The sequence below is a fragment of the Aquarana catesbeiana genome, linkage group LG12 (assembly GCF_042186555.1).
Source record: "Aquarana catesbeiana isolate 2022-GZ linkage group LG12, ASM4218655v1, whole genome shotgun sequence".
Taxonomy (NCBI): Eukaryota; Metazoa; Chordata; class Amphibia; order Anura; family Ranidae; genus Aquarana; species Aquarana catesbeiana.
In genome coordinates this window covers 51,305,479-51,417,392 of record NC_133335.1, presented here as the reverse complement: position 1 = coordinate 51,417,392, position 111,914 = coordinate 51,305,479, and the positions used below count along the sequence as shown (strand labels likewise).

At 43.1% G+C, this 111,914-nt stretch overlaps 1 protein-coding gene across 3 annotated transcripts; it reads right to left on the bottom strand.

Annotated features, from left to right (window-relative positions):
- Positions 1-25,336: 25,336 nt before the first annotated feature.
- On the bottom strand, positions 25,337-76,838 carry SGCA (sarcoglycan alpha). Of its 3 annotated transcripts, none has more exons than XM_073607774.1 (10): positions 76,713-76,838; positions 63,175-63,297; positions 61,204-61,352; positions 61,049-61,121; positions 57,112-57,310; positions 52,605-52,764; positions 38,777-38,976; positions 31,733-31,759; positions 26,977-27,195; positions 25,337-26,430 (listed from the first exon to the last, which is right to left on the bottom strand). In XM_073607774.1, exons 1-9 carry the CDS (start codon positions 76,741-76,743, stop codon positions 27,006-27,008), a joined length of 1,152 nt encoding a protein of 383 aa, XP_073463875.1. In that variant the 5' UTR covers positions 76,744-76,838; the 3' UTR covers positions 25,337-26,430; positions 26,977-27,005. The 3 variants fall into 3 exon arrangements, with proteins under 3 accessions (XP_073463875.1, XP_073463876.1, XP_073463877.1); XM_073607775.1 differs by having other exon boundaries at positions 27,004-27,195; XM_073607776.1 differs by lacking the exon at positions 31,733-31,759.
- Positions 76,839-111,914: the final 35,076 nt, after the last annotated feature.

Below are 111,914 nucleotides of genomic sequence, written 5' to 3'. Positions count from 1 at the left end.
CCGGACACATGGTTCAAAATGATTCAAAACCTGTACTGTCCGGGTGAATCCTGGAGAGGTGGCAAACCTAGGCGGGAATTACAGGTCTGGGAGCGAGTGGAGTGATGCTTTCCCGAAGCCATGCGATTTACCTGAATTAAGTGCCGACTCACTGAAGGTGAAGGCTGCAGCACCCCGAGCATGGAGGCCCGCCGTAGAGAATGGAATGAGCTGAAAGAGGATAGTGAGAAGGGGCTTATGCACCACACGTCTGAGCAGATTCACATCCCTGGCCATGCCCCCCAAAATTCAAAAAGCTTAATTCAAAACTGAAATACATAAACAGGAGTGGTTTACCTGCCAGAGCATTTATATTTCTGTCCAGCCAGTCCTGAGATATACACAGCCTGACCAGAGAGTAGAGTGAGGTTGGTGACCTGACTTTTCTCTACTGTTGTTAGCAGTATAGTTAGGTCACTTCCCTGCCTCCAGCTTGGTATTGAACAGTCAATGAGCTATAGGAGGTCTATTTTTTCAACTCACAGCACTTTCCTCCTGTCATCTTGTTTCTTTCCGCTTGTTTCCATGAAGCACAGTTGAACTTTAAACAATTTTTTAAAAAAGTGATGTTTTGCTGAGATGTGCAGTATGTATAGATATTAATTTAAGGCATTTGGCCATGTGGTCAGACCATCAGTTGACCTCCAGTCCTACAGCAGATTACCCATTCAAGTTTGCTTGATAGCCATCCCATCCATTTCTGACACTTATCTTCCATGTGCTACCCTGAAAACTCATTCAACTGCTGGAGCCCCATGGGGTTCCTTGTACTTCCAGGTCTAGGAAATATGTGACTGCAGTGTTGAGTGCGAATGGCGGCAGGGGGTTCACTTTTCATTAAAATTTGATTTCATAATTTACTGCCATACATGCTGTTAACCATCAGGTTCTGCATCTATAAGTAATCTATCTTAAATTCCGTCATTTAGTAGACACAGTTCTTATACTAGTGATGCTCTTGTGCCATTACTTGATAACATAGTGAATAATATTAAAATAAAGATGGAGTTGTACTGCTGTAGCCTTGTCATGACAATGGCTTTTTTTCAGCGGGAACTTGGGGGAACGCAGTTCTGGCACCTCCAGCACCTCCAGCACTGAATGTATGCTGGAGGTTCTATTGATGCTGGCTACTGGGAATCAATTGTTGCTGGGGAGGATCTATTTTTGCGGGGAGGGGGTCTATTGTTGCTGGTGGAAGATCTTTTGCTGCTGGGGGTGGGTGTTATGTTGCTGGGGGGGTCAATTGTTGCTGGGAGGGATCTACTGTTGAGGGAGGGTCTATTGTTGCTGGCTGCTGGAGGGTCTATTGATGCTGGCCGTTGAAAGTCTAATGTGAATCTATTGTTGCTGGGGGGTCCATTGTAGCTATATCTAGGGAATCTATTTTACTGTCTTTCTTGTTGTCATTAACAAATTCCATACAAATTACTTAGCACCACAAAATTGACTCAGAAGGGGGGAGTTCCTGCACCTATCCTCTGAGAAAAAAAGCTTTGGTCATGTGTATATTTGCCATAATGATACTTGATGGTCAGTGGGGCTGAATAGGAGAGCACCAAACCACAGAATTTTCTATTTGTGATAACTTTTTCCTTAATTTGTTTCTCCCTCTGGCCACCTCTGGACAAAATTCAGCAAGAAAATTATAAAGGGAATAAGGTGCAAGGGATTTCAAGAGGAGCCTACATAGTTACATAGTAGGTGAGGTCGAAAAAAGACACAAGTCCATCAAGTCCAACCTATGTGTGTGATTATATGTCAGTATTACATTGTATATCCCTGTATGTTGCGGTCGTTCAGGTGCTTATCTAATAGTTTCTTGAAACTATTGATACCCCCGCTGATACCACCGCCTGTGGAAGGGAATTCCACATCCTTGCCGCTCTTACAGTAAAGAACCCGCTACGTAGTTTAAAGTTAAACCTCTTTTCTTCTAATTTTAATGAGTGGCCACGTCTCTTGTTAAACTCCCTTCCGCAAAAAAGTTTTATCCCTATTGTGGGGTCACCAGTATGGTATTTGTATATTGAAATCATATCCCCTCTCAAGCGTCTCTTCTCCAGAGAGAATAAGTTCAGTGCTTGCAACCTTTTCTCATAACTAATATCCTTCAGACCCTTTATTAGCTTTGTTGCCATTTCTTTGTACTCGCTCCATTTCCAGTACATCCTTCCTGAGGACTGGTGCCCAGAACTGGACAGCGCATACTCTGGGTGCAGCCGGACCAGAGTCTTGTAGAGCGGTAGAATTATCGTTTCATCTCTGGAGTTGATCCCCTTTTTAATGCATGCCAATATTCTGTTTGCTTTGTTAGCAGCAGCTTGGCATTGCATGCCATTGCTGAGCCTGTCATCTACTAGGACCCCCAGGTCCTTTACATCCTAGATTCCCGCAGAGGTTCTCCCCCCAGTGTATAGATTGTGATTTTTCTACATTGAACCTCATTTGCCATGTAGTTGCCCACCCCATTAATTTGTTCAGAATAGTTACATAGTAAGTGAGGCAGAAGACTCACTACAGTTTAAGAAACATGAAACCCACTCTCAGTTCTCTTGCTTTAGCATAGTGGCTTAGTTATGCCTTGCAGCAATGGGGTCCTCCGTTTGAAACTTGGCCATGTTCTCTATCTGTGCTTGCATGGGTTTCCTCTGAGTAAACCGGTGTCCACACACACTCCAAAGACATGCTAGCTAGGCTAATTGACTCCTGTCTAAATTGGCCCTATCATGAATGTACAAACTGGCTATGCACATGTGTGTTATCACATTCTGCATGCCGGTCCCAAGCCCATGAAATTGGGGAAGGGTTGAGGAAAAAGCTGGAGATCTACCTTGTAAAAAAAAAAAAAGATCACCAGGAAATTTCTATGGAAAGAGACTTTCAAGTGTATCAGACATAGTGCCCAGAGAGTTGGTCCATAGCTGGCTGAGAGTTGGATACGACAGAATAGGTCACTCTGCATATTGAACAGACACCATGCTCATTCTAGCAGTGATTTTGTCACAGTAACCACTTGACAAAAGGGGCAGAGCTTGAATTTAAAGGGCATCATGATACACATGTACCTAGGGCGTCTAAACATGGCCTGTCCAGTTCTGGTTCTCTCTGCACCTATTCCTCCAATGGTGACAGATGACAATCTCTATGAGAAAATCCTTACTGGAAACATGAACAAAATCCCAATCATTGTATGTTCTAGAGCAGCCTTTCTCAACCGGGGTTCCATGGAATATTAGTTTTCCTCTAGAGGTTTCTTGCATAATGAACAATTTATGACTGTCAGCTAAGTAACCACTGACACATATGATCTTTTTAGATAATTGTAAGGGAAGCATTCCTGCCATTGACTACCAATGTAAGGAGCAGTCTTCTCATTGACTACCAATGTAAGGAATTGTCTTTCCACTGATCACCAATATAAGGGACCTTCTTCCCACTGACCACCAATGTAAGGAAAATTCTTCCCACTGACCACCAATGTAAGGGACCTTCTCCGCACTGACTACCAATGTAAGAAGCATTCTTCCCACTGACCACCAATGTGAGGAACATTCTTCCCACTGACTACCAATGTAAGGGCCATTCTTCCAATTGATCACCAAAGTAAGGAGCATTCTCCCCACTGACCACCCACTTGGCCAAAAGAAAAAGCATTCCTATTGGCCTAGGAGGAGGAGGGAGGAGACACCATGATGCCGAGGAGAAGCAAGGGGAAGCCTCCACCCACCACCGATGCCATAGATGGGGTAAGTGCTGGGCTGGGAACTGTCCGACCAACGGGGGTGGTTGCGGTCTACCCGACAAGAGGGTGGCTGTGGGTGCACTCCACCCCCCCCCCCCAGAAATTCCACCAGCCACCACGGGTAAGGAGCATTCTCCCCACTGACCACTAATGTAAGGGGCATTCTTCCCACTGACCACCAATGTAAGGAGCATTCATTTCACTAACTGACAGTGTACTGGGCCCCTTCTTTCACTGACTCTCCAAATGACTACCAATGTCCGAGAAGATCCTCCTCCCACTGATTACCAGTCTTAGAGAGTCCTGTTCCATTGACCAATGTAAGGGAGAATTACACAGACCACCAAAGGAAGGTTATGGCTTTCTGACCACTAAGGGGCCACTTCACTGATAACAAGTGGGGTCTCTTTTCCTTTGTCCAACCTTAGTAGGAGGGCATTTCTCCACCAATGTGAGATCACCCAATTTTAACATTTTCAAAAGTCTTTTCTGGCCATTATTATTATTGTTTATTTCAATATTACTGAAAATAATTTTGTCGCATAGTTTGTACATTTCTTATTCTTTTGCCGCAACTTACTACTCACGCTAATTTACCCTAAACTCTCGCTAGAGTGATTATTAGCAGAGGTTCTCTGAGAGTTATTTCAAGGGTTCCTCCATGTTTAAAAGGAAAGGCTGTTCTAGATAAATACGTCACTAATATTTCCAAGAGTACATAAAGAAAATCCTATCTTCCAGAGGAGATACGCTTGCGTGTATCACCTCCCTGCCTGATTTTTCTCTGCAGCCTACACCAGAGGAATGTGTTTCCTTTTCTCCAGCTGATCCCATGTCTCCTTCCAACTCCACACAGAGCCTCCAGAGCTGAGAGATTGCAGAGATCCCACGCAGCACATCTAGGAGTCTGCAATATTTCATGGAGGGGAGATGGGAGTTTGGCTCTCCTTAGAACTAAATGTTCCCATGTAGACACATGGGGCACTTGCTTTGTACGCAAGGCAAGAGAATGGAGCCGTGACGCATTGGTGCAATGTCTAGCTGCACAGCGACTTCACTCACGTCAATCTAAAAAGCTTTTTTTTTTTTTAAATTGAAAGGTCTTACCATAAACATGCATAAGCATTTTGGTCGCACGTACATGTATATACAATGAACAGACATTCCACACTATACAATCTAATTGTACAATCTCCTTTAGATCTGCCATCAGCTTTGTGGTGCAAGGGCCTGCCTGATTGGATTCTAATTGAATGGATTGTTTAGGTGTATGCTCGTATTCCATAGCTTTGGCAAATCTAAAGAAGATCGGACGTGTGAAACAAAGATTGTATAATGACGAGCAAAGATTGTATAATGAGATTGTGATGTGTATGGTGAACTTTGGATTTAAAACTATGTAGTGCAATAGTCTAACTTAACAAACCGTGCCATTTAAATCTCAGTAGTTCCAGAGAGTAGACAGTTGTTGGTAAATCTAAACCAGTGGTCTCCAAACTGCAGCCCGGGGGCCAGATGTGGCCCTTTGCTTGCTTTTATCCAGCCCTTGGGGCACTTTTTTCATCCACTGATACCAACAATGGGGCAATGTTCCCCCCATTGACACCAATGAAGGCGCAGAATTCCTCCTAATGACACCAATGATGGAGCATTATTCCCCCCAATGACACCAACACTGGGGCCCAATGGCCCCAATGATGGAGCCCAATTACTCCCAATGACACCAACACTGGGGCCTAATTGCGCCAATGATGGAGCACAATTACTCCCAATGACACCAACAATGGGGCGCTATTCCTCTAACTAACACCAAAGATGGGGCATTGTTCATTCCTACTGACTTCAGGACCTTTTCTACTCCCAATGGCCACAGTCCGGCCCCCCTTATATCTGAAGGACAATAAACTGGCCCTTTGTTTAGAAAGTCCCCTGATCTAAACTATATTACAGAACCAGATTGTTACATGTGCGGTCAGTTTAAAGCGGAGTGCCACCCAAAAGTGGAACTCTCACTTATACGCTTCCTCCCTCCACTCCGGTGCCACATTTGGCACCTTTTAGGGGGGACATGTTTTTGACAGGTCCCCTTCCCCACTTCTGGAGACAGGCCGCGGCCCGATCTCCCGGAAGTTTGGCCTCCTTCCTCCTTCCCCCGCCGCTGGGCCAATTAGAAAGTGCAGCGTGCTTCGTGCATGTGCAGTACGGAACCCGCTGTGAAGCCGAAAGGCTTCACTACTGGGTCCCCTTACCAGGAATGGCGGCGGCAGCACCCGGGAGTCGATCGACTGGGGTGCTGACATCGCGGGCTCCCTGGACAGGTAAGTGCCCTAATATTAAAAGTCAGCAGCTACTATTTGTTGCTGCTGACTTTTAATTTTTTTCACCCAGGGTGGACCTCCTCTTTAAGCCTTGACAGATACATTGTAATTCTCAAGGCTCCATTCACACTAGTGCAACCCCAAAGTCACACTGGAAATCGTATGGCTTTGGAGTCAAATCAACTTTGATGCGACTTTACACTCTCTGGCACTTCGCAAGAAAGTTGCATTAAAGTACCGCAGAAACCTTGATGCAACTTTAATTTGCATTAATTGGAATGGGTGCTATTGAAATGAGCTGTGACTTTACGAGTTCAAAGTCACATGACAAGTCACACTAGTGTGAACAGAGCCATGACTTGGGATCCGACTTGTGAGACCCCAAGTCGCATGACATGTGAAATCTCATGTTAGCCAATGAGAGCTGTCTTAATCAGCACTACTGAAGTCGCTCCGACTTTATAAAAGGTTCCTGTACTACTTCAAGGCGACTTCTATCCGCATGGTGCCCATAGACGTTAAGCCCAGGTTCACACCTATGCGAATTAGATGTGCGTTTCCCCGCATCTAATTCGCATAGTAGGAGAATGTGACCGGCTCCCTATGGAGTCAGTTCACATATCTCTGGGGCGGCTGCGGAGCGCACTGCACAAAAACGCTGTGCGTCTTTGGCTCTGTTTCAGGGCCGAATTCAGGCATAGACTCGGCCCTGATTCGTCCATGAAACGGGGAACAGGGACGCACAGCGCTCCTGTGCGATCCGCAGCCCGGTATAGTGTGAACCCGGGCTAATGGAAGTGGCCTCCAAGTCAGATCCTCATCTATATTAATGTGATTTGGATCTGACATTACAGGAAGATTACCCAAGCATTCCCTGTGGTGTAACCCCTCCCTCACTTCAAAGCTGCTTCAAAGTAGTACTCAAGTTGCATCAAGTTGCCTGGCAAAGTCGCACGACTTTTAGGTCAAAGTAGTGTGAACAGAGCCTAAAATTTAAAGCACAACTCCGGAAAACCTCTAAATGATTCCCTTGTAGGGGGGCTGTGCTTGTACTGCAAGGGTTAATTGCTCATTTAGGTCTACAGGGCATAGAAAAGATCTACTTACCCGATCCTCCGCACCGCTACTCGGATCCCCGCAGCGTTTTCTCTCCCAAGCTCCAGCAGTCTAAGGTCCTGATGTCATCAAGACCAATGCAGGGTCCATAGCCGTGCGATTGATGCGATGATGATGCCAACCCCTGGAGTGTGGGGGAACGCTGTTTGCTGGCCGAAGGATCAGATAAGCCTTAGCTCCCAACTGTCCCTGATTTCGAGGGACTGTCCCTGATTTGGAGCAATGTCCCTCTGTCCCTCATTCCTCCTCATTTGTCCCTCATTTTGGTCTTTCTCTATATAGATGTATATAAAATGCACTTTTTATTTATCAAAAAGTGTTTTCCAGCACTAAACCTTTCATCTGATTTTTAAATTGCTGCATTTGTAAACTTCAAAAGCCAATATAAATGAATAGTATTGGTAGAAAAAGCACTTGTGAGTTTAACCAATCTTGTTTTTTTTTTTGTACAATTCTCCTTTAAGTGGGCGTGGCAAGGGGTGTGTCCTTGGCCTGCATACTTTTGCTGATAGGTGTCCCTCATTCCCATCTCAAAAAGTTGGGAGGTATGGATAAGCAAAAGTGTTTCTCCTCTCCCCTGGACTAAATGAGCAGCCTCAGCCCCACTGCAAGGAAGGATTTTAAAATTTCCCGGAGTTGGGCTTTAAGTTTAACCACTTAAGTCCCAGCAGGGATTCAGGTGGTTATACTGGTATGATGCAGCGACAGGCGTCTTCCTGGTATCTTTGTTTTTGACCAGTGATGAATTTTAAATGTAAAAGCCATCCTAGCAGCTAATTAGCCGCTGGATCACTTTTATAGGTGGAGGAAGGGGGTCCGCATTCTGCTACCTTCCCGGGCTCTCCCGCCCCACCAGGAAGCCATCTGATCATAGAGATGATCAGGGACCAGAACAGCCCCGGTCATCTCTATGGTCTAAGAAACGGGAAGCGACAAGTATTTTGCCACTTCTGGTTTTGCCGAATGAAAGCAAACCATTATTGGCTTGGAAAAGCCTCGGATCAAACTGATCTTGGTGTGATCCAATGCTTTTAAGGGCAGAGGAGAGATCTGGGGTCTAATAAAGAAGAACGCTGCCCTTGCTGTCACAAGGGAGGTTGTTCGTCCCTTGTGATAGCAATAAAGTTGATACTTTTTTTTTAAAGAGACAGTGTTAAAATAAAAAAAAATATATAAATAAATAAATGTGCTAAAAATGTTTAAAGAGTCCCTGTTGCACAAAGGGGAATACACGTGGTAGACCCGCACGCATACATAAACAGCGATCGCACCGCACATGTGAGGTATCGCCGTGACTGTCAGGGCAAAAGCAATCATTCTAGCACCTGACCTCCTGTGTAAATCTAAAGTGCTAACCTATAAAGGCTTTTAAATCGTCACCTATGGATAATTAATTGTGGTGTCGTTTGTCCCATTCTACGGACATGCGCAATTTTAAAGGCCGACATGTTTGGTATCTATGTACTCAGCGTAACATCATCTTTTATACCGTACAAAAAAAAAATGGGTATTATATTGTGTTTGTGTTCACTAAAATTCATGAAACCGTATTTCTTCTAAAAAATTTGCGTTTCAAAAATTGCTGTGTAAATACCACGTGACATAAAAAATTGCAACACCCACTATTTTATTCTCTACAGCCTCTGCTTAAAAAAATATATATAATGTTTGGGTGGTCTAAGTAATTTTCTGATTTTTATATATATGCGTCAGAGTAGGCTTGGTATTAAAGTGGTTAATCTGTATATATTTTGCCTTCTCTGGTTACTCCCCCATTAACGTTTAATAAAACCTTTCCATTTTCTTTACATATCTTATTTTTGAACCCAGTGATGACATCACTGGGTCTCTGTGCTTCTCTATGCATTGTAGGCAGATGATGGCTGGTGGGAGGGGCCAGCAGGTTAGCTTCCTGAAAACATCACAGCACCCTGCCTCAGCACTCCTCTCCATAGTCCTCAGCCCTGATGCAAGCAGTGGGCTGGCTCTTGGGAGGAGTTTTGCAAATATCAAACTGTCTTGGCGGCTGGATGTCATTCTGGAGGAGTGGGCGTTGTATTTACAAGAAGATCACCTTAAGTAATGCCCATTTGTGATAATGAGCCTCCATGATTGAAAGAACTGAAATCCAATGAATGAAAGGGGGGAAAGGACCAGTCAGGCTGGGGAGGAAAGCGCTAGATGATGCTGGACGTCCTCCAACCAAGAAATGAGGCAGGCTTTATCTGACTTGCTGCAGCTTCTCATACACACTGCGAGAGGTTCACAGTGTGCAGTGAAATCAGAGTAAGCAAATTCAGTACAGGAGAGGGGTCTGTGCAACTGTTCAAGAAAGTAAAACTGGAGCTCACCTATAAAAGAATTTATCAGACCCCTTTCACACTGGGGCGGTTTTCAGGCACTTTAGTGCTAGAAGTAGCCTCTGCAAAGCGCCTGAAAACCGCCTCCCATTGATTGCAGTGGGACTTTTCACACTGGGGTGGTGCGCTTTAACTGACTTCATCAGGGGGGCCAAATGTGATGGTTGGGATTGTGTCCCCAACCCGACCTTACCAGATCTCCTCCCCTCTCCTCCATCTGTGTACTGTACAAAGGTAAGTACCCACCTCTGTACTATACAATGGTAAGTGCCCACCTGTGTATAATACAATGGTAAGTACCCACCTTTGTACTATACAATAGTAAGTGCCCACCTGTGTACAGTACGATGGTGAGTACCCACCGCTATACTATACAATGGTAAGTATCCACCTCTGTACCATACAATGGTAAGTGCCCATCTGTGTACTGTATGAAGGTGAGCATCCACCTCTGTGCTATACAATGGTAAGTGCCCATCTGTGTAGAATACGATGGCGAGTACCCACCTTTGTATTTTACGATGGCAAGTACCCACCTTTGTACTATACAATGGTAAGTGCCCACCTGTGTACAGTACGATGGTAAGTATCCACCTCTATACTATTTAATGGTAAGTGTCCACCAGTGTATTGTACAGTGGTAAGTATCTACCTCTGTGCTATACAATGGTAAGTGCCCATCTGTGTAGAATACGATGGTGAGTACCCAACTTTGTATTTTACGATGCTAAGTACCCACCTTTGTACTATACAATGGTAAGTGCCCACCTGTGTACAGTACGATGGTGAGTACCCACCAGTGTATTGTACAATGGTAAGTAAGTGCCCACCTCTGTACTATACATTGGTAAGTGCCCATCTGTGTACTGTACAATGGTGAGTACCCACCTGTGTATTGTAGGATGGTAAGTACCCACCTCTGTACTATACAATAGCGAGTGCCTACCTGTATAATGTACGATAGTAAGTGCCCATCTCCGTATTATACAATGATGAGCACCCACCTGTTTTCTACGATGGTAAGTACCCACCTCTGTACTATACAATGGTGAGTGCCCACCTGTGCAATTCACGATGGTAATTGCCCTTCTGTGTATTATACAATGATAAGTACCTACTGGTGTATTGTATGGTGGTAAGTGCCCATCCACCTGTGTACTGTATAATTGTAACTGCCCATCTGCGTATTATACAATGGCAAGTGCCCATTTTACTGTGTACTGTATGAAGGTAAGTACCCACCTCTGTACTATACAATGGTGAGCGTACACCTGTGTACTGTACAATGGTGAGTACCCTGCTGTGTATTGTACGATGGTAAGTACCCACCTCTGTACTATACAATAGTGAGTGCCCACCTGTGTTATATACAATGGTGAGCACCCACCTGTTTGGTACGATGGTTAGTACCCTCCTCTGTACTATACAATGGTGAGTGCCCATCTGTGTAATTTACCATGGTAAGTGCCCTTCTGTGTATTATACAATGTTATATACCTACCTATGTATTGTATGTTGGTATGTACCTACCTCTTTATTATACGATAGTAAGTTCTGTTGTATTATACAAGTACCCAACTGTGTAGTGTACAGTGATAAGTGCCCATCCACCTGTGTACTGTATAATGATATTATACAATGTGCATTATACAATGGTGAGTACCCACTAGAAAGGACTTATTTCAGTACTATACAATGCTAAGTGCCCACCTGTGTACTCTACAGTAGTAGGTGCTCACCTATGTACTGTACCCTGGTAAGTACCCGCCTGGTACTATACAGTGGTAGGTGTCCGCCTATATACTTTACGATGGTAGGTGTCCACCTCTTATACTAAACAGGGGTTATCTATACTGTATGAATGTAAGTACCCACCTGTGTTCCATACAGTGGTAAGTGCCCAGCTGTGTATAATAGTAAGTGACCACTTATGTGCTGTACGATGGTAAGTGCTCACCTGTATACTTCAAAGGTACATTATCACCTATGCACTGCACACAGGTAAGTAACACCTGTACACTGCACAATGGTATGTGTTCATCTGTGTCCTGTACTGTGTAATGTATTATTTGTGTGCTGTCACTTTACATTTATTTGTTCTTTTTTTCTTTTTTTTTTACTTTGTGCAAAAAAAATGAAATCTTGGGGCTAATAAGGGCCCATTTTTGTGCTATCACTTAAAACTCAAAATAGCAAAGGTTCTCCAAAATCTCCGGAAAATATAGGGAGATGAAAACTCCCAATTCTACTCATCCCTAGTACATGCTCAGCACATTACATATCACTCAGTCCTCCATATTCTGCATCCTAACTACTACACATAAGAGTCCATTCATCCAGAGGAGTAGAGGTGCAGGGTGTAATTCTATGAGGCAGGACAGTGGCTGAACACATTCCTGGGAAGCCCATGGTATAATGGGACCATTGTACCCTCAACTCCTCCCCTGATGTCTGCTTATGAAGATGAGGACTTCACAACATCGAATAGCCAGTGCCAGCAAGGGGACCAGAGGGAGAAGAGGAAGGGGGCTGCATGATGGTCTGCCTGGATACAGCAGGACCCTATGCAGAAACACTGTCCACATTACCTGCAGGGTCACTATGTGTGCGCAGAACGCTGAGGATCTCAACTAGCAACAAGTGGGAATCTTCTCGGATTTAAGCTGGTTCATACCTAAGGAACCCCTGGGATATATGGATTGCATCTTTTAAGTCATCACTCTACCATTGCAAGAATCAGATGCAACTGCAATAGATTTCTTTGGCCATGCCATTGCTACTCAGTCACTTGATTACTGGCTGCCTCCAGCTATATCCTGAACATGGAGTCAAATCCTTGATTGGAATTATCTAAAGACCTTCTTCACTATGTTGGAGATCTTTTCTGAATCCATAAATCGTGTTGGTGACCGAGGCCTCAACTCCCAACTAGTTTTCCCACAATGCTTTGTGCCAAAAGTCCTCCCATTTTTATTTTACCAGCGGAAACCGCTAATCCTAACCTCTACAGCATAGAATTGTCTTACAAGCGTATCTCTCTGTTTGGATTGTTTGGTGTGTGGGGAAATGCAAAATTTGGTTTTGGTGAAAATGGTTTAAATATGATGTTTTGGGGAATATTTGCCAATAACCAAGTGTTGGGTTAAGTTATGGCTTGGCTTAGATTGGCTTAGGCCAAGTTATGCAGATTGGGAGTTGTGATTTAACTCTGACTTTCTAACCTGTATGCTTGCTCTAGGTCAGTGACCCAGAAGGTATTGACCAAATTGGATTGAGATGATAGATAGAAATTTGGTATTTTTAAGAGTTTACTATCTCATTACTACCCTTTGTTTTATAAGGAATCAAACTAATACCAATCTTATTAATAAGCCTAACTACTAACATTGCCTAACTACTGAAGTTGCCTAACTACTAGAGCTGCCTACTATTAGAACTGCCTAACTACTAGAGTTTCCTAACTACTAGCATTGCCTACTACTAGAGCTGCCTAACTACTAGCACTGCGTAACTACTAGAGTTGCTAGAACTTACTAACGTTTGGATCTCCGTATTAGAAGTTTATTAATAAGCCAGCAAGTTTAGTTGCCTAACTACTAGCGTTGCCTAACTACTGAAGTTGCCTAACTACTAGAGTTCCCTACTAATAGAATTGCCTAACTACTAGCGTTGACTAACTTCTAAAGTTGCTAACTACTAGAGTTGCCTACTACTAGCGTTGCCTAACTACCAGAGTTGCCTACTACTAGCATTGCCTAACTACCAGAGTTGCCTACTAATAGAATTGCCTAACTACCAGCGTTGTCTAACTACTAAAGTTGCCTAACTATTAGAGTTTCCTACTACTAGTGTTGCCTAATTACTAGAGTTGACTACTACTAGAATTGCCTTACTACTGAAGTTGCCTAACTATTAGAGTTGCCTACTAATAGAATTGCCTAACTACTAGCGTTGCCTAACTACTAAATTTGCCTAACCACTAGAGTTGCCTAACTTCTATAGTTGCCTACTACTAGCGTTGCTTAACTACTAGCATTGCCTAATTACTAGAGTTGACAAGTACTAGAGTTGCTTAGCTTCTAGCGTTGCCTAACTAATAATGCTGCATAGCTACTAAAGTTGCTTAACTAACTAGCTTTGGGATCTTTGCATTAGAAGATTGCCAAGGTCTACCCAACCTTTATATGCTTCTTGTGGGGCTGTACATCAAGGGGGCACAAAAAGTTTAAGGCTAAAAGACAAAAAAGTGTCAATGTCATTCAGCTTGTAGTATTTACTTTCTATGGTCTTTGTAACAGAACACAAGTCAAGTGTAGTAATCCAAAACAACCATCTTGTACTGTCCTAAATGGTTTATATGTATGTATAATGTGGTTGCTCTGAGCTATTGCATCAATCAGAATTCATTTTTTCATTTATCCCATTGCAGTTAAATGAATTTTGACACTGTACCTGGGGTTACCGCATTTTGTAGATCTTTGCACTTCAAAATTGTTTATAAAATAACCCTGTATATTTTTTTTTTTTTTTTTTTGGGGGGGGGGGGGGGGGGGGTACATAATAGAAAGCATTAACGCAGACTGACTGAAGGCTAACAAGGCACCCTGGGTGTTGGAGAGGCACTCACTTTGTTCAAACCTCCTATAATATTATTATACTATACTATACTATACTATTACTTGTAAGCTTGGTAAGTGGCTCTACTGGCATATCCTCGTTTCCTATGCACTTGGTGGACATTCAAGTTAACATATCTGACTATTGTCTAGTTATATGCAAGATTTGGGGTTATGCTATGTGTTTCTTGGTGAGCATTCGTTTGACTGACTATATATTGTAAAGCAAGAGTTAAAAAAGAAAAGACAGAGCAGAATTCCCAGAATGCATTTTGTTGGAACTCACTTCAGCCTGTTGATGTTGGAAAGTCACCATATGTGACCTTTATAGCGGAGTCTGCTTCATGAATATGCTTATTGTAATACTACACTGTGGACACATTGTGTGAGTCTATTGAGAAAACCCTGCTGTTAAATAAACAGGATAATTTGTGAGAGAGGGTGGGAGAGAGAAACAGATACCCAAGTAAAGAGCAAGAGATAGGCTAAGAATATGAATTAACCATGATAGGTAGGAAACACAATGTTGTAGAGGTAGAGAATGGAAGGACAGAGAGGCCTTGGCAGAGATAGGGAGAGTACAAAGACCAGACTAAGGGAAGTCTACTCAATGGAAGAGAAACTCTACAGGATGGTGAGTGAAGGGGCATTTCATAGAGATAGGAGAAAATAGGGATAGTGAGTGGATAACCAGAAAGCTGTAGAGGAAATACAGAGGATACAGAGAGATATAGGGAAGAGTGAAGGAAAGGAGAGGAGTGACCAAATTCCACAGAGAGAGCGAGAAGATAAAATCTGAGGAGACAAAGAAAGACGAAAGGCTGGAGAGACAGGGAGCATCTGGAGACAGAGAGGCTCTGGGGAGACAAGAAAAAGAGAGGTTCTGAAGAGACAGGGAGAATCTGGAGACAGAGAGGTTCTGGAGAGACAAGGAGAAGAGAGGTTCTGGAGACACAGGAAGAATCTGGAGACAGAGAGGCTCTGAGGAGACAAGGAGAAGAGAGGTTCTGGAGAGACAGGGAGAACCTGGAGACAGAGAGGCTCTGGGGAGACAAGGTGAAGAGAGGTTCTGGAGAAACAAGGAGAATCTGGAGACAGAGTGGCTCAGGGGGACAAGGACTAGAGAGGTTCTGAAGAGACAGGGAGAATCTGGAGACAGAGAAGCTCTGGGGAGACAAGGAGAAGAGAGGTTCGGGAAAGACAGGGAGAATCTGGAGACAGAGGGGCTCTGGGGAGACAAGGAGAAGAGAGGTTCTGGAGAGACAGGGAGAATTTGGAGACAGAGAGGCTATGGGGAGACAAGGAGAAGAGAGGTTCTAGAGAGACAGGGAGAACCTGGAGACAGGGAGGCTCTAGGCAGACAAGGAGAAGAGAGGTTCTGGAGAGACAGGGAGAACCTGGAGACAGAGAGGCTCTGGGGAGACAAGTTGAAGTGAGGTTCTCAAGAGACAAGGAGAATCTGGAGACAGAGTGGCTCAGGGCAACAAGGACTAGAGAGTTTCTGAAGAGACAGGGAGAATCTGGAGACAGAGGGGCTCTGGGGAGACAAGGAGAAGAGAGGTTCTGGAGAGACTGGGAGAATCTGGAGACAGAGAGGCTATGGGGAGACAAGGAGAAGGGAGGTTCTGGAGAGACAGGGAGAATCTGGAGACCGAGAGGCTCTGGGGAGACAAGAAGAAGGGAGGTTCTGAGAAGATGGGTAGAAGGGAGACTCTGGAGAAGCAGGAAGAAGGTGGACCCTTTAGAGACAAGATAAAATAGAGACTTTAAAAAGATAGGGACGAACTTTAGAGACAAGGAGAACGGATACTCTGGGTTAAATTTGGAGAGACGGTATCCAACAGAGATATTGTAGAGTTTCTTGAAGAAGAGAAATGATATAGAGCAATCAGTATGGCTAGAGAAAGAGGAATAGAGGGAGTGAGTATTAAAGACCTTAGGGGGAGAGGGGTCATAGTTACATAGTTACATAGTTAAATAGTTAGTAAGGTTGAATAAAGACACCAGTCCATCCAGTTCAACCTGAGTGAGTGTGTGTCTACAACCCTGACCCTTGTCCCTAACCCTGTACATCGCACACTCACATCAGTCCCTACCCTCAATCCAAGGTCCCCATTCATATACTAGGGCCAATTTTGGACAGAAGCCAATTAACCTACCAGCATGTCTTTGGAGTGTGGGAGGAAACCGGAGTACCCGGAGGAAACCCATGCAGGCACAGGGAGAACATGCAAACTCCAGGCAGGTAGTGTCATGGTTGGGATTCGAACCAGCGACCCTTTTTACTGCTAGGCGAGAGTGCTAACCACTGCACCACTGTGCCGGGTCTAAAAAGTTGATGAAAGACTGTAGGGAGACAGGAAACTATAATGAGACACAGTAGGTAACTCAGTGTGTCTTTTTAGCTAGTAGAACATTGGCTGAACTTCAACAGTTTGAAGTACAGATGGCAACACTGATCCAGAGAAACTGGGTAAAAGAGGTCTATGGATGGAGAAATATGAAGGAGGTTGGTTAAAATTGGCCAATGTTTCAGACCAAACCACATATTCTAAAAAAGTGTACACCAGCCATTTTCGGGCAGGGTTCCTTCAGAACGGTGTTAGGAGTTCCTTGATCTGTTGTTGATTTAGCTCCAATTTGTTGGTGCCTGCATAGTTCCAGGGCCAACTGCACCTTGCAAAGCCAGCAGCATGACGCAACTTATCTCTTTAGCTGTCTGTAAGGGTGGCATTCTGACCATCACTGTAGCGGGGGGGGGGGTATTGCTGCCACTGGCTACTAATGTAACTCACTAATACAACTGGACCTGAAAATGATTTCAAGGGTCCATTAGGGTAGAAGGGTTGAGGAAGGCTGGTCTACACACTGGAACAATGACTGAAATGGAGCAATTCTAGAGCAGTGGCTTAACTCTACCCTCTTACCCTTATCACCTGACACTTTATCCTAACCTCCTTATGTACTGTCCAACATCATATGGATTTGTGTTCCAGTTTGTATTTTGTCTTCACATATTAAGGCACTCTCTTGAGTTTTAAATATAAGCATACTGTTTAACTGGGTCTGCACATCAGCATGCTGTCTACACATCGGCATTCAATGTAACAGGGTCTACACTTCACCATATACTTAGTCTGGATTTACTGTATTTATCATCAGATCCTCTAATAGGTTCTGCGCACACTCCAAAAAAAGTATCAGCATACACTTCAACAATTTACAGTACCCACAAATACAAATACAGATACAAATTATCTGATACAGATACAAATTATACAAAGACTTTACACCAACATACACTTTAACAGGGTCTGCAATAATTCCAACAAAGTTTATGTAAACTCACAAGCATGGGATTTAAGAGGTGTTTACACAGAGTTTGGGGAAGAATGAGTTACACAATTAATATTAGGAGATTTTATATTTGACAAGCCACACAGACCAGTACGAAGTCTGTATAATCCACGAGGAGGATAGGGCAAGTTGGGTTCTGTTTAGATGACAGCAATGGTAAAATACACATAGACGTAGAAGGAAAAAGTTCTACAGATCATGAGACATTAGACAGGCTGAGAAAAGGACAAGGGAAGGAATGGGATAAACAAACAGAAACAGGAGAGAGTAAGAATAACAGGAAGTATATGACGGGGGGGGGGGGGGGGGTACAGAAAAGGGGCACAGAAGGGGGTCCCTATATAGGCAGCTTAAAGGGAAGGCTTCAGATGTGTACAGACTAGAGCTACAGAGGACTACAGAAAGCTGGATCCTATGCACAAGGAATTTAGTAAATAGTTTATATACAAGCAAACTGAACAAAGAGATGAAATGACCCAGACAAAGGACAATATAAGAATGCCACCAGGAAGAGAGGTAGTAAGAGGACCTGTCCAGCCAAGAGCTCCATCACAACGAGGGACCCATGGACAACCAGACAAGATGCTGAACACAGATCAGTGCATGGGTGTACTTTGGAAGAACATACTGGCTGAACTAGTAAGACAGTGCCAAGAGAATGAAGCGCTCTATCCCACGGCAACCAATTTATTTCAGGTTGTTTAAGAGATGGCATGCATTTAATCATAGCACTACAGAAATACTAGATTGAAGTGAGAGACTGAATATCATTATCATAATATCTGTATGTAAAAGTCTGATGCTGCAAGTTTGTCTGACTGATGTCTGTTGATTGGTATGCTAAATATGTTCTCATAATAAATATATTTATAGATTTTATATATATATATATATATATATACACATACACACACACACACACACACACACACATACACACACATACACACACACATACACACACACACACACACACATACATACACACACACATACACACACACACACACAAGAGGAAACTCAAAAAGAAAAAAACTAATAGATGCATAGGGGCTGGCATTACTAACCTCTTTCTGAAGATGCCAGTTGCATGGCTATCTCTGTCTTACATTGCTTGGAGTTAATAATTTAAAACAAGCATGCAACCAATGAAGTCAGAACCCATTATCTGCATACTTGTTAAAGGGCTGCAAATCAAGAAGCTTTGAAGGCACAGAATCAGCCTGATTGCCAGGCAGCTAACATTTGAAGTGGCAGTTAGTGATGGCAGCCTGCATATTGCTGTCAGTACAGGTTTTTCTTTAACAACTTATTCTTTGAGATTGCATAATAATAGTAATATTAATAATATTAATATGCAGTATAATGGGCATGTGGGGTTGCTTGATAAAATCCAAATAGGAATACAGTTGCTGTATTTTTAAAAGTAATCTTTAAAGTGGCTTTTTTATTTCTACTTGTGTGTTGTTTTTATATTTACATGATGATACCTATTTTGATTTACAGATATTTCTTCTAATAGTTACCCACTCACTTATGATAGCATTTCAATCCCTGTTGAAATAAGATCAATTACAAGATAAGGCTCTTAGGGAAGTACTTTGTTTCTAGTTGTGGGCATGCTTGAATTGCAGTGTTCGGTTCTTACATTTAATTCTAAGAAAGGAGAGAGCTGTTTATTGACATTGACTATATATACAGTATTTGGGTGGGTTTCATCCCAAAATGCAAATGGCTGTATATTAATTGGCTTCCACTCAAATTGGTCCCAGTATGCATATGACTGCCTGGGAAGATCTGATTATATGCTTTAGGGAGTAGGGACTGATATGCTTTCTGTAAAGGTATGCAGTAGTAAAGCACAGTCACTATAAAGCACTGCTTGCATATATAAGGAGTAACTATGGCTGCCCTATGGATGTATCATTAAAAAATGAAATATTGGCAATGTTCTTAAAACATAAACACATTTTGATAAGATCATATTAGGACGATCACAGTAAGTTATGTATGCAAATTAAAGGGAACATTAACAGGTCTTTTAATTCCCCTCCACTATATCCACTCACCAACCATCTCTCCCCTCCACCTCCACAGTGTCCACTAACCACCTATCTCTCCCCTCCATATCCATTGTGTCCACCCATCACCCATCTCTCACTTAAACATCCATTGTATCCACCCATCTTCTACCTCTTCTGAGTCCACTCTCCACCCATCTCTGCCCTCCACATCCATTGTGTCCACCCACCACCCATCTCTTACCTCCACTGAGTCCACTCTCCACCTATCTCTCCCATTCACATCCATTGTGTCCACTTACCACCCATCTTTCACCTCCACTATGTTCACTCACTACCTATTTATGCCCTCCATCTTCATTGTGTCCACTCACCACCCATTTTGTCCCCATCCCCACCTCTGCTGTGTCAACTCACTTCCCATCTCCCCCCTCCACCTCCACTGTGTCTACTCACCTCCCATCTCCCCCTCCACCTCCACTGTGTTCACTCACCTCCCATCTTCCCCCTCCACTGTGTCCACGCACCATCCATCTCGTCTCTCCACCTCCACTTGTGTCCACTCACGACCCATCTCAGCTCTCCACCTCCACTGTGTCCACTCACCACCCATCTCAGCTCTTCACTGTGTCCACTCACCACCCATCTCAGCTCTCCACCTCCACTGTGTCCACTCACCACCCATCTCCCCCCTCCATCTCCGCTGTGTCCACTCACCATCCATCTCGCCTCTCCACCTCCACGGTGTCCACTCGCCACCCATCTTTCCCTCTCCACCTCCACTGTGTCCAATCACCACCCATCTTGCCTCTCCATCTCCACTGTGTCCACTCACCATCGATTTCACCTCTCCATCTCCCCTCTCCACCTCCACTGTATCCACATACCACCAATCTCTAACCTTTACTGTGTCCACTCACCACCCATCTTCTCCTTCCACCTCCAGCATATTCACTTAACTATTTCCCCTTTGACCCCTCTGTATCCACTTACTACTCTACTGTATTCATATACGAGCTGTTTATTCCCCCCACTTTTACTGTGTTCTCCCATCTCCACCTCCACTGTATCCCCTCTCCACCTATCTCCCGCCTCCACCTCCACTGTGTCCACTCACCACCTATCTACCCCCTCCCCCTGCACTTGTCCATCTCCTCCCTCCACCTCCACCTTGTTCATTCAACAGCTATCTCCCCTCTCCATCTCCACTTTTTCCACTCACTGCCCACCTCTCACCTCCATTGTGTCCACTCACTGCCCATCTCTCACCTACACTGTGTCCACTCACCACCTGTCTCCCCCTCCACCCCCACTGTGTCCACTCACCGCCCGTCTCTCACCTACACTGTGTCCACTCACCGCCCATCTTTCACCTACACTGTTGTCCACTCACCACCTATCTACCCACCTACCTACCCCCTCCACCTAAACCTAAAGTTTAGACTTTAAACCTGTCACTGTAACTGCTTAAAAAGTGTTGTTAGCTGAAGGTGGGCTTTAATTTGTTGGTTGCTTTTAAAGCTACATGTCCATGTAAGGGTGACAATGCTGATGTTTCACTGCACAACAAACAGTGTGGTCACCCTGTTGCAGGAAGTGGAAAATAATGAATTTACTGCCAGGAGCAACAGGTAATAAAACTCAGAAAATAAAAAACTGCTACAATAATGCTACTGATGGACTGCATCATATATGTTATTATTGATTTAGCATCCGAGGGTCTCTTTGTCAGATTATCTGTATGTTCCATTTTAACTAAACACCATGCCTTCCATTTGCAGCAGTTTCCTGTTTTCCGCTACTAATTTCTATGTAGAGACGCAATTGTTTATTTCCATTGCTCCGTGCTGTGTCTTCTCCCCGGGATTCTGCTGACTGCAGAGAGCAGCTTTGTGTCCCATCCCCAAACAACAAACCCTGTAACATCTGCTCGAGTATATAAATACGTAGCCTAAAAGCATATAATTAGGCAAGTAATAGAAAAGATTGCATTTAGTAAAAGCTGCAGAAGAGCTCATATAAGCGAATAAATGTGCATTAACTGCAGGCTGAAAATCACTTGGAATTAAATCTCTAATGTGGGCTGCCATTGCTGGCCTCCTTCTGAGCAATGCCAGTTGCCTGGCTGCCAATCCAGTCCTCTTGTTTCGTCACGTGCCTTATAGTGGCCAGGAACCCTTATTTGTACGACTGGCAGGTAATGAGCATTTTTGGAAGGAGTTCCTGCAATAGCAGGATGTGTATTTGCAGCAACACTGATTTGCTGTGATGCAAGAATGTAAACTGGCATGCAATGGACCAATAGTAAAGTGGAAAGGGGTGGCTAGAGCAAGTTACCATTGGAACTGCATTATGCAGATTGGGGGTGCCAGGTGGAATTTAGCAAACATAAACTGTCAATTCACAATTTAATCTCTGTGTTTACACACAGTTGTACAGTATATGTAATGCGTAACCATTAAAGCATTTGTTACCCCAACACTTCAGATTCCTGATACGTGCCTGCTGTACCATGTACTTGTATAAGAAAGTAAAAGTATCCTGTTCTCTTTGTATTGCTTCCTTAATGTGAAATCCATGGTGTTCCTGCCAGTCCCTTTGCTTGCCTTTAAAATAAACTGACCACACTAAGCAGGAGAGCACAGCGTGGTCAGTTTTCTAGCTGTGCTGGGAACTCAGCCTGCTCTCCTCCAATGATCAGACTTATCCTGATATGCCCCCGCCCACAGCCATTCACTGGGAAGCTTAGTGTGCTGCTGTTTATCCTCCCCCAGCTCTTATGTAGCTGAAAACAGAGGGAATGAGATCACTTATAGAAAAAAGGGAAAAAGGTATTTATAATGTTTTTATATCTATACAAACACGTTTTGCCTTTCAATTCTTTCAACTCTATTTTAAACTGAATGGATTTACAAGGGGATCATTTACAATCGCTTTATCCACTTAAGGCCATTTTTTGCGAAACGGCACTGCGTCGCTTTAACCGACAATTGCGCCGTTGTATGAAAACAAAATTTATGTCCTTTTTTTTCCCACAAATAGAGCTTTCCTTTGGTGGAATTTGATCACCTCTGCGGTTTTTATTTTTTGCGCTATAAACAAAAAAAGAGCAACAATTTAGAAAAAAAAAAAACTTTTTTTACTTTTTGCTATAATAAATACCCCCCTCCAAAAAAAATATACAAATATCTTCATCGGATTAGGCCAATATGTATTCTACATATTTTTGGTAAAAAAAAAAAAAAAAATCGCAATAAGCGTATATTGATTGGTTGCTGCAAAAGTTATAGCGTCTACAAAATAGAGGATATATTTATGGCATTTTATTATAATTTTTTTTTTACTAGTAACTGCGACATTGCGGCGGACAGATCATACACTTTTGACACTTTTTTGGGACCATTGACATTTATACAGCGATCAGAGCTAAAAATAGCCAATGATTACTATATAAATGTCACTAGCAGGGAAGGGGTTAACGCTAGGGGGCGATCAAGGGGTTCAGTGTTCCTTGGAAGGTGTTTCTAACTGTGGGGGGGATAGTACTGACAGAGAGTACAGAGAGATTGCTGTTCATGATCACTAGGAACAGCAGATCTCTCTCCACTCCCCCGACAGAACGGGGATCTGTGTGTTTACATTGACAGATCCCCGTTCTGGCTCTCTGCGTGCATCGGCTCTAACTGATCACACTTTATAATCAGTTACCACAAACAACCACTAAAGCTTATGCTAAGTTTGTAAAGGTGGCGCCACATCCCTAATGTTGTAATAGATTTTAGAATAAATATGGATGGGATTTTTTAGGCCTCAAAACCAACAAATTTATAAAATACTTTCACTTTATTATTACTACAAGACAGTAAAAACAGAGATATAGCAAACGATACTACGTCTTGTTAAAAACAGACAACAAATTTTTTGGTCAGAAAACATTTACAACCGGTGTTAGTATTGGACAAAGGGGTCCCGATGTGTTTCAACTCAAAGAGTCTTCATCAGGGAAAAAACAACATGTTGATTTCTAAAATACAAACATAAATAATGAAATGTATAGAATGTATGCACAATTTACATGAAACACATTGTGATACGTAGAATCATGAAAATAATAGAAATAAATGAGACTAAAGCACTCCCTCAAAAATTCTGTATATTTCATTATGTATGTTTGTATTTTAGAAATCAACATTTGGTTTTGTCCCTGATGAAGACTCTTTGAGTTGAAACGCGTGGGATTCTTTGTCCAATACAAACAACGATTGTAAATGTTATATGACTACAACATTTGTGGTCTGTTTTTAACAAAATATCGTATTGTTTGATATATCTCTGTTTTTACTACCTTGTATCAATAAAGTGAAAATATTTTATAAATTTGTTGGTTTTGGTGCCTAAAAAATCCCATCCAAATTTCTTCTAAAATCAGTTACAGCAAACAGTTTTTTTTTCAGGTTTGAATAAATGAATAAATAACAGCTGATTGTTTTTTACACCTCTGCCAGTGGTAAATGGTTTGTCTCATCCATGTAAACTGATACGTTCTGCTGGAGAGCTTGTGCTTTTGAAAAACAGACTTGCTGGATGGATAACCAGATCAAAATAGAAAAAAGAAAGGTTAAAAAAGAAAAACTATTGCAGCCATCGCATCTAAGGAATCGCAAGCTGCAATATAATAAATGTTTGCTTTTGGGTTTATTACCACTTTAAACATAAAATCCATTTGGTTGCTTTGGGGACAGGTAAAATGAACAGACCAGAACAACTTACTATTGATACAGCATATTAAAACGGTTTCATATATTTAAAACAATCCCTGAAGAAAATGTCTGATTTCCTGTTTTTTGTAGTATTGGCAAATGACAATGTTGATATGGAAACAAATGCAATATATGATTGGGATAAAATAAAAACATAAACCTGATTTTCTGTGTCTGTCTTGGTGAATTTATACTCTGTACTCACTTCCAGCATTCTTCTGACACCCATTATTACAGAGAATCACATGGTACAATGGTCTAATTAAAAGTATGGAAAGTTTGGTGAATTAGTGACTGCACATTTTGAATTATTAGTCTAATATTTTACTTAAAGTGTATTTAAAGACAACATTTTTTATGTTTGTTTTTGGTAAGGTAAGAAATGGTTCAGACCCCTGCCAGTTTTTCTTTCTGTCTGTGTCCTTTTCCCCCCGGCAGGCATAACCAATAACACTGTGCTGCCTGGCAGCCTGCGTCCTAGCAACCAATGATAATGTGTGGCTCGGCAACCAACATCCTAGTGACCAATGAAACTATGTGGTCCGCCCATCAGTATTCTAGCAAATTCTAGTATTCTAGCAAACAATGATAATGGGTGGCCCGACCACCAACATTCTGCAACCAATGACTCTCTGCTGCCCGGCAGCCTGCAATCTAGCAACCAATGACAATGTGTGGCCCAGCAGCCCACATCCTAGCAACCAATGAATCTTTGTGCCCCGTTCATCCGTATCCTAGCAAACAATGATAATGTGTGGCCTGGCCTCCAATATTCGAGCAATCAATGACGCTTTGATGCCCGGCAACCTGCTTCCTAGCAACCAATGATAATGTGTGGCCCGTCTGCCATTATTCTAGTAACCAATGAAGCAATGTGCCCTGGCCATCAGCATCCTAGCAATCAATAATACTGTGTGGCCTGGCCTGCAAACATCCTAGCAACCAATAACAAGATGTAGGCAGAAAATTGGAGGCTTTCAAAGTTGAAGATAACATACCAAGTAAACTTTTACAATCGTTTATTAATGGTTAAATATCTACTTCATGCAAAGAAATAATAATGATATTTAGGCAGGAGAACAGTTTTATTGAGAGAGTGGGTGAATAATGAACACGATTATAGAATGAGAGTACTTTAAAAAAAAAAGCTACCTTATCAGTCCCCCTTTATGTTATATATAACCTCTTCTACAAGTTTTAGATCAGCCAGTGACCCGTAAGAGTAGCCATGGTCTATGCTGGGCCAGGTGCTGTTCCTTTCTGTCCTCCAAGCCAGCATACACTGTTCCCCATAGACCCCAATGGTGAAGTTCTTTACTTTTAAGCCTGCAGAGAGACAGCTTTTCCATTGGGGCCTAAGGATGAAGGCTAGTCATGTGCAGTATTGTTCCGTCCTGCTTGCCCCGAGGGGGATAGAAAAACCACCAAGCTGGGTGTAGGCTATAGCTTTCCTACCTTCTAATGTAGAGGGTGAGGTACAGTAAGGAGAATAATGGCGGAGGGGGGTTGTTATTTTTTTTTGAAGTACTGTCATCCTTAAAATATCTCATATAGGGTATTAAATTAAGGTGGAAATAAAAATAAAGATGTCTACAGCCTCATAGCTGTATATCTGCAGTGGGAGATCTAAGGCACTGTGACTATGACTGCTAGTCTCAGGAGATTTGCAATAAGATTTAGTGATGTTACCCCGTGCTGCTCACTGTTCTCCTTGCTGGAGGCTCTGACATAAGGAAGCAAAGCCCTGCCTCTACCAAGATGGTAGCCTCCACATACAGACACAATGCAGAATAAGGCATAATGGATCAGTAATGGAGAAAAGCTGCAGGAAAGACCACAGGTAATACTCATGACTAGTTCTTTGCCCTCTGCTTGCCTTATTCAGCACAGCTTCCACAGTTCAGTTCTTTCTTAACATCTTGTATACATAAATGATTGCAGGGCTCCAAAGTCCGAGGTAACAGCAATGAAAGAAGTTCAGGTTCAATTACTATATTACATGAATTGGTTTCCTTTACATATCATACATATAAGAACTGCGATTGTGCTACAAAACGTCCCCCATCTCTGGTTCCTGGATACGTAACAAGTCTTCTTCCTGAAAAACAAACCAAGATCCCTAAGGAGGAATACATTACCAGACAGGAATATAAAGAAAAGCTTTTGGCTAGAGTCAATTTTTTCAAATCCATTCACACCATGAATGATGTTAACACACAAAAAAATCTGATAGGAGCCCTTTTTTTTCGAAGCAGAACTAAAGGCAAGAAAACTCACCTATGGGCCAACAGTCCAACACCTGCAAGGTCCCTCGCTGGCGCCAGCATCCTCCTCCTGGTTTCCTTCAGGTGCCAGTATTCATGTGTCTTGAGTGGCCAGAGTGGGTTGACATGCCATTTACCCCGGCACACTGGCACTGTGCCTGAAATGTATATGAAGCTGGGCATGCCCTTAATGGGCTTTGAAATATAACTCAAATCTTTCTTTTTCTTTTGATTGCAAATTTCCTAAAAGTTTACAAAGGATTATTGAAGGAAAACTTTTGGGGAAAAAAATAACAGAATAATGCAAAAAATGTTACTTGTATCATTTTAGAATGCATGCAGCTTTTCTAGTAAATTACATTTATTAAGAGTCTACATACCTAATTGTGTGGTGGTGAGGTAAGTACCTTTAGTGCTGGGACAGGATAAGAGGCACACGGGCACTGTCATCTGTTAGATCCATCGGAGAAGTCCTTTGACCAGTTCGAGCATTAAACATGGGCAGTGTGGAGAGTGGTCGTGGAACATCCCGATCAGCAGCCATCTTCCGAAGTTCTTCCGTGTTGGAGAAGATGGACTGCTGGTGAACCAACTGGAGCCTGTGAGACAAAACAGTTGTGTTGTATTATCATTATGTACAATGACGTACAACCTCATTACACCACACAACAGGTGTTCTGCCACCCATCAGGAACTTGCTGCAGGATAGCATTACAGTACATCGCTTGTTGCAGTACCAAATCTAGCCTATCTGATCTGGGGGTGCAGTAAAAAAGTCAGGGGGCATAATGTCAATACTGTGTGTGAGCCATAGTCTATTACACAGTATCATGACCTGGGAAACACTATTAAGCAGAACCTTTACTCCTTTATATCAGATTTCCCCATCAGAGTCCCCCTTTATATCATGACTACTCGTCAGAGTGCCCCTTATATCAGATTTCCCCATCAAGAGTGCCTCTTTACATCAGTTGTCTCTATCAGAGTGCCCCCTTAGATCAATTGTTCCCATCAAGAGAACCCCCTTATTTCAGGTGTTCCCTATCAGAGTGCCCTCTTACATCAGCTGTCCCAAACAAGAGTGTCCCGTTGCATTAGGTGTCCAGATCAAAGTGTCATCTTACAACAGGTGTCCCCATCAGAGTATCCCTTTAAATCAGGTGTCCCCAGTAGAGTCCCCCCATACATCAATTGTCCTATCAGGGTGTCCCCTACATGGATTGACCTCCGAGTGCCTCCTTACATCAACTGTCTACATCAGACTGGCTCACTGTGAATCAATGGATGCACTCTCAGAGACCTGGGGAGGGGGGGGCACAACTTAAATCTGGGGGGCACAGCTCACCACAGCACTCCCCTAGATCTGGCCCTGGCTTTTAGGGTCCTATTTCAAAGGAAACCTTCCAGTAGAGAACATAAATGCTGCCATTGCTGACTCCTGAAAATACTAATTGCCTGGTTACTGAGCTGATCCTGAGTTTTTGATCATGCACTCACCGTACAATAGCAATATCAGAAGACTGATAAAGCATTAAAGCCATAGCATGACAGGCAGAAGATTAACATTTTGTAAAGATGACAATAGCAATACTTAATTTGGACTGCAACTGTTGACCTCCTTCTGTTAATGCCAGTTGACTGGTTGTCCTGCTGATTCTTTGACTTCTGTATTTTAGTTGACTGGTTGTCATGCTGACCCTTTGACTTTGGTATCTTCTGCATCTTTGAACTGCGATCAGCTAGCAGATCAGGAAAGTCTGAGAAGAGTCACAACGCCTAATTTTCATACTTGTTCCTGAGCAGTGAATTAGAGTATTGGGGAAAACGGGTCAGCATGATGCCCAGGTAACTAGCATTTTTAAGAAAAAACTCAGCAATGGCAGCCTCTTCTGGCAGATTTCCCTAAAGCCTGCCATAGACACCATAGCCACCAACCAAAATTCCAACCATGTATAGGCAGGCTGATTGTAACTAAGTTAATCAATCAAATCAGCTTGGGTACAACCAGCATGTCTGATATTGGCAGTGGCTATAGCTGCTAACTATAATCACTGTGTGTTCTCCCAGTAGGGACAGCTCCCCACGCTCCCCCCCGCTATTGGGAGAACACAATAGCTCTGCGGGAGGGATTCCCCAATCAACACAGTCAATCGATTTTTCAACCTGTGTAAGAAAGAAAATCACACCATCAGTGGTCGGCTTAAGGGTCTGTCAATGGGCTTTTTCTCCCTTTACGTGGGTTTTGCATTCCCATACAAGTCTATGAAGCAGGCCAGGAGGTCAACTGATGGTCAAATGCACCTGTCAATGAATGCTGAATGGTCTCAGAAGCATATACAGTTGATGTGATACTGATGCCATCCACATGGGCTGCCCAATTAACACTCCCTACAACCTCCCAGTTATTACACTGCCCTCAACTAGCCTTGTTAGGTTCATACAGCTGCTTGTCAAGATCTCTGCCAGGCTTGCACTCTCCATTTTCTCCTATAGCGAAGCCTTTCTCAACCTTTTTACACGTGAGGAACCTAATAAATAATTTTCAGGTCTTGGGGGACCCCTGCTAAAACCAATTCATTAGGGGTCAGTGGGAAAGTTGCCCCTTACAATGCTGGCCAGTGGAAAGAATGCCACCCCTAGTGACAGCCAAAAAATCATAGGTGTCATCTAGGCTGACTCTGTGTTCACGGTGGTGGCCCTGAAACTATGAAGGTACCATCAGATGCGAGGTCAATCAGCCACATCTTAAGCAACCTCTGGAGGAAACCTTGTTGAGAATGGCTGCTATAGAAAGGTTCTATATAGGATTGAATAGAAAGCGTGATACATATGTACAGGCCCAGTGGAGAAGGTCACGACAATAACATTCTGGGTCAGGAAAAAGTGAGAAAAAACTGTGTGGGAGGCAATTAAAGCTGAACTCCAGCCTTAACTTTAGTCTTGTACGGGCTGAATAATTTTATTAGCACATTGATAAGGCAGAGAAGGAAGAACCATGGAAGGTAAATATAAGGCTGAAGAGACTTTAGCTTGAACAGACACTGTCATCAGTATTCTTGCTATGAGGAGACCATGCAGAGGAAACTTCTGCAATATCTTAACCTGTTCCTGCCCAGCCCTGGCATCCCTTTAACTAGGTCTACATACCAAGAGGATGGGACAGACTTCCCGATCACATGGCCACTGTGATTGACTGTCACAGTGGTCACGATATCAGGAGCCTGTCAAACCTGACTAGAGACAAAGAGCTTTCTATGACTGTGCTTAGAGCATGCAGTGAGCGCACTATCAACACAGAAATGTCAGCCGTCCATGGACGCATATGTGGGGTATATGGGCATGAAAGCCCAATCTCTTTGCCCCCACACAAGGGTGTTACGTGAGCAACAAGAGGTTTATATTATTTCAGTCTGTACCTGAAAAGCTCTGTGGGTTATCATAGTGACATGTCCGTAGCATCTACTGCAAATTCTATATCTATATAAATTGTTGTGATTTTTATTCATAAAGAAATAAAGAATAAAGAAATCTATCATACTGTGTGTTGTAATACAGAGAGCATTGCATGTTGTAACAGACTAATATAGCAAACACCAACCGCCATGAAAACATAGAACTCACATTCTGTAATCAAAAACACAAAAAAATCATATGTATTCAGTTAGATAAAATACAAACAGGGAAGAATGACCCCAAACAGAAAGAACAATCAGTCAAGAAGCTGCTCATGCATCAGTAAAATCTGCAGCCATGCTAAAATCTGTGCATTTAGTTTATCTTAAAGCAGAACAACAGCCTAAGCCATACAATTCCATGGATTGTAATATCAATGCTGTATTTAGATTTCTACACCTAATACATTTTCTGATGCTGCGAAGGTTGATGATATGTAAATTAGAAGTGGCTACTTACAGCTCCTAATTTATTTTAATGCTTTCACGTGTATATCACAGAAGCATTGGGGCCAATAAAATAAACCTATACTTTGCACATTTGTTTGTATTGTGTGACTTTCTCCCGTTCTGACAATGTCAAGCTGGCTGCAGAAGCAACCAAGAGCACAGCTCAGAGACAGGGAATACTGACTCTATCTGGGATCTACCAAGGACAAAGCTCAGAGACAGAAAATCCTGACTTTCTAGGGAATACTGACTCTCTTTGGGTCCACCAAGGATAGGGGATACTGACTTTCTTTGGGATCTACCAAGGGTAGGGGATACTGACTCTCTTTGGGTCCACCAAGGGCAGGGGATACTGACTCTCTTTGGGTCGACCAAGGGTAGAGAATACTGACTCTCTTTGGGTCGACCAAGGGTAGAGAATACTGACTCTCTTTGGGTCTACCAAGGGTAGGGAATACTGACTCTCTTTGGGTCTACCAAGGGTAGGGAATACTGACTCTCTTTGGGTCTACCAAGGGTAGGGAATACTGACTCTCTTTGGGTCTACCAAGGGTAGAGGATACTGATTCTCTTTGGGATCTAACAATGGTTATATTATTTCTATTCTATTGTTTTTTTTTATTATATTCTTTTCTATTCTATTCTTTTATTTTGTTTGTTTATTTTCTATTCAATTTTGTTCTGTTTTACTCTATTATATTCTATAACATCCTGTTATGTTCTTTTCTATTCTATTCTATTCCTTTATTTTCTATTCTATTTTATTCTCTTTGGAAGTCATAAAACTATTTGGATTCAAAAACTTTTCGAATTCGAAAACTATTCAAATCGATTAGAATTCCGAAAAATACAAATTGGTTTGAATACCAATAAACAAAACGAATTCCGAAAATGAATTAAACAAATTTAACTAAGCAAATGTATTTAAATAACCAATGGAAACGAAACAAAACTAATTTTTTGTTCTGCATATGTCTAATGAAGGCCCTCTGACATCAAAACCTGGAGTCACTGACCAGAAACAAGTAACAAATAAGGACTTTGGGTGTGAGGAGTGACCCATTAGCATTAATAGTTATAGTTCATCACTGTCAATGTTTTGGGAGTGGAGTTACGTTTGACGTAGGCCCACACTTAAAGATATACACTAAGAATTATAAATGGAGGGACAACACTGTCCAGTACAATGTGCACATGCAATGCAAAAGCGGGACACACAGGATTTGGGACTTACTCCGCTGTATTGGCATCTCTCTTCTCTCTTAAGGTAACAAAAAAAAAATAACATAGTGTGATCTCCAATAAGTAACACATTCAGAATCAATGTCCTAAATATTATGTTCTTAATAAGGGATGAGGTTCAGATTTGCGCCAACCTTGGTTTCACAGTTAATCAGGCAGATCACCAAACAAGTACACTGTCATTGAGGCCGCCTGTGAAAATTGTGCTGTTCCGTAACACCATATACTACTTTAAAGCAGTGATAAAACCCAAAAGCAAACATTTATTATATTGCAGCTTACCAATTCTCAGATGTTGTGGCTGCATTCGTTTTTTTTTTTAGGCTTTATTTCCATGTTGTTGATCTGGCATGTAAATCTGCAGATGTAGTAGTTGGAGGCAGTGGCGGGACAAGGTCATCTAGAGCCCAGGGTGAACATGCCAAATTGCGCCCCCCCATATGAATGAGCATTATAAGTCAGCAAAAATACCCTCCACCCCCCAAAAAAAATTGAGTGCAATCTACATACTTAGCTTAAATCCTCTCATTCCACATATGCTCCCAGCACAATCCTCCCTCTCCAAAAAAAATTCCCCTTCCTAGCACAAATCCTCTACCTCTCAAATCTCCCTCCCAGCACAAATTCGCCTGCCTAATCCCCCATTCTAGCACAAATACCCCCCTCAAAATTTCCCCTCCAAGCACAAATCCCCCCCCACTCCAAATTCCCCCTCCCAGCACAAATCACCTTCCCCCAATGCCCCATTCTAGCACAACCTCCCTAATTTTCCATCCTACAACAAATGCCCCCAATAATCCCTACTAGCGCAAATCCCCCTCCCAAAAGCATTTTTCCCTCCTAGCACAAATCCCCCTCCCAAAAGCATTTTCCCCTCCTAGCACAAATCCTCTACCTCTCAAATCTCCCTCCCAGCACAAATTCACATCCCCAATCCCCTATTCTAGCACAAATACCCCCCCTCCCAAATTTCCCCTCCAAGCACAAATCCCCTCCCCCCACTCCAAATCCCCCATTCTAGCACAAATCCCCCCGCTAAATTTCCCCTCCAAGCACAAATCCCCACCCCAAATCCCCCCTCCTAGCACAAATTCACCTTTCCCAATCCCCCATTCTAGCACAACCCCCCCCAATTTCCCCTCCTAGCACAAATGCTCCCAATAATCCCTCCTAGCACAAATCCCCCTCCCAAAATGCATTTTCCCCTCCTAGCACAAATCCCCCTCCCAAAAGCATTTTCCCCTCCTAGCACAAATCATCTACCTCTCAAATTTAGCTCCCAGCACAAATTCACCTCCCCAATCCCCCATTCTAGCACAAATACCCCTCCGCCCCCTAAATTTCCCCTCCAAGCACAACCCCCCCCCACTCCAAATCCCCCATTCTAGCACAAATCCCCCCCCCCCCCCAATAGCACAAATGCCCCCAATCATCCTTACTGGCACAAATCCCTCTCCCAAAAGCATTTTCCCCTCCTAGCACAAATCCATCTCCCAAAAGCATTTTCCCCTCCTAGCACCCCCTCACCATATTACCTTTTATAGCATAAATCACCACTCCTAGTACACCTCCCCAATTTTCCCCTCCTAGAACAATTCTTACCTCCTTCCGCCCCCCAAATTCCCCCCTCCCAACAAAATAACAAAGATTATCCGTTGCTAAATATACATTAGATGATAGTAAGAGATAGATAAAAAATATATATATATATCATAAATGTGGTTGGAACTCCGCTTCAAATAGAAAATTATCTTTAGATTTAGGTTTTTTACTACAAAAGCATTTTATTAAAATAAATTTGATTTGATTTGATTTAAATTAAAAAAAAAAAAAAAAATATTTTTTTTATTTTTTTAAATAATCAATTTATATCCACCCTGAAAGGCATTTTTTTCATGATGCTGTTAAAGCCAAATAGAAAGGCTCTCCTCTCTCTGTATTTTTTTTTGCATTGGTACAGATTGTGTACAGTAGTGGTATATTTTTTTTTTTGTATTGGTACAGATTTTGTACAGTAGTGGCAGCCTCCCTACTAACCATCAAAAACAAAAAATAGTACTAACTAGTAAAACTGCAAATAAACTAGAGAGCATATGTGGTATAAACACCTGGTAAGTCTACATAAACAAAAACGTGCAAATGAGCGAATGTATCAAAGTGTACTGTGCATATCACATGAGAATTCTTATAATGATCAACAAAAATAGAAATAAAATTAAAATGAAAAAGTCCTCCAAAAAGTGATAAATAATCCTCTGAAGAGTGATAAATAAAAAAGTGCAACCTGCAATATGCAAAGAATAATAAAGTGACTTTCTTCTGTGCAAAAAAAGGAGAAGGTAAAGTGCAGTATGGTTTTTCCTTGCTGGTGACACCCTCTACTACACACTTCTGTGCATGTGCATCCAATTTAGGTTTGTGGTGCAAGGTGATGACAGAAAGGTGATGGCCTCTTCTGTGCGGTGCACTATGATAATAGATGGCCTCTTACCTTACGGCTCTAAGGGAACGGCATGTATGTAATAGTCATAGGTGATTCCTCTATATATCCTGACGGTGACCGGACTCCTATACATGTGTGCTTTCAATATGGAGATAGAAGTCTGCTTCTTTGCGATCAAATACCGCTATCACTTCCACAATTTCATTGTAACTCCCACAGTGAAAGTGTATGTATGTATCAGGGATACAGAGGCACTGGAAGTGATGCTGGGGAGCTCAGCGCTCGTGGTTTTTCACCACTTGCGATCGGGCCATAGCCGAAAGATGGCTACAGTGTGGTTGGCTTATTCTGGGAGGACGTCCATGGACGTCCAGAATCTTGCTCCCGCACGCCCTGGGGAGCGCTACTGAAAAAATCCGTGACCGCCGGGTCCAGAAGACCCGGCGCATCACGGATCACAGTAAATGGCCGCTGGTAGCGGCCGTTTACCATGTGATCGCTCCGTCAAATGACGGAGAGATCACTTGTACACAAACCGGCATCATGTCATGACGCCGGTTCCTCCCTCCCCTCTCTGTACTGGTCTGTACAGTGCGAGGGGAAAGGGAGAGAGATCGTTTGCAGCAGCGCTGTGGGCTAGATCTGTAGTGCCCACAGCGCTGCTCTGTGCCCATACTGTGCAATACTCTGCAGCACTCTGCCCATACTCTGCAGTACTCTGCCCATACTCTGCCAATACTCTGCAGTACGCTGCCAACACTCTGCAGTACTCTGCCATCACTCTGCAGTACTCGCCAATACTCGCCAATACTCTGCAGTACTCTGCCATCACTCTGCAGTACTCGCCAATACTCGCCAATACTCTGCAGTACTCTGCCATCACTCTGCAATACTCGCCAACACTCTGCAGTACTCTGCCATCACTCTGCAGTACTCGCCAATACTCGCCAACACTCTGCAGTACTCTGCCATCACTCTGCAGTACTCGCCAATACTCGCCATCACTCTGCAGTACTCGCCAACACTCTGCAGTACTCTGCCATCACTCTGCAATACTCGCCAATACTCTGCAGTACTCTGCCATCACTCTGCAATACTCACCAATACTCTGCAGTACTCTGCCAATTCTCGCTAATACTCTGCAGTACTCTGCCATCACTCTGCCATCACTCTGCAATACTCGCCAATACTCGCCAATACTCTGCAGTACTCTGCCATCACTCTGCAATACTCGCCAATACTCTGCCAGTACTCGACAATCCTCTGCCAGTACTCTGCCAATACTCTGCCAATACTCTGCAATAAATTTTAACAGAAACAAGGATTTTTTTTTTTTTCTACCAAATTTTCAGTCTTTTTTGATTTATAGCGCAAAAAATAAAAAAAAACCCAGCGGTGATTAAATACCACCAAAAGAAAGCTCTATTTGTGTGAAAAAAAAGACAAACATTTCATATGGGTACAGTGTTGCATGACTGAGTAATTGTCATTCAAAGTGTGAGAGCACCGAAAGTTGAAAATTGGTCTGGTTAGGAAGGGGGTTTAAGTGCCCAGTGGTGAAGTGGTTAAACTGAATGTTACTTTGTAATGTGAGTACCTTGAATCGTTTGTTCTATTCAATAAATTAAAGGGGTTGTAAAGGTATTTTTTTTTTTTTTAAATAACAAACATGTTATACTTACCTCCACTGTGCAGCTCGTTTTGCACAGAGTGTCCCCGTACCTGCTCTTCTGGGGTCCCTCGGCGGCTGTCTCAGCTCCTCCCCGCAAGAACTAAACACCTTCATGTGAGCTCTCTTGCATGGTGTTTAGTTCTTGCGTGTGCGCTCCTGTGATACAGCCGGCAGCTATAGCCGCTGACTATATCACTCGGCCCCACCCCCCGGCGTGCCGCGCCATTGGATGTGATTGACAGCAGCGCGAGCCAATGGCTGCGCTGCTTTCAATCCATCCACTCTAGCCAATCAACGGCCAGGCTGAGCGGCGAAGAAGATGTCGGGAGCAGGTAAGGGGTCAGGTATGTAAAACAGGGGGGCTGGGGGGGCCAGCATTGTCTGATGTTTTTTCACCTTAATGCATAGGATGCATTAAGGTGAAAAAACGTGAACCTTTACAACCCCTTTAAGTTGTATAAGACATACAACACTTCTGCAATCTCCTTCTTCTTCCTTATGTCATCTTACATACACTTTCACTGTGGGAGTTACAAGTGAAATTGTGGAAGTGATAGCGGTATTTGATCGCAAAGAAGCAGACTTTTATCTCCATATTGAAAACACACATGTATAGGAGTCCGGTCACCATCAGGATATATAGAGGAATCACCTGTGACTATTACATACATGCTGTTACTTTACAGCCATGAGGTAAGAGGCCATCTATTATCATTGTGCACCACACGGAAGAGGCCATCACCTCTGGGTCATCACCTTGCACCACAAACCTAAATTGGTTGCACACAGGGGAGGATGTGGGGGGGGGGGGGCAATTGCCCCTTCCGAGAATGCGGGTGAGTGATCGAGCGGGCGGCTCCGCGGGTGAGAGCGCGGGCGGGCCGGTTGGCTCGGTCGGTGAGCGTGCGGGTGAGAGAGCAGGCAAGCAGCTGGGTGGCTTGGTGTGTGAGCGGGCTGCTGGCCAATCGAGGAGCTGGCAGGCGGGGAAGCAGAGAGATGACATCATCTCTCACCGCCCGCCCTGCATCCCTGCAGTTCCGCCCTCACTGTGCAGGCAGCCGCGGGCAGCAGAGAGATTACATCATCTCTCTGCTGTCTGACTGGTAACCTGCTGCCTGATTCTGGGACACAGCAAGAGACTACCTTAGCAGGAAAGTGACACAGCAAGTGACAATTGTAGCAAGCAAGTGACAATCCACAACATGTGGCAGGTGACGTGGCAAGTGACAATCCGCATCTGGTGACAGGGGACGTGGCAAGTGACAATCCACAACACATGGAAAGCAACATGGCAGGTGACAATCTGCATCTGGTGGCAGGCGAGATGGCAAGTAACAATCCGCATCTGGTGGCAGGCAACGTGGCAAGTGACAATCTGCAATGTGTGGCAGGTGACGTGGCAAGTGACAATCCGCATCTGGTGGCAGGTGACATGGCAAGTGACAATCCGCAACGTGTGGCAAGTGACAATCCACAACGTGTGGCAGGTGACGTGGCAAGTGACACACTCAGGGCTCCCACTGATTCTGCATTATGGTAAGTTGAACTATTTAATTTTATATAACAATGTAATAATAGAAATAATGCACTTTAATCATCCTGACACCACAACAATCATGGTGCCGTGATGATTGAAGCGCCAACACAAGCCATTTCTCCGATAAATTGCCCCCAAAAAAACATATTTTCTGGCAGTGCCCCTCTCGAGATTAGACTCTGAATCCATCCTTATTTATCACTTTTTGGAGGACTTTTTAATTTTATTTCTATTTTTGTTGATCATTAAATTAAGAATTCTCACATGATATGCACAGTACACTTTGATACATTCGCTCATTTGCATGTTATTGTTCACGTAGATTTACCAGGTATTTCTACCACACATGCTCTCTAGTAGGCTTGTGCAATTCGTTTCGTAACGAATCGAAATTACGGCCGAATTTTGCATCTTTCGGACATTCGGATATATCCGAATGTCCGAATAAAAAAAAATGAATTTCAACGAATGATTCGGTAATTCGCTAAAGGTCTAATGAAACAAAAGGTCAACTCAAAGTAAATCTTTCAGTGCAATCAGCTGATTAATTTTGTGCTGGAGTTTGGATTACTAGCAAAGTGAATGCCTGAGAACTGAGAGAGAAGGGTGTTGTGTTGTATTTGAGCAGAGGAGAAGAGATATTGTCATTGTGTGTGTTAAAAGATTCAATAAACAAACGACTTTCCAAACTACGAATCATTATCACGAATATATATACATACATAAATATCGAATTTCAACTAATACAAACAAAATTATAGCGCATATGTATTCGACATGATTCGAGATTCAGTATAACGAATATCGACACTCTACGAATTATAACGAATTATCCGAAATTGTATTAATGTAACATAACGAATATTACAGAACGAAATTATGTATTTTCCGAATGACAACGAACCGAAACTAAACAAATTTTTCCGTTGTGCACAAGTCTACTCTCTAGTTTATTTGCATACTAGTTAGTACTACCTAACAGCGCAGCACTATTTTTTGTTTTTGATTCTCTCTTGTGGTTATGGAGTAACCTTCCAGTGCTCTGCAGCAGTTATCACCTCTTCCTTTTTATCACAGCGTGGGAATACCTACTATATATTTCTTTCCCTACTAACCCTACCATACCCCACATTGGGTCCCAATTTCTAAATAAACTTCACCTCCCATTGACTTCAATGAGGTTTACAGCAAAAATTTGCAGTTCACAAAATTTTGCATGACTCTGATGAAACCTTGGTGGATTTGCTCATCCCCTATTCTTAATAGCCTAACCTACAATTGTTCTCAATAAATAGAACTAGAAGTTCTATGCACAAACACACACTGACCTATAGGAATGTGATTTCCTGGATTCAGGTGAGCGCAATATCTGCGTAATACTTACACCCCCTCCCTGCGGCAGCACATGATGTAAGAGAGCAGCAGACACAGCAGGAGAGCGATGAGGATGGGAAGTAGAAGGGTGAGCAGGTAATCGGGGAGATAGTTGATTTCCTCCAGGGTGTCAGGAGGCGGATAAAAGTCTCCATCAAATTCCAGGGCTTTATAGCTAGGAGGAGAGGGAGATGGCTCCAATTTATCAACCTGCAACATTAAATCAGAAGTGTCACTTTCCATGTCAGGGGACAAAATCTAGCAATTAAAAAAATCATCATACAAGAACAAGGCACTTATTAAGACATAATTATTTTTTCACCACTTAAGGACCGGGCCTATTTTTTACACTTGCTGTTTACAAGTTAAAATCATTTTCTTTTGCTAGAAAATTACTTAGAACCGCCAAACATCATTGTTATTATTTTTTTTGCAGACACCCTAGAGAATAAAATGGTAGTCGTTGCAATACTTTATGTCACACCAGAAGAAATAAAGAAAAAGAATTCCAAAAAAGGAAAACCTATGGTCGGATATTAAAGGCACAACAAACATTAGAAATATACAAAAATATTAGCATTTATTGAAAAAAAAAAAAATTATATATATATATATATATATATATATATATATAAATCAAACAACAGGAACATGAAAGAAACAAACATCGATAAAAATCATATATACAAAAAACAATCTATATATGATATGAGCCCTAATGCGTCTACGCGTTTCGTTGTACACTTCTTCAGGACACATTTGGGGTTCAGTAGTTGCAAAGAAGAGAAAGGGGTCTAACTATCTAAGGATAAAAACACACAGATTACAATAAACATATAATAAAAAGAAAAACACTGTTTATGTCACACCGTATTTGTGCAGCAGTCTTACAAATGCAATTTTTTGGGAAAAAATACAGTTTTTTTTATAAAAAAATAAGAAAACAGACAAAAAGGTCCTATGTGCTGCACAGCACTGCAAGATCCTGTGGATAAGTGAATTGACAGCCTCAGCCTGGGCTCCAGTCAAGCCACACTCCCAACGCGTTTCACTTTGTCCCCTGGAGCTTAAATATTAGGGACCGAGCCTCTTTCTGAGATGTGTTGTTTACAAGTTAAAAACTGTTTTTTTTTGCTAGGAAATTACTTAGAACCCCCAAACATTATATATATATATATATATATATATATATATATATATATATATATATATATATATATATAATTAATTAATTTTTTCTAACACCCTAGAGAATAAAATGGCGGTCGTTGCAATACTTTCTGTCACACCGTATTTGCGCAGCAGTCTTACAAGCGCACTTTTTTTGGAAAAAAATACACTTTTTTGAATTAAAAAATAAGACAACAGTAACGTTAGCCCAATTTTTTTTTTATATATTGTAAGAGATAATGTTACGCCGAGTAAATTGATACCCAACATGTCATGCTTAAAAGTTGCAGCCCCTCGTGGAATAGCGACAAACTTTGGCACTTCAAAATCTCCATAGGCGAAGTTTAAAAATGTCTACAGGTTACCAGTTTTGTCTACAGATCCCCGAGACGACGTCAGATTGTGAAGAAACGCGTGCAGGGAGGTGGACGTGCTGACGTCATCACGCTCTCTCAGTGGTGTTTGCTTGCTGGCCGGCTGTTTGTTATGATCGTTTTTATCTTTTTATTTGTAAGTGCAATCCTTTTATTCTATTAAACCCTTTTTGGTACGGTATACACTATGGAGTCTCTCTTTATATTTTCTGGGTAATACCTGAATTTGCTCCTTGGTGGCTGATGCTCCAGTATTCCAGGCTATTTGGTGCTCATTATAAGCTTCTCCCTAATACTAGCGTTGGATTACCATCTTCCCTTTGGATAAAGGCCCTGGCTGGGTATTAAGCTGCAGGCTCCTTAAGCTTGCCTTCGGGTAAGCGGACAATTTATGTGGTGGAGGTACACTGTCATCAAGAGGTGTTATTTATAAGCACTCACTTTATGTGCTATTTATGGACTGTTTATTTACTACTTATGTCATTTTGTACACAACCATTGATTTGGACTAATTTATTTTTTATTTTTATTTTTCATTTTCATTTTTTCACTTATTTGGTCACGTTTTGGTAAGCGCTGCTACTTTGTATTATTTACCAGTTTTAAGTTACAGAGGTGGTCTAATGCTCTCACTCTAACGATTGCGGCGATACCTCACATGTGTGGTAGGAACACCGTTAACTTATGCGGGAGCGACTTACATATGTGTTTGCTTTTGCGCGCGAGCACGATGGGATGGGCGATTTAAATTTTTTTTTCTTATTTGTTTCACTTTTTTTTACACTGTCCCTTTAAAAACAAAATGTTTTTGGATCACTTTTATTCCTAGTACAAGGAATGTAATCATCCCTTGTAATAGAAAAAAAGCATGACAGGACCTCTTTAATGTGAGATCTGGGGTCAAAAAGACCTCAGATCTCACATTTACACTCAAATGCAATTACAAAAAAAAGTTTTGTTTTTTTTTCCAATAAAATCTTTTTTTCTCCTTTAAGACCTTTGGGTGGAAGTGACATTTGACGTCGCTTCCATCATCCAATGGTATGAAGTCGAGTGGGGTCCATCATTCCCTCACTCAACTTCATTCCACTATCAACGGCTCCAGTAAGCGGCGGAGATGACCGGGATAAGGCGGGAGGGGGGTGGGCACCTCTCCCGCTGCCGATAAAAGTGATCTCGTGGCGGATCCGTCACAGAGACCACTTTTATCTGAAAGCGGATAGCCCGCCATTTTTAAAAATACCGGGGTATCTGCTGGCATAACAACGGTATTCAACGTCAAAGTACCGCCGTATAACGACGGCGGGCAGTCCGAAAGTGGTTAAAGGGAACCTACCTTTTCCATATCCCTATATATTGAGTTTGCTAAGATGCCAATCTAACAGTTTTTTTTTTATTTTCAATCCCTCCCCGCAGCCACCACCAACTGTGGAAGAGAGTTCCACATCCATACCAACAGTAAAGAACCCCTTTATTTTAAGGAGGACAGAGGACACCACTGTGGGGGTTGTGATGTAAAGGAGAGGCAGAGTACACAGCTGTGGGAATTGGGTGGGTGCTGGGAAAGGAGGGCAGAGAACACTGCTATGGGTAAAGGGATTGGAAGACACTGCTGTGGGGGAGTGATTTGAAGGGGGGGCAGAGGACTCTGCTGTGGGGGAGTGACTTGAAGGGGGGCAGAGGACTCTGCTGTGGGGGAGTGACTTGAAGGGGGGGCAGAGGACTCTGCTGTGGGGAAGTGATTTGAAGGGGGGGGGGCAGAGGACTCTGCTGTGGGGGAGTGATTTGAAGGGGGGGGGGCAGAGGACTCTGCTGTGGGGAAGTGATTTGAAAGGGGGGGGGCAGAGGACTCTGCTGTGGGGGAGTGATTTGAAGGGGGGGGCAGAAGACTCTGCTGTGGGGGAGTGATTTGAAGGGGGGCAGAGGACTCCGCTGTGGGGGAGTGATTTGAAGGGGGGGCAGAGGACTCTGCTGTGGGGGAGTGATTTGAAGGGGGGCAGAGGACTCCGCTGTGGAGGAGTGATTTGAAGGGGGGGCAGAGGACTCTGCTGTGGGGGAGTGATTTGAAGGGGGGGCAGAGGACTCTGCTGTGGGGGAGTGATTTGAAGGGGGGGGCAGAGGACTCTGCTGTGGGGGAGTGATTTGAAGGGGGGGCAGAGGACTCTGCTGTGGGGAAGTGATTTGAAGGGGGGGGCAGAGGACTCTGCTGTGGGGGAGTGATTTGAAGGGGGGGCAGAGTACTCTGCTATGGGGGAGTGATTTGAAGGGGGGGCAGAGGACTCTGCTGTGGGGGAGTGATTTGAAGAGGGGGCAGAGGACTCCGCTGTGTGGGAGTGATTTGAAGGAGGGGGGCAGAGGACTCCTCTGTGGGGGGGGCAGAGGAGTCCACTGTGGGGGAATGATTTGAAGGGGGGGCAGAGGACTCTGCTGTGGGGAAGTGATTTGAAGGGGGGGGGGTAGAGGATCTGATATAAGAATGGGATTGTGATTTAAGAGGAAGGGGGCTGTGATGTGAAGGATCTGAGTCATCACAAAAACATGCGATTCGGACCTCGATTGGAATTATACTGATCAGACCTTGTGAATTTTAATTCAATACCCCTGCCCTAAGATAATGCTTGGCACGTGACATAGCTCTAAATCTTAAAAAGGAAGTCTTTTTTTTTCCTTATTGAATACCTTTATATAGCGTTGCCATGCAAGTCTGAACTTCTAAATGACTCATGGATTAATTTTGATACAAACCAAACACCCCCTACAGCCCCATGGAAGGAAAACACTTTGGGTTCTTTCACGGGGGCGATCCATCCGGCAGACTCTGCTTTGCTCAGCGCGCAGGGGGGGGGGGGATCCCTTCCGCTGATCCCCGCTGAGCAGGTGGATGACAGGTCCGTCTCCTGCTTCCTGTGCTGATATGGACCTGTCAGAGTCCCGCTCTCCTCTATGGGGACAGGCGGTCCGTTTTCATCCGATCCGATCTGCCAGACGGATGGAAAATAGGATCTCCATCCATCTGGATTTCACGGACAGGATCGGATCGGATAGCAGCGGACATGTAACCGCTGACATCGGCCGCTCCCCAGGAGTGATTAGAACATCCGATCAGGTGCAACTGAAAAACTGACAGGCGGACCTGATCGGAAAGCCCATGTGAAAGGAGACTTACTTGTGAATCCTGCTGTCAGTCAACCTCGCTGCAAATACATATTTATCCACTAGATGGCCTCACAACCCAGACATTACATCCCATAGCTCCAGCCAGCAGAGACACAATGGAAAAATTGACACTACCAAAGTGCAGCATGTGACTTCCCAATCAGACAAAGGAGAGTCCTCCATGTACAGTCCTGCAGAGTCGTAACATACAAGGAAAGCAGTACTGCTGAATTCAGAGAATAATGGGAACCGGCGCGATAAATACTGCACTTTTTTTTTTTTTTTTTAAAGACATCCCCTACCCACTCCCAAACCCAAACTATATCCAAATACAGAATCTGATCCTAAGATCAAATTAGGATCAAATTCACAAGACATATATGTAGCTGCAATGCGAAGAGTTTGCCTCTCTGTAGTCACTTTTTTGTCCCTTTTTTGCCTTATGTACAGACCTATATAGAAATGTACTATTTAAAGTGCATGTTCCTAAATCTATGTATGTAATATGTAAGTACATTTACCGCATTACCTCTCCTTGACAATGTCTTCATCTGCTTTTCACTACAGGACGGCGCCATCTGTGTTCCAGAGTCACCCTCTACTTTCTGTACTGGGATACAGACTCAGAGATGACACAGTCATGTAAATCCTGGTGCCCACATGGTATGTGACTGACACAGATCAGCCCCTGCTGTAGCCTCTTACCTTGCAAATTGCTACCAAGTTACAGTGTACAGTCTGAGTGATCACTGGGAAGGATGAGGCTGAGAAACGCTTCCTCCTGCCTGCAGCAGACGACTGACATTATCTGAGCCCTAGGCAAAGTCACTGAACTGGAGGTGAAGGATGGAATATTATACAGATGCTGAACATTGTGATATCAAAGATTTAGTCAGGCAGACTTGAATAGTTACAGAAAGTTTCACTTTACAAGTACAAATGATGTATTATGTTATGTATTTTATGGTTGTAAATTTCTGAAGAGAAACAAAGAAATCGGACTGAATGTCCTCTATGAACCAGCAATACACTCCAAACTGGGGCCCGTTTCTAGCTTTTATGTGGCCCTTGGGGTACTTTTCCTCTCACTGATGCAAGATACTATTCCTCCCACTGACACCAATGATGGGGCACTATTCCTCCCACTGACACCAGTGATGATCCACTATTCCTCTTACCAACACCAATGATGGCACACTAATCCTCCCACTGGCACCAGCGATGGGGCACTATTCCTCCCACTGACACCAATGATGGGGCACTATTCCTCATACTGACACCATCTATGGGGCACTATTCCTCCCACTGACACCAATGATGGGACACTATTCCTCCCACTGACACCAATGATGGGGCATTATTCCTCCCACTGACACCAATGATGGGGCATTATTCCTCCCACTGACACCAATGATGGGGCACTATTCCTCCCACTGACACCAATGATGGGGCACTATTCCTCTTACCAACACCAATGATGGCACACTAATCCTCCCACTGACACCAATGACGGGGCACTATTCCTCCCACTGACACCAATGACGGGGCACTATTACTCTCCTAATGCCAAAGATGCATTGTTCACTTCCACTGAAACCAGGACAATTTCAACTCCCAATGGCCACAGTCCGGCCTCTCTTAATGCTTAAGGAAAGTAAACTTACCCTTTGTATAGAAAGTTTGGAGACCCCTGCACTATACAGTCTGATTGTACAAAACTCTGTAATACAAGCACAGACTTAAACTATCCAATCAATTTGTAGCAAGGCCCTTAGCTGACGGTAGATCTAAAGGGGGTTGTATAGTGTATGGGCAGCTTTAGTGTACTATGTTAAGTTGGCATTTTAGAGTAAAGAAGACTTACCAGTGACAGCATGGTGCAGCATTATGCTATCAAGAACTGGTGAATGGAGTGTGCTAAGGGGGGGGGGGGGGGGTTGGCCATTAAAAATAGGCGGTTGAGCCGCAGCTTTACTACCCTTGCTAGGCCATCTTACCTTAAGATGGTGGCCAAAGGGAGTGGTACACATGCAGCGGCTGTGAGGTTTTGCTTCATTGTACCAACTGCCGACACAACCAAGTCAGGTGAATTGGACCACCCTGCAACCGCGTGCATCAGACATCAGGCATGACAGCCTGTTAATGGTTAAAACAGCCATCCATATGGTGATATGTCACCTCAGGGTTGCCTCCCACCTTCTAAAAAGCAATCCACCATGGTTCCCTTTTCAGAGGGTGCCTCATGTGTAAACAAACCCTTATGCTATAATGTACAGTATATGCCAACCTTGTTAGCCCATATATATATATTTATTATTAATATATACTGTATATATACTGTGTGTGTGTGTATATATATATATTAAAGTGGAACTACACAGCATCTTAGCACTATAAACCAAAAACGCCATTTATTTAATTTTTAACTACTTCCCATCCAGGCCAATTCTGACACTTCGCTCCTACATGTAAAAATCATAATTTTTTTTTGCTAGAAAATTACTCAGAACCCCTAAACATAATATATATTTTTTAGCAGACACCTAAGGGAAAAAAATGGCTGCCCTTGGAACTTTTTATGTCACACCGGATTTGCGCAGCAATTTTTCAAACACGTTTTTTTTTTAAATAAAAGTTTCATGAATTAAAAAAAAAAAAAAAAAAAAACTGCTAAAGTTAGCCCAATTTTTTTTTATAATGTGAAAGATGATGTTACGTCGAGTAAATAGATACCTAACATGTCACGCTTTAAAATTGCTCACACTTGTGGAATGGCGCCAAACTTAAAAATCTCCATAGGAAACGCTTTAAAACATTTTACAGGTTACCTGTTTAGCGTTACAGAGGAGGTCTTGGGATAGAATTGTTGCTCTCGCTCTGACGATCGCGGCGATACCTCACATGTGTGGATTGAGCGCCTTTAACATATGTGGGCGCGACATACGCGTGCGTTCGCCTCTGTGTGCGAGCACGCGGGGACAGGGGGACTTAAAATTTTTTTTTTTTTTTTTTTACACTTTCCCTTTAATTTTTTTTAGTTTTTGACTACTTTTATTCCTATTAGAAGGAATGTAAACATCCCTTGTAAAAGGAATAGTGCATGACAGGTCCTCTTTATGGAGAAATCTGGGGTCTCAGATCTCTCCTCTAGGCTGCAAAGCCTGAGAAAAAAAAAAAAAAAAAAGATCTTGGCTTTCCAGCCGAGTACAGGACAGTATTTACAACTGCCAGGCCGGATGTGACGTCATAATGTTGCGTCCGGGCCTCCAAGGGTCATAGAGACTGTCAGGGACCATCTGGTCCTCGGTATTCTCTATGGTGAACTTCCGCCGCCAGCAGATTCCTACTGGTGGGTGACGGGAGGGGGGACGACTGAACTGCCGCTATGATTGTTCTTACGGTGCAGGAAATCGCCAGTGGAAAAAAAAATTATATCTGAATGATGCCTGCAGCTGCAAGTGTCATTTAGCTATCCCCACTAAAATCCCAGGACGTCATATGATGTACGGTGGGTGGGCAGTGGTTAATATTGTTGAGAAAACACTTTCAAAATCAGCCCCTAGCATTTCTAGCCATGGCCATCTTGAGTAAGGGCAGATGACACATGGAGCATTTACTTCCTGGAATCCACCTGCCCTTAGCTCAGGCATGCAGGCAGGAGGGTGTGCTTAGCGGAGAAAACCCTTCCTCCCCCCCTAAAGACTCCTGGGATGTCTGACATCATTTGCCTAGGCCTGGAAAACCAGAAGTAACTGAAGAAATGTTAAAAAAAAAAAGTTTTTGAGGGTCACTTCACACCATAGAAACACAATCCGAATGCATTGCAGATGCTTTTCTGCATGCGCGTTTTTGACGGGGTTTTGATGCGTTTTTGATGCAGTCCAGCGCATCCCCCCCCCCATTTTTTCTTAACCTTAAATAAAGACATGTGTGTTTTTGGTGCGTTTAGGTGCGTTCTAGTGCGTTTTTTATGCTTTTTACAGCGTTCCAGCGAAAATGCACTGGTGTACACTATGCCATTGAAAACCAAATAACCTACTTTCCATGCATTTTTGATGCAGAAAGAAAACACACTGCACTGCCTGTGGTGTGAACTGGCCCTAAAACAAGTAAATATGATATAATTTCATAGCTATTTATTAAGGCTGGCAGCATGAGGATTATGACCTCTTTCCCACTGATATTTTTTCCTGCGTTTTTACTCTGCAAGAAAAAAAACGCAAGAAAAATGTTTCTCTTTTATCCTATGGGAATTTTTAGACCACTGCACTGTGGCTGCGCTGCGTTTTGAAAAGTCCTGTATGCTGCATCTTTGATGTGGTGTTGAGAACTTCCCATTGAAAGGAATGAAAATTGTGGTAAAAACGCACCACAATTTGCATTTTTGGTGCGTTTTTGAGTCACATGTATATTTTTTACAAGTGCAGGCAACCCAAAAACGCACTGCAAACGCACAGGGAATGCATATGAAACACAGCAAAAATCGCAGAAAAACGCATCTGCGTTTTTTTACCGCGTTTTTGCTACAGAGCAGTGTGGAAAAAAAGAGTCAATGGTGACTTCTCAGTTCCGCTGAAGTTCCGCTTTAATATTATATCAATAAATGGTCACCTAGTGGTGTAGTGGGTAGCACTTTCACCTAGCAGTAAAAGGAGTCACTGGTTTGAATCCCAACCACGACACTACCTGCCTGGAGTTTGCATGTTCTCCCTGTGCCTGTGTGGGTTTCCTCCGGGTACTCCGGTTTCCTCCCACACTCCAAAGACATGCTGGTAGGTTAATTGGATCCTGTCTAAATTGTCCCTAGTATATGAATGTGAGTTAGGGACCTTAGATTGTAAGCTCCTTGAGGGTAGGGACTGATGTGAATGTACAATGTATATGTAAAGCGCTGCGTAAATTGACAGCACTATATAAGTACCTGAAATAAATAAATACAGTGGGGACGGAAAGTATTCAGACCCTCTTAAATTTTTCACTCTGTTATATTGCAGCCATTTGCTAAAATCATTTAAGTTAATTTTTTTCCTCATTAATGTACACACAGCACCCCATATTGACAGAAAAACACAGAATTGTTGACATTTTTGCAGTTTTATTAAAAAAGAAAAACTGAAATATCACATGGCCCTAAGTATTCAGACCCTTTGCTGTGACACTCATATATTTACATGGGAAAAAAAATGCAGCGCTAGAGAAATGTTGAAAAGATAAGGTGTGGTAAAACAATTAAGTGAAAAATGCTGTACTGAGCAGTAAAGCATATACTCAAACAACATCAATGAAGTGTAATAAACAAACACAGTATAAAGTGTCCACTTATGGTGAATAGATAATTCCAAGCTCAAATTAATAAGAGGAACTAATATGAACCAGTGTAAATAATACAAAACTAAAAATTAAAGTCAATGGTGCACGGTGTGGATCTGTGACTGTGAGTCAACAACCGAGTACAGAGCTTCCGTAGCTGTAAACCAACATCACGATAAGGGACATCAAAGTGGAAACATCAGGAAGTAAGATAGGGTGGGTACTCTTACCAAATGACGTGGACCCCACTGTCATACGACATGGAGTCAATGGTGCATAGAGCCAAGCTTAGGCTGAGAAACGATATCCGGAACGGTGGAACCTCTGTCTCCCTTCTCGACCTCTCTGGTGGAATGAAGAAACGTCAGGAAAGACCGCCGGTTAGATATCAGCCAATAGACCTCAAGGATGTATTCAAAGGAGAACACAGGAACGAACTTGATCCAGACCTCGTGATGAAAGTGGGCTACTGGAAAGTAGTTTCTTGTATCGGGATAATATGTGAATAAAAAATAAAAAGCTTCTGCATAGTGCAGGTAAACCAGGGATTTTTATTTCTAAAAATACCATACACAAAAATAGATAAAAGTGATCACAATTAAAATAAATATAAGCAGCGTAAGGAAGGAGGAATCGCCCGACGCGTTTCGACCAAGAGGGTCTTCAACAGGGGCATGTATTTAACTCAGGTGTTGTCCATTTCTTCTGATCATCCTTGAGATGGTTCTACACCTTCATTTGAGTCCAGCTGTGTTTGATTATACTGATTGGACTTGATTAGGAAAGCCACACACCTGTCTATCTAAGACCTTACAGCTCACAGTGCATGTCAGAGCAAATGAGAATCATGAGGTCAAATGAACTGCCTGAAGAGCTCAGAGACAGAATTGTGGCAAGGCACAGATCTGGCCAAGGTTACGAAAAAATTTCTGCTGCACTTAAGGTTCCTAAGAGCACAATGGCCTCCATAATCCTTAAATGGAAGACGTTTTGGACGACCAGAACCCTTCCTAGAGCTGGCCGTTCGGCCAAACTGAGCTATCGGGGAGAAGAGCCTTGGTGAGAGAGGTAAAGAAGAACCCAAAGATCACTGTGGCTGAGCTCCAGATATGCAGTCGGGAGATGAGAGAAAGTTGTAGAAAGTCAATTTTCACTGCAGCCCTCCACCAGTCGGGGCTTTATGGCAGAGTGGCCTGACGGAAGCCTCTCCTCAGTGCAAGACACATGAAAGCCCACATGGAGTTTGCTAAAAAACACCTGAAGGACTCCAAGATGGTGAGAAATAAGATTCTCTGGTCTGATGAGACCAAGATAGAACTTTTTGGCCTTAATTCTAAAGCAGTATGTGTGGAGAAAACCAGGCACTGCTCATCACCTGTCCAATACAGTCCCAACAGTGAAGCATGGTGGTGGCAGCATCATGCTGTGGGGGTGTTTTTCAGCTGCAGGGACAGGACGACTGGTTACAATTGAGGGAAAGATGAATGCGGCCAAGTACAGGGATATCCTGGACCAAAACGTTCTCCAGAGTGCTCAGGACCTCAGACTGGGCCGAAGGTTTACCTTCCAACAAGACAATGACCCTAAACACACAGCTAAAATAACGAAGGAGTGGCTTCACAACAACTCCGTGACTGTTCTTGAATGGCCCAGCCAGAGCCCTGACTTAAACCCAATTGAGCATCTCTGGAGAGACCTAAAAATGGCTGTCCACCAATGTTTACCTTCCAACCTGACAGAACTGGAGAGGATCTGCAAGGAGGAATGGCAGAGGATCCCCAAATCTAGGTGTGAAAAACTTGTTGCATCTTTCCCAAAAAGACTCATGGCTGTATTAGATCAAAAGGGGCTTCTACTAAATACTGAGCAAAGGGTCTGAATACTTAGGACCATGTGATATTTCAGTTTTTCTTTTTTAATAAAACTGCAAAAATGTCAACAATTCTGTGTTTTTCTGTCAATATGGTGTGCTGTGTGTACATTAATGAGGAAAAAAACGAACTTAAATGATTTTAGCAAATGGCTGCAAAATAACAGAGTGAAAAATTTAAGGGGGTCTGAATACTTTCCGTCCCCACTGTAAATTTCCATTGATTGCTTATTATTTTAGGACATTTTGCTATTTTTCTGCATATTGGCACAAACGTCTCTATAAATAGCACACACAGAGTGTGACACGGGCTATATATAGAATGGGAGATGTCAGAACAATTCTGGGACTTGGCACTATTATACAATGCTGTGCAGGAACACTTTGCTATGCCGGCTCTTAGCATAGCATGTCACAGATGGAGAATGCAGAATCCTACTTCCCAGCCAGCCTACGTCGTGTTCATTCTGCCCTACTTACACCCTTAAGGTGGGCTCTTCTACACATGATCTGCCCCCCCCCCCCCCCCATGGTCACCAACTATGCTACATGACCACAAAGATCAACACCACTGTGTGCTAATGGAGTCTGGATGATATTTGTCTTCTCTAAGGAGCTCCCACCGATTATTATTCTGTAGCATGCAGACATTGAAAGAAGTCTGCTTTGGAGCATTGGAGAGTCTCATAACTCCTCTACACTCTTTGTCCTCTAAGTTCTCTTCAGCCTCATTTTATTTTTGCCCCAGGCAGGGGGCAATATAGATCATAGATCATGGGGGCCCCATAGCAAATATTTAATGGGGCCCCCCTGGTGGCCTCACTACTGCATTAAAGTGTTTGTAATGCCCTGTACACACGATAGGATTTTCCGACAACAAAATCCATGATTTTTTTCCGAAGGATGTTGGCTCAAACTTTTCTTGCATACACACAGTCAAACAAAGTTGGTCAGAAATTCCGAACGTCAAGAATACAATGACGTACAACACGTACGACGAGCCGAGAACAATGAAGTTCAATAGCCAGTGCTGCTCTTCTGCTTGATTCCGAGCATGCGAGGAACTTTGTGCGTCGGAATTGTGTACACACAATCGCAAATTTCCGACAAAAATTTGAGAACCATCGCTCAAATTTTGTGTGACAGAAATTCCGATGGAAAATGTCCGATGGTTCCCCCGCTGACAGCTGAACGAAAAGAAAACATGCCAGCAATTAAAAATTATGAAATAAAAACCCAATGTATACCAGAGCCAGGGCGAGAGGACGGAAGGAAGCAGCGATTAGGTCTGGTATTGATTTCAAGGGGAACCCCACGCCAAAATGTAAAAAAATACGATGTAGGGCCCCTCCTAAAATCCATACCAGACCCTTATCCGAGCATGCAGGAAAGGGAGGAGACAAGCGAGCCCCCCCCCCGAGCCATACCAAGCCCACCCCAAAGCACCTTGTCCCCACGTTGATGGGGACAAGGGCCTCTTCCCCACAACCCTGGGCTGTCGTTGTCGGGGTCTGCAGGCGGGGAGGTTTATTGTAATCTGGAAGCCCCTTTAACAATATCGCATACTCGTTATTTTATTTTTTTGTAAATTAACTTTTTTTTTTTACCGCATGCATTCATTTCTGCAAACAAGTCATGTGACCGTGTTATCACATGCGGTAAACGTTAGTGAATTGGCCCCTGGATAACAAATTCCAAGGTCTCCAGCCACCAGTGATTTCAGGATCCTGATAGGGTTGTCTTTTCACTACCTGATTTATCAGTTATAGCACAATATCTAGCATTGGTACCTGTATCATTTGGCAGCGTAACTCAGATTCATATAATCTAAGCAGAATAATATGTCTATGATATGCACGTGTGCATATGGCAACTGCTATTCACCTGGCGAACCATTGTGTTGTCATGGCCACTTATGCCATCTGGTGTTCAATTCTGGTAGTACATCCACTACTCACCAAGCTTACATTGCACCAGTCTATAACAAAGTCATTTTGTAAAAGTTCTTGGCAGAACACAGGCTTCTCCCCTTGTTGGCACTTCTGTCGAATCTCGGAAGTCTGGGAGTCAGTAAAGCACTTTGGAAAAGGGACAACAGATCCCATCTTTATAAAGACCCTGCAGAGAAAAGGAAGAAAGAAAAACGCCAAAGAGTTGTCAATATTTTTTTTTTCTTCTGTATGAGAAGAAATATACTTTTTTAAATTTGTTGATTCTTAAAGGTTCAGAATGGAAGTCAAGCTTACAGAGCACACGAGCACCTGTCAGGAAAGCATTAGGTACACTGCCTTTGGCAGGGCTCGGTTCCCTTGGAACACAACATCACGTGTGGGCTGCTGTAAAGTGAGAAAAAATCCAGCCAGCTGTTTAGGTACATTCATTGTAATTTAGACATAAGAGAAGACACTGTAGGCAATAAATAAACAAAAAAAATGTATTTTCTTCTTCTACACAAAAACACTTGATACAAATGTTATAAATTAGGTTGCAGTTCGGTGAGTAAAATAAGTATTTGATCCCCAAGCAAAACATGACTTGGTGGAGAAACCCTTGTTGACAAGCACAGAGGTCAGACGTTTCTTGTAGTTGGTGACCAGGTTTGCACACATCTCAGGAGGGATTTTGGTCCTCTCTTCTTTATAGATCTTCTCTAAATCCTTAAGGTTTCTTGGCTGTCGCTTGGCAACTCAAAGTTTCAGCTCCCTCTATAAATTTTCTATGGGATTCAGGTCCGGAGACTGGCTAGGCCACTCCATGACCTTAATGTGCTTCTTCTTGAGCCACTCCTTTGTTGCCTTGGCAGTATGTTTTGGGTCATTGTCATGCTGTCATTGACCCATCCATGACCCATCTTCAGTGTTCTGGCTGAGGGAAGAATGTTGTCATCCAAGATTTTACAATATATGGTCCATACGCCTCTCAATGCGGCAAAGTCGGCCTGTACCTTTAGCAGAGAAACTGCCCTAAAGCATCTTTCAAAATCTGTGCTTGACTGTAAGGATTGTGTTCTTAGGGTCATAGTCAGCATTTTTCAGAACACTGAAGATGGGTCGTGGATGGATGTTCCAACATGACAATGACCCAAAACATACCACCAAGGCAACGAAGGATTGGCTCAAGAAAGAGCACATTAAGGTCATGAGTGGCCTAGTCAGTCTCCAGACCTTAATCCTATTGAAAATTTATGGAGGGAGAAAACTTTGTTGGCAAGCACAGAGGTCAGACGTTTCTTGTAGTTGGTGACCAGGTTTGCACACATCTCAGGAGGGATTTTGGTCCACTCTTCTTTAAAGATCTTCTCTAAATCCTTAAGGTTTCTTAGCTGTTTCTTGGCAACTCAAAGTTTCAGCTCCCTCCATAAATTTTCAATAGGATTAAGGTCTGGAGACTGACTAGGCCACTCATGACCTTAATGTGCTTTTTCTTGAGCCACTCCTTCGTTGCCTTGGTGGTATGTTTTGGGTCATTGTCATGTTGGAAGATCCATCCACGACCCATCTTCAGTGTTCTGAAAAATGCTGACTATGACCCTAAGAACACCATCCTTACAGTCAAGCACAGATTTTGAAAGATGCTTTAGGGCAGTTTCTCTGCTAAAGGTACAGGCCGACTTTGCCACATTGAGAGGCCTATGGACCATATATTGTAAAATCTTGGATGACAACTTTTTTCCCTCAGCCAGAACACTGAAGATGGGTCATGGATGGATCTTCCAACATGACAATGACCCAAAACATACCACCAAGGCAATGAAGGAGTGGCTCAAGAAAAAGCACATTAAGGTCATGAGTGGCCTAGTCAGTCTCCAGACCTTAATCCTATTGAAAATTTATGGAGGAAGCTGAAACTTTGAGTTGCCAAGAAACAGCTAAGAAACCTTAAGGATTTAGAGAAGATCTTTAAAGAAGAGTGAACCAAAATCCCTCCTGAGATGTGTGCAAACCTGGTCACCAACTACAAGAAACGTCTGACCTCTGCGCTTGTCAACAAGGGTTTCTCCATCAAGTACTAAGTCATGTTTTGCTTGGGGATAAAATACTTATTTTACTCACTGAACTGCAACTCAATTTATAACCTTTGTATCGTGTGATTTTTCTGTATTTTGGTTAATATTCTGTCTCGATCATTTAAAATACACCTATGATAACAATTATAGACCCTTCATTTCTTTGTAAGTGGGCAAACTTACAAAATCTGCAGGGGATCAAATAATGATTTTCCCCACTGTATACATATATATTATCTGTTTGGCTTTAAATATTGAATCCCTGACCTCAGATGGTCCTTGATTCCACCGCAGATACGGTAACAGACAAAATAAGAGGGTAATAGAGCAGGAGGATGCATTCGACTTAATCCTTCATCAACAACATCTGTCTGTGCGGCAATAATGTTTTTCGTTTTCCAGCAAGTAATCCTTTGCTGCATTGACCACCAGGAATACTAATTTTATAGTGGAGACTAGAAGCTTACTTTGCTTCTTTTTTTTTTATTGACAGTTAATGTAGAAATTCTATCTTTATTTTCTAGCAAATTTCATACTGTAATGCAGCATGGAAATAATTTTTTTTTTATATAATAATGTTTATTATTATTATTATTATTATTAATAATTATTAATAATAATAATAATAATAATTAGAATATATTATTAGTATTATTTGTAATATTAAGCATAATATCATTATAGTCATACTGTAAATTTTAATATACGTTGTATAATTTTAGTATAATAATTATTATTATTATATAATTATATTATAATTGATAATAAAATTATTTTATTATAATAATTATAATAAAATAATAATAATATAACATATAATTTTTACTGTTACACTTTTAGCCGATTATATAGCAACAATATATTAAATGAAGGGAATGCTAAAGCACGGGCATTGGTCCTTGCTACTGAAAGGGATAACAGTGTATTGTCCTTGCTACACTTATACACACAAGATATTGTAATACCAATTTTGGGTGAAAGCCAATCAGCTGCCAGTAAGCTTTGCTTAGCGCGAGAAAAGCAGAGCATGCATATCTGCAAGACAGCAAGGCTAATCCCCAAGCTCTATATGAAATCAGTGAATTACTAATAAACCGTCTCCTAGTTACACCCTCTACCCACTTTCCAGTACCATCCCTTTTAGAGAATACAGAAACAAGTATCATTTTGTGGTGATAAGTAATTTGTATGAAATTTGTAAATGATAAGAAGAAAAGCAGTAAAATGAATCTCCTGCAGCCAGCAACAATGGACCCCCCAGCAACATTAATAGACCCCCACCAGCAACAACGATAGATCCTTTTCAACAACAATAGACCCCCAGCAACGATAGATCCTTGCAAGCGACAATAGACCCCCGGCAGCAGAAATAGATTTCTCAGCAGCCAGCATCAATAGACCCCTCTCTCAACAGTAGATCTCTCTCAGCAACAACTGGCCCACCCCTCCAACAATAGTAGATCCCCCACCAGCAATAATAGATCTCCCAGCAACCACAGCACCCCCCCTGCCACCCGCAACAATAGATCCTCCTGCAGCCAGGAACAATTGACCTCAGCACCCTTTGCCCACATTTCCACAGACTCCTCTCTTGTACTGAAATCACTAACTCTGATTTCACTGCACAGCGTGAGCCCATCGCATTACCTTGTTGGGGGTCATCCAGCATCATCTAGCCTTTTTCACCCAAGCTTCCTCTTTCGGTTCTTTCAATCATGGAGGCTCAGCATCACATGCGGGCATTACCCAGGGTGGTCTGCATGCACTCCTCCAGACTGAAATCCAGCCATCTAGGCATTTTGATATTTGCATAACTCTTCCTAAGAATCAGCCCACTGATTGCATCAGGGCTGAGGGCTCTTGGGGGGGATTACTGAGACAGATTGCTGTTGCTGATGTTTTCAGGAATCCATGTACAGCATCCTGCCAGCCCTTCTCATCAGCAATGATATGCTTGCATTGCATAGAGAAGCAAAGAGATCAAGTGATGACATCACAGTGTCTAAAAAAAGTTATGCACTGAAAACAGGTTTTATTATAAAATGTCATAAGTTTGAAAGGAAACCTGTATAGAGAGTATATGAAGATTGCCATTGCTGACCTCCTTCTAGTTGCCTGGTGGTTTTTGGCTACACATCAGTGTTTTTCAGGTTCAGAAAATATTAAATCCATTATATCAGCATGACAAGACAACTAGCATTTTCAGAAGGAAAGGTTAACAATGGAAACCTACATTTTCTCTTACAACAGATATGTTTTCAATGCAAAGAGTATCTTCATTTCTCTATTACAGGTGGTTAATCATTTTAAATATGTCAACCAATGAACAACTAGACATCTTTTAGGAAAATGAATTCCATTTTAATAAAGTCCCCCAGTTTTCTTTTCACCTGAAAGTGTAAATCTCTTTAAGAGCAAAGAAAATGGTGAGATGAGAAAAGTAGAAGCATAAAACTTACCCCTCTTTACGTCCTGGAAGTGGCAGCGGCACCCTTCCTCCTTTGTCCAGTGCTGATGTGATATTAATGATGGACAGTCTCTGGGTGTTCCAAACTGTCTGCAGAGGAACCTGAAAGTTGTGCTGAGCTTCTGGAGGAAGCATCTCCTCCACGTCCATGTTTTCAACCAAAAACTCAGCTCGAAATGGGGGTGGCACATCTACAAACACAAGGTTTTCGAGGAAAATACATATAAAGATAACAAAAGAGCTAATCTGCCTCAATCATAAGATGTTCCACCCAAAAAGAAAGGTACTTTGTATTTGGTAAGGAGAACCTGACAGACACATGGTAATTCTCTGGGCTGGGTTCATTACCAAAAAGTTGAGAAAGTAAAATGACCTCACCCACCCCATTGTCAAACCAGTCCTTTTGAACCTTTTTTGCCCAAGAGAAACCCTTAAAAAATGTTAAGGTCTCAGAAAACCCCTTCTAAAACAAATTCCTTAGGAGTCATTGGTAAACTGCCTCTTACATTGATGTCCAGTTGGAAGAATTTCCCCCTAATAGTGGTGGTCAGAATGCCATCCCTACAAAAAGCTAAAATGATCATGGGTGTCATGCTGCTGGCTTTGCTAAGTGGCATTGGTCCTAGAACTATGGTGGCACCATTAAAGGGGAGATCAATCAGCCACAGCCCAAAGAACCCCTAGCAACCTCTGGAGGAACCCTGGTTGAGAATGACTGGATTAGACTGACCCAAAGGATAATGCCACACTGATGATTCTGGCGCTAGCATCTCTACCTAATGGACCAGCCATGAACTGATATCTTGCTGGTCCAGCCAGTGATGGAAATAAGGGAAGGCAAGTGGACTTTTAGCAATGTGACATGGCTTTCGGGGTTAACTTTTAGAGTTAAATAATGTATAGGATTAAGGTGAGAGTAAATTAAACGTGTACTTTGCAATGCAAAACAACAAGATTGCTTTATTAGTGACCCTCAAGCTGCTTATACTTATCTTTCCTTTATTCCTTCATCACTGTTCAGACATCAGCAGCAAAGTGAGCTGTGTGGACATAGCACAGGTCCTCTATAGGGTTTACTTGTTGGAGTCTGATTAAGGGTTACCGCTGGATTGAGGGTGAAGTGTTAGGCTAAGGTTAAGAGTTGGGTTTCGGGGAGATATTAAAGGGCAAGTGTTAGGCTGTGATTAAATGTGAAGCGTTCAACCTATCCTTGGGGAAATTTTTTAAAATGAACAATGGCTCTTCTTGGGCTCAATATGGGATCAAATATGCACATCAATGATACTCTGAGGGGCGTTTTGCTCTTTTGAGGTCTTATGTAGGGAGAGAGGGGTACAAAGTATGTGGAGATATACTGTATTTATTTTCAGCTGCGACATGCAGCGAGGGTTCAATTTGGGGGAGGTGAGGTGTCCCTGGTAAATACTAAACTGGAGTCTGTTCTTTTGGATCCTGATCAAGATAAGTTAGTCTCTAGATGCTAAGTGGCCTTAGCTCCTTGCACTTTTAAATTGGTAGAGAGAGACAGAAACTTTTGGTCTGCCATTGTACCGGAGTTGATGGAGGAGCAGTGGAGGGAGGTGCTCCACACTTACCTCCCCATGGTAATTGTATCTACTGACAGAATGAGACTGTGTGCGAGCACAAAATGCGTTGGGAGGGGCCTACGTGCTGCCATCATTATCACCACATCCTCGTGGCAGGAGCGGTGACTGAATATGTGAGTTCCTTTGGCCTTATTTGTTTATGCTGCAGCTTTTGTACTTGATTTTAAATAAACTACTACACTATATGAGTATTATTAGGGCTCCCACGGGTGAGCATTCTTTTGCATAGTGCCTGAGTTTTCTGAGGACTACCTTCCTACCAACACACCAGGGCAAGATGTCCCTTTGTTTCAGAGTATGACCTAAAGGTGCATTATGGTTTACTATCTGGTAAGTGTAGATTGGTGGAGGTGCACGTGTGTGACAAACTGTTTCTAAGCACATTGGGTAATGTTTATGGAATATTGGAAGTTTATCTTATGCTGGATTTTATTCACTTTCTGATGAGACATATCACGCACATTCTTGTTGTGATATGTTGTATTTTTTTATTTTCTTTCTTTATCAAAAAACTTGAAAATCTTTTGCTGGACAATGGCTTGTATACGGGTCACTGGTATGCTTTACTGGTTCTATATGATCTGTCATACATGATAGGTATCACTATGATTGAATACTTTGTGTAGGGCAGCACAGTGGTGTAGTGGTTAGCACTTTCGCCTAGCAGCAAAAGGGTCGCTGGTTCGAAATCCCAACCACGGCACTACCTGCCTGGAGTTTGCACGTTCTCCCTGTGCCTGTGTGGGTTTTCTCTGGGTATACTGGTTTCTGACCACACTCCAAAGACATGCTAGAAGGTTAACTGGATCCTGTCTAAATTGTATGTGTATGTATGAATGTGAGTTACGGACCTTAGATTGTAAGCTCCTTGAGGGTAGGGACTGATGTGAATGTACAATGTATATGTAAAGCGCTGCATAAATTGATGGCGCAATATAAGTACCTGGAAGAAAGAAATGTACTCATGTGTTATATGCTGCCTTTGGATCTGTTCTTAAAGTGGATATAAACCCTATTCATGAAATTTGACCTAGGCACATATATCTGTAGCATTGTCTTATCTCTCTCTAATTCCTGTGTCTTTCTGCTGCTCCGTTCTTCTGTTATCAGCATGATAACTTCTGACATGTTCCTCGACAAACGATAAAACCAGCCTGAAATTTGTGTCGGGTGGGTGCTATAAATAGATTAGCAGAGAGCTGGTCTATTCACAGCTTCCTTCCTTCCTCTGCCTATGGAGGGGGGGGGGTGCCTTTCCTCCAATCAGCTGTCACACAGTGTATGCCAAGAATCCACTACCAGTGGTGAAAAAGAAGAGAAAATGTTGATGTGCACATTCTAAAGAATTAAGAAAGCTCCAGAAAGCAGATATACATGTAAAACTTATGTAGGGAGATTTGTTTTATATCTGCGTATCATCTGAGGCTGTTTACTTCACTGGGTATATGTGAGGGTTTACATCCACTTTAATTACTTTAAATTGCTTTTTTGCTATGTGGCAATAGAAAGTTCTTTTTATATTTCTATGTTCAATCAATAAAAATTTTATGAAACAAAAAAAAAAAGAAAGTTCTTTAGAATTGTGAATGGTTAATTTAGGGTGTTAGATTTAGTTTTTTTTATTTTGAGTATAAGCTGTTAACTCCTTTTCGATCCGTATTTACATGCTTCTCGCCATCAAGCATCAAGAATTTCTGTCCCAAGATCTACTTCAAAAGCACCCTCCCACCATACGGCTACCAAAAATCACTGTTTTACCAGAGAGACATCTGTACACAGATGTTCTCCATATCAGCAGCCTATTGAGCTAGCCATCTGTAGCTGACTAACAATTCTGTCATCTGCTTAGTATATCAAATAGCCTATGCTGTAGTTAACTATGGTAATTAGCCATGTTAGACTGTTACAACCAGTGCTAGTATTCTACTACTTCCTGTTACTACAGGAGAAGATGATGACAATATCACAGAGCAATACCGTTATATATTTTCAGAAAGAAAAAGGGTGTTCTCAACTAGGATAGTGTAAGCCAAGGCAATGGCAAAGCTCCAATACTGCTATTTGAAATAATATCATCTGAAGTAGCCAAGGTACAATTGGTGATTTAGTTGAATGATATCCCTGCAAACTCCATTCTTCCCAGTGCTCTCTTTTGATGCAGGCACCCCAGAGAACATGAAAAGATGATGAACAAAGCACAGCCGTGTATAGATATTGTATAGCCTTGGACAGATACGTATTCTTCGGGACTCGGAAACACCCAATTACTATATGACATGCTACTGTTGGCTTACACATGCAAGAGTACTACAAACCACCTACCTTCAGCAGAACGGATATGGAAAATGATCTTTTCTCGCAGCATTTCAAATTTGTGTCTATTATACACTGTGATCTAAAAAAACAGATAAAAACAATTTAGATGACCATTTTATATGGGCTGTGAAGAAGATACCATTCTACAAATATAAACATACCTCTATGACTTGTTTCCCTGGGGTGGTTGGGGAACCATACAGATATCCACTGTGCCATGGGGAGCGCTGGGTATACCTCAGCCATCCAGGCAAGTCTGGGAACCCTTCCAAATTAGCATGGAAAGAGATAGGTTGAGTTTGTTCATTACCTGGAGATGGAGAACACAACATTGGGTAGAAGAGGAATCTCACGTGTCTATAAAAATATGATTTTTTTAATGTAAGTGGTTCAAATGTAAACTTTAACTTTGGGTATTGTGTGTGCAGATTTTATTATGTACAACTCAAATGCCGCGTACACCTGGTCGGACTTTTCATCTACAAAAGTCCGACGGACGCCGACGGACTAAAGCCGGCTGACAATCCAATCATGTGTGGGCTTCCCCGGACTTTCAGCGGACTTTTTCAGCTGCAAATCTGACGGACTTTAGATTTGAAACATGCTTCAAATCTTTACGTCGTAACTACGCCGGACCCAGAAATCCGCTCGTCTGTATGCTAGTCCGACGGACAAAAACCCACGCTAGGGCAGCTATTGGCTACTGGCTATCAACTTCCTTATTTTAGTCCGGTGTACGTCTTCACGTACGAATCCGTCCGACTTTTGTGTGATCGTATGTAGGCAAGTCCGTTCGTTACAAAGTCTGCTGCAAGTCCGCCAAAAGTCTTCCAAATGTCCGTCGAAAGTCTGTCGGACGGGCTGTCGGACTTTTGTAGCCGAAAATCCGACCGTGTGTACGCGGCATAACTATGTATGGTCAGGTGTATTAAACATGTACTTTGCCCATTTTAGACAAAATAATAAGTTTACTTTGATCCATGGAGCATAAAAAGAACATTTTTACATTTTAGTAATTTCCTTGCTGCTCTAACTGGCTACCAGGTTGTCCAAAATTCCTGGGCCAGGCAAACTGAAACATACATACTGCTTGTGCATGCTTCCCCAACTTCCCCAATCTAATAGAGCTCGGGCACTGGCCACTGAGGCAGGAAAAATTACACTGCTCAGAGGTGGGGGAATGTAATGTGTTCCTCTACACTTGGAAGTACTAAGTATTTTTTAGATGGGTTGGTAGAAAACCAAGGGGCAAGTAGACAAAATAAGTTATGTAAAGTTTACATGTCATGATATTGAATGTTAGGGGCTTTCCTTGGTGTCGGCAGGCATTTTGTGTTGGGTGAGCAAGATATCTGATTCCCTCCCTAATGGTATACATAAATTCACCAGGTCAATTTTCTGCCTTGGTAACATGAAAACATGGGCAGATTGAGTAGATCTTAACTTTTAAGGGCAAGAATAACTGAATACCTGTGTTAATGGTCTGGGTGGTGAGAACACTGAGCAAGAAGACACTAAACTGGCTAAAATAGAGGTGGTCTGTTAAAAATAAGAACGAACATCAGCCTGACTCTGCTTAGCTCCTCTTACTGTGAGCAAGCCAGGAGTGGTGAAACGAGTTAAGGAAAGTTGGTTCTCGGGTAGAGACATTGTTGTATGCAGTCAAGATATTGACTAATAAATAATACAGTAAGATGAGTTAAGTGGAGTACAACTTATGTTCTTTCATATTTTTATTGGAGAGTGGAGATGAACTGTGGTGACCGGCATCAGGATTGTCCATGTATAAGAGAGGTGAGTCTTGAGTTGAGCTATGGATCTGTAGAGGTTGTTTTGGTATCCAAAGGGAAGAAGAGCTGGGATATGCCACCTTTGGCGACTAACTGTTTTTTGTACTACTTTGTAGTAGAGTGGCTTTCCTTGCCAATACCCAGAGCTAGAACCAGACCATCAACCTTGGCTTTAAAGAATTCCATAAGCAAAATGTTTCTATCTGATCATTTGAATTGAGTAAGTAATCTCCTGGTGGAGTGTGTGTTACAGGTATCATGAATTTGTTATTGAAAAATTGCTGTTAAAGGGGTAGAAATACATATGAAAAGCCAACATATCTCAATGGGTCATGTACTCACCTGATTTATTCAGGAACTGTTGTTGATAATCCTCAGCATCCAACTTGTGCACAAAGAGGGTGCCCACTTTAGGATAGACATTCTGATCACAAAGGCCTCCAAACAAACACAGCCAGAAAAATACTGGATGGGACAAAGCATAATACCAAATCAGAAAACACACTGAATTGTAGAAGAACCCCTTTAAAAATTCACTCCAGACAAACAGCTAAGAAAACCATTGAAACGCATACATATGAACTATAATTGTCAGAACATAAGAAATCTACCTACCAAGACTTTGATCTGCTACCAAAATTTGGATTATTGTGAAATTGCAACTGGGAAATAAATTGACAGCTTCAATAAAGTTTATTAAGAGATCGAATTGAAAAAAGTAAAAAAGTGCCAATATTGTTGAAAGCAATTGGACTTTTCCCGCCAGTTTTGCGTGAGCTCATTTCGGACACATCAATTTGCAGTCATTTAATCCAGGTCTTCAACTGCTTTTTAACTTTGGCAAACAAAGGAATCTAAAGTTTGATTGCTCACGTGCAATGGTCTCCAAACTGTGCTCCACAGGCTTACCTTTATCCGGCCCTTGGGACACTATTCCGCCCACTGATACGTACATGGCACTTTTTCTCCTGCTGACACCAAAAATGGGGCACTATTCCTCCCACTAATACCAACTGATGGAACTCTATTGCTCCCACTGACACCAATGATGGGACTATTCCTCCTTCTACTAACCACGGGCACTATATAATGTTTTTACTCCCATTGACCATCACGGTTGATATATTGTCTACCCCTACTAATACTCAGACATTTTCGATTCCTACTGGCCACAGTCTGGCCCCTAAACTCTGAAGGACAGTAAACTGGCCCTTTGTTCAGAAAGTTTGGAGACCCCTGCTCTAGTGAATTGCTAGCTACGTAAAGCTACATAAGGAAAAGTGGAACCTCTTGTTAGGAGCGTGTAGCGTTCCTGATCCCTCATAGCTGCTGGTAGACATGTGCGGTTCGTTTCATTCCGAATTAATATTCAGACAAATTTTTCGTTATTCAAAGATTTGGATATATAGGAATACCCAAATTACAATATTTTACAGAATGCTCCGAATAACGCAACGAAATTCGTCCAAATTTCGGAAATTCGGACTGAAATTGGAATAAAATTTTACATTGAACTCCAGTCGAATTCTAACACCACATATTGCTGAAATCAAAGACTGCATGTCTTATTAGAGTACTATTTCGAAATAATGCTGTTTTTGTTAAGCCAAAGGTGATTTAAAGAGTCATTGTAATCATTTGATGAAGATTTTTCTTTTGTTTGTTAACTTTGCTTCCCTTGTTGGGGAAAGAGACAGAAAAGCAACAAATGGAGTGTCTCGTAAAACATGTGGTACAACAGTCCCTGAAAGAATAGGGTACAACCCACATGCCAAGCCAGGCTACCACTAGGTCAGGCTCCCCCCCCGTTGGGGATGCTCAAGAGGACCTGTAGCCATCTCAGCCAAGTTATGCATCTCTCAGATCCTCGGATAGTGAGGTGGAGGGTGATGAATTCCTCGGGGGGGCTCTGACCTCACTCTAGTCTCACCCTTGATTAAAGCAATCAAGGAGGCCCTGAAGTGGGAAGAACAAGTGACTCCCCCAGCTAAATAAAGGGAATTCTTCAAGCACCTGGGAAAAGAACACTCCAACTTTCCATTTTTGGCTGAATTGATGAATATCATCTTGGAGGAATAGGGCAAGGTTGACAAGAGAACCTCCCGTCGAGCAAAACCATGAGGCTCTATCCCTTCATTAGTGAGGACTTGAAACACCTGGAAGCCGCTCCTCTAGTTGATGCAGCCGTAATGACACTGGCAAAACAGGTCACTCTTCTTCTAGAAGATGCCGTGTCCTCCAAGGAGGATCTCGGGAGAAGGATTGACAAGGATCTTAAAAGGATCGGGGATGGCAGGAATGGCCTGCAAACCAGCCTCGGCTCTGGCAGCCAGATCCAAGGTAATGGAAGTCTGGGTGGAGAATGGCAACACAGTACCCAGAAGCGCCTTAGAAGAGGTAGCCAGAGGCTCAGCCTTACAGGAGTTGAAGCTGGCTTACGGATCCAGCCTCTAAGCAGGCCTGGTATAGGATTCCAGTCCACTGGCGGGAAGTCGGGGTTTCTCCCCCAAGACAAACGCCTCTTTGGCCAGAAGAGGCCCCAGTCAAGAAGATAGAATAGACTCCTCAGGACACATATGGTCCTTCTCGAACACTCCTCTTCTCAGGTTCGCTCCTACATGGTTACCTCACGCAGAGAAAAAGAAGCAGGTGTTGCTGTCCTAGGTACAGTCGCTGGTGGCTCAAGGGGCCGCAGTGCCTGTGCCCAGGGGCGAAGAATGCCAGGGCATGTACTCGCTCCCTTTTCTCGGTTAAGAAAATGGCTCATGGCACCCGGTATTAGATCTTGCGTTTCTGAACAAGTTCGTCACAATGAGGAGTTCGAAATGGAGACCCTGTCTACAATTCAACGGGCAGTCCAGCTGGGCGATTAGCTAGTCTCCATAGACTTAAAGGATGCCTTCTTTCAGGTGCCCGTGGCAGAGGAGTTCAGCAAATACCTCCAGTTTGCGGTGGGGTGAAAGCATCTCCAGTTCACCTGCCTCCCTTTTGGACTCTCAACCTCACCTTGGGTCTTCTTGGAAGTTCCTCAGGCCATGGTAGTCCTCATCAGTATGCAGGGCATACGCCTGCATCCTTGTTTTGATGACCTTCTCTTACTGGCTCAAGGCAGAGAGCAGCTCCTACATCACAGGGCTCAACTCAGCTCCACGTTTCTAGAGTTTGTCTTGTTACTGAACTTAAAGAGTCACCTACAATCAACGCAATGCTTAGTCTACCTAGGGGCCCAGTTCGACACAGTCGAGAATGCTATCTCCCTGCAGAGTACACCTGGCCATGGCTTCCCCATGGTTAAGGGCTGGTTAATGCCTCAGAATAATAGGCACCATGGTCTTGATGGCCCCATGGTCAAAAGGACCCTGTGTCGGTTACGTCCCTTCCAGAGAGGGTTTCTCCAACAGTGGCCAGATAGATGCTATCAGTGCATTCACAACCTCGGGCATGAGGGACAGCCTCTTCGGGTGGCTACAGTGTAGGAACCTGCTTGGTTGCCACCCAATTGCCTCCGTTTCCTGGGTCAGCGCCACGACTGATGCCAGCAATACAGGATGAGTGGGGGGCTCACTGCGAGTCAGAGATCGCCAGGGCAGATGGAACCTCTGGCCGCACATCCCGGTATCGAACGTCCTGGAACTACAGTCAGCTCCCCATCTCTCTGGGCCTTCTGCCACCTGATAGAGGGAGAACCTGTACTGCTGAGAATGGACAACACCACAGCAGTCTCCTATGTGAAGACACAAGGAGGGACTCAGATCCTTCTCCCTTTTTGGGAAGTGGAGCCGACGATGGCATGGGCTCAGAAGAACCAGGCAGATCTTCCATCCCATATTCAATTGGACAACAACAAGTGGTCTTTCCACGTGGACACATTCAAGTAGATCCTTTCCTTGGGAGTCCATCCCGAAGTCAACTTGTTCGCATCCCCCTGCAGCTTCAAACTCCAGAAGTATTACACGCTGGGCCGTTGCGACCAAGCTCTTGGAGTAGATGCCCTAACAGAATAGTGGAACTTCTGCAGAGCATATGCCTTTCCTTCAATCCCAATCATCCTCAGATTCTTGCAGAGACTCTAAGCGGAAACCATAGAGGTAGTGGCAATAGCACCATGCTGGCCGAACAGGCCCTGGTTTCCCCTGCTAACACAATTCCGCTTTTGGCACCCGATGCCCTTTCCCCTCAGGCAAGACCTCCTGCCCCAGGGGGCAGTCCTGCATCCATGCCCGGCATGTCTACAGCTGTTGGTCTGGTTCTTGAGACGGAGAGGCTGGGAGCCCTCGGTTGTGCATCGGGAGTCATCACCACCCTCATGGGCTCAAGAAGAGCTTGTATGAAAGAGGTCTACGGAAGAATTTGGGCCAAGTTGGTGGAGTCCACATCCTCCACAAGAAGGTCATTCAGGGATCGGGGGGCACAAGAAGCACTGGAATTCCTCAATCGGGCCTAAACCTGTCTGTCAGTCGGCTCCCTTAGAGTCCAAGTGTCGGCCCTATCGTCCTTCTCGGGAGTCTCATGGGTCGGCCACCCTCTTGTCTGGCAATTCTTTAGAGGGGCAGTAAGACTCAGGCCCCAGAGGGGACCAAGATTACCCAAATGGGATCTTCCTCTCGTCCTCGACTTATGAAGTCAGCCGACGTCTATTAGGGATCTCTCTGTCAAAGTCCGCTTTCTTGTGGCTATCACATCAGCCAAGAGAGTTTTGGTATCGGGGCCTTCAGTCACAAAAAGCCATTTCTAACCTTCTTTCTGGACTGGGTAGCACTCATATCCATGCTGGTCTCAAATCCCAAAGTCGCATCGGTCTTCCACGGAAACTAAGAGATCGTTCTTCCTACCTTCAAGGCGCCATAAGCCACTGAGGTTCAGCCCCTAGATGTCGGCAAGACACTAAAGGAGTACCTTCAGGCTGTGGCCTCGTTTAGACGGTCAGATCACCTCCTTATCTTCTTTTCTGGGAAAAACAGGGGAAGACTGGCCTCATCTAGGAAAATTGCTAGGGACGTCTTGACTTCCTGGGAGGCAGCCCGACACGTGGCTCCAGACGTTATCTGCAGGGCGGCCTCGTGGGCCTCCATTAACACCTTCATGACGCATTATTGCGTAGAATCGGCATCTTTATCTCCTGGATGTGTTGGTTTAAGTATCCTGTCGGTTGATGGGGCAAATTAAAGTTTTTGTTGATCGGCAAGCCCACCCATGTGGTTTGGCTAGTTATTTCACACAAGTAGGCTGCCATGGAGTCTGTCAGGAAAATGGAAAATTTCCTATCAAATAATTACTGTAATTTTCCTTTCCTGATGGACTCCATGGCAGACGGAATTCCCACCCATGGATCAAGAGTTGGCTAGTTACTGAACGCAGTCTCTGGCTGTGAGCTCAAATCTATGGGAATAGGGTCCTATAGCATTGGAGAGGAGGCGGGGTAAACCCACACATAGGCTGCCATGGAGTCCATAAGGAAAGGAAAATTATAGTAAGTTTTTGATAGGAAATTTTCCGTTTTTCGTTTCGACCGATTTGAAAGTTTATCGATTTGGACGTTCCAAATGGAAAAAAATCTGTGAATTCAAAGAAAATTTGAGAGTTCCGAATTCGAATTCCGAAACACAAATTGAACAAATCAACCGAATTGAACTTAACAAAATAACTAGATTAACGAATCAAAACAAAATAAAACAAAACAAATTTTTTCATCATGCACATGTCTAGCTGCTGGTTCCAGCATCCTGGTTTTGGCTGAGATTCATTCTCCTTGCCTGTCTGTCCACCTGCAAGGTAATTGATGTAGCCAGTCACTGGGTGGAGCCCAAACCTAATTTAAGCCAGCCAAGCCTGCAGTCTCATGTTTATGATAGCGTGCGTAATACATGCTCAAGCTCCCTGTCTGTCTGTCCTGCTCTGCTGTTGGACTCCCCTGTTTATGACATTGAATCTGATATTGACTATTCTCAACTCTGCCTATATTTTGACTACAGATTGGACCCTGACTACTCTGAACCTTGCCTGTCTTGTACCTGGACTGCCATTGAACCACTCTGTCTACCAACCGCAAGTACCTGTTTGCTTTTCTAATTTCGTGCCTTTCCCAGTGTGGTAGCCAGGCGCTATAGCATTGTGCATAAGTCCTGAGCGCAACTGAGTACCAGTAGGCCTGCTTGCCTTATGGGAAAGGGGCTGCTATAGGTTAAGAACACAGAAGCCTGCTATAGTGCCTGACCACCTGTGTTAGGGGTATGCGTGACACTTCTATGTGACCACTACTCCCTAGTATGTCACACACCTGAACTGGTCAGTCAACATGATGTAGTGTTTGAGGATGGGTGCAAAATTTACCAGGGTTACTTGTGGTCGGCTGCATATTATAAGCTCTGCCATTACAGAAATAGGAGCTAAAAAGGTTAATCCATTGCATTTCAGCAGCTCTCCTGCTTGTATTAGATCAGAGTTCTCCTTTATGCTATTGGACTTTTGTAACATTTCACAGAATATAAGACAATAAAAAAAATCACAGTGTGTGAACATGATAGATGAGAAGCCAATGACAGTGATAACCTCCTGGAGAGTTATAGTATAAGATCTGGCCCTGGATTTGTCCCCTTAGTGTAGTCTGTCTATCATAAGCAATGTTATTCAAGCTGCTGTCACGCAGCTCTATTATGTCTAACAACAGGTTCATGCAGCTCCATTATGTCTACACTCCATTTCTGAAGATGTGCTGGCAATGACCCAACCTAATACATTTTCAAATACACCAAAAAAAAATGCAGCACCAATCAAAGTTTATCAAAGTACAGAACTTCATTGTTACTCCAGAATATATCATGTATATTTTGTTGATGCAGCAGTTTTTTGGTCTCTTTTTTTTTTTTTAAAAAGAACTCCATTCTTTCTTCCATTCTGAACCTTCCATAACACTAGGTACTCCTTCCACAGGCAGGTGTTTACTGAAAAAAAGGTTACAAATTTGGGGGTGTACAGAAATGTGACCAGCAGTGTCGGGACAGGGTCTTTTAGCATCTAAGGTGAAAAAGGACAAAGTGTACCCCCTCCTCATGAGGCTGCAGTTCCATTTTGCAGCCCCTAGCCATTGAACCACCAAAAGAGTCGGCCTCTTCTGCCTGCCCCTTGGCCGAAGGAACTAGCCCAATGCCATTTTTGTCACTCTTCCTTCTCTTAATTTCTCTTTGGCTTCTTCTTCTACCCACACTATGTTACCAAAAGTATTGGGACACCTGCCTTTTACACGCACATGAACATTATTGGCATCCCAGTTCTATATTGTGTTGATCCACCCTTTGCAGCTATAACAGCTTCAACTCTTCTGGAAGGCTGTCCACAAGGTTTAGGAGTGTGTCTATGGGAATGTTTGACTATTCTTCCAGAAGCATTTGTGAGGTCAGGCACTGATGTGGACAAGAAGGCCTGGATCGCAGTCTCTACTCTAATTCATCCCAAAGGTGTTCTCTCGGGTTGAGGTCAGGACTCTGTGCAGGCCAGTCAATTTCCTCCACCCCAAACTCACTTATCCATGTCTTTATGGACCTTGTTTGGGCACTGGTGCGCAGTCATGCTGGAACTGGAAGGGGCCATCCCCAAACTGTTCCCACAAAATTGGGAGCATGAAATTGTCCACAATGTCCTGGTATGCTGATGTCTTAAAAGTTCCCTTCACTGGAACTAAGGGGGCAAGGCCAGCCCCGGAAAAACAACCCCACACCATAATCCCCCCTCCACCAAATGATTTGGACTACTGCACAAAGCAAGGTCCATAAAGACATGGATGAGCGAGGTTGGGGTAGAGGAACCTGACTGGCCTGCACAGAATCCTGACCTCAATCCGAAAGAACACCTTTGGGATGAATTAGAGCGGAGACTGCGAGCCAGGCCTTCTCGTCTTTATCAGTGCCTGACCTCACAAATGTGCTTCTGGAAGAATGGTCAAACATTCCCATAGACACACTCCTAAACCTTGTGGACAGCCTTCCCTGAAGAGTTGAAGCTGTTATAACTGCAAAGGGTGGGCCAATATTGAACCCTGCTGACTAATGCCCTGTACACACGGTCGGATTTTCCAACGGAAAATGTGTGATAGGACCTTGTTATCGGAAATTCCGACCGTGTGTAGGCTCCATCACACATTTTCCATCGGATTTTCCGACACACAAAGTTTGAGAGCAGGCTATAAAATTTTCCAACAACAAAATTTTCCGACAACACAAATCCGACGGACAAAGTGCCACGCATGCTCAGAATAAATAAAGAGATGAAAGCTATTGGCTACTGCCCGGTTTATAGTCCCGACCTACGTGTTTTACGTCACCGCGTTCAGAATGATCGGATTTTCCAACAACTTTGTGTGACCGTGTGTATGGAAGACAAGTTTGAGCCAACATCCATCGGAAAAAATCCTAGGATTTTGTTGTCGGAATGTCCGAACAAAGTCCGACCGTGTGTACGGGGCATAAGACTGGGATGCCAATAAAGTTCATGTGCGTGTAAAGGCAGGTGTCCCAATACTATTGGTAATATACAGTGCCTTGAAAAAGTATTCATACCCCTTGACATTTTCCACATTTTATTATGTTACAACCAAAAATTTAAATGTATTTTATTGGGATTTTATGTGATAGACCAACACAAAGTGGCACATTATTGTGAAGTGGAAGGAAAATGATAAACGGTTTTCAAATTTTTTTACAAATAAATATCTGAAATTGTGGTGTGCATTTGTATTCAGCCCCCTTTACTCTGATACCCCTAACTAAAATCTAGTGGAACCAATTGCCTTCAGAAGTCCCCTGATTAGTAAAAAAGAGTCCATCTGTGTTTAATTTAATCTCAGTATAAATACAGCTGTTTTGTAAAGCCCTTAGAGGTTTGTTAGAGAACATTAGTGAACAAACAGCATCATAAAGGCCAAGGAACACACCAGACAGGTCAGGGATAAAGTTGTGGAGAAGTTTAAAGCAGGGTTAGGTTATAAAAAAATATCCAAGCTTTAAACATCTCTAGGAGCACTGTTCAATCCATCATCTGAAAATGGAAAGAGTATGGCACAACTGCAAACCTACCAAGACATGGCCGTCCAGCTAAACTGACAGGCCGGGCAAGGAGAGCATTAATCAGAGAAGGAGCCAAGAGGCCCATGGTAACTCTGGAGGAGCTGCAGAGATCCACAGCTCAGGTGAGAGAATCTGTCCACAGGACAACTATTAGTCGTGTACTCCACAAATCTGGGCTTTATGGAAGAGTGGCACGAGGAAAGCCATTGTTGAAAGAAAGCCATAAGAAGTTCCTTGTGCAGTTTGCAAGAAACCATGTGGAGGACACAGCAAACATGTGGAAGAAGGTGCTCTGGTCAGATGGGACCAAAATTAAACTTTTCGTCCTGAAAGCAAAACGCTATGTGTGGCGGAAAACTAACACTGTAGATCACCCTGAACACACCATCCCCACCTTGAAGCATGGTGGTGGCAGCATCATGTTGTGGGGATGCTTTTCTTCAGCAGGGACAGGGAAGCTGGTCAGAGTTGATGGGAAGATGGATGGAGCCAAATACAGGGCAATTCTAGAAGAAAACCTGTTAGAGCCTCAAAAGTTTTGAGACTGGGGCAGAGGTCCACCTTCCAGCAGGACAACGACCCTAAACATACAGCCAGAGCTACAATGGAATGGTTTAGATCAAAGCATATTCATATGATAGAATGGCCCAGTCAAAGTCCAGACCTAAATCCAATTGAGAATCTGTGGCAAGACTTGAAAATTGCTGTTCACAGATGCTCTCCATCCAATCTGAGAGAGATTGAGCTATTTTGCAAAGAAGAGTGGGCAAAAATTTCATTCTTTAGATGTGCAAAGCTGGTAGAGACATCCCCAAAAAGACTTGCAGCTGTAATTGCAGCGAAAGGTAGTTCTACAAAGTATTGACTCAGGGGGGCTGAATACAAATGTACACCACACTTTTCACATATTTATTTATATAAAATGTTGAAAACCATTTATTATTTTCCTTCCACTTCACAATTATGTGCCACTTTGTGTTGGTCTATCACATAAAATCCCAATGAAATACATTTACGTTTTTGGTTGTAACATGAAAAAATGTGGAAAATGTCAAGGGGCATTAATACTTTTTCAAGGCACTGTATATTACCAAAAGTATTGGGACGCCTGCCTTTACACGCACATGAACTTTATTGGCATCCCAGTCTTAGTCCGTAGGGTTCAATATTAGCCCACCCTTTGCGGCTAGGTGGCATATGTAACATGACAAAATGTGGAAAATTTCAAGGGGTGTGAATACTTTTTCAAGGCACTGTAGTGTATCTTTCCCTTCTCTCTCTCTTTCTCTCCAACTCTCACCAATCCATTTGGCTAGGATTAGGAAAAGAAAGCCCTATGTACTCTGACACACAAGGCTTTGGACTCCTCTTCTGCTAAATCAGGAGGCACCAGTGCTGTCAAAAACAAGATCTGTAACCCCGGGCCCCCTGCGGCCTCTGGGGCCCTTGTGCAGCTGCACTTACCCCACCAACAGATCTTCAACTGGAATGTGCTAGAGATGACTCAGACAGCAGCTGATTGGGTGATGTGTACACACATTTACATCTGTTAACTTTTTCTATCTATACCCCTGTAACATATGCAGAGAAGCCTGAAGTCCACCAGCCACATTAAAACAAAAGCATGACTTTCTACACGTAGATCACATTTATAATTGATCTAGACCAAAAAAAGGTTCTCCTACAGATACTTATAAATATACTCACCCACCCACACACACTGCCATGTATTTATATCTCTAAAATATATATATATATCAGAACTGTCATTTCTCAGACACAGGGGGTAGAAACTACTGAAATACAGAATGGGAGGCAGGAGAGAAAGGGGAAGAAAGGGGGGGGGGGGATAACCAGAAAGTAAAATATGGAGAGGGGGAAGAAACAGGAAGAAAAGAGGGGGGTGAAGAAAAGAGGGGGTTGAAGAAAAGGGGGGGTGAAGAAAGGGGGGATAGTGGGAGAGCGGCGAGAGGAAAAAGAGGGGAGAAGAAAAAGAGAGAGGGAGACACAAAGAGAGGGGAGACGAAAAAGAGAGAGAGAGAGTGGAGGAGGAAAAATTTTAAGGGAAAGAGAGTGAAGAGGAAGGAAGAGATAAAGAGGATAAGGCGAGGAGGAAGAGAGAGTGTGGGGAAAGAGAGAAAATAAGAGAATGGGGAGATGGGAAAGAGAGAGGGGACAGAGAAACAAAGAAGGAAGGGAGAAGAAAGAGAGAGAGTGAGGAAGAGGGGTGAGAGAAAAAAGGGGAAAGGGGAGGAAATGAAAGAGAGGGAGAGTGAGGGAGGGTAGAAGAGAAGAAACAGGGGGGGGAGTGGGGGAGATGGGAAAGAGATGGAAAGGGTGAGAAAGAAAGTAGGGGAAGAAAGGAAAGAGAGAGCGAGAGGAAAGGGGAAAGAGATACGTAGGGAGAGGTGAAAGGGGGAGAGAAAGAGTGGGCGATAGGGGAAAAAGGAAGAAAGGGGGGGGGGGTAGAGAAAATGACAGAGATTGGGGGAATGGTAAAAGATGGAGGGGGAGAAAAAGTGAGGGGAAAGAGAAAGAAAGAGTGAGGGAGAGGGGAAAGAGAAAGAGGTGGGGAAGTGCCAGAGAGAGAGTGGGGGAGAAGGGAAAGGTAAAGTGAGGAGGGGGGGGGAGTGAGGGAGAGAGATGAGAGAAAGAAAGGGGGGGAGAGAGAAAGAGAGAGAGAGAGAGAGAGAGAGAGAGAGAGAGAGAGAGAGAGAGATGGGGGAGAAGGGAAAGGTAGAGGGAGGAAGAGTGGGAAAGGGGGGGGGGGTGAGGGAGATGGATAGATGGATAAGACAAAGAAAGGGGAGGGAATGAGAGAGAGAGAGAGAGAGAGAGAGAGAGAGAGTAGGGGAGAGGGGAAAGAGAAAGAAAAAGGGGGGTGCCAGAGAGAGAGAGTGGGGGAGAAGGGAAAGGTAAAGTGAGGAGGGGGGAGTGACAAAGAGAGATAAGAGAAAGGGGGGGGGGAGAGAAAGAGTGAGCGAGTAGGGGAGAGGGGAAAGATAGAGGGAGGAAGAGGAGGAAGGGGGGGGGGTGAGGGATAGGGGAAAGAGAAAGAAAGGGGGGGGGCGGAAAGGGGAAAGATAGGGGGGGAGAGAGGAGGGGAAAAGAGAGTGAGAGAAGAGGGGGAAAAGGGGGAGAGAGAGAGAGAGAGAGAGAAGGAAAAGAGAGAGGGGGGGGAGAGAGAGCGAGAGAGAGAGAGAGAAGAGGGGAAAGAGGAGAAAGAAAGTGAGAGGAAAAAGAGAGAGAGAGGAAAGGTGAAGATAGAGAGAGTAGGAACATGGAGAGAAACAGAGGGGGGGGGACAGAAACAGTGGGGACAGAGATGAGAAAGAGAGAGAGAGAGAGAGAGATAGAGGGGGGGAGTGAGAGGGGGGAGTGAGAAAGAGAGAGGGGGGAGGGGGAGAGAGAGAGGGGGGAGAGAGAGAGAGAGAGGGGGGAGAGGAGAGAGAGGGGGGGAGAGGAGAGAGGGGGAGAGGAGAGAGAGAGAGAGGGGGGGGAGAGGGGGGGAGAGAGGAGAGAGAGAGAGGGGGGGGAGAGGGGGAGAAAGAGAGAGAGAGAGAGAGAGAGAGGGGGGGGGGGAGAAAAGAGAGAGAGAGAGATAGAGGGGGAAGAGAAAAGAGAGAGAGAGAGAGATAGAGGGGGAAGAGAAAAGAGAGAGGAGAGAGCAAAACAAAGGGGTGGAGTGGGGACAGGATAAGAGAGAGCGAAGGGGAGAGGAGAAAGAGATAGAGAGAGGGGAATAGAAAAGAGAGAGGAGTGAGACAGAAAAAGGAAGAGGTGAACAGAACATGAACTGAAGGAAAAGAGAGAGTTTGAGAGAAGGAGATAAAGGAAGGTATGGAGCTGGAGCTGTTGCTTATAGAAATCAATAAGACTTTTTTTCATTTCCCCGTTAAATGAAAGCTTAGGTCTAATTAAGAGCTCTGGGCAACAACACCAAACTCATTTTTCAATCTAAAGTTTTCATAAGTCAACCAAAAATAAGAGGGATATAAAGAGATTTGAAAAAAGAAGAGAGAGGAAAAAAGAGAAAGGGATAGATCTAGAGAGAGCGAGGGAGGGAGATAGAGAGAGAGGGTAGAGGAAGAGGAGAGATTGTGAAAGGTAAAGTTAAAGACAGACAAGATAAGAATAGTACATATCACCAGACAAGGAGACACACAGGGTGGGGTAGGAGCCCCCATACACACATTGCAGGGTGAAGGGACACACAGGGTGGGGTAGGAGCCCCCATACACACATTGCAGGGTGAAGGGACACACAGGGTGGGGTAGGAGCCCCCATACACACATTGCAGGATGAAGGGACACACAGGGTGGGGTAGGAGCCCCCTACACACATTGCAGGGCGAAGGGACACACAGGGTGGGGTAGGAGCCCCCATACACACATTGCAGGGTGAAGGGACACACAGGGTGGGGTAGGAGCCCCCTACACACATTGCAGGGTGAGGGGACACACAGGGTGGGGTAGGAGCCCCCATACACACATTGCAGGATGAAGGGACACACAGGGTGGGGTAGGAGCCCCCTACACACATTGCAGGGTGAAGGGACACACAGGGTGGGGTAGGAGCCCCCTACACACATTGCAGGATGAAGGGACACACAGGGTGGGGTAGGAGCCCCCTACACACATTGCAGGGCGAAGGGACACACAGGGTGGGGTAGGAGCCCCCTACACACATTGCAGGGTGAAGGGACACACAGGGTGGGGTAGGAGCCCCCTACACACATTGCAGGGTGAAGGGACACACAGGGTGGGGTAGGAGCCCCCTACACACAAACAGATACAAACACTCAGTATAGCCGTCCCATGCCTGTTATTAGAGCCACTCTCTCAGATGCCATATTTGCTGTGACTGCGGAGGGGATGGAAAGGGCAGAGTGACAATGGCAGCTGGGGAGGGGAGGAGAGAGCTAGACGCTGGTGACACAGTGACAGTGGCATGCCAGCTTCTAACTGCAATGTTATTAACGTACTGCTTCCCCCCCAAAGTGTACCTGTCACCTACACAAGTTCAGCAGGATTACTTTGGTCTATTTTGCAGAAATGACACCAAGTTCAGTCATTGCACCCAGCAGAGCGGAGACTTATGGATTTTATAGATTTAGAGCTAGAAGTTATAGAGGCAAACTACAGATGGACATTATCGAACTCTATTTTGTTTAGTAAGAACATTGAAAAAACTTTTATTGCCATCTGTGTCTCTACTGGCAGGGTATCCTTACTTCCTGTTGTGTCACCTGCACGGGAAGTGGTGGAAAAGTGTTAAGGGAGGTCAGATGAGGTCATCCCTCTGCTCACTCTGTTCTGTTCTCCTGGCTGTACCTGTTCACTGCATCAATGCCTGATTGGCTCCTAGCCCTGTCCTCCCTTCTCCCGGTCTGAGCATTGCCAAATAAAGTACAGAAAGCTGCTATCGAGACAGATTCAGGCAATACGTGAAGTTAACATGTTTTAAATGTTCGTTAAATGCACAGCCATTCACTGGGAAGATTAGTGTGCTGCTGTTCCTTCTCCCCTAGCTGATGCAACTGAGAACAGAGGGAATGTGTTCACTTATAATCTATATACAAATGTTTTGCCTTTCATTTCTATATCGAACTAAATGTGTTGTTTTACCCATTGTTTACAATCACTAAGTTTCCCCTGAACAGTCTGCATTGATAATAGGGGCAGGATTTCGCCAGTGATGGGTGAAGGTCGGGGTGAACAAGTAGGGGTCCTTGTGTCACATATACTCTTCAATAGTCTAGACCCGGGGTCTCCAAACTTTTCACAATGAAGGCCACATTGTAGATTTTACATATATTTGTGGGCCAAAAATAAATGACTATGTTTTACTTGGATCTTTTGTGTAATCAGCATATTCAGAACAAAAGAAAATTCCTGATCTCTGATAACAGAGTCCCCCTTTATGTCAGGGTCCCCATTACAGCACCTCATTACATCAGGGCCTCCATCATACTCTCCCATACATCAGAGTCCCCCTTTAAATCAGGGTCCCCCATCAGAGTCCCTCTTATAGAAGAGCTTACATAAGAACCCCCCAAACATCAGAGCCCCCCTTACATCAGGGTCCCCATTAGAGTCCCTCCTTCCATCAGGGCCTCCATCAGGGTCTACCATATATCAGAGTACTCCCTTAAATTAGGGTCCCCCATCAGAGCCCCTCTTACATAAGAGCCTTCATCAGAGTCCCCCTTACATAGGATTCCCCCCTTACATCAGGGTCCCTATAAGAGTACCCTCTTACATAAGAGCCTCCATCAGAGTCCCCCAAACATCAGAGCCCCCCTTTCATCAGGGTTCCTATTAGAGTCTGTCCTTCCATCAGGGCCTCCATCACAGTCTCTTATACATCAGAGTCCTCCCTTAAATCAGGTAGCGGCAGCTGGTGCTCAAAATTTTTGGGGGGGCACAAACAAACTGAAACATTCTGAAAACAAACCCCATCAATGGCAGCCACTGTATCATCACAGTCACACGCAGCCATACCAGGGGCCCCATCACAGTCTCCCATAAATCAGGGTCCCCCATCAGAGTTCCTCTTACATAAGAGCCTCCATCAAAATTCCCTTTACAAAAGACTACCCCGAACATCAGAGCCCCCTTACATCAGGGTGCCCATTAGAATCCCTCCTTACATCTGGGCCCACATCAGAGTCTCCCATAAATCAGTGTCCTCCCTTAAATCCCTTAAATAGAGTCCCTCTTACATAAGAGCCTCCATCAGAGTCTCCCTTACATTAGAATCCCCCAAACATCAGAGCCATCCTTACATCAGGGTCCCAATTAGAGTTCCTCAATCTATCAGGGCCTTCATTAGAGTCTTCCACCCATCAGAATCCTCCCATATATCAGGGTCCCCATCAGAATCCCTCTTACATAAGAGCCTCCATCAGAGTCCCCCTTACAGAAGAGTCTTCCCTTAAACCAGGGTCTCCCATCAGTCCCTCTTACATAAGAGGCTCCCCTTATATCAGGACCCTCATCTCAGTCTCCCATAAATCAGTGTCCTCCCTTAAATCAGGGTCCCCCATCAGAGTCCTTCTTACATAACAGCCTCCATCAGAGTCCCCCAAACATCAGAGCCCCCCTTACATCAGGGTCCCCATCTTAGCCTCCCATACATCAGAATCCTCCTTTACATCAGGGTCCCCCATCAGAGTCCTTCTTAGATCAGAGCCCCCCATCAGTTTCCTCTCTACATAAGAGTACCCCAAATATCAAAGCCCCCTTACATCAGGGTCCCCGTTATGATCCCTCTTTTCATTTGGGTCCCTATTACAGGGCCTCCTTACAACAGGGCCCCCATCATAGTCTCCCATGCATCAGAGTCTTCCCTTAAATCAGGGTTTCCCATCAGAGTCTCCCTTACAAAAGAGTCCCCCAAACATCAGAGACCCCCTTACATCAGAGTCCCCATAATGGTCCCTCCTTACATCAGGGTTCCCATCAGTTCCCCCTTACTTCAGGGTTCCCATCAGAGTCCCTCCTTACATCAGTGTCCCCATCAGAGTCCTCCTTATCACTGTAAAGCTTACCATATGGCTGTAGCAACAGGGCAGGATGCAGAGTAGGTTGGACAGAGGAAGTCCCATCTGCCAGTGAATTCTGGGGCAAGCACGACATTGGTTGCTAGGATGCCTGGGGTCTTGGTAACTAATGACAGAGATAATGACAGTGCAGCAGGGGGTAACCTACGCTGGAGACTGTGTGTGAGGAAGAATGACAGGGGGAGAAGCGAAGAACATAGACAGCCACTACTGACGTGAATTCTCAGTCTCTGCAAGTTGAGGACACGCCACTGACCCTAGATCTGGGCCAAATAAATAAATAACAGGCCGGATGTGGCCCATGGGCCATAGTTTGGAGACCCCCTGGTCTAGGCGGATATCACCTTCTTTCTCTTTCTTGCCCACGCCATGTAAAAAATAGAAAGAATGAGATTTTTCATCCTGGAACAAGCAGTGTCAATACTGTAACCAGTGAAGGTCACAGGATGACTAAGATATCAGCCCAATGTGTCAGTAATTGGTACATTATGAAGCTAAAAATGTCACATGAGCGGCGGCACTGACAGCTGTCAGATTACCAATTTGTAACTTTTCCTGCATTTCCCGTGTTTTGCTCTACATATCCTGTCTGTTGTATCACTGTTTGTTCTCCTATAATATGTATCTGCTCCAAGGATCACTACTGAATTTAACGAAATCTACATAGAAAAAAATGGTAAATAGGGATGCTGGTAAATAGGGATGAGCCCGCGGTTCGAGGCCAACGTAAGTTCGACTTGAACATCGGGTGTTCGTTTGCTCACAAACGAGCCAAACGTATGGGGCGTTAACGGCAAATTCCAGCGCCGCGGAACACCCCATAATGCTCTACGAGATAACAGTGGATGACGTCTGATAATTGGCCAAAGCATGCACCTGAGCTGCATGCTTTGGCCAACCACAGCGCGCTCTGCTGCGAGAGCCATAATTAGCCAAAGCAGGCTGCCTTTGGCCAATCATGGCTCAGGGGGACTAAGTCCACGCCCCACACTATATAAGACTGCTTACATAGCGACCATGTATAGTGTATGGACAGAGATAGATTGAGCTAGATTAGGCAGGCAGGTTACACACACACACACACACACACACACACACACACACAGTCAGGTCCATAAATATTGGGACACCGTCACAATTCTAATCTTTTTGGCTCTATACACCACCACAATGGATTTGAAATGAAATGAACAAGATGTGCTTTAACTGCAGACTTTCAGCTTTAATTTGAGGGTATTTACATCCAAATCAGGTGAACGGTGTAGGAATTACAAAAGTTTGTATATGTGCCTCCCACTTTTTAAGGGACCAAAATTAATGGGACAATTGGCTGCTCAGCTATTCCATGGCCAGGTGTGTGTTATTCCCTCATTATCCCAGTTACAAGGAGCAGATAAAAGGTCCAGAGTTCATTTCAAGTGTTCTATTTGCATTTGGAATCTGTTGCTGTCAACTCAATATGAGATCCAAAGAGCTGTCACTATCAGTGAAGCAAGCCATCATTAGGCTGAAAAAAAAAAACAAACCTACCTATTTATTCTTATTCTAACCCCCAGTTATTCTTAGTCTAACTCCCGGTTATTCTTAGCCTAACCCCGAGATATTCTTATGCCCTGTACACACGGTCGGATTTTCCGACGGAAACTGTGCGATCGGAGCGTGTTGTCGGAAATTCCGACCGTGTGTGGGCGCAATCAGACTTTTTCCATCGGATTTTCTGACACACAAAGTATGAGAGCAGGCTATAAAATTTTCCGACAACAAAATCGGATCGCGTCAATTCCGACCGTGTGTGGACAATTCCGACGCACAAAGTGCCATGCATGCTTAGAAGAAATTCTGAGACAGAACAGCTAGTTCTGGTAAAATTAGCGTTCGGAATGGATACAGCACTTTCGTCACGCTGCAATCTTTTAAATTGTTTAATACAGCGCACTCTCTTCTTCTTTATAATGTGAGAAGAACGAAGTAGTTTTGCTGCTGATATTCACACAGAGTTCTCACAAACTTCTTTCTTTATTATTTATCATGATTCCCTCAATATATTATGATTTGTCACATCTGACTAAAAATCTATATAATTTTTTTTGTTTTTTTTTTTTTTAAACCCTGATGTGATTTTTTTTTTTAATTTTTTTTTGGTTTGTATTTTTTTCAAGGCTGATCTTGTTTTTTTTTGTTTTTTTTTGTTTTTTTTTAGTTATTTAACATCCAGAATATTTTTGTGTGTGTTTTGTGTGTCAAGTTACCACAACACCATTATTATCTTGTATTATTTAATCTCAAGGAGATTGTTTGGTGTTGGTGTCTCTTGTTAATTTCACATTGTATTTTTAAAATGTACCTGCCTCCTCACAAACAAACTGTCCTTTTTGATGGAAAACACACATAGGCGAATATAATTGAAACCAAAAAACCTTTATTAAGGGTTCATAACCAAACAAAGAGGGAGGCAACGCTGGAGAAACAGCAGAGGTTGGTGAAGACTTTGACCCCCAGGGCAGACATCAATTATTTTACTGCCAAATTGGTGGCCAGAGGAGTCCATATCTAAGGGAGTGCAGTCTGGTCCAGAAGTCCCAGAGATCCTGAAAGCAGCAGATGACATTTGTGTCCCCAGGCTGTGGTCATACAAGAGACTGCATCTTTTCCCAGACCAGACTGAACCCAGGTCATCACTCTCTGGTCTTCCTTCTACGCTGTGGTGGTGGAGTTGTGGCAGGAGGAGGAGGAGGGGGAGGAGGAGGAGGATGGTCCAACTCACTCAGGTGGGTATTGGGTGTGATTTCGCCCTCACCCCCTTAGTTAAGACTTTATAAAGAAGGTCCTCACACAGCTGGTGTTGGCCCTCCTGCATGCCCTGCAGTTTGGTGGTAGCCATGCAGGCAAAGGCTTCTTCAGGAGTGGGGGTGGCTCTGAGGGACGCAGAAGCCTCCTGAATCAGCCTGCGTGCTGAATCCTGCACGTGACTCCCCTTCCTGGGTCTTTTGTTTGTAATGTTGTGGATCCAGGGCATTTCACCTCGGAAAGTGCACAGATCCTGATCGGGGAGATCATGGGGTGTAATAGGGACTTGGAAAACATCCTTAAAAACATCAATGATGTTCAACAAAAAAATGAAGAACATCATTGATGTTTTAGGGAGAGTATAAAATCCCTCAAAATCCCTTTTTTTTGGTACTTTTTGTGAGCTAAAAATTTTTAGCATTTTTTGACATATTTGCGAAAGGCCAAATTTTGAAGAGGCACACAGTGTATCAACATGTGCTATCTGCCATCACGGGAGATCAATGGATGTGTTTTGGGGGTGCAACACCTTCCTCAATAATAAAGTAGCTGTGAGGAAGGGGTTGCACCCCAAAAACACGTCCCTTGATCCCCCATGATGGCAGCTAGCACATGTTCACATTCGGCAATTGGTGTGCATCTTCAAAATTTGGCTTTTCTAGGGGTGACTTCACCCCATCTGAACGCAATATCAAACACAGTTTGTAAATACTCATGTCTGATATTGCCTTCAAGTTCTAGTAAATGTGAACTTTTTAAGTTCAAGATTTGTGTCTTTCTTGTTGGTTTTAAACATGCCTGTTTTATCTTAAATGGACATTTCTACTTTTTCTAATGTGATCCCAAAAATTGTTATACAACAAACATGTTGGTTTGTTTTAAAAACCTTTTCTAAATGCACATGTGATTGTGCTGGTATTAAAAAGATTGTTAATCAAGAATGTGTGGATTATTGTTTCAACGCTCCAACACTTTTGTTGTGCTCTAATTGGTGTTTTCACTGACAATGGGGGTTATTTCCTAAGGGAAAATCCACTTTGCATTACAAGTGCAGTTTCAAGTGCACTTGTAGTGCAAAGTAGCTTTGCCTTTAGTAAATAACACCCAACAATGCTTTGTAATGTTACACAATCACGCCATTTTCAGGACTCACCACATTTCTGTCAGGGTCAGCTAAAAGAAACACAAGCAGTAAATGTCACCAAAGATTTTAGTAGTTAAATTTTTTTTTTATTTGAAAAAGGTTTCAGACATTGTCTGGCATATTGATAGCCCCCCTACCCGCAAAGTATTCAAGGTATCTTAGACGGACATCACGGGCACTCAGGGGGGGCAAGCCAGGACGGCCACTTTCAGGCGCCGTCAGGGTTGGTTCATTTTGAAGTCCAGCCTCAGGCCCAACTGAGCCAGCATAGTTGGCAGAATGTTGCTGTAAAAAGTTGCGTAGAACACAGCACGCCAGGATGATATGATTCAGTTTGTACTCCGCCATGTGTATGGGTGTAAGAAATAGGCAAAACCGGCTGGCCATGATTCCAAACGTGTTCTCCACCACTCTTCTGGCTCTGGGCAGCCGGTAATTAAAAACCCTCTGGTCCGGGGTGAGGGTCTTCATCGGGAATGGCCGCATAAGATGGTCCCCCAGCGCAAACGCTTCATCTGCAACGAAGACGAATGGGAGTCCTTCCACATTGTCTTCTGGAGGTGGCAAGTCCAAGCTGCCATTCTGGAGACACCTGTAGAACTCCGTCTGGGCAATTACTCCACCATTGGACATCCGGCCATTCTTCCCCACGTCCACATACAGGAACTCAAAAGTAGCCGACACCACCGCCAACATCACAATACTATTGAACCCTTTATAGTTGAAATAGTATGACCCCGAGTTGGGTGGTGGGACGATGTGGACGTTTTTCCCATAAATTGCCCCTCCGCAGTTAGGAAAGTCCCAGTGCTGGGCAAAGTGGGAGGCCACAGTCTGCCATTCCTGTGGCGTGGAAGGAAACTGTGGAGTCAAACAAGAAAAAAAAATTCGTCATTTTGCACATAAACAGGGAAAGCAGATTAGACACAAACATTCTTGGCCAACATCAAGATAACATTTATTTGAGGGAGTTTTTAAAGACCAAAGTATAAGGTACACCTATCAGATTCCCCGTCCTCCACCCCCTCTCATGGGCCATTTCTAACATTATAATATTATATTATATTATATATAATATTATAACATTATAGCAAATAATTTCAAGGTTTATTTAAATATAATATCCACTTACATAGAAAACTAGGTAACACAGAAAACAACCAGGCTGCTCTCAGCTCACCGATCCCAGGCGTGATCGGAGAGACAAGCTGCAGCCGAATGATCCGCCTCTCTCTTCGGATCATTCGGGATCAGGAAGTCAGTGGTTCATCTGATATTTGCTGATTAGGCTGTGATCATTCAGCCAGGAGATAATTCTGGGAACCCCCCAGACGACGTCTAAGAGGACAAAACGCGTCGGATAGGACCCCACTGCCGCCATATTTTCACAGCGCTGGTTTTAAAAGATTTACATGTGAGTGTATTTCTTATTTTTTAATAAATTTTATATTTGTTTTATGGATTTACACTATGTGGCCTTTCCTTCTTCCTCCCCATTTATCATCACCGCCACTTGGTTTCTAACATCACTCTGAGGGACTCACCAGCCCATGGTTCATCCCAAGATCACTATTTCTCTGGATCATCTACAGCCACTTACCACCTAAGCCTGTTTTGACCCAACTCGGTGTATGCCCCTTTGGGTCTATGAGATCCGGTAAGCCTCTTCATTGTTGGTGGTAGTGTGTCTGTCTTTACTCCAGATGCTATGCACCTATTGATTTGCTCCTTTCATGAAGTCACATAACTTCTAAAGATTGCCTAATACTAGGATCCATATACAGGTATATATATGGAGGACCTTCCTCTAATTTACATCTAGAACTGTTGGACCATTTTTTTCTTCATATTGGACATCTTAAACTTTTTTAGCGCTACACTTATCTTGTTTCCTTTCTATTTGGCATACATCCTGTTGGCCGTGTTAGCTGCTTGTTTGTGTTTCTAGGGCAGCGCAAAATTATTTGGTACATTTCTAACATTATAGAGGGGGGGGGGGGACTCTTGGACAGGTAACCCTCTCCACTTCATTTAGAGATTAATGCCTAAATAATGGGTATTACTTTGGCAGCCCACTGGACAGGTAAGAAGTGTCATAATACAAAGATATAAATACACATTGTACACATTTGAGCACATTTGGACATTCTGCTATTACCTATCAAGATAATAATAGTATACAAAAACTTTTAACAGTACCATTTGAAAGTATACAGGCAGGCCCTTGCACTACATGTTTTGGGGAATTCATCCATAAATCTGACCACAAAAGAGATGGGTATAGTGTGTTTGGCAAAGTCAGCAGATAGATGATTGAGGATAGATAGAGAATTGGTATCAGCTGACTTAGCAGTTGGGGGGAGGGAGGGTTCCAAATGATTTGGGGACCCCCCAAAAAAAGCCTCTGGCACTCTGCCTGAATTTAAAGCACAATTCACATTTAAAAACATTTTAGGGGGTGTTTAGGGTAAAGCACTACTATGGAGCTGATAAAATACATTGTTAAGTGACTACATGAGGTGAATATAGGGCCAAGAGACATCATGCTGGGGAGGTTAGTGAAGGCAAATATGTATGAAGGACAAAAAAAAAAATTAAATAAAAATCCAGCATGCATGAGGACAAAGGGGACATTCACAGCATATTACAATCATGGTAATTAGGGAATGAGGAAAGAAATACAATATATTATCAAACATTAAATACAATAAAATGTGATATTAAAGGATAAATCTTACCTTAATATACTCCTTCTGCAGGACCTGTATGATGGCAGAACAGGTCTCTGGGATAATGATCACCAGAGCCTGGGGGGAGATGCCTGTCGAGAACTTGAGGTCCTGCAGGCTTCTCCACGTCACCAAGTACCGCAGGGTAGCGACGAGCCTCTGCTCCGGAGTGATGGCTTGCCTCATGCAGGTATCCTGCCTGCTAATATAAGGGGTCAGCAAAGCCAACAAACTGTGAAATACGGGGTCCGTCATCCGGAGAAAGTTCCTGAAATCATCAGGATTATTCTCACGGATCTCACGGAGCAAAGGTATATGACAGAACTGGTCACGCTGAAGCAACCAATTCTTGGTCCATGAACTCCTCCCCACCCTGTTCATAGACTGGACTTGTGTCAAGGTCAGGACCCCAACACCAAGCCCCCGCACAGCACAAACTCTATGAGGAGCACGTATACGCAACATGGCTAGACAATGGTCGGCTGCTCAGAACAAAGTAACAGAACGCACTGAAGAACAGCAAGGCCTGTGAAAAGCGACCTGAAAAACAGTAACGAACGAACAAGAACACAATGACAAGAGTCACGCGTCACTTGCTGCATGCACTGAAGAGCAGATACAAACCCACAAGCACAAACTAAACAGCAGAAAACGATCTGAAAACCACGAGTCTGAAAAAGCGCGAATCGTCTCTCACCAAACTTTTATCAACACGAGATTACCAAAAGGAGCCCAAAGGGTGCCTCGCTTGGTTCTGAACTGGCCTTTTCTAGTCTCGTCGTACGTGGTGTACGTCACCGCGTTCTTGGCGATCAGAAATTCCGACAACTTTGTGCGACCGTGTGTAAAACAAGTTTGAGCCAACATCCGTCGGAAAAAATCCATGGATTTTGTTGTCGGAATGTCCGATCAATGTCCGATCGTGTGTACGGGGCATTAGTCTAACCCCGGTTATTCCTAGCCTAACCTCCAGCTATTCTTAGCCTAACCCCCAGTTATTCTTAGATTAACCCCCAGCTATTCCTAGCCTAACCCCCAGCTATTCCTAGCCTAACCCCCAGCTATTCTTAGCCTAACCCCCCCGTTATTCTTAGTCTAACTCACGGTTATTATCCTTAGCCTAACCCTGAGATATTCTTAGTCTAACCCCCTAACCCCCGGTTATTCCTAGCCTAAACCCCAGCTATTCTTAGCCTAACCCCCAGCTATTCTTAGCCTAACCCCCAGCTATTCTTAGCCTAATCCCCAACTATTCTTAGCCTAACCCCCAACTATTCTTAGCCTAACCCCCAACTATTCTTAGCCTAACCCCCAACTATTCTTAGCCTAACCCCCAACTATTCTTAGCATAACCCCCAGTTATTCTTAATCTAACCAGCAGTTATTCTTATGTCACATACACACGAGCAAAAAAAACAAACCCACCTATTTATTCTTATTCTAACCCCCAGTTATTCTTAGCCTAACCCCCAGTTATTCTTAGCCTAACCCCCAGTTTTTCTTACTCTAACTCCCGGTTATTCTTAGCCTAACCCCGAGATATTCTTAGTCTAACCCCCGGTTATTCCTAGCCTAACCCCCAGCTATTCTTAGCCTAACCCCCAGTTATTCTTAGCCCAGTTATTCTTAGATTAACCCCCAGCTATTCCTAGCCTAACCCCCAGCTATTCTTAGCCTAACCCCCAGCTATTCTTAGCCTAACCCCCAGCTATTCTTAGTCTAACTCCCGGTTATTATTCTTAGCCTAACCCCGAGATATTCGTAGTCTAACCCCCAGTTATTCCTAGCCTAACCCCCAGTTATTCTTAGATTAACCCCCCAGCTATTTCTAGCCTAACCCCCAACTATTCTTAGCCTAACCCCCAGTTATTCTTAATCTAATCACCAGTTATTCTTATGCCGCGTACACATGAGCAGACTTCTCGTCGGACTGATCAATTCGAACGTGATGACGTACGACCGGACTAGAATAAGGAAGTTCATAGCCAGTAGCCAATAGCTGCCCTAGCGTCATTTTTGGTCCATCGGACTAGCGTACAGACGAATGGATTTTTCGATAGAACTCGAGTCCGTCGGAAAGATTTGAAACATGTTCTATTTCTAAAGTCCGTCAGATTTTTCGACATAAAAGGTCAGATGAAGCCTACACACGATCGAATTGTCTGACGGATTTGTTCTAAAAGTCCGGTCGTGTGTACACGGCATTAGTCTAACCCCAGCTATTCTTAGCCTAACCCCCACTTATTCTTAGCCTAACCCCCAGTGATTAATAGGCTAACCCCCAGTGATTCTCAGCCGAACTCCCAGCTATTCTTAGCCTAACCCCCAACTATTATTAGCCTAACCCCCAGCTATTATTAGCCTAACCCCCAGTTATTCTTAACCTTACCCCCAGCTATTCTTAGCCTAACCCCCAGCCAGCATACAAACCCACAAGCACAAACTGAACAGCAGAAAACGATCTGAAAACCACGAGTCTGAAAAAGCGCGAATCGTCTCTCACCAAACTTTTATCAACACGAGATTAGCAAAAGGAGCCCAAAGGGTGCCTCGCTTGGTTCTGAACTGGCCTTTTCTAGTCTCGTCGTACGTGGTATACGTCACCGCGTTCTTGGCGATCGGAAATTCCGACAACTTTGTGCGACCGTGTGTACGTAAAACAAGTTTGAGCCAACATCCATCGGAAAAAATCCATGTATTTTGTTGTCGGAATGTCCGATCAATGTCCGATCGTGTGTACGGGGCATTAGTCTAACCCCGGTTATTCCTAGCCTAACCCCCAGCTATTCTTAGCCTAACCCCCAGTTATTCTTAGATTAACCCCCAGCTATTCCTAGCCTAACCCCCAGCTATTCCTAGCCTAACCCCCAGCTATTCTTATGCTACACACGAGCAAAAAAAACAAACCCACCTATTTATTCTTACTCTAACCCCCACTTATTCTTAGCCTAACCCCCAGTGATTAATAGCCTAACCCCCAGTGATTCTCAGCCGAACCCCCAGCTATTCTTAGCCTAACCCCCAACTATTATTAGCCTAACCCCCAGCTATTATTAGCCTAACCCCCAGTTATTCTTAACCTTACCCCCAGCTATTCTTAGCCTAACCCCCAGCCAGCATACAAACAGCACCCCCCCCCCCCCCAACAACCCCCAGTTATTCTTAGGCTAACACATTGAGTACAAAAAAAATAAACATTCCCCAGTAAACTATTTAGTAAAATTCTTAACCCACCACTTACAGTTTACAACTTTCAATGCTGCTGGCTCTTGCTCTCTCAGTGCTGCTTCCTTTAACTTCTAGTCTTCACAAGAAAGAATTAACAGTGGACAGTGCTGTCTCTAGTCCATTTGTTAGCTTGGAAAAGGGAAGGGGGAGGAAGAGGGAGGAGCAGGTGAGTGCCTTATCATCTTAGGCTACAGGGATGTGTCTTTCTATTGATGCACACAGTGTAGGGAGACACAACTCCAGTCTCAGCATGCAAAGATGGCTCCAGAGGATGCTGAAAGAGAAAGGAGCCACCATGAAGCATGAAACTTGCAGCAGCAGTCATGAAACCAACTTAAACAGGAACATAGGCAAGGATTAAAAGATGAAGATACTGCATACTCAGTGATTAACCACTTCAATACAGGGCACTTCCTGCCCAGGCCAATTTATAGGTTTCAGCACTGTTGCACTTTGAACGACAATTGTGCGGTCATGCAACATTGTACCCATATGAAATTTGTATCATTTTTTTGAGACAGATAGAGCTTTCTTTTGGTGGTATTTAATCACAACTGGGGTTTTTATTTTTTGCTAAATAAAACTAAAAAATACCAAAAATTTGGGGCAAAAAAAATTTGTAAATAAGTAATTTTTCTTCTTCACTGATGTGCACTGATGAGGCGGCACTGATAAGCTGCACTGATGGACAGTGATGGACACTGGTGAGGCTGCACTGATGTGCACTGATAAGTTGCACTGATGGACATTGATGGACACTGATGAGGAGGCACTGACGAGGCTGCACTGATGTGCCTAACAAGGCTGTGTTGATGAGGCTGCACTGATGGACATTGATGTAAAACGGATGAGGAGGCACTGACGAGGTTGCACTGATGAGGCAGCACTGATGGACACTTTTAAGCTGAACTGATTGGCACTGATTAGCACTGATGGGGTTGCACTGATGATTAGTGCACTGATTATCAGTGTAAACAATGTACTCACTGTGCTCTTTCAGATTTGCCAGTTATCCACTCTCCTTTCCTCACACAGAGATGTCAGAGGGTAATCTCAGCCCCTCCCACTGCTCTGCTTAGATCGGGGAAGGAGAGCGGAGGGGGATCACGTGACTGCACAGTGGAGCTGTGGAAAAAGATATTTAAGAAGACAATCTTTACATTTAGACACACAGTGCTTTATATCTGCCTAAAACAGAGGAGAGAAAAGCGATTTAAACTAGTGACTTAACAATCACTTTAACTTTCAGGACTTGCAAAAGCAAATGTGCCTGGATCACAATGAGGTTTGAAATTTAAACGGCACATCACTGCTAAAAAGTCCAGTTACAACTTTATTCCATTAAAAGTCAGAGGTACAAGCCAAAAAGTAGCCAATGTGTTTCAGGGGTCCAAGAGTGCCCCCTTCATCAGGGCTTCACTGACTACAATGTGAACACACCAGAAGTGAACTGGACCTACAATGGTATTTTTTCCCGTGTGAATTATAGGCACTGGTCTCTTTAGTAGCTTGTTTGGCAGCCTAGCTTTTGCCTGGATCACAAGACTAGCCAAACAGAATAACAAACCCTTGCTTTTCATTTGTGTATTTATCTGATTATGTCATGTTCAGGTTTAACAATTTTTTTGTCCATTTCGTTTTGGTCTGCATAAAGAGGAACTCCACCCTTACTATCAAAAATAAAATTTGGAAATCTTAAAAGTCCCTGTTTAAAAGTAAGAAGACAAAAAATACTTGTCAATAGGGTTGAGTGTTATCTTGCTTGTAGGGAAAATTCTCCATACACAGCTCCTCCCTGGCACTCCCTGAACTTTTTTTCTGGCACGTCTACAAGACCTGGCAGATCGCCGCGGCATGCCCGCACATGTGCTGAATTTTTTGCACAAGTTAGATAAATCGGACCCCTGCCAGTAAACTGGCAGTAAACTGGCAGACATCCGCGCCACTTCTGCACACGTGCAAGATCCCACAATTTTAATGTGAAAGTGTAGCGCTATAAAACCTAAATAAACAAAAGATATTGAAACCAGTGTAAAAAACCTAATACAAGAGTTATAAAACAGAAATGGCAGGTCATAAAATAATAATTCAGTGAAGAAATCACAATTCAAAGAATATATATATATATATATAGATACGATATGATCATATCCTGTGCAAAATATATAGCACAATATACATGTGCATACTGGTGATACAATTATAAATGAAAGGGAAGTCTCCAAGGTGAATTAAAGTGCCAAAATACCCAACTAAAAATACATTTTTATTATAAGCGACAGTCCAGGCATCTGGGGACCCCAGATGACGGCTTTGTAGCTGAAACGCGTTGGGTGGACCCATTACAATTACCGCTGTTTGCTCTTAACATGCTCTTGATGACTTTTAACACGTGAGTCTGTTTTTTATATTCTCTTAATTAAAATAATTTTTTACATTATCAGGCTATGCGAGTTTTTCATTCATTTTCGCATGGTATGTGAACACCTGTTTGTGGCCCCCCATTGGAGCATTATCCTTATGCCGCCGCGTGTGATCATTGGTGCCAAGCTGTTGTCCTGACCTAGGATCCATCGTGGCTGTCCAAAGAGATCTACCCTTCTAACCAGCTGGTTTAAAAGCCTTTGTGACTTGGGTGGCATAAGTCTCCCCAAGTCTACAACATCTGGTAAGCCTCCTAAGACCCTTGGTGGTGGCTCCTTCACTATTCTAGCCTCTCCTGAAACGCTGTTGCTCTCAAACATCTGTCCAGACGTCCAAGGTTTATCTTTACATCTTTGGACTTTAATATATATTGGTTTTCACCAATATATGCCTGGACTATCGCTTATAATAAAAATTTAATTTTAGGTGGGTATTTTGGCACTTTAATTCACCTTGGAGACTTCCCTTTCATTTATAATTGTATTACCAGTATGCACATGTATATTGTACTATATATTTTGCACAGGATATGATCATATCGTATCTATATATATATATATATATATATATATATATATATATATATATATATATTCTTTGAATTGTGATTTCTTCACTGAATTATTATTTTATAACCTGCCATTTCTGTTTTATAACTCTTGTATTAGGTTTTTGACACTAGTTTCAATATCTTTTGTTTATTTAGGTTTTATAGTGCTACACTTTCACATTCACATTTATTGCTTGGGTCTATAGCTGTGTTGGCTGCTGTTCTACCTATACTACACACAGCGCTGTATTTCTCCTTTAAAGATCCCACGATTTGTCTTCTGGGATGAGTGGCATAGAAATCCCAGGAGGCCTTTGCAGGACTATGCGCATGTGCAGAAACGCCAGAACCTATCCCAGAGTAACCCGCAGCATTCCTGCACTTGTAGAGTGCCTGGATATGTCATTTTCGCCAAGTCGAAAACGACGGACCTGAACTTTAGGAAAAAAAATTACTTATTATTAATATAACCACTTCAGCCCCGGAAGATTTTACCCTCTTCCTGACCAGAGCACTTTTTGCAATTCGGCACTGAGTCGCTTTAACTGACAATTGCGCGGTCGTGCGACGTTGCACCCAAACAAATATTTTTTTCCTTTTTTTTCCCACAAATAGAGCTTTCTTTTGGTGGTATTTGATCACCTCTGCAGTTTTTATTTTTTGCGTTATAAACAAAAAAAGAGCGACAATTTTGGAAAATAATATTTTTTACTTTTTGCTATAATAAATATCCCCCAAAAATATATAAAAAATAATTTATTCCTCAGTTTAGGCCGATACGTATTCTTCTACATATTTTTGGTAAAAAAAAATTGCAATAAGTGTATATTGATTGGTTTGCGCAAAAGTTATAGCGTCTACAAAATAGGGGATAGTTTTATGGCATTTTTATATTTATTATTTTTTTTAGTAATGGTGGCGATCTGCGATTTTTATCGTGACTGCGACATTAAGGCGGACACATCGGACACTTTAGACACTATTTTGGAACCATTGCCATTTATACAGCGATCAGTGCTATAAAAATGCACTGATTACTGTGTAAATGACACTGGCAGAGAAGGGGTTAAACACTAGAGGGCGATCAAGTGGTTAAATGTGTCCTAGGGAGCGATTCTAACCTTGGGGGGATGGGCTATTACTCACATGACAGCAATCAATTCTCCCAATGACAGGGAGCAGTAGATCCCTGTCATGTCACTAGGCAGAACGGGGAAATGTCTTGTTTACAAAGGGACTCGTGGTCACGGAGCATGCGGCGAACGCGCCCAGAAGGCCGCATCTTAAAGGGGACATACCTGTACGCCCTTTTGCGCACCCGTGCCATTCTGCCGACGTATATCGGCGTGCGGCGGTCGGGAAGGGGTTAAAGCAGAGTTCCACCCATAAAATTTACTTTACAGATATAAACATTATAATCCTTCAAAAACAACAATTGGACATTTTTTTTTACTCACCCCTTCTTCACTGTTGCTATGGGGTCTCCTGTAATCTGCCTCTTCAGCTCCGTGGCGATTTACGTAGTTTCCCTCGGCGCCTGTGCTCACTAGGGCTAGCTGTGTCATTCTTACCCAGGAGTCAGTGGGCAGCGCCGAGGGCTCTCATTGATGCGATGTGTGCTTACTGCGCATGCGCGAGAACGAGCGGTGCATGCTGGTTATTCAGCAGCACCGTAAACCCGGAAGTTTATGATTGTTGGCTTCGCCTGTCCACAAGCAATATGGGAATGCCCGAGCAGGGGGAGTATAAGGCAAGTTTTTTAAATAAAATAATAACGAAATCTGCGCTAGTTACCAGCCTAACGAATGCAACAGTAGCATAATATGATAGTAACAGATGTAAAAAAAAAAAAAAAAATCATATATGTGGTTTAAACTCCGCTTTAAGAAAACTTTTCTTTTTTTTTTTTTTTTTTGCAATTCTGTTGCAGGGCCCTCTGATTCCTACTGTATTAAAGTGTATTGTATTTGTACTGTCTACCCTCAAGTTGTAAAGCGATACATAAACTGTTGGCGCTATATAAATCCTGTATAGTAATAATAATAATAATAATAATAATAACATAAAAAAAGGTCCACTTTAAAACATAAAATAACATAGAATCATCATAATTTTATTATTGTGATGTTCACTCATGAAAAGTGCCACCATCCTCTAAGATGTTCTCCACCATGACTACCCCGGCTTCTCTCCGATCACTCCCCCCCTCTCGCTGATTATCTACCCCCCCAGACGAGGAGGCGCACAGTCACTTGACAACTACAATGTCCCCAGGCAAAGTGACATTAACCTGCATGTGACCTGACAGACAGTGAGGATGAACGTGGAGACGGGATGAGGGGGGGGGGGGGGGGACAGTATTGACTATGCATTAACACAAAGGACAGAAGTGAGTGCGTGTACAGTGCAGAGAATGGCTGGGTGCAATTTAAAGGTATATGCTATTCATCATTTCAAGGATCATTAGCATACAGAAAAACTCAACTCTTTTTTCTTCATCAGAATAACAAGTACTATATACTACACAGAGGGGCGAGAAATTCAAAATTGTGGTCTTTGAAGACCTTTTGCATAGAGGCATTAGTATTACCGCAACGCGTTATCGCGCATTAAAGTGTGCTGCGCTAAGGCAAACCTATTCATTTTGTATGGGCTCGTAGTGCATCTAAATATGCAAATGAATGGACAACGCATGGCATGCAGGGTGCCGATCAAATTGAATAGTAGCTTTGCAACGCATCCCTCCATTGTTTGTTTGCTCATGGGCATCATGGTAACAGGTGAACAAGCCATACTGGGTACATTTTGGCTGGCAACTGAGATTCTTCCAAATAGGGTACGTTTATTGGCTACATCAATGATACAGAATAAAATCCACTGACGCGTTTCGGCCATCAGGCTTTGACCACTTGTACCCCTTTTCATGACCAGGCCAATTTTGCAATACGGCACTGTGTTACTTGACAATTACGCGGACATGTGACACTGTACCAAAAAAAAAATGTATGTCATTTTTTGTCCCCACAAATAGAGCTTTCTTTTGGTGGTATTTGATCAGAACTAGGTTTTTTATTTCTTGCGCTATAAACAAAAAGAAAAAACTGACAATTTTGAAAAAAAAAATGTTATTTTTTACATTCTGCTATAAAAAACATCCATTAAAAAAATTTAAAAAATCAAATTTCTTCCTAAATCTAGGCAAATGTGTATTCTGCAAAAATCCTAATAAGCGAATATTGATTGGTGGTATATATGGTGGTAAACTATGGTGTATATATTTATTTATATATATATTTATTTATATTTATTAATACTAGTAATGGCGGCGATCAGCGACGTATAGCATGACTGCGATATTGTGGCGGACAATTGGACACTAACTTTCACTTTTGACACTTTGCAGGAACCAGTGACACTTATGCAGCATACACACGAGCGGACTTTTCTATCGGACTGGTCCGACGGACAATCTGATCATGTGTGGGCTTCATCAGACCTTCAGCGGACTTTTCCAGTCGAAAATCTGACGGACTTTAGATTTGGAACATGCTTCAAATCTTTACGTCGTGACTCCGCCGGACCCAGAAATCAGCTTGTCTGTATGGATAAAATCTGAGTTACAAAAAACAACGCTAGGGCAGCTATTGGCTATCAACTTCCTTATTTTAGTCCGGTGGACTTTGGTGTGATCGTGTGTAGGCAAGTCCGTTCATTAAAAAGTCTGTCAAAAGTCTGTCTAAAATCGGAAAGTCAGTCGGACCAGTCCGGTCGAAAAGTCCGCCCGTGTGTACGTGGCCTTAGGCCTCATGCACACTGGACGTTCTAAAAATGTCAATAGCTTTAGTTGTAGAAAGCTATAGCGATTTTTTTTTTTTAGCCTTTTTTTTTTTTTCGCTTTTTTTAATCAGAACTATACTCCCACAAAAGCTTATGGCTCAAAACGCTGATAAGCTCCGAATAGCCACGGTTTTCACTCTTTTTTAGCGTTTTTAAGCTTTTATCACAGTTAGAGCATTTTTACAGACGAAAAACTCCTCTTAAAACCCACTAGTTCTGGGGGTTTTTTCAGCCATTGAACACCCCTGCCAAAAAACGCTGATAGCAGCCTATGTGTACATGGACACATAGGATAACATGCTGGGGAGTTTACTGGGTACAGAAAAAAATGGCTAAAGCCAAAAACAGCCGCTATAAAAAGTCCACTGTGCATGAGGCCTAATACAGTGATCAGTGCTAAAAATATGCACTGTCACTGTACTGATGACACTGGCTGGGAAGGGGCGATCCTGATCACATGGACAAAGTGAAATGCGTTGGTGGCTTGGTTTGGCTGAAGCCCAGGCTGAGATCCACAGGATCTTGCAGTGATGTGCAGCACATAGGACCTTTTTTCTCTGGCATCATTGGAGCTGGGGTGAGAAAGGACCTGGCTGGAGCCATGAGCAGCAACCCCTATTTGTTGTCTCATCAATGTGATTGGTTGTTACGTCAGTCACGTAATTGGGAGCCCGCCCCCCTAAAATGCCGAACTCTCAGGTGGACAGGAACCATCAAGAATTATGGAATGGAGATCTCGCTCTTGGAATATCCAAGACCTGGAGGACACTAGGGGATCACTCCTAACAGCAGGCACCACCCATAACTGAAATATCACGTTTGGGTAGACTGATCCTTTAAAAAAAAGAGAAAACCTGAGTACAGCCCAGGCTCATGAAGATGGTGTACTGACATGACCTAGAACTCTTACTTTTCGGCCTAATTGCACTGAACGCATTACACAATTAAACAGAGCTGTGATTGTGCTGTGAACAGGGATTGAGCCATGACTAATTATTACAGAGCTGAGTAATCCTCTGCTGACAGCGAGCGCAGAGAATTACAGAGAGCTGCTAAATCAGGAAATGTCACATATGGTCCTAAGACCCCCCATTGATGTGGGGGATTGTCATCGCTCAGATTTACCCTCACAAGGGGGAAATCTCCTCTCACTTCCTGTTGAGAAGGAGGTAAATCTCCCCAACAGACTGCAAAATAACACAAGGGTTTTAACCATTCTTCTGTATACTATTCAACACTTGGGAAGAAGGTTTTCTTTATTTGGAAATTGAAGTCCAAAAACCGGGGGGGGGGCGGCTTTTTTGGGGGCTGGGTGGTGGGGTTGTGTGACTTACCAGTGCCCATCAATGCTGACACTGACCATTACACTGACCACTGACCTGCCTGACCTACATACACTGACCTGCCTGACCTACATACACTGACCTGCCTGACCTATATACACTGACCTACCTGACCTACATACACTGACCTGCCTGACCTACATACACTGACCTACCTGACCTACATACACTGACCTACCTGACCTACATACACACACTGTGTGTCTGACCTACCTCAGCTCAGCCATGGTGTGCGGTCAACCTCAGTCAGTCACCGTCAGAGAGGAGCCGACCCGAGGAGGAAAGGAGGAGAGGAGAGCCGCCCGCCCGAGCGGGGATGTAGCGTTCCCAACTTCTGGAGCCTGCAGGCTAAGATGGACGTCACACGTCCCGCCGTCCTGGCATTGGTGCTGCAGGCTCCAGAAGGCGAGACCTGCGGCACTCGGCTAATTTCGACCGCACTCGGCCACTTTCGGCCGCACTCGCAATCAGATTGGTCCCAGCGGCCGGCGCTTGGGGCTAACAATGGAATGCAGCTATCCACTTACTCTGGGCTTTTCAGGGTCACATTCAGGGCTTCAGCCCCCCCTAGCCACCCCCTCCTTATGCCCCTGGATATACATTGTACTACATAAGAATGCACAATGCCTTATATGATGTTATACAATGCACTATACTGTACAAGGATATTGCAATATACTGTGTAATGATATGCAATATACTGAAACAAGATATACAATGCACTATACTATACTGTGTAAGGCTATACAATGCACCATATAAGGAATGGATATACAGTACACTACAATGCACTATACTGTATAAGAATATACTATATAATGATATATAAAGTATTAGATAAAGATATACAATGCAGTGCACCATACTTTATAAGGATATACAATGGACTATGTTATATAAGGGTATACAGTATCTCACAAAAGTAAGTACACCCCTCACATTTTTTGTAAATATTTTATCATATCTTTTCATGTGACAACACTGAAGAAATGACACTTTGCTACAATGTAAAGTAGTGAGTGTACAGCTTGTATAACAGTGTAAATTTGCTGTCCCCTCAAAATAACTCAACACAGCCATTGATGTCTAAACCGCTGGCAACAAAAGTGAGTACACCCCTAAGTGAAAATGTCCAAATTGGGCCCAAAGTGTCAATATTTTGTGTGGCCACAATTATTCTCCAGCACTGCCTTAACCCTCTTGGGTATGGAGTTCACCAGAGATTCACATGGTTGCCACTGGAGTCCTCTTCCACTCCTCCATGACGACATCAAAGAGCTGGTGGAGGTTAGAGACCTTGGCTTTCTTGTGCATCATCTTTAGAAGAGGCTTCCTTCTGGGACGACAGCCATGCAGACCTATTTGATGCAGTGTGCGGCGTATGGTCCGAGCACTGACAGGCTGACCCCCCACGCCTTTAACCTCTGCAGCAATGCTGGCAGCACTCATACGTCTATTTCCCAAAGGCAACCTCTGGATATGACGCTGAGCACGTGCACTCAACTTCTTTGGTCGACCATGGTGAGGCCTGTTCTGAGTGGAACCTGTCCTGTTAAACCATTATATAGTCTTGGCCACCGTGCTGCAGGTCAGTTTCAACATCTTGACAATCTTCTTATAGCCTAGGCCATCTTTATGTAGAGCAACAATTCTTTTTTTCAGATTCTCAGAGCATTCTTTGGCATGAGGTGCCATGTTGAACTTCCAGTGACCAGTATGAGCGAGTGAGAGCGATAACACCAAATTTAACACACCTGCTCCCCATTCACACCTGAGACCCTGTAACACTAACAAGTCACATGACACTGGGGAGAGAAAATGGCTAATTGGGCCCAATTTGGGCATTTTCACTTAGGGGTGTACTCACTTTTGTTGCCAGCGGTTTAGACATTAATGGCTGTGTGTTGAGTTATTTTGAGGGGACAGCCAATCTACACGGTTATACAAGCTGTACACTCACTACTTTACATTGTAGCAAAGTGTCATTTCTTCAGTGTTGTCACATGAAAAGATATAATAAAATATTTACAAAAATGTGAGGGGAGTACTCACTTTTGAGAGATACTGTATATGGACTATATTGGGAATGGATACATAGTACAATGCAGTATACTGTATAAGGATATACAATGCACTATATAAGGATATACAGCACTATGCAATCTTCTGTGTAATGATAAACAATGCACTATATAATGGTAAATAATGCAATATACTGTACAGTATGCACTATACAAAGTGCACTATACTGTATAGAGATATATAATGCACTATACAAAGATATACAATGCACTATACTGTATAGAGATATACAATGCACTATACTGTATAGAGATATACAATGCACTATATAAATATATACAATGCACTATACTGTATAGAGCTATACAATGCACTATATAAAGATATACAATGCACTATACTGTATAGAGATATACAATGCACTATATAAAGATATACAATGCACTATACGTTATAGAGATATACAATGCACTATACTGTATAGAGATATACAATGCACTATATTGTATAAGGGTACACAAGCACTATAGTGTATATAGAGATACAATGCACTATACTTTAAAGATAATGCAATGCTTTTTTCTAAATGTATACTATGCACTATACTGTATAAAGGTAAACAAGCACTATATAAAGATGTACAGGGCACTATACTATATAAGGTTATGCAAGCACTAAAAAGTAGGCACAATGCTAAATTGTGCTATACTTTTTAAGGATATGCAACATACTTCCCAAGATTTTGAGATGGGAATGAGGGACACCTACTAGCAAAGGTATGTAGGCATAGGACACGCCCCCTGCCACACCCTCTTAAAGGAGAATTAACCAAAATAAAAGGTTAATTAAATCCACAAGAGTTTTTTTTTACCACTACTATTCCTTTATACTGGCTTTTAAAATTTACAAATGCAGCAATTTAGAATGTGGATGAAAGGTTTAGCTCTGGGAAACACTTTCTGAAAGATAAAAAGTGCATTTTATATACAACTATATGGATCAGACCAAAATGAGGGACAAATGAGGGGGAACGAGGGACAGGGGGACATTTCTCCAAATCAGGGACAGTCCCTCGAAATCAGGGACAGTTGGGAGCTATGGAAAAGGATATACAATGCACCATATAAAGACACACAATGCTAAATGGTGCTATACTTTTTAAGGATATCCAATGTAATATAGTATATTAGGATATACAATTCACTATATAAGGCTATACAAAGTACTATACTGTATAAGAATATACAAGCACGATATGAGGATATACACTGTACTAGCTCCCACACCTCTGCTCTCTGCACAGACCATGCACACTACAATGATGATGTCACTGCTACGTTTACAATGTAATAGCTGGGTTTGCAAAGACATTTGGTGCACATAAATTGGATTTATATCCTCTGTGGCCATTCATTGTGGAATATATTTAAATGAAAGTTTTGGCTGGCCAACTTTAACTCTTCCCCACTCCCCTGGCTAGAGTTAGCCTTTCAGTGACCCTGTTGGTTTGTTCAGCATGTATAACAAGCAGGTTCGCTCTTCTTTTTACTGGAGGAAGATCACGGCTGGGTTTGCTGTATATGGCAGTTCTTTGTGTTTTGCTCTTTTTGGGTGTAGCTGTGTCTTTGTGAAATGAAGTGTTGTCTGTATGTGTCTGTGTCCTGTGAGCCTGTGTCTTGTCGGATGGATCTGATCTGCTCTGGTTTCCTCCCACATACTTGAGGTTAATTAACTTTTGAGTGAACTGTCTGTGGGGTGTGCCTAGGAGGCTGTAGTATGATAATTAGATTGTGCTGGTGACATTATATAGAAAGATTCATCGCTGGGGGGGGGGACCTCAGAGTACACGGCTACAGACATGGGTGCTTTATAAATGCACGAGAAAAACTCCCAGCAAACATATAACACAAAGCCATCTTTTAGCCCAGCAAATGATTCGTTTACAATAATTAAATGCTGCCAACATAACTACCTAATATATGTCTGAATATTAACTCCTTCTCCTTGTAATCTTTTGAACATCAGAAATGAGGCTGAGAGTGGGCGTGTATGCACTGTGAGCCAATAAAATGTACAGTATTTCATTTAATGAATGGAATCAGTGATAATTAACCACTTCACCCCTGGAAGGTTCACCCCCCCCCCCTCCATGACCAGGCCATTTTTTTGCGATGCGGCACTGCGTTACTTTAACTGAAAATTGCATGGTCGCATACCTCCCAACTTAAGGTGACCAGATTTTTAAAATTAAATCCGGGGACATATTTTTTTTTTTTACTAGTAATGGCAGCAATCGACGACTCTTTGCCCGTCTGCGCCGTCGCCGCCGGCCTCACAGCCTGTCAAGTCTAAAGCCCCATACACACTATCAGATTTTCTGCTGATTTTTTCCTTCAGATTTACCAAAACAATATAATATGAGGTCAAACCTTAGGAGTTTCAATTTGTATGCAATCAGGCAGGCCCTTGCACTACATGGTTTTGGTAAATCTGAAGACAAAAATCAGCAGAAAATCTGATAGTGTGTATGGGGCTTTACTCTTCGGGCCCCGGCTACTACTGGGTGGGGAGCAGAGGAAGATCACTCCACCAGGGAAGGCAAGGAGATAAGCAGGCAGGCGGCTGGCCGGGACTTGAGCCAAGGCAGAAGAACATGCGAGTGGAGCTGAATGGGCATGCACCGAAAACTGAAGAAACTGACCCTCCGCTCCGACCAGCACATGATCATCAGAAAGGGGCACAGATAATGGAAAAAAATAACCCCCCATAAGCAAGTAGGAGCAGCAGAGGAGAGGGGGGTGCAATTCAGATTTTTTCTTTTTATTCTGCATGGGCTGTCTTTGAAATTGCCCCAGCCCCTGTTCAAATCCAATCCGGGGACAAAACTGGGGACAGACTTGGTCCGGGGATGGTGTCCTCAATCCGGGGACTGTCCCCAGAAACCGGGGATGTCTGGTCACCCTATCCCAACTGTCCCTGATTTCGAGGGACTGTCCCTGATTTGGAACAACGTCCCTCTGTCCCTCTTTCCTCCTCATTTGTCCCTCATTTTGGTCTGATTTTACATTGTAAGCTCTAACGAGCAGGGCCCTCTGATTCCTCTTGTGCCAAATTGTAATGTAACCGTAATGTCTGCCCTCATTTTGTAAAGTGCTGCGCAAACTGTTGGCGCTATATAAAACCTGTATAATAATAATATATAGTTGTATATAAAATGCACTATTTATCTTTCAAAAAGTGTTTCCCAGTGCTAAACCTTTCATCCAAATTCTAAATTGCTGCATTTGTACATTTTAAAAGCCAATATAAAGGAATAGTAGTAAAAAAAGCACTTGTGGATTTAATTAACCTTTTTTTTGGGTTAATTCTCCTTTAAGGGGGTGTGGCAGGGGGCGTGTCCTATGCCTACATACATTTGCTAGTAGGTGTCCCTCATTCCCATCTCAAAATGTTGGGAGGTATGATGGTCGTGCGACGTTGTACACAAATAAAATTGATGTCCTTTTTTTTTCAACCCAAATAGAGCTTTCTTTTGGTGGTATTTGATCACCTCTGCCGTTTTTAAACAAAAAAGACCGACAATTTTGAAAAAAAAACAATATTTTTTACCTTCTGCTATAAAACACAGCCAATAAAAAAAAATGTAAATCTAATTTTTTCTTCAATTTAGGCCAATATGTATTCTGCTGCATATTTTTGGTAAAAAAAATCTCAATAAGCGTATTGATTGGTTTGCTTATTTTAATGAAATTTTTATTAATTATTTTTTTTCACTAATAATGACGGCGATCAGCGACTTATAGCGGGACTGCGACATTGGACAAATCGGACACTAAGTGACACTTTTGACACTTTTTTGGGGACCAGTGACACCGATACAGTGATCAGTGCTAAATAATATGCACTGTTACTGTACTAATGACACTAGCAGGGAAAGGGTTAACATCAGGGGGCAATCAAAGGTTTAAATGTGCTCCTAGGGAGTGCTTTCTAACTGTGGGGGGGTTGTGCTTGTACTGTAATGCCGCGTACACATGGTCAGAATTTCGGCCCGCAAAAGACCGATGAGAGTTTTCGTCGGAAAATGCGACCGTGTGTATGCTGCATCGGTCTTTTGCTGGCGGAATTCCAGCCAGCAAAAGACTGAGAGCATGCTCTCAATTTTTCGGTCGGGAAAAGTTCCTATCTGAAAATGTGATCGTCTGTGGCAATTCCGACTCGCAAAATCCCTACGTATGCTCGGAAACAATTTGACGCATGCTCGGAAGCATTGAACGTCATTTTCTCGGCTCGTCGTAGTGTTGTACGTCACCGCGCTCTTGACAGTTGTAATTTCATCAAACTTTTGCGTGACCGTGTGTATGCAAGGCAAACTTGAGCGGAATCCCAACGGAAAAGCCGTCATATCTTTTTCCGACGAGAAAAACGATCGTGTGTACGTGGCATAAGAAGACAGAGATCCGTGTCCCTGCTTAGCAGAAACACAGGATCTCTGTCTTCTCCTGTCACAGAACAGCGTTCTGCCTTGTTCCTGCCGTTCTGTCTGCCTCGGGAACAATTGGGGGGTCCCGGCGAACAGCTGGACCCGCTGATTGGCTCCCGCTGTGTTCAATCACATGATTTCGAGCAGAGAGCCCGCCCTGCGGCATAAAATATACGTGGGGTGGTCTAGAAGTGGTTAAAGAGCTAAGTAGCCCAGAGTAAACAATCAATAAGACATCAGCTTTCATTGATTTTTTTTTTTTTTTTTAAAGGTAAGTGCTAGACTGATTTCTGATTGGTTGCTATGGGTTCCTATCTAATATTCTTTTTTGTATGGCCCGTGGCTGTACCCAATCTCCATTTCCACCATACATTTCTGGGGTCATCAGATCACTAAAAAAAAAGAAGTCATTTGATGGTATTTTTCAGTCTTTGAAACAATAGGAAAAAAAAAATAACAGCAGGGCCCTCCGATTCCTCCTGTATTGAATTGTATTGTAACTGTACTGTTTGCCCTAACGTTATAAAGCGCTGCACAAACTGTTGGCACTATATAAATCCTGTATAATAATAATAATAATAATAACATGTCGCCATTTGATGCCAGAATAATAGAATGGCGAGCATCTATGTATCAGGCAAACGATTTTACAGCCCCTTTAAACGTAATGTTGTGAGGTCATCCCCTCCTTGGAGCAACCCCCTCCCTGCAATAATAACGCTCCTTAATTAATTCGCCGTATTCACGTTGTTGTTTTCCTTTAAGGAGTAGGCATGCTCCTACACCTACACTGCAGAGTGCTCAACATGCAGCGAAGACACGCGCCTGCAATTCTCCCAAAATGCCTCGGCTCTCATTTTCCTGCTGTCAGCTCTGCTTACAAACCTGTTACCATGCAACACAGAGCACAGTCTTCCACCCCCACCCCACTAACCCTTCCGTCTACCATAGCCCACCCACCACCCTTGCCATTCTAGCCGCTCTGCAGTGCATGCTGGGAAATGTAGTACCCTGCTTCCAAGAACAGTTCTATAGTCATGGGAAAACGGAAGTACAACCCATGGAAATTGTTGACTTTTTTTCAACCTATTTAAACATTTAAACAACAGATCTTGATTCAAAGCGTGCCTACAGATAAATGATCAAAAATGTAGATTGGTCATATGGCAAAAAAGAAAGTACACCCCTACATTTACCAACACTTCAAATCCATGAAATTAGAATTCGGAGTTCCAGATAGGTGCCAATGATTCGAATCTCTTGAGGGGGCATGCAGGTGGTCTTATTTAAACCTCAGATATATATATGGTCTGGTGTATACTATTGAGGTGTGTGGTGTCCTCATGCCAGAATCAATAGAACCTTCTAAGGCCCTCAGCAAGAAAATTGCGGATGCCTATGAGTCTCATAAAAAATTTTGAAAGATTGCTAAATGATTTCAAATCAATCATTCCATAATACAGGCATACCCCACTTTTAAGTACGCAATGGGGTTTATTTACTAAAGCTGGAAAGTACAAAATCAGGCTCACTTCTGCATAGAAACCAATGAGCTTCTAACCCCAGCTTTTGTAATAAAACCTGGAAGCTCATTGGTTTCTATGCAGAAGTGAGCCTGATTTTGCACTTTTCAGCTTTAGTAAAAAAAAAAACCCATTGTGTACTTAAAATTGGGGTATGCCTGTAAAGAACTACATCTACAAGTGTTACATTCAGGCATACCCCACTTTTAAGTACACAATGGGGTTTATTTACTAAAGCTGGAAAGTGCAAAATCAGGCTCCATTCTGCATAGAAACCAATGAGCTTGTAACCCCAGCTTGTTAAATTAAGCTTTGGTAATAAAACCTGGAAGCTCATTGGTTTCTGTGCAGAAGTGAGCCTGATTTTGCACTTTCCAGCTTTAGTAAATAAACCTCATTGTGTACTTAAAAGTGGGGTATGCCTGTAGTTACATAGTAGGTGAGGTTGAAAAAAGACACAAGTCCATCAAGTCCAACCTATGTGTGTGAGTATATGTCTGTATTACATTGTATATCCCTGTATGTTGTGGTCATTCAGGTGCTTATCTAATAGTTTCTTGAAACTATCGATGCTCCCCGCTGAGACCACCGCCTGTGGAAGGGAATTCCACATCCTTGCCGCTCTTACAGTAAAGAACCCTCTACGTAGTTTAAGGTTAAACCTCTTTTCTTCTAATTTTAATGAGTGGCGATGAGTCTTGTTAAACTCCCTTCTGCAAAAAAGTTTGATCCCTATTGTGGGGTCACCAGTATGGTATTTGTACATTGAAATCATATCCCCTCTGAAGCGTCTCTTCTCCAGAGAGAATAAGTTCAGTGCTCGTAACCTTTCCTCATAACTAATATTCTCCAGACCCTTTATTAGCTTTGTTGCCCTTCTTTGTACTTACTCCATTTCCAGTACATCCTTCCTGAGGACTGGTGCCCAGAACTGGACAGCATACTCTAGGTGAGGCCGGACCAGAATCTTGTAGAGTGGGAGAATTATCGTTTTATCTTTGGAATGAATCCCCTTTTTAATGCATGCCAATATTCTGTTTGCTTTGTTAGCAGCAGCTTGGCATTGCATGCCATTGCTGAGCCTATCATCTACTATGACCCCCAGGTCCTTTTCCATCCTAGATACCCCCAGAGGTTCTCCCCCCAGTGTATAGATTGCATTCATGGATGAACTGTAAACCTGGGTTCACATATGTTTCCAGCCTGGGGTCCGGTACATTACTGTTCACTGGTTCAGGTGCGATTCAGGTCCCAATTTTTGCCTGAATTCACACCTGAACCGACCCCAAAACGCACAGGACCGTTTTGGAATTCGCACCGTGGCCGCCCCGGACATGTGTGAACCAGTTCCATTGAGAGCTGGTCACACTCGCCTGTCAAGCGAATTGAATTCTGTGAAAACCGCAACATATGTGAACTTGGCATTAAAGTGGAACTACACTGCATCTGTGTCAGAAACCATGAAATCAGGCTGAGACAGAAGTACAGTTAAATCACACTTGTTTAATAATAAAAGTAAAAAGAACAAACGTAGTCAAAACATAGCCAAAGTTCAGTAACCAGAACGGATAGTCAGCCAAGCCAGAAGTCAGAGATCAATGTAGTGGAACAGCAAGCAGGATCTGGAGCCAGAAGGGATGTCAGCAAAGCCAGTCTTTAAACAGGACCGCAGGAGTTTCTTCTGATGTGACCAAGGCGAAGGCAGAGCTCCTCTGGACTGGACGGCTTACGTAGGCAAGACTGACAAGCAGGATCAACAGCTGAATAACTGTGGAGAGATAGGAGCTGGCAATTAGCCAACAGCTGAGCGGCTAGCTCAGAGAAGGAACGGCTGAGCACAGCCCTGACAATCTGAGCACCACAAGCCAAAAATACAATGTAATTCAGTTTTAATATTCAAAGCAAGCTCGCCCATTCCTCCATATCTCCATGCTATTTTGTTGAGAAATCACTTTGAATAACACCCCCTAACATTTCTGGCCGTGGCCATCTTGAGTAAGGGCAAATGATTAAAGAGGAAGTAAACCCATCCATAAAACCAGTTTCATTTATGGCACGTGCCGGAAATGTAACACCTACATTGGCTGTGCTCGCAACCAAACTGTCAAACCATCCAATGGCTGGTGTCATAACTGATCACATGTGCAGCATCATGGCAGTTGTAGATTAAACAGGCAAAGATGGCAGCTTCCTTGGCTGAAAACGATTTTAATTTAGCATTTGCTTCCTGGAATCCATCTGCCCTTAGCTCAAGCATGCATGCAGGAGGGCGTGCTTGGCTGAGAAAACCCCTCCTCCTCTACTGAAGACTCCTGGGATATATGGCATCATTTGCCTAGGCAAGAAATCAGGAAGTAACTAAAGAAATGTAAAAAAAAAGTTTAAAACTAGTAAATATGATATACTTTCATATATATTTACTAATGCTAGGTATGAGGATTAAAAATAATCAATGTTGATTGAGAGAGTGAAATTCCACTTTATCCAGGACTGGCCGTCCCAGCAAATTCAACCTATTAGTTGACCTTTTGATGCTAAAAGAATGTTTAAGGCTGCCCATAGAGACGCCATGTTTTTTTTCTAATCAGCCAGCAGGCTTTTAAAAAAAAAAATGAACCCCATCCACATAAGCAAGGTGGATGGAGGAATCCTCCGCTCACTGCTATTGTATTCTGAGAGTGGGGACTGTCAGAATATACTGATCAGTGCTGCAGCCAATTGTCTGCAGGCATTGATGGAATGCAAATTTTCAAAAATTCCCTGACAGAAGTTGATCATTAGGTTGACTTTTGTTGAGCAGAAATGGCCAAAGATGGATTGAAATTCAGCAGGCCAGATTTCGATCCATCTATGGCCAGCTTAAAGTGTCACAAAACCCACATCATAAAAAACTATCAATAAATGCTGTATTCCATGCTGTTCATATTCACTCTGTATTCTGCAAGAAAACCTGGCTGATCCTGCTTGCTCTCTATCTACACCTTCTGTTTGTGTCCCCAATGCAGCTAGGGAGCAGTGTTGGCAGCTCTGCACATGCTCAGTTTTCAGTGAGCTTCTATGCTGAGCATTTTCTCCCTATCACATCTGAGCAGCCCATGTGACTATAGAGTTACACATATGGGTGTATACACAGTGGTAAATGACAGCCCACTTCCTCCCTCCTCCTCCAAGCCCACTAACCAGCTAAACACAATAGGAGTGTGAAATTACATGTAGATTGATGGAGGCTTCACCTCCCTTTTTTTCTAAGATACAGGGTGGAGGGGCGTGACACAGCCTGTGACTGGCAGAAATCTACTCACACCATGTTATTGCCAAAAAATAATAAAGATTTGATTTCAAATATATATTTGTATGACAATTTAAAACAGTTTATTGATATTATTTATTTATTTTTACTCTGTATTACAAAGGCCGTCAAATGCTTTTATATTGAATATGTGACCAGCAGGAGAGGACTAGAAGCTCCTCCTGCTTATGTTTCCCTTCAGACAGGCTGGGAAAGATCTGGGTCTTGTGACAGCCGTATATCAATTAGGTAAAAGCTACATAGATGTATTTTTATTAAAATAGTTACAGTGCCATCATCCATATACAGAGATAGAAGAGACAACGTAAATTAAACAGTGTGTATTTAGTATTTTAAACTGGTTGTTACCTTTAAAAAGTAAATCACTGCCAGCCCCTCTATTTTATCCAGCCATAACGTACAGTGTAAGTGGTTTTTTTTTTTTTAAAACAATGCCTCTAAATACTTTTTTTCAGATACGTTCAGGCCGGTCACGTGACTCCTGGCCACTCTCCTCCTCTAATGCAGGGCTACAGCGGGAGGAGCCAAAATCTCCCTCTGATGTCAGCCAAGGAGGTCACGTGGCCGCTCAGCCTCTTCCATTAAAGCCTTAGATCAGAGGAGGAGAGCGACCAGGAGTCACGTGACCAGCGGCAGGAGTGGGGGGTGGAGACGGCTCACACAGACACAGGAGCTGACAGGCAGGAAGGGGGAGAGAGGAGTGCTGCGGATGACAGAGGCACATAAACTGACCACGGTAATCAGGGACCAGGAGCCCTGATTACTGTGGTCAGGACACAGAGCACACAGGAAGTGGCAGGATCAGCCAGGCTTTTTAAAGCTTAGAGAGGGGCAGGTTAGACAGCACAATAAGGGAAAAGGATCTCTCTTTTTATTTTTTAGGGTTACAACAACTTTAACTCTAAGAACAATTGTGGTTAAAGCGTATGCCTCTACATTTAGAAAGAGATTGTACTAATTTAACTTGCATATGAGATGTGTTAAAGAAAAAGCCCTTGCATTCCAATAAAGAACATTCGAGCAAGATTATAGTTTGTCATGCTATGCACTGAGACATAGTGCTGGAAATGTTATGGACTTGGGTTGCTTTAGAACCTGGGCAGCTCGCAGTCATTGAGTAAACTATACATTAAGCATTTTATCAAAGTGTGCCTTAATTAAAAATGTGGGCCATGAGGCCATCTCTCCAAAAGTTGAAGTTAAACCAGAATTTAGATTTTCAAGATAATAATGATCTAAAGGTCACCAGCAAATCCACCAAGGAATGGCTCATTAAAAAATAGGTTTATGGACTTGCCTTAGTAAAAGCCCTCATTTGATTCCCATTAAAATTTTCTCAGGAGATTTTGAAATGGTCTGTCCATACAAGGAAACCTACAGACATCTTGCACCTGAAGGAATTTTGCATGAAGAAGTGGTCGACAATTTCACAGCATCAATATCAGAGTCTAGTGGACAGCTATACAAAATGCTACTACAAGAAGTCATTTCTACTGGAAATGGCATCACCAACTTTTGATGCCAAGGTTGTATCTACTTCTTCCATGGTACCCCATTACATCTATTGATATTTGAATATTCAATTGATATGTTGAATAAATGATCGTCAAAAATTTCTTGTGTTCTCAGTCAAGTATATCAGCCTTTACCTGTAGGCACTGTGAATAAAGCGCAAATCTATATCTGTTCAAATAGGTTCAAAACAAATCAACAATTTAAATGAAGGGTACATGGCTGTATATAAATATATTTACCAGCTGTCTAATATAAATAACAGTTTTTGGCATCAATTTTCATATAGCCTTTTCATGAGGTCACACAAGGCAATTTGCACATCAGGCATCCTCAAGTGTCCCAAAGTAACTTTTGAGCTTCTGTCTGCTTTCCCCAAAGGTGCTATGCAAATATTAAGGCTGGCTGGTTTTCCTTTAGATTTACCAAAATCATATAATATGAGGTCAAACCTAAGCATTTTCAACTTGTATGCAATCAGGCAGGTCCTTGCACTACATAATTGAAGGTAAATCTAAAGGAAACTGAATAAGAAAAGTGTATAATGTATGGCCAGCAACTCTTCTGAAACTCAGAAGTTGCATATGGTTAGGTACACCCTCCCAGGTGCCTCTTGGACAAGGCAATAGGTTTCTCAGGCAGTGAGCACTGGTTGTGGAATGGGGGAGGGAACCTGAACAGTTACCCCATACTGGGAAATTTGGGATTTTTCTTGGGGATTGTAAAGGTGGGTCAGGATAGGCTGGAGCAGTAGAGGTATTATATAGTAGCGGAGTATGTCTTCTGGGTAACTGGACCTGCATAGCTGGACTAGAACTCCAAAATGTGAAGATTTTATGTTATAGGGAACATTTAGACGTGTATTTAACCAACATGGCAAACAGTGCTGACGCCAAATTTAAAATTGTCTCCATTAACGCAAAAGGATTAAATCTTTCAAAGAAACGCTGACAGCTACTAGCACAAGCACGAAGCCTGGGAGCTGGTCTCATGTTTATACAAGAGACTAATTTCTGTTCAGACTGTATTCCAAAATTATCCAACCTCCACTACCCAAATGCCCTACATGCAACTAACAAACACGCTAAGACTAAAGGAGTATCCATCTTAATCTCCAAGCGCCTGCCATTGCAAATAAATGACTCCCTAATAGATGAAGAAGGCCGATACCTGTTTGTCAAAGGCTCCCTGTGGGGATGACCCATCACCTTTTCCAATATCTATAGCCCCAATACAGTGCAGGTTGGGTTCTTTCGGGAAACCGCACAAACACTAGCTACATTCCAGTCGAGCATATTGGTGTTGGGGGGTGACTTCAGTGTCGCACTAAATCCTTTGGAGGACACCTCGACAGGTACCTCTTCATTATTACCTTTCTGAGCACTCAAACAAATTAGACTACAACTACATGACCTTCTGTTACACGATACCTGGAGAACACTGCACCCAAACACGAAAGATTATACATTTTTCTCTCCGCCTCATAATCGATACTCCAGGATAAATTACCTCTTCCTATCCCAAAAAGACCTTCCTTTCCTCCTCAATGTGACGATTGAACCAATGG

Bases quoted from the DNA above. Each gene is read 5' to 3' on its own strand.
- SGCA (XM_073607774.1), bottom strand. From the start codon at position 76,743: ATGGCATCTGAGAGAGTGGCTCTAATAACAG. The intron at 52,765-57,111 runs GTAAGTTTTATG...TTTTCTCTGCAG, and splicing joins CTTCCAGGACGTAAAGAGGG to GGTCTTTATAAAGATGGGAT. The intron at 27,196-31,732 runs GTAAGTCCCAAA...TTTGTCTCACAG, and splicing joins AGAGATGCCAATACAGCGGA to GCTCCAGTTGGTTCACCAGC.